The following is a 144,179-nucleotide window of genomic DNA, read 5'->3' as shown; positions in this document are numbered from 1 at the left end:
GATCAAAGCCACAACCTAGGTATGTGCCCTCATCGGGAATAGAACCCAAAATCCTCTGGTGCCTGGGTTGATGCTCCAACTGATCCACACAGGTCAGGGCATATTCAAACTATTTTTAAATCTTTTGTTTGTTTTATAGTTTGTTTATTTTGCTTATTGTGTTGGTTTCAGAATTTTAAAATTATTACACTCTTGAATGAAGGACATTAATACTGTAAAATTAACAAGTTATACATGTGCAGTGTTGATACTCATCTCCTTTGACAAAGTTAAGTTCACTAATCAGATTCACTTCTAAAGACTTTTGAAAATGTGTGTCGTGCTTATGGGTGGCCACATGCCAGAGAACGAATGTGTACTGTGAAGAAAAAAAAAAGAGGCTCAGCTCTGGGAGGAAACCCTTAGTAAGCAAGAGAGCTGAGCATGTGCAAGGCTCTGTATTCAATGAAGGAGGGCAAAGAAGTACAATTTTGGAGATGTTGAGGGGAATGAAGAGAAAGGGAGAAATTAAAGGAGAGAGGGAAGTCTTAGCACATTCAGGAGCTTACCCAGAATACACAAATGGGAAGGGTCTACTCAAGGAATGATATCTTTTATTTATTTATTTTTATTTTTTCTATTACCATTTATCCCCTCTATGCCCTCTTGCATTCCCACCCTCCAGTCACCCCCGCAATCACCACACTTTTGTCCATGTTCATGAGTTCTCTCTTTTTTTTTCTTTTTGCTCAATCTCTCCACACACCCCACCAGAGCTGTCTGCCTGCTCTCTATCTACCATTCTGTCTCTATTTTGTTTGGTAGTTCAGTTTCTTCATTAAATTCCAAATATGAGTAAAATCATATGGTACTTGTCTTTCTCTCAACTGGCTTATTTCACTTAGCATAATGTTCTCCAGGTCCATCCAGGCTGTCTTAAAGGGTATAATTTTTTTTCCTTTTTACAGCAGAGTAGTACTCCATTGTGCAAATGTACTGTAGTTATTTTATCCACTCATCTACTTGGGCTGCTTCCAAATCTTGGTTCTTGTAAATAACACTATAATGAACATAAGGGTACTAGTACATATAGTCTTAAGAATTAGTGTTCTGGGTTTCTTCAGATATATACCCAGAAGTGGAATCACTGGATCATAAGGCAGTTTCATTTTTAATTGTTTTTTAAATCCTCACCCGACAATATTTCAATATTTTTCCATTGATTGTTTGTTTGTTTGTTTGTTTGTTTGTTTTTAGAGAGAGTAAAAGAGAGGGGAGAGAGAGAGAGAGAGAGAGAGAGAGAGAGAGAGAGAGAGAGAGATGTGAGAGAGAAACATCACTCAATTGATTGCCACACACACCCTGACTGGGTACCAAACCAGAAACCTGGGCATGTGTCCTGACTGGGAATTAAACCTGAGACCTTTTCATGCAAAGGATGATGTTCAACCAACTGAGCCGCACCAGCCATTGCCAAGTTTTTGTTTTTTGAGGAAACTCCATACTGCTCTCACAGTGCTTGCATCAATCTACATTCCCACCAATAGTATACAAGGGTTCCCTTTTCTCCACATCCTCACCAACACTTGTTGTTTGTTGATTTATTAAATATAGCTGTTCTGACAGGTGTGAGGAGATATCTCATTGTGGTTTTAATTTGCATTTCTCTGATTATTAGTGACATTGAGCATTTTTTCATATGTCTATTGGCCATCTGTATGTCCTCTTTGGATAATTTCTAATTCAGATCCTTTTCCCTTTTTTAAATTGTATTGTTTATTTTTTGGGTGTTGACTTTTATAAGTTCTTTATAAATTTTGGATATTAATTCCTTATCAGATGTATTATTGCTGAATATGTTTTCCCATTCAGTGGGTTGTCTCTTCATTTTGTTGATGGCTTTCATTTGCTATGCAAAAACTCTTTAGTTTGATGTAGTCCCCATTTGTTTATTTTTTCTTTTGTTTTCCTTGCTTGAGGAGATATATCAAAAAAATATTGCTATGAGAAATGTGTGAGATTTTACTGCCTAAGTTTTCTTCTAGGATTTTTACAGTTTTGAGTCTAACATTTTTAGAGTCTTTAATCCATTCTGCGTTTATTCTTGTGTGGTCTAGTTTCACTTTTTTGCACTTATCTGTCCAATTTTCCCAACACCATTTATTGAGTAGACTATCTTTAGTCCATTGTAGGTTTTTGCCTCCTTTGTAAAATATTAATTGACTATAACGGTGAGGATTTATTTCTGGGCTCTCTAATTTATTCCATTGATCTATATGTCTGTTTTTATGCCAGTACCATGTTGTTTTGATTACTATGACCTTGTAGTATACTTTGATATCAAGTAGCATGATTCCTCCAACTTTGTTCTCCTTTCTCAAGATTGCTGTGGCTATTTGGGGTCTTTTATGGTCCATATAAATTTTTGAAACATTTGTTCTAGTTCTGTGAAATACACCATTGTTACTTTGATAGAAATTGTGTTGAATATGTAGGTTGCTCCGGGTAGTATGGACATTTTAATGATGTTAATTCTAAGGAAGGATATCTTTTAATCAGAGCGCATTCCAGGGTCCTACTGGCATCTCTTTACCAGGCCCCACCCTTTCAGGATGCTCCAACCTAGATATCACTCCTCACACTCAGTGACTCCTGAGATTTCAGCACCTTACCTGACATATGTTCTGGCACCTGCATCAGAATTATAGGTTTGGATTTTTGAGAGCTAGTGTGGTATGGTGGGGGTCCAATGGGCTTGGAAGAATTCTGGCTCTGCTTCTTAGAAGCTGGCAAATTATTCCTTCTCTTGTAGCCTCAGTTTTCTTATCTATAACTTGGGGATGATAATGATAATACCTAATGCAAGTATTATTGTGGACAACAAGTATTGTAGGTATCACAGCATTGTTGTGGGGATTACATATTAGTAGATACTCAATAAATAATAGCTATGAAAAGCAGTGTAGCATGGTGGTTAAAAGCATGGGCTGTGAATGTAAACCATTTGGGTTTGAATCTTTGTTTCATTATCTACTCTCTGTATGACTTATTTTCTCTATTCCTCACTTTCCTAATCTATCTCAAAAAGTTTATGAAAGGATACGAGGGTTATAAATGTAGTGTCTATGACATAAAAAGCATTCAGTAGATGGAAATAGTGCTAGTATTAGTGGTAGTTGTTGTTGTTATAAAAGAGGCTGTGATGGGCCAGTTAAGACTGCATACTCTAGTGCTGAACTACCTCGGTTCAGATCCTGGTTCTACTCTTTACCAGCTGTATGATCCCTGTGTCTTCATCCTCTCATCTGTAAAGTGGGTATAGTAATATTATCTACTTCATAAAATTAAATAAATTTATATGTGTAAAGTATCTAGATAATGTTGGTGCATAGTAAACAATAAACGCTAACCATCCTATATAATATAATAAAAGTCTAATATGCAAATTGTCCCCTCGGGCAGTCATTCGGCCGGAAACTGGGAGTTCGACTGGTCGCTATGACGTGTGCTGACCACCAGGGGGGTGGGGTGGAACATGGTGGGTGTCAGCGATGCAGGGCTGGCAGCAGGCAGCAGTGGAGGCACTACCGGTCCCAATAGGCCCCGACGAGAGGGGGACCACAGCAGGATGATGGAGCAGGTGAGTGGGTGGCACCAGGCCAAGGTGAGTGTGAGCAGGGGTCCAGGTGTTGCCCAGGGCCCAGAGGTCATCTGGGACCTGCCCTTCCACACCAGACGTTTGTGCTTCGATCGCTGGCCAGGCCTAGGGACCGCACCTGTGCACAAATTCCATGCGCCGGGCCTCCAGTTATTATGATAAATTCCAATCAGTCATAGTTCCTATTTTTATGTAATTCTGTGGGTAATTTTAAAGCTTGTATTTTGTACAATTAAATAAACTTATGTATTCTGTGTATTATATATTCTGTGGTGATTAACCTTGACTACCAGTTCCCTTGGAAAGAAGCCAGGCTTTTCGATTGTAAAAGGTTTTCAACTGGGTCTCAGCTGACCATCTCTTCAGTGTCTATGTGCACAGCAGATGGTGAGCTGCATTTTTTAAACATTCTCTCCAAAGAGAAGACTGTAAAATTCTCAAAAAAATTAAATGAAAAAAGAAAAGAAAAGAAAAATTAAATGCCCTCATTACAAAAGTGTGCCACTGTCTGGGCTCTCTCAGCCCACACCTTAATAACTGGCACTGTGGAGTCTCTCAGGAAAGGAGGCAGCCTCATCGTCAGGCAGGTTGGAGAGTCTCTCTGTGTGCTGCAGACTGTGGTTTTCAATGACACACCAAAAGCCAGTCACTTCCACTCACATTTTTCCTTTGCTCTCCAGCTGTACTGCAGTAACAGTACAAGTTGTTCATTCAAATACCGGAAAGGCTGACAGTTCAGGAAACCTTTTTTTTTTTTTTTTTTTACATTTCTTTAGCCAATAATCTTGCAGCACAGTGATGTCACCTAACAGTTATGCAGTATGACTTAACTGTTGGATAGGTGACAGGAATTCCACTGACACCAAGATCACAATGAAACTGCTTAGCTGCTAAATTAGTCATATTGTACATTACCAATAAGTCCTTTTTAAAATATGATTAACTGCCAGTTCAAACAGCATTGCTGTATAATTAGGGAAGTCCGGCCCCATCACTCAGAGTTGACAGAATCACATCAAGTTATTCCAGTGTCTGGATAATGTAAATGATGTGGTTATTGAACATCATAGGCCACTTGAAAAGGGACACAGTGTGAAAAGGAAACACTTGTTATCCTCTATTTTCAGGGGAAATTTTGTACAATATTTCCTAGACTGTATCCGAAAATGTGCTATTTATATCTCTTGATGCTTTTCTCAATCCAAAGAGAATGATAATAGGATTCTATTCCTCAGTGAAACAGGAATTATTTAGTGTTGTTTTCTTTTTCTTACACAAGCTGGTCTCTGTCCTACAATTCAACTGAACTGCACTGTGAATGAGACTTTTTACTGACCACAAACCACGAGGTAGATATCACTTATTCCACATTATCAGTTGTTAAAATAATGCTTGAATTTTCCCATTTAAAAAGTATATGCGTGTTAAAGCCCTGGCCAGTTGCTCAATGGTTAGAGCATCAGCCAATGCACCGAAACGTTGCCAGTTCAATTCCTAGTCAAGGACACGTACCTGGATTCTATCCTGGGCCAGTCAGGTTACATGTGGGAGGCAACCAATCGATGTGTCTCTCTCACATCGATTTCTCTCTTTCTCTATCTCCGCCCCCCTTAAAGCCCTTCTGGAAAAAAAAAAAAAAAGCAATGGGAAAAATATCTTCCAGTAAGGATTAACAAATAAAATAAAATAAAAAGTAGATGTGTGTTAGAAACAATTTGGGAAACGCTAAAAATAAAAAATGAGGAAAACCCCCACAATCTCACCCTCCCAAGACAGCCCTAACTAAAACTTTGTAAATTTCTTCTAGTCTCATTAAACAATGAATACAATAAACTCCTTGGCTGGCAGTGTGGTGGCTGCTGAGCATAGAAAGATAAATACTAGTCAGTTTCTATCCTTCTCCCTTAAGAAGCACACAGCTTAATGTAATGGAGCATCTGAATACAAAAGAGATATGTAGTGTAGGGTGGAGAGAGCAGAATGTGGAGTGCAGGAGATGGAAGAGATTATCAGGGCAGATGAGAGAGATCCTAGAGCAGGGCTACTCAAAGTGTGGTTCATAAGGTGACACCAGATCTTACTAGTTACCTACAGAATCTGAGAGAAAGCATTTAAAACTTTTGGAGCAATTTGACAGAGTGATTATATGTCTTTTGAATCTCATAATAAATTTTTAAATTGGACCAGCATTTTTCATGTTTTTTATTTCATTTTTGTTGCATTGTTTATTACATTTTAAAAAATCAGTCCACAGTAGATTACAAATGAAAAACTACACTATAAATAGTTAGAAAACCACTGCCCTTAGGGACACAATAGCCCAGCTAAGGGTAGGATAACCAACCTTCCTGGTTTGTGATAAGCATGGCAAAGTCCCAGACAAACTGGGATGAGTTGGCCACCTTACAATGTTTAATTCCAAGAAAAATCTAGCTGCATAAGAGAATAGATCAGGTGAAGGGGAAGCAAATTATCAAAGAAATACAAAAAGGAAAGTTTCTCTGAGCCAAAGAGAGGTTTTAGCCTTTAGGTTAGGAGGGTTCATCACTGGGCAGGTAAAAGTATTGAAAAGAGAGCCACAGCTAGCTACATCCTGATGTATTTTCTACATTCCAAGTATCAAGATAAAATCCTGAGATTATACACAGAGCAAGTTGAAATGAACAAAATAAATTAGTAAAGTGTTAAAATACAATATTAATAATATTACATTCTCGCCGAAACCGGTTTGGCTCAGTGGATAGAGCGTCGGCCTACGGACTGAAAGGTCCCAGGTTCGATTCCGGTCAAGGGCATGTACCTGGGTTGCGGGCACATCCCCAGTAGGAGATGTGCAGGAGGCAGCTGATCGATGTTTCTCTTTCATCGATCTTTCTAACTCTCTATCTCTCTCCCTTTCTCTCTGTAAAAAATCAATAAAATATATTTTAAAAAAATAATATTACATTCTTTTAACAAAAAGATATTTGTTTTAGCTTTCTAAGAAAAAAAAAGAAATAAGGAGTAATTGTCCTTCATATACAAATATAACAATGAGGATAATAAATGAAAATAGAAAACAATACCACAAAGGAGGAAAATGCAAACATGTTAACATTATTAACATAATTTTTTTGATTTGGCATAAAATTTGACTTGATGTTTCCTAGTTGGTGATGGTGACGTTAGGAATCACAGTCATTCAAATTGCTGTCATTATGATGAAGGAAGAAGTATATAAGTTTCTCAACAAGATATTTTTTTCTGGCACTTAAATCTAAAATTCTCCCAAAGAGTGTAATATTGGAAATATCAGTGGTGTGATAGACATTGTCCTCAGTACGTTTCTATAGCAAATGTAGGAGTGAATTTTACATTCATGTTTCCTTTGGGTTCCCTCATTAAAGTCAGTGACTTCAAGACATATGAACAGATGTCAGCCAAAAGGCCTTATTTGATTCAAGGGTAGGACCTAGAGTACCCTAGAAGAGAAGGTGAATAGTATGTCATATTAGTTTTCCTGAATATTATTTTTCTCAGCCAGACTAATGTAATAACATAATGTAACAACATAACTGCAAGGAGTTACTCTTGTGGTCTTTGTGCTGACTGGAGGTATGTAAAAATTCCAGTTTCAAAGAAAATACATTTATATTTTGTGTACCCAGCCCTTTCAGCACTGATTATGAATACTGGACAACAAATCTGTGTGAAATTAACCCTGGCTGGTGTGGCTCAGTTGATGGGGTGTCATCCCATGCACCTGAGGATTCCCAGTCAGGGCACATGCCAGGGTTGTGGACTCGACCCCTGATGGCATGCAGGAGGCAGCCAATCAACATTGCACTCTCTCATATCAATGTTTCTCTCTTCTCCCTTCCTCTCTCTCTCAAAAAAAATCAATAAACTGTTAAAAAATAAAATTATCTTTTATTTTTTAAAAATTGTGTGAGATTAGGCTGGTATGCTTCACATAATAAATATTATTTTAGAAGATACAGTGTTAGCACTTATTAATTTTATTTCTCCTCTGGTATGCTCAATAAATGTAATAAATATTATAACACTTTTGTTAATGCAACTGAAATTGCTTATCAAAATATTGTTACAATACCCAGTCCTAATAATTTTAAGATAGAGAAACTTCTTTCACATGCCATCGGTATAAGTGAACAAAAATCAGTTTGCAAATCAAATATGTAGGTATATTTATAAACACATTTTGTAAAATACATATTTGTATAAACCTAATATTTATAAATGCATAAGCATAGAAATATCTATTAAAGAGATATAATAGAAATGTTAATCCTGTTTATCTCGCAGTAGCAGGATTTGGGTAATTTTTATTTCCTTTTTTTTATTTGTCCATAGGTTTGAATAACTTGTATCATCTTTTCAAAGAGAAAGACCATATTATTATTGTTTTAGTTAAAGGCATGTGGGGTGGGAACAAGTGATGTCTGTATATCATCCCTAAAGCACATCGCCAGGTGATCTTCCTGCACCACCAACTTCCTCTTGCATCATAGTTGTCCTTTAATGATTTACATGATGATAGTAAAGTTTATATGATAGCTAGTTTAAGAAAGAGTGCAATGTGGGTTGGAGACAATCCCCAACTTTGCCTTGTTAGCAGCTGTGATTTTGGACCAATTTTTACACTTTTAATTTTCTGGATCCTATTCTTCAAAATGGAGACTAGATTGTTGTGAGCATAAAATGAAATTGCTGACACATAGAAAACTGCCTGGAATAAAACCGGTGCTTGATAAATATTTCTTAAATTGCTCACCCCATTCCTAAATGAATTTGTCCTGGTTCCAAAGACACCAGTTCTCTTCCCTGCATAAGCCTGGTTTCAGTCCAATAAAAGTAATGGGAGAATAAGGAAGCCCACGGTCTCTCTCCCACGTTGCCTAGTTAGGAGTAGAGAATGAGAGAAAAAGGAAGGCTTATGGAGGGTACACTGAGTGTGTTATGTGGGTTCCTTTGGTTAAGGAAGGCTCCGGATTTTCCCAAACACTTTAACATCTGTGAAGTCTCAAGTTTCTACCTTTATATTAATGCATTTGTCTCTTGAGAACTATCTTACATTATGTCATCATTCACCCTAAAACAACTTCTTTATTCCTATTTTATCTTCACAGACTCCTACTTTGACATAAAAGTTTGGTTGGTTAGGTGATTACCATGGGCCACATGTTACTTCATTTCATAGCATTTGGGGCCCTAAAAATGTAAATTATATTTTTTCCATCACTTTATCTACATGTCAAAATATCTCCAATCTTTATTTTTTATATTAATTGGTTTATAGTCAGTCTCTCTGATAGATGCTAAGCATGCCTAGTTAAATGAGCCTTTATCAATGTGGAGAAAATTAAACTGACAGATAAGGAAATGGAGGTCTCTAATTACCAAGCCCCAGTTTTGAAAATTTGACTAGGTTTACCCTTCTAGAAAGAATATAATTGCATTAAATTTATAATGCAGAACAGCATTCCAGTACAAGAATGTTTCTGGATCTATGACATGTTCCCTTGATAACTTTGCCTCAATAGTTCAGTCAGAGATAGTTAAGCAATTACACAGACTTGAGAGTGGGGCCTCTCTTCCAATGATCTATTGTCATTGGATTGCACAACAAAGGGTTCTGTTTTCCTACTTTTTTCTTTATCATGTGCCAATTAAACCTTTTTTTCCCTCACTCCTTTAAAACCTCACCTTTTCTCTTTTAAGCTTTTGTTTCCATGACATGAAAACTCAAAGAAGGCAAATTGTTCATTGTAACCCTCAAAACCTCAAATAAATATGATATAATAAACATGACCTGCATCTTCTCTGCTGAAAGCTTTCCCAGTAATTTCTCTACTAAAACTTGGGTTTTCTACAAACACACTTCCAAGGAAATGTCCCCAGATGGCATGTGATCTTTCCATTTTAGACAGGCTGCCTTGATCAGGTGTCACCCTACTGACCTGCTTTTCTCCACTTTTATTCTCAGCACAATGTTGTCTCAACAGATTCTCCACTAAGTCCTGGTTTTTCTTCATTGAATTCCCATTCTCAACCCTATCCCTATGCCACACCTGCTACATGCACTGGTTGCTAACATACCTTTTGTTATTCCCTCATAATTCTCACATGGCCTCTGAACAACCTTGAAAGTTCATAATCATCTCCCCAGTATTCTCCTCCCAATACTTTGGCTGTGTGGAACTTGGCTTCAGTCTTGTCATCACCTCAATTCCCTTTTCAGTTTTCAGTTGGCTGGGAGCCAGCCTTGTGCCCTCTACCCCATTCACCTTGCCAGCTACCTACCTATCTCGGTCATCTTTATTCATATTCCTTTCACTATTCAAAGGAGTAAATCAAACCCACAGCAGTAAAGATAAATAAAAGGGGAAGAAGTCAATGGGGTTCCAGGATGCTCTCAGATCAGAGGGCAGAGAGCAAAAGGGTTCTTCGATGCCATCTAGCCGGATTCTGCCATTTCACAAATGACAGAGCTGGGACCATAGAATCTAGAGTTACAGATTATTCAAATGAATTAGTACTGGAGCTGCCAGGAAAAGCATCTCCAGGAAAAGTGGTTAAAATCATTGACTTTGGAATCATATAGACCAGGGTTCAAATCCCAAGCTGTGTGGCCTTGTACAATTAATTTAAATCCTCTAGTCCACAATATATTTACTATTAAAACAGGGATGATAACACCTATCATACTGGATTATTGAGCTGGATATATGGTCATTATTAATTATTACCTAAAATCAAGCTCTTTTAACCTATAGTCTAATGCTCTTTACAAGATAATACTGTTATTATGATTCTAGTGCCAATCTTCCAAGATTCCACTTTTAATCTTTACTAATGATGGTGTTTCTTTGAATTTATAAAACTGTGCTTCAGTTGATTAATCCATAATATGAAGTTAATAATAGTTAGCATACAGTAGTTATAAGGATTAAATAGATAATCTTTGCAAATATAGCATTTCATACAGTGTATAGCATGTAGGTAACAACAAAACATTGAATAGTTCTGTATAGTCATAAATGCCCAAAACAGATGCATGAATGATCAGGATAATCTTCTGTCACATACCCTCAGAAACAGATCCAGAGTTACCCACAGTGCCCATATTCATTCGTTTAGCTGCACCTTAAACAACAGGTGGCATTGGAGCATGTGGTGATAGAAGAAAAGATGTTTCCACCAAAGCAACAACTATGAGCAAAGGAAAGAAAGAGCAAAGTGAATGATGGGCCTCGAAAAGACCAATTCTGCTTTGTGTCAAAGGCTTCAAATTAGCCTTCCCACCTGTAGTCTCATCTTCTCCTATCCATCTTCATTTCTGCTCCCAGAAATAAAATACTATATTGAAAAATACAATCCTTCCAATTTTAGTGCTCCCCATCAAAGTCAGAATAAAGTCCCAACTCCTTAGCACAACCTTCCAGTCTTGTCACTATTTCTTCCTGTTGGCTTTACCAGCATCAGTTCTCCTACTCTGCAAACTGGCCTTCCTGGACAACTCACACTTTTCTGAATCACCTCACTCAACTTCAGCCCTTTGTGCGGGCTATTTCTTTAACCAAAAATATTATACTTGGCCTTTAAAACTCAGTTCAGAGTTTGCCTGTACAAAGCCTTCTATGACACTTGCTCCCCCTACCACTTCTGCCCAAGAGCAGAGTTCCCCCTTGGAGGTCCCATGGCAGCCAATATTTTCCTCAAGGACAGCAGGTAATACATGGAATTCCATGTTTGTATGTCTCCCCCTTTAGAATGCACATTCCCTGACCACAGCGGCTGGACCCTTTCCAGAGTCTACTGTGCATCATGCACAGTTGCAGGAAATCCTCTGCTATAATAAAAGGCTAATATGCAGCTGAAACCGGTTTGGCTCAGTGGATAGAGCGTCGGCCTGCGGACTGAAAGGTCCCAGGTTCGATTCCGGTCAAGGGCATGTACCTGGGTTGCGGGCATATCCCCAGTAGGAGATGTGCAGGAGGCAGCTGATCGATGTTTCTCTCTCATCGATGTTTCTAACTCTCTATCTCTCTCCCTTCCTCTCTGTAAAAAATCAATAAAATATATTTTTTAAAAAAAAAGGCTAATATGCAAATTGTCCCCTCGACCAGAAGTTCGACCTGGAGTTCAACCAGGGGGCAGGGCCAGCCGGCCAACCTCCCGTGTCCCCACACCCCAACTGCCTGGCCAGAATGGCCCCAATCAGAGCGGGCCAGCCAGACCCCCCCACACCTGTGCATGAATTCGTGCACTGGGCCTCTACTGGAATATAAAGAACAAGAGAGACAAAGTCCCTGATGTCTCGAAGCTTCAGATCCAGTGGGGGGGAAAAGTCAGGCAATTAACAAATAGATAAATGTATAGATAAATATTTTCAGATAGTGGCAAGCGCTCTGAAGATAATAAAATAGCACATGCCCTGACTGGTTTGGCTCAGTGGATAGAGCGTCGGCCTGCAGACCAAAGGGTCCCGGGTTCGATTCTGGTCAAGGGCATGTACCTTGGTTGCGGGCACATCCCCAGTAGGGGGTGTGCAGGAGGCAGCTGATCGATGTTTCTCTCTCATTGATGTTTCTCTCTATCCCTCTCCCTTCCTCTCTCTAAAAAATCAATAAAACATATTTTTAAAAAAAATAAAATGGCACAATATGCTAAAGAGTAATAAGGGAGGGGAAGAGCAACATAAAAGTAGTCTAATCATGGCACTTAAGCAAAAATCTGATGAGGAGCCAGTCATGCCCAGGAATATCAAAGGCAAGACTGTTGCAGGCTAAGGGAAGAGTAAGAGCTCATAAGTGTTTGTTGAAGGGAGGAAGGGATTAGTTAGGATCTGGTTCAGGGATGAAAAGGGGACTCAAACTCCACCCACAGAGAAACCAGGATTACATTGACTTTTCAATCCAGAACTATACTACTAAGACAGAGAAAAGCACCACAAGTATCAGGTGCATTTTGGAGTTGGGACCTTTAGAGAGTTGAGGGGGCTGGTCAGGGGCTAGGCAGAATTGATGACCTTAGGGTGAAGCAAGTTTCTATAAGCCAACATTTCTTAAAGGATGTTCCAGAAATGTTGTACTAGACCGTGGAATCGCCCTAAAGTCTCAATTTTGGAAACACTACTTCTCTTATGCTGTCCTTCCCCACACCCTACCCCACCACCACCTGGGCACTCACAATGCATAATAGCATAGTATAACTGAGCATTTTTAAAACCTGGTTAACTTTTATTTTCCAACTTAATTTGGCCACTGTATGAGATTTGTTCTGTTTTATTTGAACACAACACTGCTTAAATTCTGTGAACCAGTACTTTGTGAAACACACTTTGGGAAGCTCTGGTCTAAATCATTCTTCACAACCCACAGGCCTTGCTGTGGTAATATCTAGCTTCCAGTTCCATTTTGTTCAGTGGCAGCATTAAATAAATAGAGGGATATGATTTTTAAAAACATACAGTTTGTATACATGAAAGTAAAGAGTGCAAGAGTCTCAATAAATCTAATTCATCACATTTACTCAACTTAAAATTATCTCAACAGAACTAAAAGTGGTTGATACATGTAAGGATAAATATGTGTAAATATATACTAATTTAAGTTCTATTAAAAATAAGAAATCTAATTACTAAAGGTTAAAGTCCAATCTGAATGCATTTTATGCACCAAAGATTAATTAGGTTTTTTAAATTAAAATTAATAATTTCTGCTCAACAAAATACAAAAAATATTAAGCTTATTCACTCATCATAAACTCATCTTGCTTATTTTGATTACAACCAGTTTAAACAGGAGAACTATTAAGCACTTTAAGATTAATTTTTAAAAATATAATACATTAGATTTCATAATAATATAGATCCTTAATAGAGGGGGGAAATCCATGCCAGAGGTTAACTAATGCTACTGACACTCTCCCAGTAGCTAAACATAAGAAGTCCACTTGGGAAATTAACTATATGTTTCCTGACTAAGTTCATTCTAATAAATCTAACCACGCAAAATGGTTGTTCTAACCATATAATATTTTTAAATTTCACCTGGCTAGTATTGTTCAGTGGTTGAGCATCAACCCAAGAACCAAGAGGTCGCTGGTTCGATTCCCAGTCAGGGCACATGCAGGCTCGATCCCCAGTGGGGGCCATGCAAGAGGCAGCCAATTAATGACTTCCTCTCTCATTGATGTTTCTATCTCTCTATCCCTCTCCCTTCCTCTCTCTAAAAGTCAATAAAAGTATATATATTTTTAAAATGTTAAATTTCAATCATAAAATTCTCACATATATCATCAGAATAAACAGAACTCACTTCCTAGCTAAGTTTTTTTTATTATTGTTGTTTAAGGTGTTACAAAGGAGTACATATGTCTCCTTTTTCTCCCATTGACCTCCCCCCGCCCTCCCCAACCCCCAGCACATGCCCTCACCCTCCCGCCCCCAAGTGTCTGTGTCCATTGGTTATGCATGCAAACAAGTCCTTTGGTTGATCTCTTACCCCGCCCCTCAACCCACCCCTGCCTTCCCACTGTAGTTTGATAGTCTGTTCCATGCTTCTTTGTCTCTGTATCTATTTTTGTTCATCAGTTTATGATGTTCTTTATATTCCACAAATGAGTGAAATCATATGATATCTATCTTTCTCTGACTGGCTTATTTTGCTTAGCATAATGCTCCCCAGGTCCATCCATGCTGTTGCAAATGGTAAGAGTTCCTTCTTTTTTATAGCAGCATAGTATTCCATTGTGTAATTGTACCATAGTTTTCTAATCCACTCATCTGCTGATGGGCATTTAGGCTGTTTCCAAATCCTAGCTATTGTAATTATGCTGCTATGAAAATAGGGATTCAAATATCCTTTCTGATTGGTATTTCTGTTTTCTTGGTATATATTCCTAGAACTGGTATTACTGGGTCAAATGGCAGTTCCATTCTTAATTTCTTGAGGAAATGCCATACTGTTTTCCACAATGGCTGCACCAGTCTGCATTCCCACCAGCAGTGCAGGAGGGTTCCTTTATCTCCGCATCCTCTCCAGCACTTGTCATTTGTTGATTTGTTGATGATAGCCATTCTGACAAGTGTGAGATAGTACCTCATTGTTGCTTTGATTTGCATCCCTTGATGATTAGTGACTTTGAGCATGTTTTCATATGTCCCTTGGCCTTCTGTATGTCCTCTTTCAAAAAGTGTCTATTTGGGTCTTTTGCCCATTTTTTGATTGGATTGTTTATCTTACTCTTGTTGAGTTGTATGTGCTCCCTGTAAATTTTGGAGACTAAACCCTTACCAGAGATAACATTGGCAAATATGTTCTCCCATGCAGTGAGCTTTCTTGTTGTTTTGTTGATGGTTTCTTTTGATATGCATAAGCTTTTTATTTTGATGTAGTCCCATTTGTTTATTTTCTTCTTAGTTTCCATTGCCTTAGGAGCTATATCGGTAAAGCTAAGTTTTGATTTTAACCATCTTTGTCAAATAACTCTTCATAAGTTTCTATTTTTCTAATACCTTTAAAATTATCAGTTATCTAGCCCTGGCAAATGGTTAGAGTGCAGGCCCATGCACCAAAGGCTTGTGGGTTCAATTCCAAGTCAAGGACATGTACCTGCATTGCAGGTTCTATACTGGCTCCCATCAGGTGCATGCAGGAGACAACCAATCAATGTGTCTCTCTCACATCAATGTTTCTCTCTTTCCCTTCCACTTTCTCTTAAAGTCAATGTGGAAAAAAATATCCTCAGGTGAGGATTAAGAAAAAACAAATAACTAAAATAAAATTATGTTATCTCAATAAAGTGACCTCAAAACAAGTCACTGAGAAAATAAATGCTAGTAATGTAATAACAATAAATTCATTCTCAAACCAAATTGACTTTGGTACATATCAAATCATTTGTTACACCCGCCAAATTGGCCTTCAAATTTTTAAAAAGTAACTTAATTATTCAGCTGATTAATGTGCATCTAATAAAATAAGAACAGCATCACTGTTAACTAGAATTAACCCAAGCCCCCAAAAGTACTGATGAATACAAGTCTCCAGTCAAAATTCACTTTTTAAAGTCTACATTTTATTTTACCTTGTAGCAGTCAATTCATAGTTATAACTAAGAATTTTTATCATATTTTAACAAATGATTGGCTGTTTCTAGAACAGCCATGGGCAAACTACGGCTCACGGGCCGGATCCGGCCAGTTCGGCTGTTCTATCCGGCCCGCGGAGCCTAAAGAGTGGAGGGTTCTCTTGCTCTCCCCTCCGCTCCTTCACCAGCAGCAGTGTTAACATGGCAACGTCAGGAAACACGGCCGCAGCTCCTTCTTCTGAGTCCAGTTTAAGAACCCATTGTGGCCCTCGAGTCAAAAAGTTTGCCCACCCCTGTTCTAGAATCTCAATATTTATTCTTTTTTATTTTAATGCTTTATTGTTTAAAGTATTACATATGTCTTCTTTTTCCCCAATTGACCTCTCCCCGGCCATTTTAATATTTATTCTTTATAGAATAAAGTATGTTATCACTCATTCCAGTAATTTTGTTTTGGAAGTCAATCAGGAAGAATATACAAAATTCTCAATTAAAATGCTTTCTCAATTGATTAAATGGCACATCTATATGATGACATACTTATAAAACTTCATGTTGTGTGAGGAGAGAATGGTCTTGTTGATAAATGATATGGTGTTAATTAAGTACATATATGAAAAAATCAGGCTGTAACATAAAAATCAACCTTATATATCTTATCTAATAAAGAGGAATATACAAATTGACCATCACTCCATCACAAAGATGGTGGCGCCCACAGCAGAGGCAGGGTTTCCATAACACAAGATGGCTACACACACACCAGAGGCTGAGTTCCCATAATGAGCCTTAACAAGCAATCAGCAGGGACCTGAGGCTGCATGGCACTAGACTGGGGCAGAGGACTTCAGGCCATGCCCCCCAGCCTGGCGGGGCTCAATGGGGGACCTCAGGCCACACCCCCTACTGGGCAGGGCTTGATGGGGGACCTCAAGGTTCACGCCCCCCCCCAGGCCAGGGGACCTCAGGCCATGCCCCCAACCCCGGTGCAAGGGGACCTGAGGCTGTGCCCTCAACCAGGCAGGGCTTGACAGGGGCCCTGAGGTTGTGCCCCCCATCCAGCAGGACTTGATGGGGGATCTCAGACCATACCCCCCACCTAGTGGGGCTTGACGGGGGACCTCAAGGTATGCCCACCACCCCAGCCTGGGCTGGGGAACCACAGGCCACGACCCCCATCCCGACACCAGGGCAGAGGACCTCAGGCCGCATCCCCCGCCCAGTGAGGTTTCACGGGGGACCTCATCCATGCCCCATGCCCTGTAGAGCTTGATGGGGGACCTCAAGGTGCCCCTCACCCCAGTGCCCGGCCAAGGGACCTCAGGCTGTGCCACCCGTGCTGGCACCAGGCTGAGGCACTAGGCCAGGGGACCTGAGGGTGCACTGGGGGACCTAAGGCTGCACCTCCCCCAACCCAGTGGGGCTTGACAAGGGTGGGGCCGGCCAGGTCTGGATCTCACCCAATGGGGGTGGGGCTGGCTGGGTCTGGGTCTCATGTGATTTTGAGGTGCTGCGGGTGGGTGGGGACTTGACTCTGGGTCCTGCAGCATGCCCCAGACTCTGACAGGAGGAAGATTTTCAAATATATTTTATTAATTTTCTTTCATCTCTGACACTTCTATTATAGAGAAAGAGCAAATAGCAATATTAAAATATTTCCTCTAATTAATCCCCTTTTAATGTGCACAAATTTTGTGCACCGGGCCACTACTATATTATAAATCTAAATGTGGGAGATAAAATATATGACTTTTAGAAGAAAACATAAGAGAATATCTTCACGACCTTAAAATAAGCCAAAATTTTTCAACCAGGACACAGAAAGCACTAACCATAAAAGAAAATATGGATAAATTGGGTTACATCAAAACTAAACTTCTATTCCATGAAAAGTTAGCATTAATAGTGAAGGGCAAGCCATGGAGTAGAAGCATATATTTATACTAAATATCTGACACAGGACTCATCCAAAGATACAAAGAACTCCTACAAGTCAATATAAAATAAGAAAAATAGTCAAATGACTTGAACAATCACTTGACAAAACAGGATATTCAAATGGCCAATAAACATAGGAAATGAAAATTGAAACCACAATATACCACTACCCCCCAACCAAATGACCAAAATTTTCTTGGATTTATTTTTGTGAACATATCACCATGGTAATAAAAAAAAAGTATCTGTATGCTCCTGTAGAATTTATACAAAAAGAATAGATATATGGAGAGCCAGGAGAGGGGGAAATGGTGGCCAAATAGGCAACAAGAAAATCCCAGAGTAAGTAGAATGAAGGAAGTAATAAAGATTAGAAGGGAAATAAATGACCTCCAGACTAAAAAAAAAAAAAAAATTATCAACAAAACCAAGGGCTGATTCTTTGAAAAGATAAACAAAATTGATGAACCTTTAACCAGACTTATCAAGAAACAAAGAGAAAGGATCCAAATAAACCTCCTTCCAGGGCCAGACTGGAAATACAACTAAAGTGGAGATCATTCATCTGGAATTACCAACTGAGGTCCAGCTGAGGAGGAGACTTACATCAAGGAAGGACAGAAAACACCTAGAAGCCAGTAGGAAGGGTGAGGTCATGAGAGGGGCTGACCCAGCTCCAGGGGATGACAGGCCAGCGGGCCAAGAGGGAAGAAGGAGTGCTGGACTACAAGAGGGGCTGTTCCCTCGGAAGATAGAAACCCGGAACCCAGGCTGGGCTTCAGAGCCTGGAGCACCAGAGCCGCAGCCCACATAACATCCAGCTGTCAAAGGCGGCAGGGCTACTGGCTACAGCGGAGTCTGGAGCCAGTTGGAGAGAAAGCCACAGGTTCGGTTTTTGGGTGTTGTTTTTTTCTGTAAACCCAGAGCACGGGAGTTTTCATTTGCAGCTACTCACCTAAGACTTTGGTGAAGGGAGGCCGGTGCAGACTGGAGGTGCCTAAAGAGAGGCCAGGGTGGGAAGCAGTGCAGGGAGATGTGGAAAAGCAGTATCCAGGAATACTGCATTTGGTCCTTGGTATGCATGCAAACAGAAACAGCCATTTTTCCTGAAAGGAGCTAGTCACTCCCAGCACCCACAGGACAGGTAAAGAAAAAAAAATCCCATTAGGTTGTCAGCAAACTTCACAATAGAAACACTTTAGGCCAGAAGGGAGTGGCATGAAGTACACAAAGTAATAAAAACCAATGGACTGAACCCAGGACTACTCTATTCAGCAAGGCTATCATTCAAAATCCAAGGCAAAGTAAAGAGTTTCACAGAAGAAAAGAAAAGGGGGGGGGGAGGCTAAAAGAATTTATTACCACCAAACAAGCACTACAAGAAATGCTAAAGGAACTGATGTAAAGAAATAGAGAAAAGAGAAGAACATTGGTATAAAGAGTAAGAATGGCAATAAATAAGTACCTTTCAATAACCTTAAATATAAATGGCTTAAATGCTCCAATAAAAATACATAGGGTAGCTGAACAGATAAGAAAACATGAACCATATATATGCTATCTACAAGAGACCCACCTCAGAACAAAAGACTCATACAGGATGAAAGTGAAGGGATGGGAAAAAATTTTCCAGGAAAAGGGAAATGAAAAAAGAAACCTAGGGTAGCAATACTCATATCTGACAAAATTGACTTTAAAGAGAAGGCTATAACAAGAGACAAGGCCACTTCATAATACTAAAGGGATTGATACAACAAGAGAATATAACTCTGGTAAACATATATGCATGTGATACAAAAGCATCCAAAAATATAAAACAACTTCTGGAGGATTTAAAGGAGAGATGGACAGCAATACAATCATAGTAGGGGACTTAACACCCCACTGTTATCACTGGATAAATCTTCTAGGTAAAAAACACCCAACAAGGAAACAGTGATCCTAAACAATACACTAGATCAGATGGAATTGACATTTACAGAACATTTCACCCTCAAGTACACATGGGACATTTTCAAACATAGACCACATGTTAGGACACAAACTAAGTCTCTACAAGTTCAAGAAGATTTAAATCATATTAAGCATCTTCTCAGATCAGAATGGCATGAAGCTAGAAATCAACTACAATAAATACACTCAGAAACATTCAAACACATGGAGGCTAAATAGCATGTTATTATACAATGAATGGGTTACCAAAGAGATCAAAGAAGAAATAAGAAACATCTGGGAAACAAATGAAAATGAACACACAACAATCCAAAACCAATGAAACACAGTGAAAGCAGTCCTGAGAGGGAAGTTCATAGTGCTACAGACCTACCTCAAAAAACAAGAAAAACTTATAATAAAACTATCTAAACCTAAAACCTAAAGAATTAGAAAGAGAGCAACAAGAAAATCCCAGAATAAGTAGAATGAAGGAAGTAATAAAGATTAGAGGGGAAATAAATGACCTCCAGACTAAAAAAAAAAAAAAAAAAAAAAAAAAAAAAAAAAAAAAAAAAACCATCAACAAAACCAAGGGCTGGTTCTTTGAAAAGATAAACAAAATTGATGAACCTTTAACCAGACTTATCAAGAAACAAAGAGAGAGGATCCAAATAAACAAAATCAGAAACAAAAGAGGCAAAGTAACAACTGACCCCACAGAAATACAAAGAATCATTAAAAAAAAAAATACTATGAACAACTATATTCCAAGCTGGACAACCTGGATGAAATGAATATATTCCTAGAAAAATACAATCTTCCAAAATTCAATCAGGAAAAATCAGAAAATTTGAATAGGCCATAAATAACCAGTGATGAAATTGAAGCAGTAATTAAAAAAAAAAAAACTTCCCAGCAAATGAAACCCTGGTCTGGATGACTTCACAGGGGAGTTTTGCCAAACCTTCAAAGAAGAACTAATGCCTATCCTCCTCAAACTATTCCAAAAAGACCAAGGGGAAGGAACACTTCCAGCCTCCTTTTACAAGGCTAGCATTTCCCTAATTCCAAAATGAAATAAAGACACTATAAAGAAAGAGGATCACAGGCCACTATCCCTGATGAACATAGATGCTAAAATCCTCAACAAAATATTAGCAAATCACATCCAGCAATACATTTCAAAAGATCATACATTGTGAGCAAGTGGGATTTATTCCATGGATACAAGGCTGGTACAATAATCACAAAACAATGAATGTGATACATCACATAAACAAATTAGAAGACAAAAATCACATAATCATATCAATTTACCCAGAAAAAGCATTTGACAAAATCCAACACCTTTTTTGATAAAAACTCTCAGCAAAGTGGGAATAGGGGGATCATACTGCAACATAATAAAGGCCATATATGACAAACTTACAGACAACATCATACTCATTGGGCAAAAACTAAAACCATTTCCCCTATGAAAAGAAGACAAGGATGTCCACTTTCACCACTATTATTCAACACTAGAGGCCCAGTGCACGAAATTAGTGCACGAGGGTGGGGGGGAGGTCCCTCAGCCCAACTTGCACCCTCACAATCTGGGACTGCTGGCTCGTTACCACTCATCTGCCTGCCTGCCTGATGGCCTCTAACCACTCTGCATGCCTGCCTTATCACCCCTGCCTGCCTGATAGTCCCTAACCACTTGCCTGCCTGCCTGATCACTCCTAACTGCCTCTGCCTGCATACTTGATGGCCCCAACCCCTCTGCCTGCCTGCCTGATCGCCCCTAACATCTCCATCTGCCTATCTGATCGTCCCTAACCCCTCTGCCTGACTGCCTGATTGCCCCTAACCCAGCCGTGGGCAAACTACGGCCCGCGGGCCGGATCCAGCCCGTTTGAAATGAATAAAACTAAAAAAAAAAAAAAAAAAAAAAAAAAAAAAAAGACCGTACCCTTTTATGTAATGATGTTTACTTTGAATTTATATTAGTTCACACAAACACTCCATCCATGCTTTTGTTCCGGCCCTCCGGTCCAGTTTAAGAACCCATTGTGGCCCTCGAGTCAAAAAGTTTGCCCTCCCCTGCCTCTGCCTGCCTGCCTAATCACCCCTAACTGCCTCTGCCTCGGCCCCCGCCACAGTGGCTTCATCTGGAATGACGTCTGGTAGTTGTTTGGCTATCTGGTCTAATTAGCATATTATACTTTTATTATTATACGTAGATAGTACTGGAAGTACTAGCCTCAGTGATCAGACAAGAAGAATAATAAAAGGCATCCAAACTGGAAAGGAAAAAGTAAAACTATCATTATTTACAAATGATGTGATATTGTACAGTAGATCCTCAGGTTATGTCGGAGATCCATTCCTATGGCACGACATAACGAGATTTTCACCGTAAGTCAGAACCCACCTACATAAGCACCTACATCACTCACACAGAGCACATAACAGCAGTAATGAAGTGAAAGAGTGAAAAAAAATTTAAAAGAAAGATAACAATTCCTGACCTTTATTTGTGGTAAATAAATAATAAAAAACATAAAGCACATATGTACATATGTTGAAATGATGGAACTTTTTTTATAAATACTGTAAATGGGAGATAGTGACATAACCACGAAATGACATATGTCAAGTCCAACATAACCCGAGGACTGCCTATACATAGAAAACCTTAAAGAATCCACCAAAAAACTACTAGATTTAATAAATGAATTCAGCAACATAGAGGGATACAAAATTAACATCCAGAAATCCATGGCATTTTTATATACCAATAATTCTGAATTCTCAGAAAGAGAAACTAAAAAAACAATCCCATCTACCACTACAACAACAACAAAAAATTAAGATACTTAGAAATAAACTTATCCAAGGAGATAAAAGACCTGTACTTGGAAAATGGCAGGATGTTGAAAAAAAAAAGAGATAGAGTAAGATATAAACAAGTGGAAGAAAATACTGTGTTCATGGCTTGGTAGAATTAACATGATTAAAATGTCCATACTACTCAAAGCAATCTATAGATTCAGTGCAATTCTTATTAAATTACCAATGGCATATTTCACAGAGCTAGAATAAACACTCCAAAAATTTATATGGAACCAAAAAGACCCCAAATATGCACAGAAATCTTCAGAAGAATAAAGTTGGAGGAATCACAATACTATATACCAAGTTAAATTACAAAGCCACTGTAATCAAAACAGCCTGGTACTGGCACAAGAAAAGGCATGTAGATCAATAGAACAGACCAGAGATCCCAGCAATCAACCCAAGTCATTATGCTCAATTAATATTTGAGAAAGGAAGCAAGAGCATACAATGGAGTCAAGACAGTCTCTTCAATAAATGGTGTTTGGAAAACTGGACAGGTACATGCAAAAAAAAAAATGAAACTAGACCACCAACTTATACCATACACAAGAATAAACTCAAATGGATAAAAGACCTAAATGTAAATTATGAAACCATAAAAATCTTAGAAGAAATCATAGGCAGCAAAATCTCAGACACCTCTCATAATAATATGTTTATCAATACATCTCCCATGGCAAAGGAAACTCAGGAGAAAATAAACAAATGAGATTACATCAAAATAAAAAGGTTTTGTACAGCAAAAGAAACCACCAACAAAGTGAAAAGAGAGCCCATTGTGTGGGAGAACATATTTGCCAATGATACATCCAATAAGGGATTACTTTCCAAAATATATAAGGAACTTATACAACTTAACAAAAGAAAGACAAAAAATTCAATTAAAAAATGGGCAAAGGACCTAAGTAGACATTTCTCCAAAGTGGACATACAGAGGGCCAAGAGACATAAAAAATGTTCAAAATCACTAATCATTCGAGACATGCAAATTAAAATGACAATGAGATATCACCTCACACATGTCAGAATGGCTATCATCAACAGATCAATAAACAACAATACTGGTGAGGATGTGGAGAAAAGGGGACCCTAGTACACTGCTGGTGGGAATGCAGACTGGTGCAGCCACTATGGAAAACAGTATGGAATTTCCTAAAAAAAATAAAAATGGAACTTCCATTTGTCCCAGTGATCCCATTTCTAGGAATATATCCTAAGAAACCCGAAATACCAGTCAGAAAGAATATATGTACCCCTATATTCATAGCAGCACAATTTGCAATAGTTAAGATGTGGAAATAGCCCTAGTGCTCAACATTAGATGAGTGGATAAAAAAAAAAACTACTACATTTACACAATGGAATACTATGCAGCAGTAAAAAGAAAGATCTCTTACCATTTGAGACAGTATAAAGGGACCTGGAGAGTATTATGCTAAGCAAAATAAGCCAGTCAGAGAAAGACAAGTATCACATGATCTCACTCATATGTGGAATCTAAAGAACAAAATAAACAAAATAGATCCAGAGACAGAGAACCATGAACAGACTGATGAATTTCAGAGGGAAAGTTGGCATGGAGGGTGTGGGTGCAAAGAGATTAGCCAGTGAAGTTATCCTATATTATAAAGAGGTAATAAGCAAATTGACTGTCATGCCCTCGCATAAGATGGCCGCCCCCATGTGGATACAAAATGGCTGCCCCCATGTGGTCACAAGATGGCCACCACAAGATGGTCAGCAGGAAAGGGAAGTTGTGGGCAACCAGGCCTGCAGGGAAGGGCAGTTGGGGGCAATCAGGCAGGCAGGCAGGTGAGCGGTTGGAGCCAGCAGTCCTGGATTGTGAGAGGAATGTCCGATCCACAGGGATCGGGCCTAAATGAGCAGTCAGACATCCCCCGAGGGGTCCCAGATTGGAGAGGGTGCAGGCTGGGCTGAGGGATACCCCCCTGCCCAGTGCACAAATTTCATGCACCGGGCCTCTAGTATGTATATATGCATAGACAATGGACACAGACAATAATGTGGCAAAGGCTTGGGAAGTGCAGTTGAGGGGATGAGGGAGTTACTGGTGAGTGGGGGAGAAAGCAACAACAACAAAAACAAAGCGACATCTGTAACTTTCAACAATCAAGATAAATTTTTTAAAAAGTAAACACACACACACAAAGAATAAATATATGGGCCTTATTTGTGCAGGTAAAGAAGAGTTAAAAGCAGCTACCTTCAATGGCCTGCCTTTTTTAATTGAAAGTACCAAGTGTTGGAAAGAATGTGGAACAGTTGCCTTCTTATACATTTCTGGTGAAATTGGTAAGCCACACCCTAACTGGTTTGGCTCAGTGGCTAGAGCGTCGGCCTATAGACTGAAAGATCCCAGGTTCGATTCCGGTCAAGGGCGTGTACCTTGGTTGCAGGCACATCCCCAGTAGGAGGTGTGCAGGAGGCAGCTGATCAATGTTTCTCTCTCATCGATGTTTCTAACTCTCTATCCCTCTCCCTTCCTCTCTGTAAAGAATCAATAAAATATATTTTAAAAAAATAAATAGAAATAATATTATGGACATTTTTTCAAAAAATAAAAATAAAAAAAAGAAATTAGTGAGCCGCTTAGGACAACTGCGTGGCATTATCTAGTAAAGCTAAATCCATGCCTACAATATAACACAACAGTCCATTTTCTATGAGAGAAAGAAGTGCATATGACTCAGCCGTGGGCAAACTACGGCCTGCGGGCCGGATCCAGCCCATTTGAAATGAATAAAACTAAAAAAATAAAAGACCGTACCCTTTTATGTAATGATGTTTACTTTGAATTTATATTAGTTCACACAAACACTCCATCCATGCTTTTGTTCTGGCCCTCCGGTCCAGTTTAAGAACCCATTGTGGCCCTCAAGTCAAAAAGTTTGCCCACCCCTGGCATATGTCCTCCAGCAGTTATGTTCAATGATGTTTATAGCAGAACTATTCGTCATAGCTCAGGACGGGCAAACAACACAAATGATGTTCATCAGAAATAGAATGGTTAAAGTAAATCAGGGTGTATGCATGATGAGAGAAACTAGAAAAAAAAAACACAGAACACCAGCTTACAACTATAGGTTTTATAAATATTTTGTAATATATCATTTGTTTTATAAATATACCTTTAATAGAAAGTTCAAAACAGGTGGAATCCATGCTTTAAAAGTCAGGATCTATTGAACATAGTACAGTGGGGCCTTGACTTACGAGTTTAATTCGTTCCGTGACGGAGTTCATAACTCAAATTACTCGTATGTCAAATCAATTTTCACCATTACAATGAATTGAAATGCCATTAATCCATTCCGGACACCCAAAAAACACTGCAATTGTCTTGTTAAATGTTTTTAAATAAGAAAACTGTATTTAAAAATAACGAATATTGTATAAAAACACAATACTGAACAATAGGATGTAGTGCAATAAACTTGTTTTATTAAGTTTAATGTACAGCATTTACCTTGGAGATCAAACGACTTAAAGATACTGATGGAGTTGGAGGAGAAAGGCTGAACTGAACAACTGAATAACTGAATCTTATTTGCTGATTTTTGCCCTTTTCGCCACGCTTTCATCACTTTCATCTACAGGAGTTTTCGATAAAAACCTGTCCAATGAGATCCGTTTCATCCTCCCTTTCAGAATATTTCTGAAATGAGTTAGGCAAGTGTCATTAAATAGCTCCATCGCATGCCCAGTTGCAATTTTTTCTGTGTGTTTCTTTTGAATAAAGTCTGAAAGTTTCTCCCACATTCCCAACATTTCCTTTATCTCACTTATAGAGATAACCTCCTCCTCCGTGTCATCTATTTCTTGCAAAACCTCCGTGTGCTGCTGCGTCTGTAGCTCCTTTAGCTCCTGCGTTGTCAGTTCCTCGGAGTGCTCCTCGATGAGCTCGTTGATGTCACCTTCCTTTATATCCGCGCTCGATGCCTTACCATGTCTGACAACGGAGTGAATGCCAGTCCTCTTTTTAAAATTTTCAAACCAGCCCCAACTGGCTTTAAACGGCTCGCCCGATTCCTCATCCATTGAAGTGCCTGGGGTCTGCTGCAGCAAATCAGCGTAAATAGCTCGTGTCTTCTAGCAGATTATAGCCTCCGTCACGGTATCTCCTGCGAGCTGCTTCTCCATTAACCACACCATTAGCAGCTTCTCCGTATTTTCATGGATAGATGTCCGCTGTTTAGAAATTATTTTAACGCCCTTGGCTGGAGTTGTAGCCTGTATCGACTCCTTCTGCTTCAGTGTGGTGCAGACCGTAGAAGTGCTACGCTCGTACCGCTTCGCCAAGTCGATCACACGCACACTGTGGTCATGTTTTTCAATAATTTCTTTCTTTAATTCAATGCACATCATCCGCTTCTTCTTCTCAGCACTGTCCTTCGCACTTACTTTCTTCAGATCCATGGTTGAAAAAATGAAGTTTTGCAAAATAACTGCAAGCACAAATGCGAGCACAACACTGATGCTTCAACTAAGAGCTAACAGCTTAAAGTGAACGAGTGAGACATGTGATGCTGGACTGATGTTGTGGCGTTCACTGTGACGTTCGCTGCGCCAACTAGTGGTGGGGTACCTGAAGCTGGCTCGTAACCCAAATTTTAGCTCGCAACTCAAAGCAAAAAATTGGCCAAGAGACGGCTCGTATCTCGAAAAACTCATTAGTCGGGACACTCGTAAGTCAAGGCCCCACTGTACCTGGAAGGGGGTGAGGGAGGCTTTAGGGTGCTGGCATATTCTGTTCTGGGGTATCTATTGTATTCCATTGGTTACATGGGTATGTTCAATGTGTGAAGAGTCATTAAGCTGCACATTTACAATTTGTACAATTTTCCATATGTTATACTGCAATCAAATTTATACTTTATTTTTTTTTAAATATATTTTATTGATTTTTTACAGAGAGGAAGGGAGAGAGATAGAGAGTCAGAAACATCGATGAGAGAGAAACATCGATCAGCTGCCTCCTGCACATCTCCCGCTGGGGATATGCCCGCAACCCAGGTACATGCCCTTGACCGGAATTGAACCTGGGACCCTTCAGTCCGCAGGCCGACACTCTATCCACTGAGCCAAACCGGCTTCGGCCAAATTTATACTTTAAAAATGTTGTATCCATAGGAACAAGTCTATGGTGTTAAATACAAGGAAGGGTGCAGAGTGGAACACCATGATTCCTATTGGAGAGAGAAAGGGAGAAATGGAAGTGTATATAGAAGGCTGTCTGGAATGGATACCTACCAAATATTAATAGCAGTTTTCTCTGAGGGTCAGCCCTTTTATTTTTATCTTTTGTACTTTTTCTGTGTTTCCTGGATTTCTGTAAGTGAATGTATCACCATTGCAATAAGAAAGATAAATGTCATCTATATGGCCCTGCCAGGATTTATGCAAAAAGAATAAATCAAATGTATCAATACATAGGCGTTGTCTGTATAGGCAAAAGAAAGAGCTTCAAGCAATTACCTTCAATGGCCTGGAAAATTGAGTCAAAACATCAACCTGGTGTGAAATACATATTACATGAAATATATTATTGAAGAGCTGTGAAGTAAACTTGGATAACTATGGTCAACAAATGACTATTTCTTCAGGTACTTCTTGCTTAGCACGTACCTGAAAAAATTGCCTCATTTAACCCATAAAATCCTAGCATATCAATAGCTTACCTATCATTTGGACATTTTAAATATCTCATCAGAAGTCTGTGAATGAATTTGAATGAAGTAAGGCACAGGATAATCCAGCATTCTTCTAACATGAGAAATAGATGAAAGAGTAAATGTTTTCCTCCTCCTTTCACTCTTTGCTTATCTCTTCTCTCACCTCTCTCCTTACCCCTCTTCCTAGGACTGCCTTGCACTACCGTGATGCCTCCTCTTTTTCCTTCCTTTCTTTATTTGGTCTCAGTCCTGGGGGTGCAGGTGGGGCTAGAAGGTCCTAAGCTTAGTTCTCCTACTGTCTTTGAAACACAAGTTGAAGTGGAGCCCTCACTTACAGAGGAGATTTGCCTCTAGTCACTCTAAAATTGGAAGTGCAGAGAAGAGAAAGTGAACAATACCTAGCAATCAGTTTCTTCTCTCCATCCCTGCTTGAGCACCTCCCGCTCAGGTCCCCAACCAAGGCCCAGCTATAGGCAGCTGCCAACACTGTGATGCTAGCTTGTTCACACTGACTAATGCTTTTCACATGGTAGGTTACTGAGCAGTAGGGCAAAGGGAAGTGCTGATGTAATATCTAATAGCCATGCTGGGGGACCAGAAAATTGTTAGGAAAAAAACAAGACACTGGAGGGGTAGAGAGGGTACCTTCTCACCTATAGTCATAGAATGTACAAAGCAGGTGCTGTGCATGTTACAGAGGAACAATAAATGATGATACAAATGAGCTTACATGTATGCAAGTTATTTGAAAACCCAGAAATTCTCCAAATATGAGGGATTAATTACAACTATGAAGATAAATGCTTTAGGGACTTTCGGGGCAACTCATATATTTAAAAAGATAAAAAAAACTCAGGAAAATTAGCAGGCATCCTAGACATTCCCCCAACAGAAACTCTGAAACCTGCATCTACCAGGGGTGGGCAAACTTTTTGACTCGAGGGCCACAATGGGTTCTTAAACTGGACCGGAGGGCCGGAACAAAAGCATGGATGGAGTGTTTGTGAACTAATATAAATTCAAAGTAAACATCATTACATAAAAGGGTACGGTCTTTTTTTTTTTTTTTTTTTTTTTTTTTTAGTTTTATTCATTTCAAACGGGAGGATCCGGCCCATGGGCCGTAGTTTGCCCACGGCTGATCTAGACTTTCCATTTCACAGAGACAAGGACACTGGGCCTAGCCGAGGGAGCAGAAAGGTCACCTCCCCAAACCTGCAAAAGTCTAAAATCCCCTCATGCAGGTGAGACTCCAGGCCAGAACCAAGAGCTCAAGAATCAGTGAAGGAAGTTGCTCTCTTGGCCCTGTTGACACACCAGCCCCACAACACAACACAGCAGAGGAGGACTGTGTCTGGCCTAGCCATCCTGCTAAACCAGGTTGGGGTAAGAAAACGGCCTCAGGGCACTGCAAGGTTTGAGTATTTGATGTCTGAGGGTGAAGCAGAGAACAAAATGATTTGATAGGAAAACTATGTAGGCAGATGAAGGAGACAAGATAGAAGAGGGGATACTAACTGTGAGAAAATGATGGTGAGTAGGTTGAGAGACAGATGACAGACATGGGAGGGGAAGTGGGTAAGGATAGAGGGAATGAGGAAAATAGCCCCAGAAGGAGCAGAATTCACTGCAGTACATAATTGAGGCCCACATCTGAAACTGTTCAGGCCCAAGAGCTGTGGTTTGGGATAGCCTTATATTGATCTGAGGGTTTTCTTTTTAAGTAAATTAGCCACAAATGATCCAAAAGATTAAAAAAAATAACTTTTTTATTATAGAAAATTGAACATACAAAAAAGCAAGCAGAACATAGTAATGACTTTCATGTACCCATTATACTGAATCAATAATTGTCAAATCCCAGTTAGTTATGCATCATCCAACCTCTATCCATTTCCCCCCTCTCATATGAGTGTCTTTAAATTATTGTGGTTAAATATAGTTTCATATTAGTTTAAACATATTCTATATACTGTTTCATTCCATTCATAAATATTATAGTATAAATTCTTTTAAAAATAAGAATTTCTTTCATCTTTTTAAATCATCATATCATTATTGTATTTAAAAGTTATTATATATTATTATATTCCTCAATATCAGGAGATATTTTGAAGAAATTTTCACATTAAAGCTTCTCCCATTGCTGTACCCAAAAGGGCTTGTGCTTTGAGAGAGAGTAGCTTAGAGGGTGAGAGAAAATGTTACTGCAAGCAGGGGCCAGGACAGGGACCTGTATCAGAAACTTGGGGAAGGGCAGAGGTCCAGCAAGGGAATCTATATTCTACAGCTTCTCATATAATACTGCTCCTTCTGAGTGAAGAACAAACATCTTATGGCTCCATACATAGAAGACTGCAGCTATCTGCCGGGGTCCAACCCCAGCAGGTCCAGGGGTCCCCAAAGGTGTGGACGGAGTCGGCGAAGAAGGAAGGACACGGAGACAACGTTCAGTTGATCAGTAGCCTAGCCAGGATCTCCAGCCAGGATCTCCAGCCAAGTTCTGGTCTGGATCTCCAGAGAGGTTCTGTGTCCATGTTCTCTTGCTAGGTTCTCCAGCCAGGTTCAGTCACCAGGTTCTAGTCAGGCTCTCTTGCCAGCCTCTGCAGTCAGGTTCAGTCCAGGATCCCTTGCCATGTTCTCTCCAGCGAAGCTCCTCCATCTCCAGGTTCCGCGTAGGTTCTGTCTTCTGAATTCTGTCTCTGAAGTTCTGTCTTGTTGATTCTGTTCTAAGTTCTGTGTCTTGCTGTCTTGTTACATCTGTATTTATACCAGTTGATTCAATCCTATCAATCTCTATTACAAAGGTTAGGGCGTTTCTTATCTCCATTCCAGGGAGTAAAGATTATGTAGCTTAAGCATGATTGTTTGTAGTGATTAACTACCCGCCTGCCACTTAGTTAAGGAGTTTCATCCCCTCCCTGACTTCAGGGAAAAATCCCTACCTGGGGATTCAACCTTTCTCGGAGAGGTGACCTTGGTTAAAACACAGTGCCAAGAAGGTGAGCAAACATATTAAGAATCGTATGCCATATATGCCAGGTCCCTTGAAACAGCAAGCATGGACCGGCTCCCGGCAGCTATCGGCACAAAAGCCAACATTTGAGCTGCCTTTGGTGACAGCAAGAATTGAGATCTAGGTGATGGGACAAGTATGTTCTATGTTCTGCCTATCTCAAAGGTTGTGAACATTTTAATGGTGTATCCTCATCTGAAAAAAAGTGGGTGCTATTATAATAATACTAGAGGCCCAGTACACAACATTCGTGCACTGTTGGAGTTGGGGAGTCCCCTCAGCCTGACCTGCACCATCTCGCAGTCCGAGACCCCTCCAGGATGCCAACTGTTAGGGAGCAAGCCTAAGCCAGCAGTCGGACATCCCCTTAGGGGTCCTTAGCTCTGTTGTGGAGGCAGGAGAAGCTCCTGCAACAGCCACTGCGCTCGCCAGCCATGAGCCCAGCTTCTGGCTGAGCAACGTTCCCCCTATGGGAGTGCACTGACGACCAGGGGGCAGGTCCTGAGTTGAGCATCTTCCCCCTGGTGGTCAGAGTGCATCATAGCAACCAGTTGTTCCACTGTTTGGTCAATTTGCATATTAGCCTTCTATTATATAGGACAGTATGTGCACCATAAAGTATTCTAAACAAAGATAGTGTTAGAGAATGAGAATAAAAAATAGAGACAGACATTCTCATACATTCCCCATACCTTAATAAAGCATCTTGAGTCCCTCCCTTTGAGACCACTACACTTGATTGCCACAGTGATCCTGAGCAGTCCTAAGTGGATGGTAGGGAAATCAAGCTCGGCATGTTAAAAATGACCCTGGGAATAACTGTACAAAGGACAATAGAGGTCAGTGGTCTCAACTCTGCTGCTCATTAGAGTCCGTCTGGGGAAGTTTTAAGAAATATGAACACCCAGTCCCCACCCCATACCATTCAAATCAGTCATTCTGGGGGTGGAGTCTGCATTGTTGTTGTTTTTAAAAGTACTCCACATGATTATAAAGCACAGGAGAGGTTGAAGAACCACTGGTATACGTATTTAAAAACACAATTGCTTAACGTGAGAATATTATTTGTGGCTTGAAAGCATTCCATTCGACTACTTTCCCATTTAAGATTGGGGAGGCCTAGCCAGTTTTGCTCAATGGATAGAGAGTTGGCCCATGGACTGAAGGGTTCCAGGTTCTATTCCAGTCAAGAGCATATACCTCAGTTGCAGGCTCAATTCCCCCGGCCCTAGTTGGGATTCGTGCAGGAGGCAATCGATGTGTCTCTTTCACATCAATGTTTCTGTCTCTTTCACATCAATGTTTCTGTCTCTCTCATATCAATGTTTCTGTCTCTCTCACATCAATGTTTCTGTCTCTCCCCTCTCTTCCACTTGCTCTAAAAAATCAATGGGAAAATATCCTTAGTTGAGGGTTAACAAAACAAAAACAAACAAAAAAACGACTGGGGAAAATGTTTCACTCTCCAATAAGGGATACTGGGAAGTAAGAAGAAAGAAATGCAAAGAAACTTTAAAGTAAAAACCATACCTAATAAAATAATAGTGAGGTTCAGAAAAAGGAAGGTTTTCATTTTATATTCCAGATTCCAATTTACTGTATCTTAAACTGTTCCAATTTTGACAGACCTTATTTTCATTTAACCAAAAACACAGATCCTATTATATTATTAAAACTATCTAATGACTATTTCATATTGCAAGTATGGTTATTTCTTCTGTCAAAATAATTAATTCCAGCTACTTAAATCTTTTCTGTTAATCAGTTTACCTCTCAATTGGAAAAAAAAAACTGACCTTAAAAAATAAAAGACATTTTTCATCTCTGAGGAACTGATTTCATCAAATTATCCTGGAGGGAAAAGCAAGTACAAAAATGTGAATTATAGGCAGCTGGAAAGCAAGATTCTGTACAGTGAATGACACACCAAATCCTGCAGGGAAATGTGCACTACAATAGGCTTCCGGCCTGAGGAACACTGAAGAACTATAAAAATTATTCCAGAAATTATTTCCTCAGCTGTGTCATTGATGGATTTAGCATAGGTATTTTGTTAAATCCCTATCAAATCTAAACATGTCTGTTTACAAATGTTTTCATATCTAATCATTGGTTCCTTAAAATGAAGGTTAAAAGAAACTCAAACTTGTTTCCATTTTATCACAAGCCTGGATGCTGAAAATGTTGTGTCAAAGCCTGTAAAATCACAGAATCTTTAGCCACACCTTTAAATTTCACCATTTTACCAATTCCACCAAAGATGTATTGACATTTTCTTTTGTGCTAATAGCAGTTAGTTGGCTTCTGCAGGACAGTTAAAGAACACCAAATGGTCAATATAAGTTTACTTCATGATGTTTAAAGATATTAAAATGAGCTTGCCCCACAAACAGCCTTCATAATCAATTCTGAGAAGTCATGAGGAGACTGATTGTAGCGTATACCTACGGTAGATGGCATAGTGCATTAGATTGGCCAAACAAAATATTTATTAAACTGAATATGGGTGCCACAACAGACTTCAGTTAGGACAGATAATAATGCCAATAATAAATATATTTTTTATGATTTTACATAGTACTTTACATTTTAAAATAATTTTAATTACTTATCATCCCCTCCTTGACATGCTTATTATCATACTTCAGGACCTTCCTATATCTCACTTGGGCTACTCCTAGCTACTCTCTCACCTCAATATATTTTGGAGCCTACCATTCCTGTTACTTATCTAAGGGACATTCTACCTCTTGTTTCTCACCTCTCACACCTTCCTTTATGTACTCTTTACCCTAGCACATGGGTTCTCATGCCATTGCCTCAACACACTGCTTGGTTCTAAACTTGATTTCTTACCTTATGCTGTTCCTTTGCTGTTATTCACAAAGGTTCTCAATGCCCTGTTTTGCAAGGCTTTTGAGACCAAGCCAAAACTTCACCTCATCTGTGGGAGCCTTTCTGGAAAGCCCTAGGGTTGGCCTTACTGTTTTTTGTGCAAGTTTAACATTTGTACCTACTTTTATTGTCATTTTTGTCATCATGGTCCATTTCCAAATCTAGGTTCCTCTCCCTTCACTATTATCCCTAAATATAAAATGAGTTCCTCCAAGCCAGTGACTACTCTGTCACAGTCATTTGGTATCCCCAGAGTCCATGAGGTGCTCGATTCAGGGAGCAGATGAATTCAACTGATAAAAAATTAGAATAATTTTTATCTTTATGAATTTATTTGAGCCAAACTGATGACACATGCTGGGGAGCAAGATCCCAAATGCTCCTGAGAACAACAGTTATGCAACTTCTTTTATGCATTTGGCATTAAAGAGGGAACATACATAAAGGCGGAGAAAGCAAAGCGGGGATTAGATTATAAAACAGTTAACACAATTATGTGCTTTCTTGAGGGTGGTTAACTATTTCAAAGGTGTGGACAGGACTTGCTTAAGTCAAAGATAAATCTTTTACTAAAAAGTTATATGTCTAAAGCATAACTACTCACCATAACCTGCCCAGTTAAGAATTTATGATAAAATCATCCTGTGAGGTTACTTTCCATAGAACCCCCTTTCTTGGTCCACAATTCCCCCTTTTGATCATAAGTCACTCTGAAAGATACATTGATGACCAACCTTTTAATCAGATGGTATGGTCTCGTGGCTAGGAAGACTCATTCCTCAGAAGTCTCAGTATTGACATCATCTTAATGACCATTGGGTTAGAGGCAATACCATATCCATAAGATCTGAGTTGATGCCAAATTTTTCCCAAAAATGGAAGAACAGGTAAATGGAAGGAAGCCATATCTTTTGGCCTTCATCAAGAAAAAACACTCTGGGCCCCAGCTGAGTAGCTCCATTGGTTAGAGCATCATCCCAATAAGCCAAGGCTGCAGGTTCAATCCCAAATCAGAGCACATACAAGAATCCACCAATGAATGCATAAATAGTGGAACAACAAATCAATATTTCTCTCCCTCCCTCTCTCTCCCTTTCTCTGTCTCTCTAAAATCAATGAGTAAAAATGTAAAAGGAAAAAACACACACACTCCAGGTCATTTCTATCCTTTGAACTATCATGATTCAAGTTTTACCATTCGTCTTTTTTTTCGTGTTTGGTGTGTTAGATAAAATTTACATAAGCAATGAAAAGGGTATTAAGAGTTATCTTATACATATTCAGTAACCATAAACACTTGGACTACATAGAAAAACTCAAAGAACAAGTATTATAATGATTAATATCATCAGCAGACAGGTAAAGACAATCAAACTAAGTAGATTCTGAATTAAATATCAATCCATAGGTATACAGGCTTGCCAATATCTTGAAAAAGCTGATTGAAAGGACTTTCATTTCTGTTTTAGATAAAGAAAAGGGAATAATACAAACTAGGAACTCAGCCCTGGCCATTGTGGCTCAGTGGATTAAGCATCCTCCTCTGCTCCGAAAAGTTGCTGATTCGATTTCTGGTCCAGGGCACATATCCAGGTTGCAGGTTTGATCCTCAGTCAAGTGTGTGTTGGAGGCAACTGATTGATGTTTCTTTTTCACATTGATGTTTCTCTCTCCCCCTCTCCCTTCCTCTCTCTCTAAAAAATCAATAAAAACTTTTTTTTAAGTAGAAACTCAATGCTCTTTCACATAGATCGAAAGTGGGAAATCTATTTTACTCTGAGCTTTTTCTGGAAAAATAAAAATGGTTACTGTCTGCCTTAATAAAAAAATATAAAATGAAGATATTTTTATTGAATGAAAAAAATCAATGTGAAAATAGGCACTGAACTATTTATATTTGAGCAGATTTGAGAGGCAGGAACATAGAGTTTTTTTTTTCTATCTTTCATCTGGAAATCCATTTTGGGCAGAATCACAAAACTTGAGTAAGTGGCAGGTTGTTCTTCATCAACCAGGATCTTTTATTCTTGGCATCTGCACTATGGAAGACCATGGTTCCTGTTCCCTAGAAAGACTTTTCTTCAAAGGCTCATCTCTCTTGCAAGGGGCCTCTTCAGCTTCTTTTCCTAAGTGGATTTTTCTTCACCCTCCCACCTCTCTGCCTTTGTGAGCCAGGCGCTAGAGTTAATACTTAGCAAGGCAAAAAGAAAGAAAGAAAGAAATTGCTCTTTAACAGCCTCACATAAATAATACCCTAAGGGAAATACCTGTATTTATAAATAGTTGTTTATAAACCATGATCCACAAGGTCTCAGGGGTTATATAGCAACTTGGGAGACTGGCTGGATAGAGCATGCTTTAACTATTTCATCACTTACATGCCTTGAGCATTTCTGAAGTCTTTAGGTTGTATCTACCAAACATCAAAATAGTTATTTAATTTGAACAAATCAATTTTTTTATCATTACCTGAGGATATTTTTTCCATTGACTTTTTTTTTAGAGAGGGTGTAAGGGAGGGCAGAGGGAGGAGGGGAGGGAGGGGAGGAGGGGGGAGGGAGGAAGGGAGGGAGAGAGAGAGAGAGAGAGAGAGAGAGAGAGAGAGAGAGAGAGAGAGAGAGATTGTGCCCTGACCAGGGTCCAGGACGGATCTTGCAACCAAGATACGTTCCTTTGACCAAGAATCGAACCAAAGACCCTTCGGTCTGCAGGCTACTGCTCTAACCACTGAGAAAAACAGGCCAGAGTGAGCAAATCAATTCTTTTTAAAGCATATTCATCTAGCATGGGAGAACTAGTTGTTTTGCATCATGTAAAAGGTAAAACAAGCATGTATTTAAACGTATATCTTAATGCTCTACCTGATTGTATTAGAGTTGAATAGACACCATCATAATAGGATTCAACTGATTACTGCTCTGAACCTGTGAGGGGAAGGAACTAATATTTTTTTGAGCTTCTGCCAAGTACTATATAAACATAATTTTATTTGCTCAGCACTGCTGTGAGGAGAGTATCACATAGCCCCATTTTACAGATAAGGGAATTATGGTTCAGAGCAGTTAGGTAACTTTTCTGAGGTCACACAAATAACATATGATTGAGCTGGAGTTTAACCTTAGGTCTGTGTGTCTACAAAGCCAGTGCTCTGTCCTTCACACCTCATCTCTGCCAGTGGCACACAGAGTTATACGGAACCCAGAAGAGGAGCCAGGGCAATGCACTCAGGCCTTACCCCACAACTGCATATGAAGCGTGCCAGCCTGTTAAGCACAGATCATTAGTCCACACATCTTCAGGAAAGAAAATGCCTCATCTATTCAGAAACACCTATAGAACAAACCTTACCACAACACAGCATGAGCCAAAATCCTGACTTCACAAATAACCAGCAGTTAGTTATCACCCTGAGAAAAGACAAATTTCCCCACATTTGGATGTTATTAGGTCATCTCTTAACTATATTTTTATGTAGTTATATAATTTGACTTCTTTTTCCCCCACTTATTTTAATCAAAGTAATATAGTACATGCACATCGTTTAAAAAATCCAATTTAGCCCTGACTGGTTTGGCTCAGTGGCTAGAGCATTGGCCTGCAGACTGAAGGGTCTCAGGTTCTATTCCATGCCTGAGTTGTGGGCTCGATCCCTATCAATATATATATATATATATATATATATATATATATATATATATATATATGGCATACAATGAACTTCTAGACTTTCAAACTTGCTTCCATCTCTTCTAATGGCCAATATTTCAAACCATTAAACAATGGGAAGGCTTGATACATATGACAATTGTTTCTTCATAAAGAAAAGACTACTTTGACAGCTGAGTTTCACGGTCTGAGTATTTTTGCAAGGGTGTTCAGTTTCTGGTTTTCAAAACAATCTCTTTCCTTATTTAAAAAATTGGGTTGCACATAATTCTTTTCCAAGACCTTAAGTATCCATTCTGTTACTATTTTAAACAGATATAATTAAAGAAGCAGCAAGATATGGTGAAAGAGCACTTGCCTTAAGAGTGAGAAGATTAATGCTACTAATGCTTGTCTGTGATCCAGTATTTGTTGGATTTACTAATAATCCAATACTTATTAACCCATCATATGTGTATTGAGAATCTATTGTGTTCCAGTTACTGTGCTAGGTAGGCACTGGGGCCTACAGACTAAAAAGGATAGACAAGAAAAAGTCCCAGACTTTGTTCAATAGGACAATTACTGATCAAGTAATAACAAGTTGATTATTATAATAACTTAACCTCTATGAGACTCAGTTTCCTCATGAGTAAAATAAAGAAAATAATATCACCTCATTGGTTCAAATGAGGTAATATAGTAGAAAAACTTTTTCCAGACAAACAACAAGCATCTTCTGCTAGCTTTGAGTTTCCCGGGGCAGAGACATATCGAGCTCATCTGTGTAACCTCAGCAAGTAAGTAGTGTTCGTTAAGTTAGCAAGAACTCAACACAGGTGTGCTGAGCAAATGCAACTCTAAAAGGTACATCCATATTTTCACACAATTAAAAGTCTTTTTGTTTTCTTACCAAGATTATCCTCCCATTTGTGAACTAATGAGCCTTATGCAGTAGAAAAGCATAAACTGATACTACAGTAAAACATTTCCATTTAGCATGTAATCATCACTAAACTATATGTTTCAATAACAAAAATATTATAACATTTAAATTTTCATTTATTCCCTTTCATATAGCAAGCAATTGTCCCTAAAATAATTTCCAAGGGCAGAGTATAATTTTTGGAGTGTTTGGCAAAATCATATGAGCTTAAAAAGCACCAATGTAAGATAATACAAATAAGTCAATTACTTGAAATTTCAAAATGAGATGTAAAAATATCTTTTTAAATTAACTTTCAGCAAAGTTTCAGCCTACAAACAATTATCTAACAATGCTAAAATACATTCATATGTGTATGGAAATATCAATGACCTGCTTCCTGGCAGGTCCGCAGGATTAATGGACTTTAAAGTTTTGGACACTAAAATTTGAATAGCAGACAGAGAGGTTTACCATGGAAGGTACATGTTTTGGTTTTATTCCCCGCAGTGGTCAGCAAACTGTGGCTCGTGAGCCACATGCGGCTCTTTGGCCCCTTGAGTGTGGCTCTTCCATAAAATACCACGCGCGGGCGCGCACGTACAGTGCGATTGAAATTTCATGGCCCATGCGCAGAAGTCGGTATTTTGTGGAAGAGCCACACTCAAGGGGTCAAAGAGCCACATGTGGCTCGCGAGCCGCAGTTTGCCGACCACTGCCCTAGAGTGTCTACGGCAGTGGTTCTCAACCTTCTTAATGCCACGACCCTTTAATACAGTTCCTCATGTTGTGATGACCCCCAATTTCATTTTCACAAATTGAACATAATTAAAGCATAGTGGTTAATCACAAAAACAATATTTAATTATATATGTGTTTTCCGATGGTCTTAGGCGACCCATGTGAAAGGGTCGTTCGACCCCCAAAGGGGTCGCGACCCACAGGTTGAGAACCGTTGGTCTAAGGGGTAAGCTGTGATTACTGTTCTCTGGGAATCACAAAACAGAAGGCCTGGAAGGGGGTCTAGGAATTGGTAAGATGATTTGCCAGTTGCAGAACTGGGCCTAGAACCAAAGATTCCTCTTCTCTGGGACAAGAAGCAGCAGCAGCCTGCTGAAAACATTGCCTGGTATCCTGGGAATTTGCTTGTCTGCTGTGTAGAGATAGTTTGACCCTGGAGTGTCTAATTCCAAGACAAGTACACATACATTCCAGCTAAAGATGCATTTTTATTTTACTTGAAAGAGAATGGCAGACCAATACCTCCAATTGTTCTGTGGCTTTTTTAGAACTAGAAAAATAAAGTTATCTCATATTAAGTTCTACTCCTTAATATAAGTGCACAGACAGTCTTCCAGAGAGTCTCATCCAACCACAGAAACAGTTCCAACTACCAGCCTAATTACTTGGTGCATCCCAAAGACTGCACTGGTTCATTCCTGCTTTCACATGGCAAGCAACTATCTCCTGCCCACTTCCTTCCCCACTCAAGAACCTACTTCAGCAGCCCATCTCTTTGAATTCATCTATAAGAGTTTCAATCCCTTTCTTTTGGTCTCTTCTTCCAGAACCATAAGATTTCAAGACAAAACAAAAACGCGCAAAGTAGTTCCTATTCACAAGTTTTGGAACATCTAATCTGGTGGTTCATAAATTATAAAATGGAGTAAATGGGGGAACATAGACCTGGGGAGCATTCAAGACCAGTTCAAATATGGCTCTGATCCAAACTCTTGAGGAAGTACTCAACATCTTTGAGGTTCAATTTCTTTATCTCCAAACTAGAGATGATAATACTTACCCCAGAGAGTTATTGTAGAGATTAAATGAATACAATTTAAATGTCTTCCACACTGAATGGCACATACTAAACACTCATTCTTTTCCATCTCTCCCTGCTGCTCACCGTTTTCTCCATTTTCTATGAACCCAGCTGAATATGTAAGTATTGTCACTATTATACAATTCTTTCTATTTCTATATATAGTATAGAAATTTCTATTATAAAAAAATTCTTAATAGCCGAAACCGGTTTGGCTCAGTGGATAGAGCGTTGGCCTGCTGACTGAAAGGTCCCGGGTTCGATTCTGGTCAAGGGCATGTACCTGGGTTGCAGGCACATCCCCAGTGGGAGATGTGCAGGAGGCGGCTGATCGATGTTTCTCTCCCATCAATGTTTCTAACTCTCTATCTCTCTCTCCCTTCCCCTCTGTAAAAAATCAATAAAATATATTTTTTAAAAATATTTTAATAAAATAATTTAAAATGATCATTTCTGATGTTAGCAATATTTAGTAAGTACAAATAATCTAACAATCACGTGGATTTGGGTAACAATATATTTTTTAAAAAACAATAATTTTCCCTGGCTCATGTGGTTCAATTGGTTGGGCATCATTCCGTGCACTGAAAGGTTACCAGTTCAATTCCGGTCAGGGCACATGCCTGGGTTGTGGGCTCAATCCCCGGTAGGGATCATGCAGGAAGCAGCTTTCTCTCTCACATCAGAGACTCCAGAAATCAATCCAAGCCATTATGCTCAATTAATATTTGAGAAAGTGTTGGAAAAGCCTCATAGAATAAATATGTTGTTTCCTTTATTCACAGAACTGTGTGTTAGATCTGTGGGAAGGAATTACAAGACAGCTCCAAAAATTTATATGGAACCAAAAAAGACCCCAAGTATCTGCAGCAATCTTAAGAAAACAAAGCTGGAGGAATCACAAGACCAGATATCAAGTTATATTACAAAGCCACTGTAATCAAAAGAGCCTGGTACTGGCACAAGAACAGGCATATAGAACAATGGAACAGAACAGAGATGGTGGCACTCATAGCCACGAGATGGCTTTGCCCAGTCCCCTCAGCCCCGCCAGAGTCCCCCAGTCCTTTCTTCCCCGCCAGGGGGGTGGCAAGTGCCTTCAGTTGGGTCTGGCCGCTCCTTGCACTTGCCACCGGAGTCCCACAGTCCTTTCAGCCCAGCCAGGGGGGCAGTAGGTGCACAGTGTGGCCAGACCCGCCCTCAGCCCCTCAGCAGCCCAGGGCCAGCCGAGGCTTGCACTGCTGGCAGTGGCAGCAGCAGAGGTGTGATGGGAGCATTGCCTTCCCCTGATTACCAGATAGCTCCCACCCCTGATGGTTCCTGGACTGTGAGAGGGGCAGGCCGAGCTGAGGGACCCCCCTTCAGTGCATGAATTTTCATGCACCGGGCCTCTAGTTAAGTATAAACATTTTAATCCATGGTTCTATGTGTTTCTTGGGATCAATATGGTTAAATACTTAAAGTCAACTCACATAGGCTCTCTAATTTTATTTCCCAAGTTAGAGGAATAATAATATCTTAACATTTATAATAATACATTTGTTTTAAAGAGTTCATAATGCATTGGACTACTCTGTTATTAATTCTGAAGCATTTCTGTAGACCTTGTAGAGGACATCTATTAAATGCAGCTTACTAAATGGAAGCCATGCCCATGGGCTGAGCGACTTGCCCAAGGTCACACAGATATAGAGTTATAAGGATCAAATTATATGAAGTATGACAACCATAAAGTGTTTCAGAAATGCAAGATATGATCAGAGATATAAACATGTCTATAGTGAGCTCTTATAATTATTGACTGCTATTCATAATAGTTGTTCCCCCGGACTTTCTGGCCAGAACTAAAATAATACTTGCCACCACAAAAAAATCTCATGGAACATAATGAGAAAGAAGAATTTGAGATATATACAGAACTCTTTGGAAATATGGTGCCATGTTATTTTTTATGGATATTAATAGTGACCCTGCTACTGAAATAACCTCCACAACTTATTTATTTATTTATTTATTTATTTATTTATTTATTTATTTATTTATTTAAGAATAAGACAATTAATTTTGGAATCCTAGCCAAACTCTAATTTGGTGATTGACTTTCAGTATTTCTGAATCTCCTGCTCCTACTCAATTTCCTACTTGGCTGGAGAATTCTTGAAAAATCCTGTAGTGCTTTTTAAGTACTTACTACATGATGCTCTCTACACAGCTATAGAATACCAGCAAGACTTGTGTATTATTCTCCTTTATTCTCAGAACTTTTCAGAGTATAATTATCTTCTTCAAAGGTGTTTAGGACATGCCATGGTTGCTATGAAAATTATCAACCAACTAGAAACATTAGCTATTTTATGCCAAAAAAAAAAAAAAACAACCCAGTGTTTTAACAATGATTCACTTTTGGTCATCAGCTGTTTATTCGGAGTTCTCATTCTCTTGAAACTATATTGGCCACAAGAAAAAAAATATTTTCATATTTGGCTTCTTTTATGTGATAGTTTCATCTCTCATGTACCAACCATAAATTCTTTGCCTTTGGGACTTCAAATGCTTCAGGATGTAATGGAAAATTAGTATCACATGGTAAGATATTTGTTCCCATTGCAGAGTGGGCCAGCTCTGAAATTCAAACCCTAATGAGAACAAGTATGTAAATGAGAGCAGCCAAACCAAACAGATGAAAATCAAAGCCAAAGGAGTTTATAAAAGACATTTTTTAAGTCAAGGTATTCATTAATCCACAGCATTTAGACTCCGAATTCAAAGTAGAGCCTTTTTTCCCAATAGTTTGTTACTATAGTGACATATCTATAGACTTACATTTTAAAAAACTAAATAAGAACTTTTTATCTAGAGTAGCTCTATTTATTAAATTTTATTGTAAAAATGTTATTTAAACTAGACTAGTATACCAAATAAAAATATTTTAATCACCATGAATTACATATGAATAAAAATGGCTTGAGTCAAAGGAATGTGTATCTTGATCAAAATTTCAATCTTATGCTTCTACAGAATACCGAAGTGCTATATTCTCAGAATACTAAAGATACTTTCTACAAAAACTTTTGCATATGACCTAATATACAGCTTTCATATTATCTGAAATGTCTGCAAAGAATAAAATTGCTTCAATAAATTTTTAAATCTTCATCTAACAATTAAAATTATTTTTTCCTCTTTTCCTGGACTGTACCAAATGTTACATGATTTTGGGAATGTTTACTGCTTTGTTTTCATAATATTGAATGAAAATGTAGGATGTTGTAAAAATAGAAAAATTTATTTATACAATATTTATTGATAATCTAATATATGCCACATCTATTATAGGCATTGGGAATATAAAAATGAACAAAACAGATGAAAGCCTTTGCCCTCCTTGGAGTAAATAATCTATTTTAGTGTGGGAAGATAGACAACAAACAAAATAAGTAAATAACAATATATTGGAAGGTAGTAAGTGCTATAGGAAAAAAATGTATCAGGAAAAAGGAATGGGAATGAGAATCATGTAGTTTTGTTTGGTTTATTTTTTGTTAATCCTTACCTGAGGATATTTTTTCCATTGAGTTTCAGAGAGCATGGAAGGGAGGAAGGAAGAAAGGGAGGGACAGAGGAGAGCGAGGTAGAAACATTGATGTGAAATAAGCACATTAATTGGTTCCCTCCCCAACCAGGGCAGGGATCAAACCTGCAACCCAGGTACGTGACCTTGACTGGGAATTGAACCTGCAACCCCTCAGTACATGGCTGATGCTCTAACTACTGAGCAACACCAGCCAGGGCAAAGCGTGCAGTTTTAAATAGTGTAGTCAAGGTAGGTCTCAATGAAAAGGTGACATTTAAGCAAAGACTTTAAAGAGGTGAAGGAATTAGGCATAGAATATTTCAGGGAATAGGCAGTAAGTACAGTGAGTGCAAAGGTCCTGAGGCAGAAGAGTACTTTGGAGAATCAGTTATTAACTAGCAAATGTGGTGAGGGTTACCAAAGTTGAAGCAAAAAATGTTTGTATGCTGGCTGTTTCATGCAAAACTAAGACTCTAAATTTGTCCTTTGAGAGTCTAGATTCATAAAATTGTAGAACCAAAAATAGTCTTCTTAACCTCTTTATTTTACAGATAAAGATATGAGGCCCAGAAAGGTTATGACCTCTACAAAAACACATAGCTGGCTGGAATGTTGCAAAGCCTACAAACAGATCAAAGTTTCCTGATACCCCATTTTTTCAACTTTCCTTCTCATGTCTTAATTATTTTTCTGTCCTTTGTGTCCTATTAATTCCTTTTTATACTTGATCTTAGCCAAAAGGTCAAGAAGCAATTAATTCCTTTTTAATTTCATAAATTAAAGTGTCTTTGCATTAATTTAACTCAACTGAAAAAAGCATTAATTATTCCTAAATATTATCTTTTGATAGCATTTGAAAATATACTATTCCTGAGGAACAATTTATCTTTGGAAAGCAATTATGAAGTGACATCTATCACATAACTAAAATTGTAGTCTTCTCTATTTTTATAACTTTACTTTTGGTTTAGGTGATATATGTAAGTACATTTTTATATGCAAATCATATGTGATTATTGCAGAAAATGTGGAAAATATTTAAAAGTCAGGCAAAAAAAGTCTATAATTTCATCACCCAGAGATAGCCACTATTTAAATTATGATGTATTTTCCCCAAAATTCTTTTCTATGCATGCAACTTTTTTCAAAGATGAGGTATAATTTTAATATTTTTAAATTGGATATTCTACCATTTTTAAAATATCATCAAATAATAACAAACATTCGCCTTCAAAATAGTTTTGATTTTTGAAAATAGAAATCAGCTAGAAATAAAGTTTATTAATAAGGTGGGCTATATAAGCTCAGGTAATATTTTTCAACCCATAACAAGGTGCTATTGTAAAGTAATATATGATCAATGGTCATAAACATCATAATTTAATTGTAAGATAATTTAAAAGTTTTAGAATGATATTTAATAAAAATGCAACACTAGAACATGTGCATCCCTCTAAAAGAAAGGCAACCCACCAATAACAAAATGTTTGACCTTGCCTCCTACCTCTTCCATAAAGTTACCTCCTCTGTGGCTCTTTTATGATTTGCTGAATGCTTCAAAGCATCCCTAGATTTATCTATGTATATGTTTATCTATTGTAAAAATGAGGCTCAGCCTTGAGCCTCCCTAAAATTAGCTCTACTTGTTAGAAGTTATCCTTATCAGGCGGTCTAGCACACTTATCTACTAATTACATTTAAACAAAATTGTTCCCTTTTTACCTGTTGTTCAGAGTTGCTTGTTGTTTTTTAAGTGGTACATTTCAAGTTCTTCTTGAGTAATCAAAATCACTGCCTTAAGTTACTTAGGATTTCATTGGAAAAAAGATTTCTGTCTTACAGGTATTTAATTAGTTGTTTTGCTGCATAGTTATTAAATCTCTGTATAAGAAATGTCATATAAATTCTTAAATATTTCTACCATTTTGGTATGATACAATATTATAGCCCTATAAAGATAAACTTATCTTTGACAATGTAAGAGAAGTTTTTCTTAGACCTTTCTAAACATAATACTCAATAAATTCTAAACTATGAGAGGTAAAGAAAATAAAAAGTATATTTTTTCAATGTAAATTCTCTCTTGGCTTCTCATTACATCTAATCTAATAATAGACAAACATGGTAATTGACCGTACCTTCGCTATGCCTCCCATTGGCTAATCAGAGTGATATGCAAATTAACCATCAACAAAGATGGCGGTTAATTTGCATATGTAGGCTCCAAGCAGCGGAGCGAAGCCCGAAGGGCCGCGGGGCCAACGGAGCAAAGCCGGACTGCCCCAGGGCGGAGCAGCGAAGCCAGACGGCCCTGGGGCCAGAGCAGTGAAGCCGGACAGTTCAGGGGCCGGAGCAGTGATGCTGAAGGGTCCTGGGGCTGGAGCAGCAAAGCCAGACGGTCCCGGGGCCAGAGCGAAGGCCTGGGTCCCGGGTGCCAGAGGCAAACCAGTGTCAGCAGCCAAGGGAAGGGAAGGCCTATTGCATGAATCTCTTCATGCAACAGGCCTCTAGTTTAAAATAAAATGCAAGTTCCTTTATTTGGCCACAAGGTCCATATTGTCTGGCTCTTGATCCCTCCAGATACCCTCTTAAATGCCCTGCTTCCTCTCGGATGCCCGAGCTTCCTCCCACCGCACACTAGTTTCTACCACATGACCACTGTCCCCATCTCTCTCTTCCTTAAATACTGGCTATCAACGAACTTGCTCTTGGTTCAAAGAGCCTTTCCCCTCAGGTCCACTTGCCAGATGCCTAAGGTGCCCTTGCCCTCACTTTCCACTGTTATTTTGTTTCTTCTTAACACTTTTAAGTATTTGAAATTACCACATTTAGTTGTTTATTTCTTTGGTATCTGTTGCTCTATTAAAATATAAGACCTATTAAAACAAGGGCTTTCCTTTTCTCGTCTAGTTCATAACTATTTTCCCCAAGTCTAGCAAAGAGGCCTGCACATAGGAGTTTTCTAAATATATGCTGAATGAATGAACACACAGATAGTTGGAGCTGTTTGTTGACTGAAATTTTTTCTTATTTTTTCTTACACTAAAATAAAATATTTCAAATAAAACAGTAATAAGCAAAGTTATTTTAAACACAGTAGTTAAGCTTAAAGAAATTCAGTGGAGAGTACTTGACTAATATGAATCATCACTACATAATCTATCTTTCTTGAAAAGATGCATTCTTGTGGGATAGGTTGATTTTTTTTCTTAGAGAGAAGTATTGTATTAATGGCATACCTATAAAATAGGCAAGGATGTAAAATTTATAAACTAAAAATCTAGAATTAGATCAGTTTCTGAATAAATATACGCAATATGCAAAAAAAGAAAGATTAGTATAAAAATCCAGAAAAAATAGGGTGAAGATAGAAAAATATTCTAAATATTTGAAGATGAAAATATATTTTAATATAGTCAATTTGGTTCAAAAATAGATTAGTGTCACAATATGGATATCATAGTAATGCGGTTCTAATTATTCATTAGGGCTTTGATGGCCACAACTGGAATGACCCTATGGTTAATATTTTACCTGAAGTTTGCATTTTCTCCCTATTTATAACTAGCTTCTTCTCCAAAGATCGCATGTTACAGATGGGGAAGCAGAGTATTAATTTGCAGTGAAGCAGCTTATTATATAGCCATTTTAAGTAACACGCAAATCCTTGCGCAAACATAGATCTTGTATTGAGCCTTTAGTGAATATGAATGCTGTCAAAGTAGGATTTCAACTATTCTAAAGTTAAATGCTAAGTGTTTTACTTCCAGTGACAAAAGAACTAGTTATTTTGGAATTAAAACATAACTGGGAATACAAGTTAGTCAATATTCTATCTGTGCCTTTCAACCCTTAGTTCCTATGAATGACCTTCAGATAATCAATTGAGAAAAAAAGAGAAAGGACCAAAACAAATAAAATTAAAAATGGAAGAAGAGAGTAATAACTGACTCCACAGAAATACAAAGGACTGTAAGAAAATATTATGAACAACTATATGCCAATAAATTGGACAATCTGGACAAAATGGATATTCCTAGAAACATGCTATCTTCCAAAACTGTATCAGAAAGGATTATAAAATCTGAATAGGCAGATTACAACTTGTGAAATTGAAGCAGTACTCAAAAAACTCCCAACAAACAAAATTCATAGACAGGATGACTTACAGGTGAATTTTATCAAACATTCTAAAAACAACTAATCCTACTCAAACTATTCCAAATAATACAAGATGAGGGAAGACTCCAAAGGTTCATTTTACAAGGCCAGCATGATCCTAATTCCAAAATCAGACAAAGGCATTACAAAGAAAGAAAATTATAGGCCAATATCCCTGGTGAACATAGATGCTAACATCCCCAACAAAATGTTAGCAAACCGGACCTAGCAATACATGAAAAAGATTACACAACATGATCAGGTGGGGTTTATTCCAGGGATGCAAGGTTGGTACAATATCTATAAATCAATAAATGTTATATACCACATACAAAATGAAAGATAAAAATCACATGATCATATTAATATATACGGAAAAGCATTTGATAAAGTCTAGCACCCATTTATGATAAAAACTCTCAGCAACATTGGAATAGAGGGAATATACTTCAATGTAATAAAGGCCATATATGACAAACCCACAGCCAACATCATACTCAATGGGCAAAAACTAAAAGAGTTTCCCTTAAGATAGGAAATAAGACAGGGATATTGCTTTCACTCTTATTCAACATAGTACCAGAAGTTCTAGCCACAGCGAGAAAACAAAAAGAAGGAATAAAAGACATGCAAATTGGAAAGGAAGAAATAAAAGTATAATTACTTGCAGTTGACATGATACTGTATATAGAAAACCCTAAAGATTCCACCAAAAAACTACTAGAACTGATTAATGAATTCAGTAATGTTGCAGGATATAAAATAAATATCAAGAACCCGTTGCATTTTTATCCATCAATAATGAACTATCAGAAAGGGAAACTAAGAAAACAATTCCATTTTCAATTGCATTAAAAAAAAAAAAGAAAGAAAATACCTAGAATAAATTTAACCAAAGATGTAAAAGACCTGTCCTCAGAAAATGGTAAGAAATTGAAGAAGGTACAAATAAGTAAAAGCATATCATATTCATGGATAGGAAGAATTAACATTAAAATGTCCATGCTATCCAAAGCAATCTATATATTCAAGCAATTCCTATCAAGATAACAATGTTGTATTTCACAGACTAGAACAAATATTTTAACATATATATGCAACCACAAAAGACCCCAAATAGTCACAGCAATCTTGAGAAAGAAGAACAAAGTTGGAGGAATCATGCTACCTGATATCAAACTATACTACAAGGCCATACTAATCAAAAGAAAATTGTGCTGACATATATAAAAAGACATATAGATCAATGAAACCGAATAGAAAGCCCAGAAATAAACCCATGCCTTCATGGTCAAGTAATATTCAACAAAGGAGGCAAAACCATACAATAGGGTAACAATAATCTATTCAATAAATGGTATTGGGAAAATTGGAAAGATGCATGCAAAAAAAATGAAATTACACCAACTTCTTACACAATGCACAAGAATAAACTCGAAATGCATTAAAGACTTAAACGTTAGACTTGAAACCATAAAACATAAGCAGTAAAATCTCAGACATTTCTTATAGCAATATTTATATATATCACCTTCCTGCAAGGGAAACAAAAATAAAACTAGACAAATGGGCCTATATCAAACTAAAAGTTTTTTCACAACAAAGGAAACTATCAACAAAATGAAAAGACAAACCACTGAATGGGGAACCATATTTACCAATAATACACCTGATAAGGGGTTAATATCCAAAATTTATAAAGAACATATAAAACTCAACACACAAAAAAAACAATCCAATTAAAAAATGGGCAAAGGACAGCAAAAGAAACCATCAGCAAAACAACGAGAAAACCCACTGTGTGGGAAAACATATTTGCCAATGACATATCAGATAAGGGCCTAATCTCCAAAATTTATAGGGAACTCATACAACTTAACAAAAGAAAGATAAACAATCCAATAAAAAAAATGGGCAAAGGACCTAAATAGACACCTTTCAAAAGAGGACATCCAGAAAGCCAAGAGACATATGAAAACATGCTCAAAGTCACTAATCATCCGAGAGATGCAAATCAAAACAACAATGAGGTACCATCTCACACCTGTCAGAATGGCTATCATCAACAAATCAACAAACGACAAGTGCTGGAGAGGATGTGGAGAAAAAGGAACACTTGTGCACTGCTGGTGGGAATGCAGACTGGTGCAGCCACTATGGAAGACAGTATGGAGTTTCCTTAAAAAACTGAAAATGGAACTCCCATTTGACCCTGTGATCCCACTTCTAGGAATATATCCCAAGAAACCAGAAACACCAATCAGAAAGGATATATGCACCCCTATGTTCATAGCAGCACAATTCACCATAGCTAAGATCTGGAAACAGCCTAAGTGCCCATCAGTAGATGAATGGATTAGAAAACTGTGGTACATCTACAGGATGGAATACTATGCTGCTGTAAAAAGGAAGGAACTCTTACCATTTGCAACGTCATGGATGGAACTGGAGAGCATTATGCTAAGTGAAATAAGCCAGTCAATAAAGGAAAAATACCACATGATCTCACTCATTCATGGACAATAGAGACCATTATAAACTTTTGAACAATAATAGATACAGAGGCAGAGCTGCCTCAAACAGATTGTCAAACTGCAGCGGGAAGGCCGGGGAGGGTTGGGGGGCAGGAGGTAGGGGGGTAAGAGATCAACTAAAGGACTTGTATGCATGCATATAAGCATAACCAATGGACATAAGACACTGGGTGATAGGGGAGGCTAGGGGACTGTCTAGGGTGGGGGGATAAAATGGATACATATGTAATACCCTTTGTAATACTTTAAGCAATAAAAAAATAAATAAATAAAAAGAAAAAGAAAAAAATAAAAAATAAATAAAAAGAAAAATAAAAAATAGGCGATGGCAAGTTCACTGATAATAAGTGCACTGGTTACTTGGTCTTGGGGTCCATCTGATGAGAAACTTCACAAACTGTATATAAGGACTTTTCATCCATGGAGAAAGGGAGAAAATTTATACAGGGATGGGCAAGAGAAGATTTATACAGAGTGTCCCCCAAAAATGTGTACACCCTTTAATAGTCGATAGCTTAACTTTGAAAACGAAATGTATTTTACTAAACACTGCCCTTATAATTACTCATAGTGTGTACATACATTTGTTGGGACGACCTATAGTTGTGAGTGCATGAAACACAGAGTTCATTCTTGTATTATTTATTGATTGTTGTGTTATTTTCTATAGGAACAACTATAAACCTACTTTTGCCCTATCCTGTAAAAAAAAAAAAAAAAAAAAATGGGCAAAGGACCTAAATAGACTTCTCCAAGGAGGACGTACGAATGGCTAATAGACATATGAAAAGATGCTCAATGTCACTAACCATCAGAGAAATGCAAATTAAAGCCACAATTGAGATATCACCTGTCAAAATGGCTAGCTAGCATCACTAAATCAACAAACAATAAATGTTGACATGAATGTGGAGAAAGGGAACCCTCATGCACTATTGGTGGGAATACAGATTGGTGCAGTCACTGTGGAAAGCAGTATGTAGTTTCCTCAAAAAATTAAAAAAGGAACTGCCTTACAATCCAGAAATTCTAGTTCTGGGAATATATCAGAAGAAGCTCAAAACACTGATTTGAAAGAATATAATAGCCATTATTTGGAAGCAGCCAAAGTGCCCATCAGTAAATGAGTGTACATAAAAAGCTATGGTACATTTACACAATGAAATACTACTCTGCTGTAAAAAAGGAAATCTTACCTTTTGGGACAGCATAGATGGATCTGGAAATTATTATGTTAAGTGCTGGGAGCCGGTCCATGCTTGCTGTTTCAAGGGACCTGGCATATGTGGCATACTTTTCTTAATATGTTTGCTCGCCTTCTTGGCACTGTGTGTTTTAACCAAGGTCACCTCTGAGAAAGGTTGTTTCCCCAGGTAGGGATTTTCCCCTGAAGTTAGGGAGGGAATAAAACCCCTTAACTGAGTGCCAGGCGGGTAATTAATCACTTTAACTACGAACAATCATGCTTAAGCTACATAATCTTTACTCCCTGGAATGGAGATAAGAAACGCCCTAACCTTTGGAATAGAGATTGATGGGATTGAATCAACTGGTATAAATACAGATGTAACAAGACAGAACTCAGGAGACAGAACTAAGAAGAGAGAACCTACAGACAGAACCTACACAGAACCTACAGACAGAAGAACTTCACTGGAGAGAACATGGCAAAAGATCCTGGACTGAACCTGACTACAGAAATTGGCAAGAGAACCTGACTAGAACCTGGTGACCGAACATGGCTGGAGATCTCAGACAGAACCTGGCTGGAGAACCAGCAGAACCTCTCTGGAGATCGAGACCAGAACTTGGCTGGAGATCCTGGCTAGGCTGCTGATCAACTGAATGCTGTCTCCGTGTCATTCCTTCTTCGCCGACTCCGTCCACACCTTTGGGGACCCCTGGACCTGCTGTGGTTGGACCCCGGCAGTTAAGTGAAATAAGCTAGTCAGAGAAAGAAAAACACCATATGATTTCACTTTTATGTAGAATCTAATGAACAAAATAAATAAACAAAATAGAAACAGACTCATAAATACAAAAAACAGACAGAGGGGAGGGAGGTTGGGGGGCTGGTGAAAAAGGTGAAGGGATTAAGGAAAAAAAAACACCTCATAGACACAGATAACAGTGTGGTGATTACCAGAAGGAAAGGTGGGTGGAGGGATGGGAGAGGTAAAAGAAGGTACAAGGGGGATAAATGGTGATGGAAAGAAATTTGACTTGGGGTGGTGAACACACAGTACAATATATGGATGATGTATTATAGAATTGTACACATGAGACCTATATAGTTGTATTAACCAATGTTACCCTAATAAATTAAATAAGTTATATATATATATACTGAGTGGCCAGATTTTTATGATCACCTGACGTTTGTAGGCAAATTAGCTATATAATGTCACACTGAAGTTGCTAGAGGGCCAGACCATTATAAATAGGGAAGCAGGTTGTTTACCACGACAGTAGAAGTGATTTTTTTCTGAAGATATGGGTAAACAAAGCGATTTAACAGCCTTTGAACGTGGGATATATTTCAACGTGAGTGGCCAGATTGTTATGACCACCCCATCAGTACTTCGTTGGGCCACCTTTTGCATTCAATACTGCGGCGATTCTTCTTGGCATTGACTCCAGGAGATGTTAAAAGGTGATGCGAGGAATCTGACACCAGGCCTAATGAATAGCACTGACCAGTTCTGTGAGATTTGATGGTTGTGGAACCAGCTGCCTGATGGCTCTTTTAACTTCGTCCCACAAATGCTCAATTGGATTGAGATCTGGTGATTATGGGGGACACCTAAGCAAGGTTAAGTCTCCCTCATGTTCTTGAAACCACTCCTGCACAATATGAGCACCGTGGCATGGCGCATTGTCTTGTTGGAAGAAGCCATCTCCATTGGGATTTGCCATCAACATGATAGGATGAACTTGATCAGCAACGATACTTAGGTACGTTGTGCTATTCAGACGTTGTTCCACACGAATTAAAGGGCCCAAATCATGCCAGGAAAACATGCCCCAAACCATAACAATGCCCTCACCAGCTTGAAGGGTTGTACTCATGCATGTGGGGTGCATGCTTTCATGCTATTTCTGCCAAATTCTCACTCTGCCATCTGCATGATGCAACTAGAAACGTGATTCATTGGACCACATGACTTTTTTCCAATGCTCAACTGTCCAATCCTTGTGTTCCTGTGCGAATTGGAGACGTTTTATCTTGGTAACTGCAGACAGCAAAGGTGTTTGAACAGGCCTTTGGCTTCCATATCCCATACGATGCAGTGTATGGCTAATTTGCCTACAAACGTCAGGTGGTCCTAATAATCTGGCCACTCATGTTCAAATATATCCCACATTCAAAGGCTGTTAAATCGCATTGTTTACCCATATCTTCAGAAAACAATCACTTCTACTGTCGTGGTAAACAACCTGCTTCCCTATTTATAATGGTCTGGGCCTCTAGCAATTTCAGCGTGAAATTATAGCTAATTTGCCTACAAAGGTCAGATAGTCATAATAATCTGGCCATTCAATATATATATATATATATATATACAAAAAAGAACACTTAGACCATTATTCATATCTAAAATCAGTTTATACTAGTTTCTACACTAAAATACATTTTCCCTTTTTTAAATTTTGTTTTTCAATTACAGTTTGCATTAAACCTTTTTTGCGTTAGTTTCAGATGTACAGCACAGCGGGTACACATTCAAATTACAAAGTGTTCCCTCCATTAATTCAAGTGCCTAAGATAGTTATTACAGTACTAGAAGCCCGATGCACGAAATTTGTGCAATAATAGGCCTTCCTTTCCCCGGCTGCTGGCACTGGCTTCCCTCTGGCACTTGGGACCCAGGCTTCCCTTGTAGCCCTGGCTTTGTCTGGAAGGTCATCTGGAAGGACATCCAGTCTAATTAGCATATTACTCTTTTATTATTATAGATTGTTAACTCTATTCCCTATGTTTTACCTTACATTCCCCTATTTTTTAACTACCAATTAGTACTTCTTAATCCCTTCACCTTTTTTTTACCCCATCCCTCAATACCACTCCCCTCAGGCCTCCATCAGTATGTTCTTTGTATTTGTAAGTCTATTTCTATTGGATTGTTTATTTTGTTCTTTAGATCCCACATATAAGTGATATCATATAGTGTTTGTCTTTCTCTCTCTGGCTTATTTCACTTAGCATAATACCCTTTAGGTCACCAATTTTCAATCAGTTTGACACAAGAATTTTTAAAACATGCAACTCCTGACTATTTAGTCAGGGCACTGACCTCTTTCTTTTCCTTTAGATTGCCAAAAAAAATAAAAATAAATTAAAAAATGACAACAGTCAACACAACCATAGCCATCTGGTGTGAATGCCCTGTCTTGAACCATAAACATCTTATTGGTCATGTCACATAATAAGGTTGCATCTGATTGGTTAATTTTTGGTACCATAAATCCTTACATACAAGTATAGGCAACTGATTTTTTTGTTTGTTTGTTGTTGTTGTTTGTTAATCCTCACCCAAGGATTTTTTTTCCATTGATTTTTAGAGAGAGAAGGGAGGGGGAGACACAGAGAGAAACATCAATGTGAGAGAGACATCAATTGGTTGCCTCCTGCACGTGTCCCACCTGGGGCCAGGGATCCACCCTGCACTAAGTACATGCCCTTGACCGGAATCAAACCTGCGACCCTTCAGTCTGTAGGCTGACACTCTAACCACTGAGCCAACTGGCTAGGGCAGCGCCTGATTTTTTAAAAGTCACTTTGGAGGAAAAAGGGTAGGTAATTACTATTATTTATTTATTTTGGTAAAGCACTAAAATTATACCTATTTTTTGTCAGATTGGCAAAAAATATATTTTTTTGGTGTGCTACAGAATTTTAGTAATTAGTTTGCGTGTGTCACAAGATGAAAAAGGTTGAAAATCACTATTCTGTGTCCATCCATGCTATCACAAATTATCAAATTTCATTCCTTTTTGTGGCCAAGTAATATTCCATTGTATAACGTACCATAAAAACTTTTTAAAATATATTTTTATTGACTTCAGGGAGAGAGAAAGAGAGAGAGAGAAAAATCAATGATGAGAGAGAATCATTGATCGATTGCCCCCTGCATGCCCCACACTGGGGATCGAGTCCACAACCCAGGCATGTGTCCTGACTGGGAATCACACAACGACCCCTTGGTTCATACATAGGTTGATGCTCAACCACTGAGCTATACCAGCTAGGCCATAAAACCTTTTTAAGCTGATAATAGCAACATTCAGAAAGAACTATGACCCAGAAGTCTAGAAATTGGCAATTTCTTTCAATGTTCTTTTGTGTTAAAGTTACAACTTAAAATTACAAATATATTACCCACCATTTAAAGAGAAACAAAAATCATGCCTGCTAATACACCAAATTCATATACACAAGAAAGACAAAATAGATGGTGATGACTCACCTTACCAAAGACTATACTAATAAATATCTATAAATAACTTCTTCATCTATGATAGAATATGGCTTCTTCATAAAATCATGTACACCTAGCAACTGTTTCCTTTTTTACTAACAAATGACATTGAAAATATTATTACCAATAGTATCACATTGAGTTGTACTCTTTTCTCCCAAAGATGGCAAAACACTACCACATGTGTTATCTTTTTCCATGCACTCTTTCAATGGGATTGGTAGTTTAAGACCTTATTGGCACCATGTTGCTTCTTTTTAGTAATGGGAAACTAAATGATTAATAGACTTATGAGCAGTCACAAAACAAGTTTATAGCAAAACTGGAGTGGAGTCTTGATCTCAAGTTTTTTTCTAATTAGGCAAAGTAGATATCTTTAATTTTATCCCAAGTGGTTACATCTATAATAATAAAAGAGTAATTTGCTAATTAGACCTGACAGCTGAACGATCTTCCGGACGAAGCCGGGCTGTGAGGGCCGAGGCAAGCTGCTGCAGCTGTGAGGACCGAGCCCCTTGTATGAATTTCATGCATCGGGCCTCTAGTGTAATATAAAAAAGAAGAAATATAGTCATTAACATGACTGAAACCAAGATGGCAGCATAGGTTAACGCCGGAGATTGCTGCCTCGAACAACCACTTCAGAGATATAACTAAAGGACAGAATGGACATCATCCAGAATCCACAGGAAGGCTGGCTGAGTGGAAATTCTACAACTAGGAGGAAAGAGAATATCATACCCAGACTCAGAGGAGGTGCAGTGCTGAAGTGAAATACTCAGGTGCGGAGTGCGCGCCCGGAGCGGGCTGGCGGCAAGAGGGTGCGGTTGCTGTTTTCAATCGGGAGGGAGTTTCAGACTCTGAGCTCCAGATCCGGGCGAGTCTTTAGGGACCCAGACTCAAACGGGAGAAGCGGGACTGTCTGGCTTCGGTCGGAACTCTCCGAGGCAGCTTTCTCTCTGAGGTTTGCAGCGGTTGCTGGGACTCTGAGAGGCAGAGCCTCTGCGGACGGGACTGAGAGCAGCCATAACTGCTTGTTCTGCCTGCCTTGTAGATCCCCAGGGACCCGCCCCGCCCAAGCCCTTCGCAGAGCCATTTGCCAGATAGCCTCAGGCAAAGGCTAGATTAGCACCGCCCTAGAGATCCAGCACAGAAGCTCTCCCACTGCAGACACAGTTGACTCTCATAGCCAGTTAGCCTGGAGGTCAAATCACCCCTGGTATTGCCGACAATCAAGGCTTAACTACAACAAGACTGCCCACAAAGACCACTAGGGGGTGCACCAAGAAAAGATAAAAAAAATGCGGAGACAAAGAAACAGGACGCAAATGTCAGAAATGGAAGATATAGAGCTCAAAACCACACTTTGAAGGTCTCTCAAGAACTGTCTAGAAGCTGCCGATAAACTTAGTAAGGCCCTCGAAAAGACTGGTGAGACCGCCGATAAATGTAGTGAGATCCTCAAGAAATCTAATGAGACTCTCGATGTTGTGATAAAGAACCAACTAGAAATTAAGCATACACTGACTGAAATAAATAATATTATACAGACACCCAACAGCAGACCAGAGGAGCGCAAGAATCAAGTCAAAGATTTGAAACGTGAAGAAGCAAAAAACACCCAACTGGAAAAGCAAAATGAAAAAAGAATCCGAAAATACAAAGATAGTGTAAGGAGCCTCTGGGACAGCTTCAAGCGTACCAACATCAGAATTATAGGGGTGCCAGAAGATGAGAGAGAGCAAGATATTGAAAACCTATTTGAAGAAATAATGACAGAAAACTTCCCCTACCTGGTGAAAGAAATAGACTTACAGGTCCAGGAAGCGCAGAGAACCCCAAACAAAAGGAATCCAAAGAGGACCACACCAAAACACATCATAATTAAAATGCCAAGAGCAAAAGACAAAGAGAGAATCTTAAAAGCAGCAAGAGAAAGAAACCCAGTTACCTACAAGGGAATACCCATACGACTGTCAGCTGATTTCTCAACAGAAACTTTGCAGGCCAGGAGGGAATGGCAAGAAATATTCAAAGTGATGAATACCAAGAACCTACAACCAAGATTACTTTATCCAGCAAAGCTATCATTCAGAACGGAAGGTCAGATAAAGAGCTTCACAGATAAGGAAAATCTAAAGGAGTTCATCACCACCAAACCAGTATTATATGAAATGCTGAAAGGTATCCTTTAAGAAGAGGAAGAAGAAGAAAAAGGTAAAGATACATATTATGAACAATAAATATGCATCTATCAACAAGTGAATCTAAGAATCAAGTGAATAAATAATCTGGTGATCATAATAGAATCAGGGACATAGAAAGGGAATGGACTGACTATTCTTGGGGGGGAAAGGGGTGTGGGAGATGCAGGAAGAGACTGGACAAAAATCGTGCACCTATGGATGAGGACAATGGGTGGGGAGTGAGGGTGGAGGGTGGGGCGGGAACTGGGAGGAGGGGAGTTATGGGGGGAAAAAAGAGGAACAAATGTAATAATCTGAACAATAAAGATTTAATTAAAAAAAAAAAGAAATATAGTCATTAACAGATTTTTCTATTGAAGTTGCCATACAGCAACTAAACTAGATTTCAGAACCACAGAACTAATATTTTGGATCCAAAATTAAGTTCCATAATAAAAGAAAACAGGCTTTTATGGAACACTAGTGGCCCGGTGCACAAAATTTTTGCACATTAAAAGGGGATTAATTAGAGAAAATATTTTAATATTGCTATTTGCCCTTTCTCTATAATAGCAATGTCAGAGATGAAAGAAAATTAGTAAAATGTATATGAAAATCTTCCTCCTGTCAGAGTCTGGGGCACACCATAGGACCCAGAGTTAAGTCCCCGCCCACCCATGTGTGCCTCAAAATCATGCAAGACCCAGACCTGGCTGCCCTCCCCCGCCACATTGGGCTAGATCCAGACCCGGCTGGTCCCACCCTTGTCAAGCCCCACTGGGCGGGGGGCGCAGCCTCAGTTCCCTTGCCCGGTGCCAGGGTGGGGGGGGCGTGCCTTGAGGTCCCCCATCAAGCCCTGCCGGGTGGGAGATGCAGCCTGAGATCCCCTGTCAAGCCCCACTGGTTGGGGTGTGTGGCCTGAGGTCCCTCGTCAAGCCCTGCTGGGCAGGAGGCACACCTTGAGGTCCCCCGTCATGCCCCATGTGGTGGGGGTGCAGCCTCAGGTCCCCCAGCCCAGTGCTGGGAGGGGGACACATCCTCAGGTCCCCTGTTAAGCCCCACCAGGAGGGGGGGGGCGCAGCCTCAGGTCCCCCGTCAAGCCCCGCTGGGCAGGGAGCGTGACCTGAGGTCCCCTGTCAAGCCCTGCCAGGTAAGGGACATGGCCTGAGGTCCCCCAGCCTAGCGCCAGTGTGGGAGGCGCAGCCTGAGGTCCCCTGTCAAGCCCCACGGGGACGGGGGGGGGGGGGGGGCGTGCGCAGCCTCAGGTCCCTGCTGATTGCTTGTTAAGGCTTGTTATGGGAACTTGGCCTCCGCTGTGGGTGCAGACATCTTGTGTTACGGCAACCCCCCCTCCGCTGTGGGTGCCACCATCTTTGTGGCGGAGTGGCGGTCAATTTGCATATTACCTATTTATTATATTGGATTATATTTGTTACTAGAGGCCCAGTGCATGAAAATTCATGCACTGGAGGGGGTGTCCCTCGGCCCCGCCTGCCCACTCACAGTCCGGGAGCCCTCAGGGGCGGGAGGCGACCCAGCGATCAGGGGAAGGTGACACCTCATCACACCTCTGCTTCTGCCATTGCCGGCAGCACAAGCCTCAGCCAGCCCTGGTTACCTGAGCCTCTGGCGGCCCTGGGCAGCTGGGCAGCCACCATCCGAAGCTTGCCTGCGACTTGGCCGGCTCTGGGTGGCTGAGGGGACTGGGGGATTCTGGAGGCAGGCCCGCGGGTGGGCCTGGCCTTGCCATGCACCTGCAGCCCCAGCGGGCCTGAGGGGACTGGGCGCTGCCATCTTGTGGCTGTGGGCACTGCCATCTTTGAGGGTGGGGCAGTCAATTAGCATATTTCCTCCTTATTGGCTGTGGGTGCTGCCATCTTTGAGGGCGGGGCAGTCAATTAGCATATTCCCTCTTTATTAGATAGGATTAGTTCAAAATGCACTCCCCTCCCCCCCAAATTGCTATGATTTGCCTGACCTTCAAAGGACTTTGGGACTCAAGGACATCTTCACTATTTAAAGAGTACATCATTATTTCATAGTATAGCAAACTCTAGAAGAGTATCTTATAGAAATTACCTTAAATGTGAAATTTTTACACACTTTATTCTCAAGTAAAATTTGTGCATCTCAATCAGATTGTTTTCTTTTTTGAAGAACTGACTTTTTAAGTATTTTTAAATAAATTATATGTATATATATTTTATTGATTTTAGAGAGAGAGGAAAGGATAAGGATAGAAAGAGAAACATTGGGCTGTGTCCTGTACACCCCCACATGAGGATTGAGCCCATAACCAGGGCATGTACCCTGACCAGGAATAGAACCGGCAATCTCCTGGTTCATGAGTTGACACTCAACCATTGAACCACACCTGCCAAGCAGATTGTTTTCCTTTATAAAAGCATTCATGGAATTTCATTAGCCTTAGTCCTTCTTTCATTGCATTTCTTTCCCTTTTTGGATAATATTACACAATGGCCTCACTGCAAGGGGTTATTAATAAGATATTGTTCCAGAAATGGAACCCAGATCACAGTAATAAATCAAGTACTACTTGTTTAGACAACTCATATTTATTTCAAGTAAATGCTTTTTGGGACCTGAAAACTGTCTTTCATTTTTTATTTTTCTAACAATTTGGTGATAAAAACATAGAAAATAAATATAATCTATGTCTAAATCCCAGAAAAACTTGTTGGCTGGGATACAGGCTATCCAATTCCTAATGCACACAGGGAGTGCTCAATAAATGTCACTGCCTGACTGATAGTATTATTTCTTAAGGTTTTCTTCTCTTAACCCAAGCAGTTGCTTAATTTGTACCGAAAGTCTGATTTTCTTTTCTCTATCCCAGCATGTTTAGGTTAATATACCATTACTATTTTAAATTAATATACCATTACTACTTTAATGCATTTATTTTTAAAAACAGTTTTTCTTGAGTATCAGCAGATCACATTCCAGGATCTTGTGACTATGTAACAATTTACCATCTGGTACTAATATCCTATATAATAAAAGGGTAATATGCAAATTGACCCTAATGGTGGAACAACCAGAACGACCACTGGATCAGTCACTATGAGGTGCACTGACCACCTCCTGGTTCCTTTCCCCGGCTGACAGGCTCCCATCACCCGATGGCGAATGGGGAACTGGGGGTGGGTGGCGGGGTACGCCAGTGGTGCTAGGCCAAGGCCCCCACCCCATCAGTTGCCCCACACACAAAGGGCGACCCGCGGCGGGGGCAGGGCTGGCGAGTGGGCAGGAATGGCTGACCTCTCGGTTCTTCTCCCTGGCAGGCAGGCTCCGATTGCCCGATGGTGAACGGGGCAATAGGGGGCAGGGCAGGGCTGGCTGCAGGCAGCTGGGGAAGATGGCCCTAATCACAGGCCAGGCCTAGGGACCGTACCCGTGCACGAATTTTGTACGCCAGGCCTCTAGTGGTTAGATAACCTAGTAGAATTTGGGGGCATAGTACTCTCAACTGATGAAAAGATCTTGCTGCAATAGTTTTTTTTTTTTCCCATCGATGGAAAGTCCTTAGTTTCTAAGTCCTTCCCCCACCCCCATCTCCACCCATTTTATTCTTCCTAAATGTACTTACATTGCTTCAAATTAAGTCTTTGAGGGAAATGCCAGGTATAGGACAAATTGGGGACTCTAGAGCAGTAATCAAAGTTTTCACCTATGATTTCTGGGTGCAGGCATGGAGCTAGAATTGCATAAGACCCCTGGTTTTGAGGTTTGGGACTCCAGGGATCTCCCCATTTCCAGTGAGTTAGGCTACCATGATTATTTGCTATCAATTCTCCACACATAGAGCATACATACCTGCACATAAATCCTGCTTTCTATCATTTTAATTATTTATGTGAAGGCTTTTAATCCTTTTTGGGTCAAACAAGAATCACATAGCTTTTTGTAGTTTCATAGTTATACAATTTTTTGTCCTCTGTAAAATGATTTCAAACCTATTTACAACAACCAAAATTCTTACCATTCTTCATAGGAGTTTTATGCAATAAATACTCTAAATTTTTAAAGAGCAAATGTATAAAAGAAACTAGAACCTTTAAACCCCTTGTAAAACTTACCTTTAAGAGAACTATTTTATTAGTTTAAACATATAAATAAAACATTTAACTTTATAAATCTTATTTTTGCTAAGATGTCTTTTGACATTTCTAACCCCATCTTACCAGAAATATAGCTCACTAACTGATGATCTCTTCTAAATTATCTTTGTCATCACTTTAATTTCATAATAAATCCTTTACATGTTCATCAAGGAGAATGGTCTTTCATATTAAGATTTTTCCTTAAACTGTGATTTAGAAGTACCATAACAAGAAATCAAGAAGTTTATGTAATAAGAAGGTAATGGGACAAGCAGGCAAATGATACTTATTTTTCCAAAAGCTGAATGCATTTATCACTACTTTTAACAATCTGGTAAATCAATACAAAATTACATTAAGCATTTATAAATTCATATTTGATTTAACCAGATAATCTAACTTACTGATGAAAAGTGTCTCTAATAATTACTGAAATTACAGAATTAGAAATGAAACATTCCATTAGCTATCTGCCACAAAAGCAGCATAATGTTACACTTTGTTCCTTTTTTTCTCCCACCCTCTTAGGAAACAGGAATATTATGTGGTCTTATTTCACATCCTGACCTCAGGATGGGTTTGGAAGACATGGTTTCTACTAAGGTATAAGACATATTTCTGTATATTATTCACACTAAGGACCTAAAAAATTCTCTGTAAATTTTAATTATGAAAACATCCTTTGGGTTAAAAAGTACTTCTGTTCTTCAAAGATTAAAGAACTGAGTATAATGACTAACTGATTTATGTAAGTGATCATATGACTGTTAAACCTGTAATAGAAATGACATTTTGATTTCTAGCAAGACTTCTTAAACTTTACCTAAAAGATGCATTAGAATGTCAAAGTTCAAGAGCCTCCTTTCTCATTTTTAAAAAAACAATTTAAATGGCCTTACCATTTTCATTTGCCAGAAAGTAGCTAATAGATAATAAATTTGCCAGTACTTTCATAGTTGCTCCCTGTACTGGGATAGGAAAGGGTGCTTGCTGAATTGTCCTGGTTTTCATGACCCAATCCAAACCATATAATACTCTGGCTCCAACTAAGGATTTTAAAATCAACAAAAGAAAGAACTGTAACTATTTAACGCAGTAGGCTCTACATTTATGGAGCCTATAAGCTCATTTCCTGGGGAAAGTGAAAACAGTCTCAGGACTTTAAATGAACTCTTGGATGCTGGAATCACAGCAAATACAGGAAAATTAGGAATATGTTGGTAACCTCTAGTCTTTTTTTAAACTGACCTCATCCTGGGCAAGTAACCATCTCCTGATGCCATTGTTGGAGACAATTTCTGGCCGAAAGATCATTTTTCTGACTCAATCTGACTTGCTATTCTTGGTTAATCATCCCCATTTCTCTTATCATTTCACTCCGCAGACTATAACATTTCCTTTCAGGAAAGACTTTTTAAGTGATTTGGTGCTTCCAGATTTGGTCTCCCTCTTTATCCTAGCTAAATCCCCCCCAGGCCCCATTCCATCGCCCTCGTTTCACTAAGATTTTGCTAAACATTAGACACAGCACATGACCTCCATCCAGTCTTTCACTGTCTCGGAACAGACATAAAAACATTCGATTGGTGCGGTTGCAAGCTTCTCTATGCTAGGAATTTAAGAGTCATTGGCTCTTCTATTCTATTCTTAAAGACCTGCAAGGCAAAATTTAAATTTAAAAAAATTTAAATAAAAAAACCGCTCCCTTTTTTTAACCTTTAGCCACGCCCACTGCCTCCCTCCAGCCTCCACGCGAAACTGCAGGAAACCGGAGGGGGCGGGACGGTTACGTCATGACGCCTTTGCGTCAAGGAACGCCGGCGGCTGCGGCGCTGGCGGTGGCTGCGGCAGCGGCGGCATTTTAGTCGACAGCGGCGGCGGCAGCGGGGCTGCTGCTCCTCCCAGCATCCCTGGCGCGGCCATTTCAGCCCCATCTTGGCCGAGGGGTGGGAGCTGCAGCCGCCGCTTCAGCAGTTTGAATTTCAGTTTCTCCAGGCTCTTCGAACCGGGCGCACCGAGGAGCAGCCGAAGAAGCTACCGCCGCTACCTCACACAACCGGAGCGCCTCCGCTCATCGGCCAGCCGGCCGCCGCCCCTCACTCTGAAGAGCTGTGAGGGGAGGCCGGGACTGCCGCCGCCGCCGCCACCGCCGCCCGCGGGGGTGGCTCCCCTGTTAGGGGAGGACCGAGCCGGCGTTCCCCTCCCTCCCCTGGAGAGGGTTTCCGCCTGAGACGCTCGACATGTCCCTGGGGCTGAGCTCCGGCTAGTGCCGGGGAGGGAGGGCCGCCCGCCCGCGCCGAAGCTCTGCTGCCCGCCCGCCCGCGGACCTTCAGCCAGCCCCAGCCCGCGGCTCCTGGCTGAACCAGAAACCCCGGCTCCGGACCCGCCGCTCCTCGCCCGCTCTCAGCGCCCGAGTCCGGAGCGGACGCCGGCACCAGCCTGAGGAGCCCGAGCGGGGCAGCACCGCCCCTCACGCCGCCGCCTCCGCCGCCTCCTCCCCTTCGCCCTCCCACTCCCACCCCCAGCCAAGGCCTGCGGACCGCGCGGCGCTGGACTGACCACGGCGGCCCGGAGACGGGAGGAGGAAGCCGCCGGCCCGCCCCTGGGATCGCGCTCTCGCCACCACTGAGGGGATTGAATTGAGGCGCCTCGGCTGCGGGAGGCGAAAAAGGAGGAGGAGCAGCTGCCGCGCAAGTGAGACGGGGCAGAGCAGGAGACCGACACAGAGAAGGAAAGGGAGAGGAGGATGTCTCACAGAACGAGCGCCCGGATCAGCCCGTGACTCGGCGGCGGGCCTCAGACCCCAGCGCGGACTCGGACTTTGTCTTTGGGGGCCCGTGCTCTGCCCTTCCTGGTTTCCAGCAAGTTCGCAGAGGAGCCGCAGTGCCTCTGCCCCCCAGCCTTCCTCACCATGTCCAAGATGCCGGCCAAGAAGAAGAGCTGCTTCCAGATCACCAGTGTCACCACGGCCCAGGTGGCCACTAGCATCACCGAGGACACCGAGAGCCTGGACGACCCGGACGAGTCACGCACCGAGGACGTCTCCTCTGAGATATTTGACGTGTCTCGGGCCACGGATTATGGCCCTGAGGAGGTCTGCGAGCGTAGCTCCTCCGAAGAGACTCTCAACAATGTTGGGGATGCGGAGACTCCCGGGACGGTCTCCCCAAACCTCCTTCTGGACGGGCAGCTAGCGGCCGCGGCTACTGCTCCCGCCAACGGAGGAGGAGCCGTTTCGGCCCGGAGCGTGATTGGGGCGCTGGCCAATACTCTGGCGACAGCTGCCACCCCAGCCCCCTCCTCGGGGGCACCCGGCGCCCCCCCGGCCGCGGGCTCATCTGCGGGGCCAGCTCCATCGCAGCCCCCCACCACTTGTAGTTCCCGTTTTCGCGTGATCAAGCTGGACCACGGGAGCGGGGAGCCCTATAGACGCGGTCGATGGACGTGTATGGAATACTATGAGCGGGATTCGGACAGCAGCGTCCTGACCAGGTCCGGGGATTGCATTAGGCACAGCAATACTTTTGACCAGACTGCGGAACGAGACAGCGGCCTGGGCGCCACCGGAGGGTCGGTGGTGGTGGTGGTGGCCTCCATGCAGGGGGCACACGGGCCCGACTCGGGAACTGACAGCTCCCTGACTGCTGTGTCACAGCTACCCCCGTCGGAGAAAATGAGCCTGCCCGCTCCGGCCCCGCCACTGAGTTTTGGCGTTGGGCAGCTCCAGCCGCCGCCGCCGCCCGTAGGTGGGGCTGTGGCTCCAAGCTTGGCTCCGAGGCCGTCGTTCCCGGGAGCCGCAGCCGGGCCGCAGCAAGTGACGGCGGTTCCGCAGCCCATCCAGCCCCAGGGAACCGGGCCAGGCGTCGTCCCTCCGGGGCCCAATGGACAGGGTCTTCCGCTAACGAATGTAACCCTGGCACAGCCCGGCATGTCTCTGCCTCAGCAGCCTGGCCCGGCCGCCGGCGCTTCTGCGACGCAGCAGCCCCAGCAGTTCGCATATCCCCAGCCTCAGATTCCGCCGGGGCATTTGCTGCCCGTCCAGCCCTCCGGCCCGAGTGAGTATCTGCACCAGCACGTGGCCGGCCTGCAGCCGCCGTGCCCCGCGCAGCCCTCGGCCACCGGCGCAGCGGCCAGCCTTCCGGTGGGCACCGGCCAGAATGCCCCCTCGGGGACCGCGCAGATCATGGGCCCCTCTTCTCTGCCCAACGAAGCCGTGGCTCCGGGGCCGGGACCCGCGCCAGGCGGACAGGCCGCGCCTAGTCAGCCGGCTGGAGTTCCCCCAGCTCCTGTGGGAGGCACGGTGCAACCGGGCCTGGTTCCTACCGGGGCCGGGCAGCCCCAGTCCGCGCCTCCACCGCAGGTGGGAGGCAGCGGTGCGCCGTCAGCCGCGTCTGGTGGCCCTCACACCATGGTGCCCGGAGTTCCAAACGTGCCTGCCGCCGTGCCCGCTCCAAGCGTGTCCAGTGTGTCTACCACATCTGTTACTATGCCACATGTACCCACGGCCCTGGTCCAGTCGCAGCAGCTGAGCAGCCATGCGCCAGTCAGCAGGAGCGGTAGCATAATCCAGCAAGTCGGGCTGCCTTTAGCGCAAGGCACACCCAGTGCACCAACAAGTCTACCACAGTCTGACCTAAGCCAGTTTCAGACTCAGACCCAGCCTTCAGTCGGACAAGCTGACGATACTAGAAGAAAATCAGAACCCCTACCTCAACCACCACTTTCTCTCATTGCTGAAAATAAGCCTGTTGTGAAGCCTCCTGTTGCCGATGCCCTGGCAAACCCCCTTCAGTTAACACCTATGAACAGTCTGGCCACCTCTGTATTCAGCATAGCTATTCCTGTTGATGGTGATGAAGACAGGTATGAAAATCTTATATAAAATATTTTATAGGAATGTTTGGCCAAACGTAGTTTAGGGTGCAACTTTGGAAGAGTTCTTTTTCAATTTGAGGCTGTTAGCAGTTTTAAATATAACAATTAGTGTTTAGTAAAGTTGGTTTATCAATTCTTTAAAAAACCTTTAGTTTTAAAGATTGCTCATGTAAAGGTGGCTAATGAGAGAATTAGTCTTGTCGCAGTTGCTCAAACATACTAAAATGGATAGGAATGCAACATTGTTTATTCATAAGGGTGGATTTTATCTTAGTCCTCTCAATTTAGAGATGTAGCTAGTAGGATTGTCCCTTTTTTAGATGTCAATCACACTTGAACACTTATGGCAGACTTTTGTCAGTGTGAGTTTTGAGATTAAACAATTAGAAGTTTGCCATTCTGGAAAACCAGAAGGCCCCTTAGTACAGAAAGATCCATGTAAGATCTCTATCTCCTCCAGTGTATCTGGAAAGACTGGAGAGATAATCTTGAAATGTCAAATCCGGCTTTGAAGATCATATCTTCGTTCAGCCTTTTAATGAAAGAGAATAGAAAGTCAAGAGGCTTCCCAGTGACTTACTTCTTTAGATACTATTTTTTTTTTTAAAGTAAAAGTGTATCTGAAAATGCTTCCATCATCAGTCTTTGTACTATAGGAAAGGGTGATATGTATGAGCTGTAGTAAAAATCTGTAGTTCTTGAAATTAGAGTAATTTTATAGTAAAGGGGTAAATGTCAGCAATTGGCTCCCTCTATTTAAGGGAAGCGTCTTTAATTGTTTAAGTGTAAATTGGTGTATTTGCTATATCAATCCTACAACAGTTGATGTTTGGTTATTGTTTAATGGGGATTTTAAATGGTTTTGAGAAAATTCACATGAAAACTTGACATAATATACCTAACGCAAGTTTTAAAAACGGATTTGTCACAGCTTTAAAATTATATTTTAAAACTACAGAGAAAGTTTCAGGTACTTCACAAGTAGACCTTTATTTGCTGGAGGTTTTGTTTTCAGAAAGGTTAATTTTAGATGTGTTAAAAGATCAAAGCTGTTTTTATGGAATAATTGGTATGTAGAATACAATGAGATCTGTTAAAGCTTTTTCTTATGTTTCCCCTGGGTTCCTTCATATTCTTAACTTTTCATTTCTGTTTAGCCTTGTATTTTATATACTTCTGTTGGTTGGTGTGAAAAATGCTTACTGAAATTCATCTTCTCTGCTTTTTGTAATTCAAAGTTCATCTTTTTTTGTAGGTGACTTGCTTGTGGGGAGTCTTTCTTCCATTTGAGAACTCTTAGAGAATTCCACGTGTCCATAAGTGAGCTCAGCTAGCTAGTCATTGAGAAATTTTATGTGGATGGAACTACCAAGTTAAGAAACTGATTCCACAAGCCACTCAGAAAAATCCCTTTTTTGCTCCCATATTTTCACACATAGGAGCACACACCTAAAATGCAGATTGAGTTTTAATTATTCACCTTTGGTAATAGTCAACAGGTGACCTTCCCTTTTCTAGCTGCCAGAAACTATTTTTTTCTAGTGGGTTAGTAAATAAACATTTGCTTACCTCCCTGAACCTGTTTTACACTGCCCCCATATTCTTCAAGAAATAATGACTGGTTTTCTAACCCACTCCCAAAACACCTGCACACCTGTGAATGAAGAATGTATTTTCTATTCTCTTCACACCTCTTTCAGTTTACAGAATATGTAATTACATTCCTCATAACTTTAATATGATGATATGGCATGAAGCAGAGAGATCTGTTGACAAATGGAAACTCTGGGATGTATTTTTAGAGTATACCTCTAAGGTGCATTTATTTCTCCTCCCCTTATTAAAAGAGTTGATAATCTCATCTCATTTCTAAACATGTGAATGTTTGAACTACAGATACTACTCTATCAGTGTTATCAATTGCAACAGTTAATCCAGTGTAGGAATTTTGATGTGTGTGCAGTCCTATTTTAAATATGGCACTTCCCTCCCCAACCCAGTCTTTTAAAATCTGTTGCTTATCAAATGTTCATTTCTAATTTTTGTTATAGTCTTTCATTGGTTTTCAGTTTAACAAGCTAGTTTCCAAGATGTAATGTTACACATTTGACTATTTTGTCACTGCAACCAACATACCTGGTGAAGGAATAAATCCATTAACTAGAAATAGTTGTGTGTTTTTTAATGGGAAGCCTTTGGAAAAGAGGCATTTTAAAGTTCTGTGCTAGAAATTAAATAACACAGTTTTTCTAGAAGTATGTTTAAATTACTGAGTTGAGTACTTTTGAGGATAAAGTACCAGCACAATCATAATTTAATATGGTGATTTTGGGTTGCCTTACTAAATTAAAATCTGCATACAGTTTTTAAAAAGTTGTGTTGAATTTATTGGGGTGACTGGTTAATAAAACTGTATAGATTATATACAGTTTTATTTACAGTCATTCAAATGTAAAATAAAATGGAGTGAGAAGTCTTGAGTAATTATGACTTAAATTTTATGAATAGGTTGAAACAAATTTCAAATCATAAAGTATTTGTAAGGTGTTTGCTTTAAAAAAATGTTGAAGGAAAATGGAAGATTAACAAAAATGTTTGAGGTGATTTGGTTGATATATTGAAAACTATGTTGTCATTTTGGTTCCATTACTAATACAAGGCTCTCCATATTGGCTCATTTTGAGACTATTTATTTTAACGAATCAGAAAAGACCTCATATTATTACATCATAATATTATCATACCTTTAAAAGAGCTGATGTTTGTTTATGCAAAGTAAGAAAATACCTTAAAGTTCTTGGTTAACGTTGCCCATTGGCCATATATTACTTATTACCATAAAGTTAATCTATTATTTTAGCTTTTCTCATTAGGCATATGATCATTTGTTGAGATGCATCAAATTGATTTTGTATAAACTGGAGGATATAATGATGGTTGAAAATAATCATAGAAAAATGTGTAGCCATTTTTACAGTGAAAGTTATAAAATTTGTTTAAACTACCTGTACACTTAACAGGCTCCTTTTTGGTAAATGGGGGAGGTACAGAATATTACTGGCCTTTTTTGAAAACGAATACAGTACAGATAATTTTCCATAGATAGCTGACCAATGTGAACTCTGTAGGCCACATTCCAGGAACTCTTATGAATGGCTGCAATTGTGAACTGTCACCTGCAACCAAAACACTGTTGAAAACATGATTGTAAGTCTTCAATCAAGGAAGGGTCCAATTAGAAGGGTCAGGTTCAGACAAAGAACTGCAGAATATATAAACCAGAGACAAAGGGACACAAAACACATTTTTTTAGATTGGTTTTCCTATTAGAGAGAAAGAGAGAACAGGCTTTTCCCATTGGGGCCCCTCCCCAGGGGGTCCCCTTTGGGGGCACCCCTGCCCAGACGGAGTTTGTATATGCTTCCAATAAACTTCTACATATTTATTTAAAAAAAAAACAACAACAAAAACATGATTGTAAGGATCCCTTAGTGGCAAATATCTCTATATCTTGTTCATGGTTTTATTTGTGTAGTTAGTTATGTATTACTGGTAAGGTATTATAAATTGTAATTGGTTAGTGATGTGTCCTGGTATGTATTATAAATAGAAATTTTGTTTGTACAGTTTTAGACATATATATGTAAATGTATATTAGGAGGCAGAACTATAACTCTGTAGATACTTAGAGCTTATTTTTCTTTATATTAAATTGTGGAGGTAATTTTGACCTTCCAGCTTTTCGGTTGATATTTAAATCACATAGTAGATGCCATCTACACTTATCTAAGTATCGAAGTACTCTTACCAAGGATTTTGTAATCCAAGTGTAAAATCATGTGATGAGTGACATATTATTTACTAAGAGCTGATGATGGATTCATCAGAGTGCCGTGTTGATGACTAAAATTAAGGAAGTTATCATTGATTTCCAGAAAGGCTGATGATCACAAAACCAAGAGTTGTATGAGAAGGTATATGGCCTTTTTAATTCACAGTGATACATACATTGTTTAAAAGTTTGTGTGTACTAAATCATATAGGCTGAACATTGATTAACTCTTGAGAAAACATGGGCTTGTATGTGTGAGGATAAGACATACTCGAAGTAACAATTTTAGTTACCCCTGTTTCTTCCTTGCAGGGGAAGGAGTGTATCTTGAACTTAATTGCTTTTATGAGAAGTCATTTTTTATAGTACTGGAAGTGGGGTATATATGTTCTCTTATTCTTGAAAATAAATTTACTACCAATCTTTTGATAGCACTAATTTGGAAATAGTAAAACATGGTACTGGATTTATGGATATGGTACTTGCTAATTTGGAGTGGCGTTTAGTCTTTCTCCTTACCAAAGGAGATTGAAAGCAGTCCTGCTCTCTGGTGCCCTCCAGTAGCAAAGAGCAGCCCCACCTATGGTAAAGAAACCAAAATGAATCTCTTTCTTGAGGAATGGTTGCTAGGGAAGTATAAAAGGATCTTGACTTTTCTTTCCTAAAATGGGAAAATTGGGGGAAAGGGTGGCAGTGGGGAGGAGGGTGGGGATGTGAGGGCAGAGAGTGACTGCAGATAACCAAGACAAAAAATATAGTGAAATGACATGAAATGTGATCTCAGAAGGAATAGGAACACTTGTTTCTACTGAGGAACCATGATCTAATTCCTTCTAATAATTGTTTAACCAGTATGTATTTCCTTTTCTGAACAGAAACTGTTTATTTCTTAATTTCATTACTCTTGAGTATGAGGAAGAGAGGCTTAAACAGGTCTGGTTAAATGTAGCCTGAATGAATATGTACCCTAAGTAATTGACGGACAGGAGTATATGTAACACAGTTCTTGAATTGGAATGAATCATTCAAGTTTGTTTTAAATACTAAACCGGTGGACTTGTGATTAGATGGTATAATATGAATTACTACATCCACAAAGAATATGCATACCTGAATTGTTATAATTTAGGTCTTTCCACAGCAATTCTTGAACATACCAAATTACTCAATATTTATTATATTCTTTCCCCCCCTATTGACCCCCTCCAGTACCTCCTCCCTTCCCCCACCCCCCCAAGGCCTTCAGCACCCTATTGTCTGTGTCCATGGGTTATGCATATATTCATACAAGGTCTTTGGTTAATTACCTCCCACCCACCCACCCCCACCTTTCTGCTGAGATTCTGTACTCTGTTCCATGCTTCCATGTTTCTGGATCCACTCCTATTTGTTATATTCTTAATCTTAATTCTTAAGACAAAAATTGGGACTCTTTCATAAAGATTTAGGAATAGTAACCAACTTGTATCATTACCTGACTTTCATTATATATGGTAATGTATACACTTCAGATTTGACTGATAATATTAAAGGTATATTGATTATCTGCTTTATTTGTAAAAGGTATGTGTATAATTTCTACTTCTAAGTCAGGTGAATTAAATTTCACCTATGCCACTTGGATTGCTTACCTTTCAAATTTAATGCCCAGAATCAGATACAAGTTTTTAGTTTTCTTTGTACTCAAGCTAACATCTGTTTTTAAAAAAATGAACTCTCATCCATTAATTTGTACATTTACATATGATGGTTATGTGAAAATTCTGCAGGTCATTGAGTTAATTTTAATAAATCACCTAGTACACAGATTATTAGTAAATGCCTTGCTAATATATATTAATCAGAGTAGGCAAGACACATAAGTGAAGTTTGAATGTTAAGTTGCGTAAAGCCTCCTTTCCCATCTTTCACTAAAATTTGACTGTTTATTGATAGATAAAAGAGAAATTGATTAATATGTCGATTATTATAAATGCTGTTGGTGGATTTTAAATGTTATTTTTAATATTTTAGGCTATCCCTCTTCATTATCACACACGTAGATTATTTAATTTGTGAATGAGGGATACCCAAAGCAAAGTTTAAAGCTAACTAGAAAGTAGAATTTGAATTGAGTTTTACTTAATGGTTTTGTAAGGTGTAAACCAGAACAAATCCTTACTTGGTGTATGGTCTACCTAGACTTTGAAAACAAAACCAAAAAGGAGAGGGAAGCTGTTGTTCAAAGAAAATCAATGGTGTGTTTAATTATAGCATTAGCATATTATATGACTGACCATTACAGAAAATGGAGTCAGATATGCCTGGGACAAAATCCAACTTCCTTCATACTTGAGGCATCTGTCCTTGAGCTATTTATTTAGCCCTCTAAGCTTCTTGTTTCCCCCTTTGAAAGTTTGGGAGAATTAAATAAGTTATGCAATTTGTGAACAATCTGTTCATAACATTAAGTCGGTATGCATGGCAAGCATACATTATAGAAATGTCAATATTTCAGTGTCCTAACTGCCCTCCCAGATCACCTCTGACATCTACAAATCATACCAAGAGTCTTCTGTTTTAATCTGAAAGTGTAATTGCATGGTATGGATGTAATCAGAAGAGGAGATAATGTTTTAGGCCAGAAGTATGGCTAATTATGTTGTAATCTTGGCTTTTCTACCACTTAGCTGGTTTCTTTGGTCAGGTCATTTAATGTCTCTCAGTTTTCCTCATTGGTAAAATTAGAATTTGAGACTTGGTCAGGTTTTTTTAAGTTCCTTCCCCTTGTCAAACCCTTTCCCTACTACCAGATTATTGTACGACCAAAAAATGACGTTTACAGCCCTGGTGTTGTGGCTCAGTTGGTTGGAGTGTCGTCCTGTATAAGGAAGGGTCTCGGGTTCGATTCCCAGGCAGGGCATTGACCCCTGGTGAGGGTGTGTACCAGAGGCACACGATAGATGTTTCTTACATCAATGTTTCTCTCCCTTCCTCTCTCTAAAAATCAATCAAGACATATCCTTGGGTGAGAATTAAAAAGAGAATTTTTTTTAAAATGAAATTTACAAATAGTAAGTAGGTTGAATACCCAAGAAGACATTTAAAGCAATGATAGATATATCAGTCATTCAACTATCTTTGTGCTCTCTGAGTCTGAGTACTGGGATACAGAAATAGGACTATTCTGTCCTTAAAGATCTCAGGCTGTCTGAAAATAGTAAATATAAGATGCTAATAGAAACAATTTAGGATATTCATATGTCAATTTGGTGTGGGGAGGAAGTAATTAGACTGATTTACAGTTTAATTTACTCTCTGTATAGGTAATAAATATATTTATACAGTTTAAAAGTCAAAATGTACAAGAGTATAAATTGAAAGCGTCTCTGACATCTCTCTCCTCTAGCTACCCAGTTTCTGCCCTCAGAAGCAACCTATTATTATTACCTGTGCATTCTTCTGAAGCTAACTCTTGAACTAAATCTTAAAAGGGTCATTTATATTAGGCCACTGATAAAAGAAGGGGATGATTTTCCAAGTAGAGGGAAAAAGCAGTTTGTATAATAGTGTGGACGAGTGAGACTATGTCAGATTTGGGAAATGATGTGATTAATTTGACAGAAACCAGAGTGATGGGCTAAAATGTCATGGTAAGAAATTGAGATTTTTATCATAAGTGTATGGTTGCTGTTGAAGATGTTTCTTAAAGCTTTTATTATTAAAGTAGTATGTATCTTGAACCCATTGCAGTACACTTTTCAGTGAGTATTCTATTTTTAATTAAAATCTTGTAATAAAATTGTATATAAGGAAATCCTAGGGGAGCTCTGAGTCCCAGAAGTCAAGATTCTCATTCATTAGAAAATACTAAATAGCTTGGTATACCTAGCTCTAGCTTAAGTATTCTGTTTACCTTAAGTAGTTTGTTTACCTCAGTATTACCTTAATGATGACATATTTTGGTATATGTTAAGATAGTCTACCAAAAAAGTATTTTCATTACAGCATGCCTTGGAAACTAACTCTATATTTAAACACAAACCAAGCTTGTTTTAGGCCCTATGTGATTTGATCTGTTAAGCAACTCTAAGGAAGTGTTTCTACCCCTTTTTTTATGAATTAAAAAAACTGAGGCTCTGAGGATTTGAGTCTCATAGATATTAAGTGACAAAGCATAGATTCAGACTCGGGCCTCTGACTCCAAAGCCAGTGCTCTTGGATATTCCCAGAGTTAGTTTATTATTATTATTGTTGTTGTTGTTGTTGTTGTTGTTGTTGTTGTTGCTTTGCTGACTGTAAGGAGGAAGGAAAAACCTACTGTAGCCACTGATCTGTTGTATTGTAACCCTTCACCTGAAGGATGTATTTAATCATTTAAAATCCCTAGATGATAATGTTGGAGGTGGTCCTCTGCTTATTTTATTTCCCTGGTTTCTATTTAGAGATCTCTAAAGTTGAGTTTTGACATAAGAGAAGAAGAAATTTGCTGAGTTCTGGGCTCATGTATGTACTTCATCCTTTAAACTTCTACAATTTTTGTAGCTTAGTTTTGAGGTATAGTATATATGTATCTTTTTTTCTCTGTGTTATAATTAATTACCCTACAAAGGTAGTACCTTAGTAAAGCAAGTAGACAAATGTCACATTTGAGTCAGCTTTCTGATGTATTACTTTTTGTTTACTTGGAAATTAACATGACAGACTATTTAGTATATAAAGTAAGAGAGAAAAGAATATACTTTGTTCGTTGGTTTTGAAAAATGATCAGGCCTGTCTGTATTTACAAATGGCTCTTTTGAAATTCTTGATCAACTAAGGTTTCACAGACTTGACTCCTTCAATCTGTGCCTGTTAATCAATGTTTTGAGACTAATTCTTGTTAAATTTGCTAAAAATCCCTCAGATAATGGGTAATACTCCAGCTAAAATATTCCACAAACCCAAAATTTCATGTTATACTACTGTCTTTATCCTTGGAATATACTAAGTTTTTCTGTAGTACATAGATTGTATGACTTCATATAGTTTTTTCATTTTGAATATATGTAGAAGGTGATTGTTAACTGCACACTTTAGCAACCTCACTGTATTCGTTCTGACATTTAGGTTCATTTATAGTAGGGGTGGGTAACTTTTTTTTTTTTTGCCAATGGCCATTTGGATATTTATAACATTATTCACAGGCCATACAAAAATTATCACCTTAAAAATTAGCTTGCTAGTGGACTGGGGGGGGGGGGGTAATGGGGGGGAAGGGGGTCAGATGTAATACTTTCAACAATAAAGAATTATTTTTTAAAAAATTAGCCTGCTATATTTGGCCAAACATTTAATTAATTCACCCCTAATGCCTTGGCAGGGCCAGACCAAGTAATTTCTCGGGCCTTATACAGCCCGCAATCCAGACATTCCCCACCCCTGATTTATAGTATTTTATTTCACAGGTTCTTTTCTCACCACAAGACTAATGACAGATAAGATCTTTTTTCACTTCTACATTTGACTTATGAGAACATTTCATTATTAGTTTATGTTGTAAAAATACTGGAATTTCATAACTTAAATCATATGACTATTTAAAACCAATTTGTTTGGCATGTGAATTTTATTCAAATTAAATACATATATGTTTTTCCAGTCAGTATCTGAATTTCTTTTAAAGAATGCTATCCTTATAAATATATTGTAAATACTCTTTAATGAATTTTAAATTTCAGATTTGCAGAATAAACTTCCAAGTTTACTCTTTGTTATTCTCTTGTATTTACTACTTTCCTTTTTTAAGTCAATCTGTTTATTTTAAACACAAGGTCTCCCAAACAAACCTGTATGAATAGCATACTTGCTCCCATGTGGTCCTGGGTAAGCCTTGTAAAAAAGCCAAATTGAGTTTTCAATTGGTTCAGTTGGCTTTCATTTAATTTGGCAGACCAATTCTAAGTACAGTGGAAAAAAGAGGCCTGGCAAATATATCTTGAGAGTATACAAGCTATTAAATAAACAGTAGTTAGCAGCCTCTTAATCCTTTCTTGATATCTAATCAGTGCCTTTGATTGCCTTAGACCTAGTCAAGAGAAAAATAAAAGGTTAAAAGGATAGAAAGGAGTTGAAGTAGGACAAGCAAAAAGAAGTGCACATACTGAAGACTCCTAATTAATCAAATAGTTGCTTTGGTGACACTCTGGCAACTGGTGTGTGTCTACCTTTCCTAGTTTTAGATCATCTTAAGAGGTACCTTACCGTTTAAATTTTTTTAAATGCCTTTTAAAAATGGTGGTGCGGTGTGTTTTTTTAATTCAGTAGATAACACAATGGGTCTTAATCTGATTTTTTGAAGTCATGGAATTCTATTATTTTGTTTGATGATCATTGATATTTGATTGCTATTCTAGTAGAACTTGGAAATAGTTTTCTTATTGTACTACTACTGCAGAGACTCTCTTAAGGTAATTGTTAGGGTCTCAGAAATGTCATATTGTATCTGACCCTCATTTTTATGACAAAATAAAGCTGTCATTTATTAAGCATTGACTGTCTACCAGGAGCTTTCTATATAGTCTTTACATATGAATCACTGCATTATTTAACTGATAAAGCGACAGACCTAGAGAGGTTAAAATTTAACTCTGCTATATATTTAGCATAGTGATTTAAGAGTATGAACTCTGGAACCAGATTGCCACCTAACTAACTCTGTGACATAAGACAAGTTACTTCTATCTGACCCAGTTTTCTTATCTGTGAGATGGGAATAGTAATAGCACCTACTCTTAGGGCTGTTGTAGAATTGAGTTAATAAATGTAGAACAGTTAGTGTCAAGTATATAATCACTCATATTCTTAGCATGCTACTGTTATTCCGCTACAGCATGGATCAAGAATTTTAGAAGTGATGTCTCAAGTTTTTGTTAGTTCCCTAAAGTACAGGTTGGGGATGGGAGAGACTTTAGAAATATGCTGAGCTGGGGGGGAACTGTAAGAGCAGATTTGTCAAAAGTTTAGTCTCCTGCCAGGCCACGGTGGCTCAGTGGTTGAGTACCTACCTATGAACCAGGAGGTCACGGTTTGATTCCTGGTCAGTGCACATGCCCAGGTTGTGGGCTTGATCCCCAGTGTGGGGCATGCAGGAGGCAGCTGATCAATGATTCTCCTCATTGATATTTCGATATCTTTCTCTCCCTCTCCCTTCTTCTCTGAAATCAATAAAAATTAAAGTTTAGTCTCTGGAAAAGCCGTTCCTGAGATGTGAGGTGGATCATGCTTGCTGGGAGCTTGCCCAGATGAGCCTATCAGTTAAGACTCTGTAGTTAATAGCCCTAGCCGTGGTCGGCAAACTGCGGCTTGAGAGCCACATGCGGCTCTTTGGCCCCTTGAGTGTGGCTCTTCCTAAGCCTTAGGAGTACCCTAATTAAGTTAATAACAATGTACCTACCTATATAGTTCAAGTTTAAAAAATGTGGCTCTCAAAAGAAATTTCAATTGTTGTACTGTTGATATTTGGCTCTGTTGACTAATGAGTTTGCCGACCACTGCTAGGGAAAGTGTCCCTAGGGAATAGTAAAGATGGAAGGTAATTAAGATGCACAAACTATTACCCCTTAAATGCTAGAAGTTAGAAAGCTATCTTACAATTCAGCACCATTTTTTGCCCTACCTGAGAGAAACCACACATAAATAAATAGACTCTGAAGGTGAAAATTTTGTTAAGTCCAACCTAGAAAAGGACTCATTCATCATCAAACCCTATCAAATAGATCCTATGAAGAATTTTGTATTATGAAGGTACAACTTATTTTACATGTACGTCACAACAGCTTTATTAAACTGCTAAACATATAGAGATTTATGAAGGTATCTGATAAAGGGTCGTGTTGATTAGGCAATGAACTGGTTATATATATATCCACAAACATAATTGAACACTAGCTAATATTTGATTTGACTTTTTATTACCCTTTTCTTTTAGAACTGTGATCCTGAATTGTCTGGGTCTGCCGGATTTTTGTGCAGTTTTAATTTCTTTCAGAATGTTTTTTTTAAAAAAATTTTATTGATTTGAGAGGAAGGGAGAGAGAGAGACATCAATGATGAGAGAGAATCATTGATCAGCTGCCTCCTGCACCCCCCTACTGGGTATCGATCCTGCAACCCGGGATGTGACCTTGACTGGAATCGAACACAGGACCCTTCAGTCCACAGGCTGAACCAGCTAGGGCTCAGAATGCTTTTAAGCGACCTTATTGTGGCTCTCATTCTCCCTCCCTTTCTCTCTTGAAGCTGTTACACTGTATTAAAAATCTAAAATCTTCCATCTTTTTTTTAAAAGTAGTGAATTTACTATATTTTCTCAACCTCATCTCCAATTCTTGGATCTCACAGGAATCCTTCAACTGCTTTCTACCAAGCGTTCCATTTGAACACGTTTCAGGAATCAAAGAACCTCTGGGATAGGTATGAATACTCACATATGGAATGTGTACATGCAAAGGTGTATGCATGAATTGCTTTGCACTGAACTGGTTTCTCATCACTAAAACTGATCTTTGTTATTTTAGAGGGCGACTCATGTAATTAGCATGGGACAAAGCAGCAAAATAAACCAAAAGGACAGTCTATATTTTATATAGGATATAAACATTTCTTCTTACTGAACTTTTAATTATATTTATTTTTGGAAGGATTTACATTTTCTATTGAATTTTATTATATGAAATATTTACTTACCCTTGTGTATTTTAATGTTAAAATATATTCTATAAAATAAAGTGCCTACAGTTATTTTAATTTTGTGCTACTTTTATTTCTCTGTAAAAGCCTTAGTGACTCAAAGCAAAATGTTATCTTATATTAAGAAATTGGAGGAGGGACAAAACCAAGGAATCAAAATAGTAGTCATTGTTTAACTCTTGGCTAGAAACTTTACCATCAAGCTTGTTGGCTAGAATTCATTAGATCTGCATTACTGTTTTGTAAATCCCTAAAATGGTTTTTCTCACAGAAATGTGTACATTTTACTTTTAATTTTTAAAAATATTGAATGAAGTCAAGTTCATTTATGGTAAAAGTTACTTTGGTTTATCTTTCTGCGTAATACACATTTTAAGTAGTATATGCTCTGTTGAGTTATTTTGCTAAATGTTTATTAGCACTCCATCATTTTGTGTCTAATTAAAAGAAGTTGAGCGCAAATGTTTTTAAAATTCTCACAAAGCTTTGTAAAGTTCTTTCAATTCTGCCTGGCAACGCATTTGTGTCCTCTGGCATAGTTTGGATAACACTCATGGACTTAACTCCATCTCTTTCATTTGAAAAGAGTATTGCTAAGTGCATGTCATGCTTAACAAGTCATGTTAAGACATGGTCTACATTGCCTAGAAATGGTAACAGTCTTCTAATTATTTGGCTTGATTTGCTTTGTGTGTCACTTGAAAGAAATTTTCTAACAAACTGTCTTTTTTGTGATGTGTTCCTTACTTTACTAAAAATGTTTTTAAAATAGTTACTTGTAGAACAAGACATTTTAAAATTTATAGTACCATGTTTATAAATTTCATTTTTAAATTGTTCAGCTAAAATAAATAAGTAAAATTGTTCCACTCTAGCAATAAGTTAAGGCATAAATGTAAATTGTGGCATGAAACAGCATGAAGGTTTAATCATTCGAATGGCTTGCCAGATGTAGCCAGCCAGGGTGAGTACTTTGGTGTATATTTTATACTTTTCTCTTAGAAAAAGGAAGAATAGCACTCTATATAGAAATGTAAGAATGGTTTTCACATGTATGATAATTTATTTCAAATAACTGACTTTTGTGAGCTGCCATGACATCAATATGAAAGATATCTATTTTCATCAAATCAATGTAGAAAGGTTTGAGCTTTTTTTAAATATAATTTGTATGTAATACTAAAAGATTTCTTTTGTTTCATTATAAAACAACCATAGAAATTGCCTGCTTTTCATTTGTTTTTAGGGCTAAATGCTCCTTATCTAGTTTTGATTTTAGATACCAGAAACATTTAAGGTATCGGAAATGAGGCAAGTTACTATATCTGTAGTTTCTCATGGGTTAAAATATATTCTCTTCTCCTTGGAGCCTGTTGTCCAGAGCCAACAAAGTTAACGGATACTTGTCTGTAGTATGTTAAAACCAAAATATAATCAGAATTCATATTCTAGATCAGCTATATTCAATGTAAATTGGCCTGTTGGTACTGAGGCTACAAGCCCGACCTGGTAGAAACTGACCAGTGGTTTCCTTTTAACTTTTTATCCAGCTTATTAAATTTTCAATTGAGAAGAATAGTAGCACCTAGCTTTATTAGTTCCAAAACATCTACCACTTCACTTGGCAGATATCTAGACTTTTGAATTAGCTAAAAAAGTGTTGTGGGACTATTTATTTTTTTTCATTGCAGACAGGGGTTGAAGATTTGTATGTGTTAAGCTTTAAAAAATTATTATATATAACTTTTCCTAACCTTGTTTGTATTAGATCTCACCAAAGTGTCTTGTTCATTTTTTACTATTATAAATTTTGAATTTTAAAAAATTTTACAACTAATTTGGCAAGTAAGTACTTAATAGAATCATTCAGTATTTATCTTCTACTTGCTTTGAGGTATAAACTTGCCTATGTAAGTCTCCTATTTATAAAGTATTGGAAATCATTTTCGGTAGGGGAAGCTTTTAAGTCCTGTGCCAGTTTTCATTAAGCCTGCCCTAGAAATCTGAAGAACCCTAATTTTGCCTACTTGAAAGACTGGAATCTTTTTCTAGGATTCTTTTCATAGAGTATCTTTTAATCAAAATATAAGTAACTAATATACCTTTCTCACTTGACTTAGAGTACTCTCATAGCCCCTCTGTTTTCTTCTCTATTTTAATTAGAATTAGCAAGTTGAGAAGCTTTTCACCAATCAGTCTGCTTCTGTCTGTATTTAGCTATTCTCTTTCCTTTCCCTTTTACTGTAGGTGCCATCATTGTTTTCTGGCTCCCCATTTGTCATTTGCAGAGTCCTCAGATAATCATTCAGCTGAAACCATCACTAAATGTGTATAAGGACAGTAGATACTGATATGTCAAAAATAATACAGGCCTTTCTTAGGAAGCCCAAATGTTTGTGTGGACTGTTTATTAAAATGAATAATGTAGCTTCCATAGTTAGCTTTATGGGGATTATTTTACCATGAAGAAGTTTCATTTTTAGTGATAGCATAGCCTATTAGCATTTCATTATAGTAGCTTTAAATTTTGACTTTCTATTTTCCTGCTTTAAAGAACTGCTTTCCAAATTTAAACATTGGCATTGCTTTGTTAAATCAATAGAATTGTTTTTGAAACTTGATCACTAGGGAGCAGGCGCTAATTGTGAGTCTTTTGAATGCAAAGGCTCAGAGTAAGAATTTACAGTAAACAATTTTATTCTCTTGTAAATATCAGGTCAGTAAGGTAGAGAGTACTAGAAGGAAGAAACTTTAGCTCAGGTAGATTAAACAGGAAATCAAGTAACTTGTAAGGATTTAACCTAATTGATAAACAACTTGCAATATTTCTGCCTTAGTGAAGAAAAGGCATAAATGTGGTTAACAGATGAGAGTTACAGTTGTTAGTTGCACCGTCCCCTTGAATCAGCTTGTCCTTCTTTATGATAGCACCAATATTTTAAGAGAAATAAAGAGAGTAGTACACATGGGTTATTAACTTAAAGTTAATGTCTGGTATGTCTTTTACTAGATACTTGATGATTTTGCTTAAATTTTATACAGTAATTATTTTTAGCTAGTTTTTTAAAATTATTAGATTAGGAAAAACTTAAAGTATTTTATGGTAGAAAAGGCTTCCAGTATTTCCTATCACTTTTCTGTATGAGATTTTATTTTTGAAATTAGGGGTAAATCAAAACTAAGTTGCTTGTATGAGACTATTTGTGTTGTTTTACGCATCCTCCATGAAGCTTTGATTCATTATTAAAACCCACCAGTACTTGTTCACCCAAATGGTAAAACTCAGGTTTCAGAACTTGGCTAATCTAATCTATATTTTGAATGCTCAGTGATATGTCTTTGTAAAAATCATTTTATGGAAATATAATTTGTATCAGAAAAGTACACCATTCATAAATGTACAGTTCAAACTGAACACACCTGTGCAACCAGCACCCAGCTCAAGATACAAAATAGTATAAGCTTCTTAATGACCCCTTCCTATCACTTCCCACTTCAAACTAATTTCTAATAAATGGAATAATTCACTATATATTTTGTTTGTGCCCTTTGAATCCAGTATTATGTTTCATCCATATGATTCAGCATAATTGTAGGTCTGAGCTACATACTTTTAAAGAATAACCAATAGTGGATCACTTGTTTGAGATTGTTAATGGTTTAATGTCCTCTCCTAGTGGGTATATTAGTTCTCGTGTAGCACCTCTGTTTTCTTCTCTATTTAAATTAGAATTACCAAGTTGAGAAGCTTTTCACAAATCTGCTTCAGCTGTATTTAGAGATTCTCTTTCCTTTCCCTTGAGTAAATGAATCTGAGCTGTTTTATAACCACCCCCAATATATTCCCTAATAATTTGTATCTAGTACTTAAATAATTTCTTATCTGATTACATTTTTACCTATTCCAGTTAAGGCTATCTAATAGAGGATAATCAAAGACACTAAAAATTAGAGGACAAAATTTAAATAACCTGTCACCTTTTAGTACTGGATCTCAGATTTCGATGAAAACCTAAGGACATGTTTATAAAATGTCCAGATGACATTAAAGCAGGAAGTCATAGCTATTACTGGATGATAGCATTTATAAATTTAATAATCTGAAGCATGAGAAATTGAAAGGACTTGTATGTAAATTTGGGAAGGTTGAATATGTAGAGTGTATTAGTTGATGGCATTTATAGTTTTAGTTAGCAAGTGACAGGCCTGCCACAAAAGCTAATGAAATTTTAGCTAGTGTTTTTGTAACTAGAATAAACAGGAAAAGATGGTGACAGACCTATTAAGCTTTAATGCAAAGCTAACTAGACAGTCTAGTTAGCATACTCTATCTGGACAACCAAGTGGGTGTTTCAGCAGGCAGGCTGGAGCTAACTTTCTGAAAGTGGATGGGCCCCCTGGAAAATAGTTTTGCCATCACTAGAAATAATAAAGCTGTCTTACTGGCTGTTAATTAGGAATGTTAACTTTGAGCAAGATTTAGCACCAATTACTTTTTAAATCCCTACTCTGTGGAGTTTTATTTCCCTTAGTGCTAAATGGAAAAGAGGCAAGAAAAGCATTAGAATTGAGTTTCTTTACTTCTTTTTTGTCATTATTGGCCATGGTTGTCAGAAAACCTCAGAAAGTTACATGTTTGCTTAGGAATGGAAGGCTAGCAAACTATTTTCTGTTCGGAAAGAATCCCATATGATAGACAATTAAGTGGTGGTCCCAAATAGGGAAACCAATGAGCTATGTCTTAAGATGGAAAAAAATAGGTAAAAACATCATCATATGATTGAAAGTGATAGCTATCATCTAGAATTCAAGCATTTTATACCTCAGTATAGCTGGAGGGATTGGTCAAGGCTTGTTCATTAGGAGGTGGGTTTTTGAGTTGAAACCTGAAAGATGAGTAGAATTTTGTCAGAAAGAGTTAAAGAACTGAGGGAAAGAGGGAGCATTCATTCCAGTTAGAGAAAATACTGTGAACCACTGTGGAAGTACAGGGCTAATGTGATAAGGATGGTTAAATTTGATTGGTGCATAAAATAATTGAAGACAACGGAGAAGAGATCTTGGATTGGATAGATACTAGAAAGCTAATGAAGGTGTTAATTAGGCAATGAAGATAAGGAGAGTGGTTATCAGAAGTTAGGAATTACACAATTTTGCAACAGATTGGATATGATATGATAGGGGAAGCAGTCAAATTTGTCTGCTTAATGTCAAACCTAATTGAATGCGAGAATGATGGCACTAGTGAAAGAATTGGTTTGGAAAGAAGAAAACAGTGATGAGATTCTGTTTTTAGCTACTTTTGGATGATTTGAAGGGCTGATGGAAAGTCAAGGTGGAAATACTTGGAATATAGCCGGAGATGCAGATCTGCAGCTTGGTAGAGAAATTAAGACTAGAAAAGATTGAAGATTGATTGACATATTTATATATAGCATTTCTTCTCTCTGAGCTTTGTTATGGCTAGCTGAAATGGGACACCTGACATGCTGACTTTATTTTCAGCACATGACAGAACTTCAGAATTGATGATGAGACATTATTAATTGCTCATCCATTATTATATGCTTTTGCACATATGTTTACCACTTTCCTCTTTACTTAGTAATTTTCTTAACGTAAGTCACCACAGCCTACTCTTGACAGGTCATGGTAATTATTTTCAGAATGAAATCTGAGAAACAATTGAAAAAGGTGGAAATAGTTGGTAAGGTGTTGTTTATTTTGTTTTTATTTTTCACCAAATGGGTTTTAAGTAAACCAAGGCTTTGAAAAGAACAGAAACTTGTGCGCTTTTTATTAAAATTTGAGTTGATAGCAGTTAGATGAGAGAAATGGCTGATACTGTATTCTAGCTGACATTTGTGTGTATGTGCATGCACACATTAATATTCTAAATCACTTAAGTCAGGAAATATATTAATTAGATCTTGTGATTGATTAGAGCATGTAAATGTGTTAGCTTGCCAAAAATTACCTTTGTGTTTAGGTATCAGTTGACTACTTCTAAAATATTTTTCATATTTGACAAATTCATTTAAATGTGATAATTTAAATGTGTATTCATTGATTAACATCCTTAAGAGCCAGCATTTCTATACCATTTTGTTTCCTGATTGTTTCTAATATTGAATTTCATTATAAATATTTAACAATTCAGAAGGTGCTCATTGTAATCTTTGTTTTAAGTTTTCAGTTGTGATAATTGGCCCAGAAATAGTAATGTATGTATAACCTGTGTCCTGGAATCCAAAAATATATCTTTCTACATACAGGCAGTCCTCAGGTTACGTCTGACTAGACATACGTCGTTTCGTGGTTACGTCGCCATTTCCCATTTACAGTATTTATTTAAAAAAAAAAAGTCCCGTCATTTCAACGTATGTACATATGTGCTTTATGTTTTTTATTATTTATTTACCACTAGTAAAGGTCAGGAATTCTTATCTTTCTTTTAATTTTTTTTCACTGTTTCACTTCATTACTGCTGTGTATGTGCTCCATGTGAGTGATGTAGGTGCTTATGTAGGTGGGTTCCGACTTACGGTGAAAGTCGCATTATGTCGCGCCGTAGGAATGGATTTCCGATGTAACCCAATGACCTACTGTATTTAATTGGTAATCTATATATATAAAAGCCTAAGCGACCTTTACGACCAGTTGACTGGCCGCTATGACACACACTGACCACCAGGGGGCAGACGCTCAATGCAGGAGCTGCCCCCTGGTGGTCAGTGCGCTCCCACAGCCAACTTCCCATGATTGGCCAACCTCCCGTGGTCCCTCCCCCTGGCCAGCCCCTATCGCTGGCCAGGCTGAGGGACCCCACCAGTGCACGAATTCGTGCACTGGGCCTCCAGTCTAAAATAATAAAAGCATAATATGTTAATTAGACTGGACAGCCAAATGACCTTCCAGACGTCCTTCCGGACAAAGCTGGGGCTGCAAGGGCTGAGGCAAGCCACCACAGCTGTGAGGTCCTAGCCCTTTGCACGAATTTCGTGCAAAGGGTCTCTAGTATCAAGATAAATAAGGTAGTCTCTCCCAAAATCCACACACTATTAGAAGGGGAACAAGGAAGGAAAAGAGTTGATCTGACTAATCACACTCCTTCTATTCACATGACTATTAACCATTGAGCTTCAGAAAATTCTGTTTATTTGGAGCCGCTGCTTCTGTTTTATTTTTATTATTTTATTTTTTTATTGTTTAAAGTATTACATGTCTCCCCTTTTTCCCCCATTGACCTCTACCTGGCCACTCCCACTCACCAGGACAAGCCCCAGTGTGCATGTCCATTGGTTATGCTATAAATGAATGCATACAAGTCCTCTGGTTGAGTTCTTACCCCCCTTCCTTCACCCTCCCCTGCCTTCCCTCTGAGGTTTGACAGTCTGTTCAGTGTTTCTTTGTCTCTGGATCTATTTTTGTTCATCAGTTTATGTTGTTCATTATATTCCACAACTAAGTGAGATCATGTGGTATTTATCTTTCTCCAACTGGCTTATTTTGCTTAGCATAATGCTCTCCAGGTCCATCCATGCTGTTGCAAATGGTAAAAGTTCCTTCTTTTCTACAGCAGTGTAGTATTCCATTGTGTAGATGTACCACAGTTTTTTAATCTACTCAACTCCTGATGGGCACTTAGGCTGTTTCCAAATCTTAGCTATTGTAAATTGTGCTGCTATGAACATAGGGGTGCATGTATCCTTTCTGCTTGGTGTTTCTGCTTTCTTGGAGTATATTCCTAGAGGTGGGATTACTGGGTCAAATAAGAGCTGTTTCTATTTTAGATATTACTTAGTTTTTCGGGGGAAAAAAAGTTGTATGTCTGGGATAATCCTAAACATACTTTGTTTTAAGAAATGAGATATCAGTTCTTAAAAACATAATATGTGGTGATACCTTAAATTTTAAGAACAGTTATATTTCCTTTATGCTAGCTGTTACTAATAAAAGCTCAGAGTCAAGGGTTCAGCTTTCTGTTAGCAAAGCCTGCAGGTCCTTATTGCATATATTGAGTAATATATAACTGGCTTCCACTTACTTTTCCATTTTTATCTTCTTTTCCCACCCCCATTTTCTTTCTTTTTTTGTATCTCTATAAACTTTTTACTTTTGAAAGAATGAGTAGTAGAAGTCATTTGCAAATAAACATGGTCTATTAAAAATATTGATAACTTATATTATTAGAGCTTTTCAAAACTGTATTAATGAAATTTTTTAAGCCGTATGTTGTATATCTTCCACCAATAGATGCATTTGATATAATGCATAACTTGCTAAACAACTACTTTTTATATTTAGTATCTTAGCTCAACCACAGATACATGAGGTTTCCTGTAATTGTGTATGTCTTTTTATATGTGAATTTCTTAGAACACAGTCTTTCTAGTGTTTTCATTCTTTTTTTTTTTTAATTGAATCTTTATTGTTCAGATTATTACATTTGTTCCTCTTATTTTTCCCCCCCCATCCTCCCAGCTCCCACCCCACCCTCCGCCCTCACTCCCCACCCACTGTCCTCATCCATAGGTGCACGATTATTGTCCAGTCTCTTTTCACATCTCCCACACCCCTTTCCCCCCCCCAAGAATAGTCAGTCCATTCCCTTTCTATGTCCATGATTCTATTATGATCACCAGATTATTTATTCACTTGATTCTTAGATTCACTTGTTGATAGATGCATATTTGTTGTTCATAATTTGTATCTTTACCTTTTTCTTCTTCCTCTTCTTAAAGGATACCTTTCAGCATTTCATATAATGCTGGTTTGGTGGTGATGAACTCCTTTAGCTTTTCCTTATCTGTGAAGCTCTTTATCTGACCTTCAATTCTGAATGATAGCTTTGCTGGATAAAGTAATCTTGGTTGTAGGTTCTTGGTATTCATCACTTTGAATATTTCTTGCCATTCCCTCCTGGCCTGCAAAGTTTCTGTTGAGAAATCAGCTGACAGTCGTATGGGTATTCCCTTGTAGGTAACTGGGTTTCTTTCTCTTGCTGCTTTTAAGATTCTCTCTTTGTCTTTTGCTCTTGGCATTTTAATTATGATGTGTTTTGGTGTGGTCCTCTTTGGATTCCTTTTGTTTGGGGTTCTCTGCGCTTCCTGGACCTGTAGGTCTATTTCTTTCACCAGGTGGGGGAAGTTTTCTGTCATTATTTCTTCAAATAGGTTTTCAATATCTTGCTCTCTCTCATCTTCTGGCACTCCTATAATTCTGATGTTGGTGCGCTTGAAGCTGTCCCAGAGGCTCCTTACACTATCTTTGTATTTTCGGATTCTTTTTTCATTTTGCTTTTCCGGTTGGGTGATTTTTGCTCCTTCGCATTTCGAATCTTTGACTTGATTCTTGCGCTCCTCTGGTCTGCTGTTGGGTGTCTGTATAATATTCTTTATTTCAGTCAGTGTATGCTTAATTTCTAGTTGGTTCTTTATCACAACATCGAGGGTCTCATTAGATTTCTTGAGGATCTCACTATATTTATCGGCGGCTTCTAGACAGTTCTTGAGAGACCTTAAAAGTGTGGTTCTGAACTCAATATCCTCCATTGACAGTTTTGTCCTGTTTCTTTGTCTCCGCATTTTTTATGCTTTCTTGGTACACCCCCAAGTGGTCTTTGTGCACAGTCTTGTTGCCTTTAAGCCTTGATTGATGTCGGCAATACCGGGGGTGATTTGACCTCCGGGCTAACTGGCTATGAGAGTCAGCTGTGTCTGCAGTGGGAGAGCTTCTGTGCTGGATCTCTAGGGCGGTGCTAATCTAGCCTTTGCCTGAGGCTATCTGGCAAATGGCTCTGCGAAGGGCTTGGGCGGGGCGGGTCCCTGGGGATCTACAAGGCAGGCAGAACAAGCAGTTATGGCTGCTCTCAGTCCCGTCCGCAGAGGCTCTGCCTCTCAGAGTCCCAGCAACCGCTGCAAACCTCAGAGAGAAAGCTGCCTCGGAGAGTTCCGACCGAAGCCAGACAGTCCCGCTTCTCCCGTTTGAGTCTTGGTCCCCAGAGACTCGCCCAGATCTGGAGCTCAGAGTCTGAAACTCCCTCCCGATTGAAAACAACAACCGCGCCCTCCGCCGCCAGCCCGCTCTGCGCACTCCGCACCTCAATATTTCACTTCAGCACTGCGCCTCCTCTGAGTCTGGGTATGATATTCTCTTTCCTCCTAGTTGTAGAATTTCCACTCAGCCAGCCTTCCTGTGGATTCTGGATGCTGTCTGTTCTGTCCTTTAGTTATATCTCTGAAGTGGTTGTTCGAGGGCAGCAATCTCCGGCGTTAACCTATGCCGCCATCTTGGTTTCTCTCTAGTGTTTTCATTCTAATAGGTACCTTTGGACTGATTTTTTTCCCCCATAAGTTTATCTTTGATATTTCTAGCATTATTTCCCTAACATATAATGTATGGAAAGACTGTATGTAATTTATTGGAGGCATACATGGTTGCTCCATTTTCCCATTTCTCCATTCAAAAATAAGCATTTCTGACCTTTAGAGCAAGCATTGACTTATGTCCAGGATTCCTTAAAACGGTGTGTAGTGAACTTTTCAAAGAATGTGGTTTATACTGAAAATGAAATTTTGTATCAAACGAAGCTAAGCATATTTATTCAAATAATAAGTTCCTTTCGGAACACTTTTAAGTTTGTTTGATTTCACTTAACAGTTTTGACATAATGACTTGAAAATTAAATCATCTACCTTTTTGCCGCTGTGCTCTTTTGTTCTATTAATATCAATTTGCCATAAAACTATCTAAATAATGGTGAACGTAAACCTGGTTCTTGCTGGACTGTAGTATCAGAACTTTTAATAAAGGAGAATGATAACTATCAAAATGATCAGGATTTGTTTTTTGTCACAATCTTGAGACAGATTCAAGATTATTATTGATATATTAGAATAGATTTCTAAGTAAATACTCATTTTTAGGAGATTTCAATTTCAAATTAATTTTTAGATGATCACTAGTTAATCTTAATTCATCCACAAGCCCTTCAGTTACCTAAGTTTATTTTAGATTTTAATAAGGATTTTTTACATGTTGGAATTTAGTGATCAGAACTCGAAGTGCTACTGTTCTTAGTAGCAACTAATTGTGAAGATGCATGCTCAGGAAAATTTTGATACAGAAGTTTTATCTTTTTTAAATGTATGTAGCTCTTAAAGTCAAATTTTACCATGTATTTGTATAATGCACACACACTTTAAAAAACTTTTCTGTAAGCTGCATAGTGAAATAGCTAAATTTGCTTTTTATGGATGGTTTCTATTCTGGTTTCCAAGGCTTTCCAGGCATTTATCATAACAATGCTTGTTGTTGGTAGGCCTTTTAACCAAGTGTCAGGTAGTTTGCCCTTTAAATGACCAGCTCATCAAAGCTTTACAGACAAGCAAATTACTAGCATACATATATTTCAGGAAAAATTTACTTTGCTTAATATGGCTAGGTTTTGTATCTTCTCATGAGACTTGTTTCACAAAAGCGTAAATTATCAAAATAACACTTTTTAAAATGTAGTGCTTTAAATGGTAATATTTTGGTTGATAGGAGACAAGAGTTGCATTAAACTTTCAAAAACCATTTCGGTAATATGATGATGAAATGACCACAACTTTAAATTATTATTTATCTTCATAAACATGGATTTTTGCCTTCACCAGGTGATTACATTATAAGGCTGTGCTTTGACAAATGACAGTAAAGTTGTATGATTTTATTGAAGTCAAATGTGTTGTGAGATTACATTTGGAAAGATATTCATAAATTGGAAAAATCCTAATAGTTCCTCATATTATGTTGGAGTCTTAAATGACACTGTGTAATATAAAAATACCATTAAAAGTTTAAAACTTATAATAACCTAACTCCAACCCCTACATTTGGGTCAAATATCTCTGGAGATGGCTGCAGAGTTTTCTTTACAATGCTGTCTTTGAGTCTTCTATAACTTTGCACGTATTGATCTTCCTTAACAATGGCCTCCCTCCACCCCTCAACCCCATGATGTCATTAGGCAGTTAATTTAGGCAAAAATATGCCCATAAATATGTGGTTTGCCTTTTCTGTGGATTACTGGCAACTGAAAATATAAATTAGCATTCTTATCAGGAAGATAATTTTATTAATATTATCCTTCAGTGATTAAAATAGATGCCCAGTTTATCTTTCTTGTAAAAAGTTAATAAGATTATATTCTTAATGAAGTAATTGATGCCATTATTAACTCTCCCTACTCCCAATTTTCTTAATGTGCTATACACAGATGAACAGTAGGACCACTTCTGAATAGGACACATTGTTATAGCTGTTATATGAAACATATAACGTTTTATTCTTTCCATCATGTCTGATTTTAAATTGGGGGTGGTAGAGACAGACTAGGATTTAAGTATAAAAATTGCTGTCTTGAGCATTTAAATGATCAATATAAATCATAACTAATCCAGTCACCTGTTCTATAAGTCTAGAGCAGCTGTGGGCAAACTACGGCCCGTTTGAAATGAATAAAACTAAAAAAAAAAAAAAAAAAAGACCGTACCCTTTTATGTAATGATGTTTACTTTGAATTTATATTAGTTCACACAAACACTCCATCCATGCTTTTGTTCTGGCGCTCCGGTCCAGTTTAAGAACCCATTGTGGCCCTCGAGTCAAAAAGTTTGCCCACCCCTGGTCTAGAGACTCATAGATGGATGTGGGCCAAACAATAGGATTCCAGTGCCATTCTACAGGACTACAAAGCTGTCTATAGGAAGTTATGGTGTTAAATCATAATTTCTGGGTCATGATCTTAAACCTATAATTGATTCCATTTCTATTGACTCTTTACTAACAAGTATTCCTGATAGCCTCAAAGTCCATGCTGAAATTTAAAGTTTGAAGTATCCAGATTAAATATGAACTTATTTTACATTAAAAAAAATACTTAAGTGCAAAATATCAGTTGTGTAATCATGGTAAAACATAAAAAACTTTGCTATAAAAGATTTTTAAAGGCTATTTGATTAAAACATTTATTTACTTAAACTCTTTGCTAGAATTTTTTTTAGAATTCAGCATCGGAGGAGGAATGTGACATAATAATGATGAAAGCCGAAAGTTTAAAAGTTGTGATGCCCTCACATGGTTGGAGGGTAATTCTAGCTTCTAAGGACTGAATGTTGTCCACAAGAGTGTCTCATCAGGTCATAAATTGGTAAGACATATGGATTAGATTTTATGTGTTATACCTGATGTTATTGTATTGAGATGACTATTTATGAACAAAATGAGCACATTGTATAACTAAGAATATAGTATTAACTATAAGTTAAAACTTAGAATTTTAAATACTTGATGTAATCCTTTCAAAGTCTCATGAAGCTAAAGGCCATATGTTTGCAGTGGTGTTTAATAAATAATCAGGTTTTAAAATAAAATGGCATCCTGTATTATAGTATGATTATGTAAATATTGCTTTTGCATCTGCTATGGATGCTTACTATATAGGTAAGAGCCCCGAATACTTTCTAGTTATCGCAGGAGATATTTGAGAAATAATATATTGATTTTTTTAAAACTTACATTTATTTTCTTCATAAACCAATTTAAATTAGTTTATTGCTTTGGGGATTTTATTTTTCTTAATAAAAGCCGTCTTTCTTCTTGATGTCTCTAAAAATAAAGCCAAGAAAATTTTCTCATTTCTTGCATTGAGAACACCTAAGATGCTATTATCAACTGAAAATATGTTAGAAGTCAATATACATTTTTGTATGCCCTGAAAATTAAACCATTTCCTTTCAGAATTATATTCAGCTTAGAAAACAAATTTTTAAACTGTTTTGTGTGCCTACTAATTTTGCTTTGTTTTTTACACAGCTATATTTTACAGGGGGTTTCTTGAAATAATACAGTTTAGATTAGGAAATCTTAATCTGCAATCTGAAGATAATCGTATTTTGCAGATGAAGTGAAAATTTGGGTTAAGTTATGTGTCACGGTTATATTGTTGAAGAATTAATATTTTCATTACAGTGCGGTGCACAGATCCTGCAAGTCTCTTAAAGATTATTTGACATTATCATATAAACACAGCCTTCTGTATCTATTTCTGACTTTATTCTTAACCAGAGATAGGTTATTCTCTCCCTTACACACACCCACACACACTCGCTCGCTCACTCTCTCAATCACTCACTCACACCCATCCTTATTTTTAAATAATGTTCTACATGATTTCTGATATGGTATTCCATGACTTTATATGGATCATATTCTATAAACTTAGATTTCTTAAACCAGCCATTGAAGTCAATGGTTGTCTAGAGGAAATACAATAAAGTAACAACAGTTGTCCCTTATTTTATATACTTTTTTTTTAACTTTCTACCATAAATTGCATAACTTTGGTAATTAAGAAAATAATGTCTGACTTTTAGTGTAGCATGTCCATATTTAGTACTCAGTGAGTGAGCTTCAAGGGATCACGACCCCTATGGAATTTTGGATTGAATGTTATGTATGTTCAGTTTTTAGTAAAAGGTTCTGAGTATTTGTCAGATTTTCAAAAACAGTTGAGTAACATTGCTGTTGAATGTTTGTGTCTAACGGCCAAAGCCTTGTTAGACACCTCAATGTGTAACTTAAGAAAGATATTTTTAATGAATACACCGATTGTAACTGTTACTGGTATTTATCCAAGACTGGTTTATTATAAATGACCATTAGACTGATGGAACAAATAGATCCTACCAGCATTTAGTGTACTGTCAATCTCTGTGCCCAAGTGTGGGATTGGATTTCTCCGCAGAGTAGTTGTTTTTGGTACTGAGTGGTTACTACAGTCAGACATAGCTGAGTGTTTTTGGCATGTTATTTAATTTTCACAACAGCCATGTTATATAGATACTATCAATATCCTCAATTTACAGAGAAGGAAATTGAAAGTTTTAGAGAAATTAAGTAACTTGCTCAGGTCACATAGCTGTTAGCTATGATACAAATCTAGCTTTCTAACTGGATCTTGGGCTCTCAGTTGGTATGGCAGTATGCAGAGTAACCCTGGAAAATTTGAAGGATAATCTAAGAGAGAATTTTAGTGTATGTTGATGTAAATACATGAATTTGATTTCCTTTGAACTTAAGTAGTGATTGCTCAGTCTCTATTATAAAACCATCTTTTAAAGCACTTGCCAAAAATTAAGTTTGGTAAGTTGCTTACTATCTAAAATTAAGTATTTATTGCATTAGAAAATAACCTATTTAGTGCTTACAATTTTAAGCACATTTATTATGTATTATTATAAAAGTTTTAGAATTGACTAGAATGCTTTTGTAGTACTAACCACTAAGGAACTCACCCTTTAATATTTAAGGTTTATTAATAGCAAACACTGGGGAGGGGTTTAAAAACCTACTTTAGGCTACAAATATTTCTTGGTAGATGAATAAATCCCAGGTATTAAGTGTTTTTAATAAAATTCCTTTGTCTAAATATGGCTTAAAGTTAAGTACACAATAATAGTACTGCTTTAAAAAAAAGTGAAACCATAAGAATTTGTTTATTTTTCAGTTAAATTGAAACAGTCTGCAGATCAAGTATAAGCTTAATTTCTTCAGGTCCATGGTTCAAAATATACAGACAACTTGATATGTCATCAGAAAATGAGAATTCTATCTTAAAAGTCTTTTAGATATTTGTGCATCAGCTCTTTAGTAGCAATATAGTTGCCTTTTCAGAATTGAAATTATGGAAGGTTTGAGAAATAAAATCAAACCTAATTCTTTCTCTGACTGACTTATTTCGCTTAGCATGTAATACCTTAATCAATAAAGAAAATTTTTTAAAAAATCAAACCTAATCCAAGTTTTCAACACTATTATTGTTATAATGTTCACATATTCCTTTCCTGACCTTGAGTATATTTGCATGGACACTAATAGTTGCAGTCATGGTTAAGTAGCTCTTAAGTAGTTTTTAGTGTTCCAACTATTTGTCTATTTGTACACAGGTAATAGTGGTATGTCATGGGTTTTGAATTTTGGACTGATATTTTGATATCTTTGAAATCCCTTCCAGTTTTGTGTGTTTTTTTCCTACCTCTGGTTATTTCTCCTCAGTACTCTTAGCAGACTTTTCCTTTCTATTTGTCCTTTTCAGTATTTTTGGTGTCCTCAGGATGCTGTCTAGACCTTCTTTTCACATTCTTCCTAGGCATCTCTCCTTACATTCAAACTTCCCTGATTTCTCATAGCCAGTTAATCAAGTAGTACTGCCATGCTTGTCTCCTGAGTATTTCTTTAGCCTTTTCACTTTTCTCATTCCAGTTCAGGGCACAGCCCTTTCTTATGAGGAAATTCAAAAGCCTTCTAACTGGTCTTCATTATTTGAATTTTCTAACATGGTCAGCTGTACCTGCTGCTTTTACTTGGGATATTTTTGTGTGTACTCTTTTCATCTCTGCCCAACTGTGGCACTTCCTCTACTAAACATTCCTTCCTGACCCTAAATCTTGATATGTGCCCCAAAATACCCTGTAAATCTTTTTCTGTCTTAGCATTTCTCACATCTCTATCTTGTCTATCTCCTGCACTAGACTGTAAAGTCGAACTCTGGGATATTGTTTATTTGATATTGTAACCTGTAATCAGCATTTAAGTACATTACAATCCTTTGCAATGTGGTATCTGGAAAGAATGTTAGAAATTATTACATACAGTTAAAGCAGTGAGCCAGATCACCTGACTCCTAAGTCAATATTCTTTGTGTATTTCATTATATTTAGAGTTTTACCATGAGCTTTACTAATACAAATTATATACTTAACATATTGATTGCTTGCCATGTTCCAAACACTAAACTAATGCATTATTTCACTGAATCCCTGTATCTGGCCCTATTATTATCCTTTGGAGAAGCTAAGTAACTTGGTGAAGTCATATTGTAAAAGTGATAAAGTTCGGCCATAACCGGTTTGGCTCACTGGATAGAGCGTCGGCCTGCGGACTGAAGGGTCCCAGGTTTGATTCCGGTCAGTTCGATTCTGGTCAAAGGCATGTACCTTGGTTGCGGGAACATCCCCAGTAGGGGGTGTGCAGGAGGCAGCTGATCGATGTTTCTCTCTCATCGATGTTTCTCTCTATCCCTCTCCTTTCCTCTCTGTAAAAAATCAATAAAATATATTTTATAAAAAAGTGATAAAGTCCGGACCATCTCTAAGTTTATCTTCTGGGTCTAGATTATAAATCTGACTTGGGAGGGAATTTAGTAGCATTTATTGCAGCCACTTTTCTTATACTTGAACCATGTCTACAATACATCTTCAAAGTTGTCTTTTGAACACGTCAAGTGATGTTTATCTTGGCATACTGGTCTTCTTTCTTTTCCCATTTTATGTTCAAACCTTTTGTAAACCCTTCCTCTACAACAGGGAATCTAAAATGTAAAGCAGAAAAACCAGATGATTGCCATTACTAAAAGCATTTAGGAAAGGGATTAGGTTTGTGTGAAAATATAAGCTGCACTACAAATTCTGTGGAAACGCTGAGCTGAGAACATTCTCTAATTAGTTCTTTGGTTTCATAGCTGCCATATTTAAGAAAATGGGTCCCTGTTCATGGCCATAAGTTATTGGTATTTATACAAAGGTAGCTCTAAAGGTGTTTTGTTTTGTTGGTTTTTTTCAAAATGGATAAGGAGACATTGTTTAACATATTAGAGATCACAAGGATGTTTTCCCACTGCGTAATTATTGGTTATGCTGATGATGCAAGGATTTCATGGGACTCCTTTAGATGTGCTTTGATCCACTCGTGTAAAAAGAGTAAGGTGCATCTGAATTTCTTCAGAGTCCGGGATCTAGAACTTCTGTTTTTTCATGAGGCATGTTTAAAGACATGGCAGTTTGAATTGTCTTCTGTATCTGACCTGATCAAACCAGCAATCTTTTGGCCTCCTTTTTCCACCTTCATGGATAGCTGATAGTTTCTTCTATTTCTCCCCTTTAGATTCAGTTCTAATTGTCTATAGAATATGATATTAGGCAATTGAGAGAACCCACAGATGGATATTTGTGAGGTATGATTATACATTTAAGCCTTTCACTAAGTTTACAATATGATTTCTCACTGAATTCATGATTCTAATGTAAAAAAATCTTTTTCAAGGTTTTTATTTAAAAGATCATTAAGAGGTTTGAAAGACCACTTTATTTTCCACAAAGCCTTCCATGACTTTGTCATCACTGCTATAAGTATGTAAGACTGCTAAATTTCACTGGCATAATTTTGTCGAAAGTAACCTGAAAATCCATAGAGCTTTAGCTTTTCTATTCCTCAAACCTAAACAGTTTTTCTCCTTACTACAATTACCTGTAATATATTGAAATTGCTACACTGCCTTTCTCCTCAGTAACAGTCAGATGCAGGGAATGTCACAAAAAGGTTTATTTAAGCTATCTTTGTCAGGAACAAAAAAAAACTCAGGAGATCTACCTGTTTTTTTACTGTATTCCAGTGATACCCTCTAATTAGTTTCTAATAGTTGAAAGAGCTGGTTATTGAGCTGGTTATTTCTTTTTCTTTTTTTTTTCTTTTTTTGCCTTTTTTTTTCTTTATTGATTAAGGTATTGCATATGTGTCCTATTTCTTAGTTCTTTTTACTAGCATAATAAGCTTAACATAAGTTCATACTGAACTTACAAATATAATTAGCTAATATATTAAGTACTATATGTTTTATTCCATCGTTGTCTTCAATTAAATGTTTAATATGTTATATACAGAGTGTTGTAATTAATAGACCCTTGAGATAGACAAAGTCCTACCTTTAAGGTTTAATTCAAGGAGAAGAATATTCAATAAAGACACCAAAAACAAAATTATCTGTGGAAGAATCCAAGAGGTGGAGCCTGCATATTATAGAATTACCAGTATTCCTTAGAATTCAAGGATATGGGTCTATATTGAAATGAGAAAAAGTTGTTAGCTGTTAAAAACTTTTTTGTCACTGAAGGTGTACCTATTTGAGTATAGTTCTGCTTGAGTGAAAAACCTTAAAACCCTTTAGATTGTAATAGTAATGCTATTTTCTACTTTTCTTTATTGTCCTGTACCAGAATCCCTTTTTGAATTCGGTAATTTCAAAGCAGTGATCCTCAACTAGAAGCAAAGCAACATGTTATCCCACTGTTTTGATTCATGTTTAGTAATATTCGTTGTTGAAATTTCATATAACACTAAAAGAAGGCAGAGGATATTTTTAGTTAAACACTTTTGGAATTTTTTTTATTCATAATTAAATTAATTGTTATACCTCAGTGGCCTTTGAAGAATTTCCCACAGGAAGTTAAGATTATTTTTATCGTATACAATGAAACATTGAGATCTTAGAGAGAATCAATAAGAACTTTATTAAAGTGTAGTCCACAGGAATTCTGTGCTAATCAGTAATACTGCTAGTTTAACTCTCAAGTCAAATAATTTTTATTAGAGTATATTTTGTGACTGCATTAAATCTTTAACATGTGACTAAGTACAAAGAAATCAAATAAACTTAAGGCATAACTAGATTTATTTCATTTTTGGCATGAGACATACATACAAAGGCTGTGGGGTTTTTTTAATCCTCACCCGAGGATATTTTTCCATTGATTTTAAGAGAGAGGGAAAATCAGAGAGAAATATCAGTGTGAGAGAAACACATTGATTGGTTGCCTCCTGTACCACCCCAACCAGGGCCTAGGCCGGGGAGGAGCCTGCAACCCAGGTACATGTCCTTGATCAGAATCGAACCCAGGTTCCTCCAGTCCTCAGGCCGATGCTATATCCACTGAGCAAAACTGGCTAGAGCAGCCGTGGGCAAACTACGGCCCGCGGGCCGGATCCGGCCCGTTTGAAATGAATAAAACTAAAAAAAAAAAAAAAGACTGTACCCTTTTATGTAATGATGTTTACTTTGAATTTATATTAGTTCACACAAACACTTCATCCATGCTTTTGTTCCGGCCCTCCGGTCCAGTTTAAGAACCCATTGTGGCCCTCGAGTCAAAAAGTTTGCCCACCCCTGGGCTAGAGCCAAAGGCTGTTTTTTAATACTAATTATACTTGATTTGTATTTGTACCTCACTGCTTCATTTGTAACAAGATATACTGGGATAGTAGACCTTATATAGTGTAGAAGTCTAATTGATCCAAACAGTAGAAGAAACTAATTTTTTAAGTGTTTACTATTGTAAAAAGTCTCACATCAGTCCCTTAAGGTAGGTATAACTATGACCCCATTTTACAGTTGAGGACACTGGCATCAGTATATTAACTTGGTAGGATCACCCCACTAGTAAATATAATGCTAAAGCCTGTCTTCTTAAGCCGCTTATTATTCCTTGATAATCCAGCCTTTTGCTTAGACAGATTCTAAAGAGGTAAGCTCTCCTACCCCCAAAATGAAGTAAAGTGCAAAAGAGAGTTAAGCCAGTGGTAGTAAATTGATAAACTAGAAAACTAATTCTTTGGGGCATATATTCCCAGCATTGTCTTTATGTTTATTGAAGATAAGCAGTGTATTTTTTTTTTTGCTCAAACCCAAGCCAATCTAAATCTTTAAACATCCCAAATGCAAAACATTCATTGATTGATTAAAAGTAAAGTAGAACAGCCCTAACCGGTTTGGCTCAGTGGATAGAGCATCGGCCTGCGGATTGAAAGGTCCCAGGTTCGATTCCGGTCAAGGACATGTACCTTGGTTGCGGGCACATCCCCAGTAGGAGGTGTGCAGGAGGCAGCTGATCGATGTTTCTCTCTCATCGATGTTTCTAACTCTCTATCCCTCTCCCTCTCTGTAAAAAAATCAATTATATATGTAAATTTTCTTCTTTTTATTAAGGGGTGATGACCATGCTTGGTGCTGTCCCTTTGGTCTAAATCTGAATGAAACAACTAACTCTTTAAAAACCTCATGGTACTCTTATTCTTCTGTGTTGATCTGTTTTGAAACAGTTCCTCAATAACCTCTATTTTTATTCATTACTATCCCTGGACTTTGGGGACAAATTAGGAAGGAAATGTAAGGAAGCAAAGAAAGATTAGTTAACAACTTAGGAACAAAAGCTGGGTTTGGATTAGATAATCCTAATGGCTAGCCTAATATAATTTTACTTTGTCAAATATATTGCCCGTAGAATTATGCTTTTTCTATAACACTATTTTAAATAACACCTTTGCACCTTCAAAAAAAATGGGCATAAATGAAAAAAGATTAGTTATGATGTGAGCAAAATTAGCTATGTGCTCCTCCCTGATATTTGGCATTTGGTATTACAGGGGATGGTCTTATTTCCACACATTTGGTTAAGCCTCATTGTGGAAATGGGATTGAAAGGATTTGTTCAAGAATAGCTGTTTGATTGAAAAAAGTAGTAGAATGCTTGAGAAAAAAGAGGGAAATATGAAGCCAGTCAGTGAAATAAAAAAAGAGGTTTCCCAAGAAGGTTAGTTTCCGTAACTCTTCCATAACTATTTATATGTTAGTGTTTTGAACCCATTTGACTTCTCACTGTTTAAAGCAAGCTCACCTCTCGCAGTTTGAGCTACCCACCACATTTGGACAACTCTCAACTCTAGACTTCTAGGTCATAAATTACTCCTGAATTCTAGATACCTATTTCCAGCAACCTTCTTTTTATATTTCTAGGATCTATAATTCAGAAGTCTCAAAATTCAATCCCAAGTGAAACTTATATTTCTCATTTTCTCATCTTTATTCCCAAGTTCCTCTGCTACTCACTCTTTACGCCCAACAAAATCTAGCTTTCTTCCTGTGACACATTAGCCATCTCCCCAACTCCTAGTGGCTCTAAGCTAAACACTCCAGTCATCCTTGGCTTTTGTTTTTGTTATTTTTTTTTTCATTATCATCCCTCTGATCTCTCACAGATTCTCAGTGCTTAATTGTAAAAACTGTATCATTTTACCTTGCTTAATTCCCATGACCAAGCATTTTGCAGTCATACCTCTTTCCCCTTACTTAGGTAACTTCTTTTCAATATCTATCTTGAATGTACTATCTTTCACTCTCCCCGCTCCCAAGACAAAAAGAGATCACATTTGAGTGGTTAGTTACACTAAATTCTATAAAAAGCTTTGAAACTAATGTTGAAGGAAAAAAGCCCAATGAGAGTAACCTGAATTCCACATCCGGTGATCTTCCCACTGGTGGACACTGTCCAACTTCATATTATTCTAACCAATATTCAACAAGTGTTGGGCATTGTGCAGAGGAGGCAGACTGTGATTTATCATTTTTCACAGAAGTGTCATCTAGAAAAAAAGTGTTACTGACACTTGGCTCTATAGGAAATAGGAGGCAAAGTTAGTTCAGTTCAGCATTTATGACCCATTGCCTCCAAAGGAATTTAGATTACCTAGATATATGAATTACATATTAGGCAGCAAAAATAAGTGCCAAGTTTCATTTCAGACTGAAAATGAGGAATGAGATTAAATACTTTTTCGTTAATTATTTGTTTTTAGTTAAAATGATAGCATTACCACCCTAGCCAGTTTGGCTCAGTGGATAGAGCATCGGCCTGCGGACTTAAGGGTCCCAGGTTCAATTCCGGCCAAGGGAACATGCCCGGGTTGCAGGCTTCATCCCCTATAGGTGCATGCAGGAGGCAATCAGTCAGTAATTCCCTTTCATCATTGATGTTTCTATCTCTCTCTCCCTCTCCCTTCTTCTCTTAAATCAAGGAAAATACATTAAAAAAAAAAAAAAAAGATAGCATTACTCATATCCAAGAACTCCTTGGAAAAAATAATTTTGCTGTTAAGTGTAGGAAATAGCTTTGGGGGTAATCCAATACAGCTATCTCTAATCCTATATAATAAAAGGGTAATATGCAAATTGACCCTAATAGCAGAACGACTGAGAATGACTGTTCACTATGAAACACATTGACCACCAGTGGGCAGACGCTCAATGCAGGAGCTGCCCCCTGGTGGTCAGTGCGCTCCCACAGGGGGACCTCTGCTCAGCCACAAGCCAGGCTGACCGCTGCCAGCACAGCGGTGGTGGCGGGAGCCTCTCCCACCTCCTCAGCAGCGCTAAGAATGTCTGACTGCAGCTTAGGCCTGCTCCCCACTGGCAAGTGGACATCACCCGAGGGCTCCCAGGCTGCCAGAGGGATGTCTGACTGCCATCTTAGGCCCAATCCCCCTAGGAAGCAGGCCTAAGCCAGCAGGTGGACATCCCCCAAGGGGTCCCAGACTGCAAGAGGGCACAGGCCGGGCTGAGGGACCCCCACGAGTGCACAAATTTTTGTGCACCAGGCCTCTAGTTGTAATATATTTAGGATTCAAATTCTAGGTATACGATTTGCGAGTCCAGGCTTCTATAGCATATCAATCCTGCCGGGGTCCAGCCCCAGCGGGTCCAGGGGTCCCCAAAGGCGTGGACGGAGTCGGCGAAGAAGGAATGACACGGAGACAGCGTTCAGTTGATCAGCAGCCTAGCCAGGATCTCCAGCCAAGTTCTGGTCTCGATCTCCAGAGAGGTTCAGCTTAGGATCTCCAGCGAGGTTCTGTAGCCATGTTCCCTCGCTAGGTTCTCCAGCCAGGTTCTGTCCAGGCTCTCCAGTCAGGTTCAGTGTCCAGGTTCCAGTCAGATTCTCCTGCCAATCTCTGTAGTCAGGTTCAGTCCAGGATCCCTTGCCATGTTCTCCCGCTAGGCTCTGTCTCTAGGCTCCGAGGCCAGTCCCGGTCCAAGATCCTCTGGCATGCTCTCGCCAGCGAAGTTCTTCTGTCTCTAGGCTCCGTGTAGGTTCTGTCTTCTGAATTCTGTCTCCTGAGTTCTGAGTCTTTCTGTCTTGTTACAACTGTATTTATACCAGTTGATTCAATCCTATCAATCTCTATTACAAAGGTTAGGGCGTTTCTTATCTCCATTCCAGGGAGAAAAGATTATGTAGTTTAAGCATGATTGTTCGTAGTTAAAGGGATTAATTACCCGCCTGGCACTTAGTTGAGGGGTTTTATTCCCTCCCTAACTTCAGGGGAAAATCCCTACCTGGGGATTCAACCTTTCTCGGAGAGGTGACTTTGGTTAAAACACAGCACCAAGAAGGTGAGCAAACATATTAAGAAAAGTATGCCATATATGCCAGGTCCCTTGAAACAGCAAGGATGGACCGGCTCCCGGCAAATTCCCCCTTTTTTATTTTTTAAAAGCAAGCATTAAAAAGAAAAACCTCAAATGCTCTCTTATATCCATTTTAAGAGTAGGATTGGCGCTTTCCCCTATTACCTGAGTCCTGATCTATCACCCCAGGGAGAGCTTGCCAATCCTGCACTTTCCCGGGGTGGAAAGGCTGCAGTGGGGTTAAGGATAAGGCTCCTTGGGCCTACCTTCTCCCATGCCTCTACATTTACCTTTCCGGCACCTTTCCTTCCTCAGAAAAGCATGGACGTATTTCTTGTATAAAATGTTCTGTCTGACTGGGAGTAACCTTAATTCCTCTGCTAACAAGCATATATGTTAAAAGATCAATACGGAGTCTTTTTTCTTTAGACTCAGTATGGCACATCTTCTTAATCTAAAGATCAATACAGAGTCTTCTTTCTTTGGACTCAGTATGGCACATCTTCTCAATCTAAGAATCAATACAGAGTCTTCTTTCTTTGGACTCAGTATGGCACATCTTCTCAATCTAAGTTCTGTACTATCCACCTTCTTACCCTACTTATCCTCTATAGGGGGGTCTGTAGCACCCTGGTGGAGTCCTATCCGTCCCGAGTGTGGGGTTCTCAATGGGGGGGGCTTACCTAAGGGAATCCTGTTCCAGGGGTTCCCAAAGGTGTGGACGGATTCGGCGAAGACTATCCACCCTCTTCCTACGGTGGAGTCTGATCCGTCCCGAGTGTGGGGGTTCTCAATGGGGGAGGGGGGCTTACCTAGGGGAATCCTGTTCCAGGGGTTCCCAAAGGTGTGGACGGAGTCGGCGAAGACTATCCACCTTCTTCCTACGGTGGAGTCCGATCCGTCCCGAGTGCGGGGCGCTTACCTAGGGGTCCCTGTTCGGGCGCCATATGCCGGGGTCCAGCCCCAGCGGGTCCAGGGGTCCCCAAAGGCGTGGACGGAGTCGGCGAAGAAGGAATGACACGGAGACAGCGTTCAGTTGATCAGCAGCCTAGCCAGGATCTCCAGCCAAGTTCTGGTCTCGATCTCCAGAGAGGTTCAGCTTAGGATCTCCAGCGAGGTTCTGTAGCCATGTTCCCTCGCTAGGTTCTCCAGCCAGGTTCTGTCCAGGCTCTCCAGTCAGGTTCAGTGTCCAGGTTCCAGTCAGGTTCTCCTGCCAATCTCTGTAGTCAGGTTCAGTCCAGGATCCCTTGCCATGTTCTCCCGCTAGGCTCTGTCTCTAGGCTCCGAGGCCAGTCCCGGTCCAAGATCCTCTGGCATGCTCTCGCCAGCGAAGTTCTTCTGTCTCTAGGCTCCGTGTAGGTTCTGTCTTCTGAATTCTGTCTCCTGAGTTCTGAGTCTTTCTGTCTTGTTACAACTGTATTTATACCAGTTGATTCAATCCTATCAATCTCTATTACAAAGGTTAGGGCGTTTCTTATCTCCATTCCAGGGAGAAAAGATTATGTAGTTTAAGCATGATTGTTCGTAGTTAAAGGGATTAATTACCCGCCTGGCACTTAGTTGAGGGGTTTTATTCCCTCCCTAACTTCAGGGGAAAATCCCTACCTGGGGATTCAACCTTTCTCGGAGAGGTGACTTTGGTTAAAACACAGCACCAAGAAGGTGAGCAAACATATTAAGAAAAGTATGCCATATATGCCAGGTCCCTTGAAACAGCAAGGATGGACCGGCTCCCGGCACAATCCTTTAGTAGATGACTGCCAGCCTTATAGTAAACTAGAGGCTGGTGCATGAAATTTGTGCACTCAGGGGGGTCCCTCAGCCTGGCCTGCACGCTCGCGCAGTCCAGGAGCCCTCAGGGGATGTCTGACTGATGGCTTAGGCGGGGAGCGGGCCTAAGCCATCAGTCGGACATCCTTAGTGCTGCTGCAGAGGAAGGAGAGGCTCCCACCACCGCCGCTGCGCTTACTACCAGGGGGCAGCTCCTGCGTTGAGTGTCTGCCTGCTGGTGGTCAGTGTGTGTCATAGTGACTGGTCGTTCCACTGGTCAGTCAATTTGTATATTTGACTTTTATTATATACTAGAGGCCCGGTGCACAAAAATTTGTGCACTCAGGGGGGAGGGGCATCCCTCAGCCCGGCCTGTGCCCTCTTGCAGTTTGGGACCCCTCGGGAGATAACGACCTGCTGGCTTAGGCCTGCTCCCGGGTGGCAGAGGGCAGGCCCAATCCCTAGGTACAGCCCCTGGGCGGGCTCAGAGCAGGGCCGATTGGCGAGTTGGGGTGCCACCCCCTGTCATGCACAGAGCAGGGCGGATCGGGAGGTTGCGATGCCACCCTCAGTCACACTCAGGGTAGGGTCGATTGGGGGTTGGGGCACTGCCCCCTGTCACACTCAAGGCAGGGTCGATGGGGAGGTTGCGGCGCCACCCCCTGTCACGCACAGAGCAGGGTCGATCAGGGGGTTGGGGAGCTCCCCCCGTCACGCACAGAGCAGGGTCGATCAGGGGGTTGGGGAGCTCCCCCTTGTCACACACAGCAGGGCGGATCAAGGGGTTGGGGCGCCGCACCCTGTCACACTCAGGGCAGGGCCGATGGGGAGGTTAATGCTCTACCACGTCACACACAGAGCAGGGCCCGTGGTGAGGCGTTGGGGTGCTGCACTCTGTCACACAGAGCAGGGCTGATCAGGGGGTTGGAGAGCTCCCCCCTATCAGGCACAGAGCAGGGCTGACCAGGGGGTTGGGGTGCCTTCCCCTGTCATGAACAGAGCAGGGCGGATAGGGAGGTTGTGGCCCCGCCCCCTGTCACACACAGAGCCGCAGGGCGATCAGGGGGTTTGGGCGCTGCCCCCTGTCACGCTGATCCCGGTGCCAGGAGGCCTCACGGCTCCACTGATCCCGGTGCTGAGAGGCATATTACCCTTTTACTATATAGGATAGAGGCCTGGTGCACGGATGGGGGCTGGCTGGTTTGCCCTGAAAGGTGTCCTGGATCAGGGTGGGGGTCCCCACTGGGGTGCCTGGCTAGCCTGGGTGAGGGGATGATGGCTGTTTGCAGCTGGTCACACACCCTTCAGGGTGGGGGTCCCCACTGGGGTGCCTGGCCAGTCTGGGTGAGGGGCTGAGGGCTGTTTTCAGGCTGGCGGGTGACTGAAGCTCCCAACCGCTCCTTTTTTTCTTTTTTTTTTTCTTTTTTATTCTGGGCCAGCTTTAGCTCTGAGGCTTGGCTCCAGCTCTTAGGCCTCCGCTGCTGAAAGCAGGTATCTGGTTTGTTTGGGTTCTATAATCGAAACACTGTTTCAACTCCAGCTCTGAGATCCCGGCTCACTTGAAAGCAGGTTTCTGGGGTTTTGTTTAGCTTCTATATTTGTAACAATGTTTCAAACTGCAAGCTCAGAGGCCGGCAGCGGCAGGCGGGGAACGTTGGAGTCCTCCATCACTGAAGCAAGCAAGCCTCATGTTCGCTTCAAGCTGCCTGGCTGCCGGCCACCATCTTGGCTGGCAGTTAATTTGCATATTGCCCTGATTAGCCAATGGGAAGGGTAGCGGAGGTACGGCTAATTACCATGTTTCTCTTTTATTAGATAGGAGGATTTTGTATGGCACATAGGCCTTTGTCTAGTAAGAGATAGAAGCAACTATTAAAACACTGCCTTGCCATAGCTGGTTTAGCTCAGTGGATAGAGCATCAGCCTGTGGACTGCAGGATCCCAGGTTCAATTCCGGTCAAGGGCACATGCCCAGGTTGCGGGCTCGATACCCAGTAAGGGGGTGTGCAGGAGGCGGCCAATCCGTGATTCTCTCTCATCATTGATGTTTCTGTCTCTCCCTCTCCCTTCCTCTCTGAAATCAATAAAATATATATATATATATATATATATATACATATATATATATATGATAAATAAATAAAAAAATAAAACACAGCCTTATATGGTTAGACGTAGTATGGGACATGACTCACTATACTACTTCTGAAGGAGTTAGAAAAGCTTTTACAGAAAATATTTTAGCTAAAGCTATAAAAGAATGATAGAATATCCACTGAAGTATTCAGGTAGTAAGAAAGAGTATGAGCAAAGAGAGTGCAAGTAAACCATGGAGGGTCTCAATGAGTTTAGGATATCCAATTTAACACATTGTTTGCGGGTAGTTTTTATCGCGCACTAACAGGTGGCGCGGGCCATTTTTGCTAATTTTTTGCGCAAATGGCAACGTTCAGTAAAATTATGATAACTTTAGTTTACGTATTTATACGTTACCCGCATTCTACCGCTAGTCTATAAAAAACGTATTATTACGTGTCCCGCGCTCTACTACCAGTCAACGTAAAACGTATAAATACGTTTCCTGCATACAATGTATTAAAAGTTGAGCTGGCATTTGGAATGGGGGAAAGACATCAATTAATAAAATAGTTTCTGATTCCCTACCCACTTTGGCCCATTATTATGTCATTGCTGAAGAATTCTGAATTACTTTTAGAAATGATAGATGGATTTAAGCTTCCATTAAAAAGTTTTTATACCTATTGCTGGGTGAAAATTTATTAGTATTTATTGGTCTCTGAAATGAGTCAAATCTTAGAAGTTTTATTTTTATTTCCCTTGATATTCTTTTCTATCATGTCCTTTCTCTAGTTTTGTTCATTTCTCTATACTTACACTACTTTAGTAGTGAAAGTGCTGTTTATTTGCTTGTAGTCAGACAGAGGGAATGCTATTATCAACCTTTTGAAGGAGAATTAATCTTTATGATAAAACTGGAGGCCCGTTGCATGAAAATTCGTGCAAGAGTAGGCCTTCCTTCCCCAGGCTGCCAGCACCGGCTTCCCTCCGGCACCCAGGACCAGGGCTTTCCTCTCTCTGGCCAGGCACAGGCACTGGGACCCTGGGCGGCTTCCCCTAGGCTGGGCCCCGGCTTTGTCAGGAACGATGTCCAGAATGATGTCAGGAAGACATCAGGTCTATCTGGTCTAATAAGCATTTTACCCTTTTATTAGTGTGTATATGTATATATATCTCCTGTCTAATAAAGTGGGAATATGCTATTTGACCCTCACTCACACTGTCACAAAGATGGCTGCACCCACAGCCAATAAGGAGGAAATATGCTAATTGACTGCCCCACCCTCAAAGATGGCGGCACCCAGTCCCCTTAGCCCCGCCGGGGTAGCAGGCGGGTCTGGCTGCTCTGTGTGCCTGCCTCCAGAGTTCCCCAGTCCCCTCAGCCCCCCAGCCACCCAGGGCCGCCCGAGGCTCAGGTGACCAGGGCCAGCCGAGGCTTGTGCTGCCGGCAGTGGCAGCAGCAGAGGTGTGATGGGGGCGTCGCCTTCCCCTGATTGCCGGGTCACCTCCCACCCCTGAGGGCTCCTGGACTGTGAGAGGGGGCAGACTTGGCTGAGGGACACCCCCTCCAGTGCATGAATTTTCATGCACCGGGCGTGTGTGTGTGTGTGTGTGTGTGTGTGTGTGTGTGTGTGTGTATTTCAGAGAGGCGGGGAGAGAGAAACATCAACAATAGAGAATTATGAATTGGCTACCTCCTGCACTCCCCCTACTGGGGATCGAGCCTGCAACCTGTGCATGTGCCCTTGACCAGAATGAATTGAACTCGTGAGCCAAAGCATTGCTCTCTAGAGCAACAATCTATGCTTTTCAATTCAGTTTTAAAAGTGGAAGTTGTTTAAAATACCTGCACAAACATCCCTATTGGTAAGTTCTTGCTGCTCAGGATCAGCTGTGACACAGCTTGCAGGGGCTAAGTCTGCCCCAAACCAGCCTCACCCCCCTGCTGCCTGGTCCTGTCTGGTTCTGGGGAGGGCCCTGGGGAGGGCGCTGGCGGCACCAGCCAACCCTCTGCAGGTCTGACCCTAGGCTGCGTTGGACTTTGGGAGATGAGGGAGGAAGAGCAAGGTTCAGGAGCAGCTTTGGGGCCGTGCCTGTCACGGTGACTGTGCTGTTCCCCGAAGGCCGAGGTGAGCGGTGTGCAGGAGCCGCCTTCTCTGAATGAAGCCGTGGGAGCCAGGGAGCTCCTGGGTGCCCATCTGCAAGCTCCACTGCGCCCACCGTCCTGGCTTCTACGCCGCCTCAGAAGGCAAAGGTCTGATCAGCAAAAATGAAAACTTTAAAGAAATGATGTGGGCTCACCTCGGAGTGGCTCAGACATGGTTCACGGTCCCACATGGAACTGCAGACACCAGTGGGTGTGAGCAGCGGCCAGGCAGGCCAGGCATGGCCCTCTGGCAGGGCCCGAGTGCAGGGAGGAGCCGGAGCTTTGTTGGGAGAGAAAGTCCACAGGGCTGAAGGTTCCCTCTTCAAACACTGATCGCTGGTCACGGTCTAGTCCCCAACTCCCCATCCACAGGGCCCTCCTCAGGGAGTAAAGGGCACCAGGCGAGACCGTCCCCACGGACCCGTTGGCTCTCCTGAGTCTGTGGGGGCAGATTGTGGGGCTCTCCGCTGGGCAGCCCAGTCACAGCTGCAGCCCTGAGGCTAGGCTCTGGGCTCGGAGCTGGGGTCCCCAGTGCCACAGCCCCCTGGTCCACAGTCCCCCTGGTGCGTAACCCCCCTGATCTGCAGCCCACCTGATCTGCAGCTCCCCCCAAGCTGCAGCCCCCCTGATCTGCAGCTCCCTGATCCACAGTCCCCTGTGCAGTGACTCTGGGCTCGTTGTGAATGCATCATTATTCCAGGCCCAAGGGTGTGCTGGCTGCTCGAGGGCTGGCAGTGCTGGGAGCCTGCGGCTGCTCAGGTCCCTGCTGTTCGGTAGTGATGCATTACTGGGTCTGGGCTAATTTGCATAATGTGTGTGTGTGTGTGTGTGTGTGTGTGTATAAAAAATAGTCCTTTCTCTGGATGGTCTTTTCTAAATCTTTATTCTTTCCCTAACACAGCTGAAGTAATTTGAATTCTTATTTAGGTTTTTAATGTCTTAATTTATATTGAGAATTTTTATTGAATTTTTTGCTACATAAATTTTGTATTTTCTAAGAAAGATGGTTCCTAATATCAGTATTGAAAAATGTAGATCTTGCCCTGTTATGTGTGGCTCAGTTGGTTGGGTGTCATCCCAAAAGGTTGCTGGTTAGATTCCTGATGAGGGCACATACCCAGGTTGTGGGCTCAATCCCCAGTAGGGAGTGTGCAGGAGGCAGCAGTTGATAGACTGATTGATGTGTTGCTCTCACATCGATGTTTCTCTCTTAAAAAATAAAAGTGTCTTTAAAAGGAAAACATAGATCTTTTACTATATTAAGCTATACTTTAATTGCTAAATTCTGATGTTTATAGGAGTTGGGTGCCATCAACTTCTATCCCAAAAGACTAAAGGAATATTTTTTAAATATCTAGAATGAATATATGGAACTATATCCACTTCATTCCTTTTCAGTATAACTAGGTTATTCAGATTTTAGTTCAATATTCTGAGCTAGACATCAACTGGCAAAATTGGAAATCCTTTCTAATCCTTCTCCCCTTTTTTTACTCATAGGTACCAGTATACATCTCAGTCTAGATAATTATCAGTCATATACTATTTTCCCAGTCTCCAGGAAATAATTTAAAGTAGCCAGAACTATAGTGTCAAATTTTTAATTTGAACTTAAGCCTCTTAGCGTGTATCCTTCATTCCCTAGTAATGAATTGTGCTATCATCAAATTATCTGTTGCTGCGGTTATGTAAACAGTACAATGAAATCTCTGTCGAGAGAGCCTGATCTAAATGTAAGCATTCCAACATTGAGGAAATGCCACCCTCCTCCCACCCCTTTCTCACACCCTTTCTTATTTCATTCTGACTCAGAGGAAGGAAATAAATTTTTCATCCAGTCAAACCTTGCTTAATGTTAGTCTAATAAGAAATAACTAGCTAGTGTATATGTTCATTAATCTTAAGTAGATATGATTTTATGTTCTTATACCATTTAAGTATTTAACTTGAAATAATATATTAGTTAAACTTTATTAATTAATTTGGAATATTTGAGTTGTAATGCTAAAATTGCTATGTGTATTTCACTTTTGTGTCAGTTTCTAGTTTTTCCAGACTAAATTTTTATATCTCTCATCTTGAATGTTTTAATAGAATTTTAGTTCAGTTTGTTTTTAATTTTTTACTTAGAGTGGCTCTACAAGAAAAAGCTATAATTATATCAGAATTTTACTAGCAAATATTAAAATAATTTCCCCCAAAGATCATAACTTAGAAATCTAAAGAGATTTTGAAAAAGAAGGTAAAGTTATGCCCTAGCCGGTTTGGCTCAGTGAATAGAGTGTTGGCCCACCGACTAAATAGTTCTGGGTTTGATTCTGGTCGAAGCCACATGCCTCAGTTGCAAGCTCCTCAATCCCCAGCCTTGGTCAGGCTAAGAGCAGGAGGCAACCAATCGATGTGTCTCTCACATCTATGTTTCTCTGTCTGTGTCTCTCCCCCTCCCTTCCACTCTCTCTAAAAGTCAATAGAAAAATATCCTTGGATGAGGATTAACAACAAAACACACACACACACACACACAGAAGGTAAAGTTAATATTAATCTTATCTACACCTTCTTTGAAATGCATTTTTAATGTAACATTTTTATTATGTAAGTTTTATGTAGCCTGTTGTATTATAGTTATTTATTATAAAGTTTTACTGTTTACTTACCAGAATCACTATAAACAGAAATAACTATACTGGGAATTATGAACATTATTTACAACATCTTTTAAAAAATATATTTTATTGATTTTTTTTTTTTTACAGAGAGGAAGGGAGAGAGATAGAGAGTTAGAAACATCGATGAGAGAGAAACAACGATCAGCTGGCTCCTACACACTCCCTACTGGGGATGTGCCCGCAACCAAGGTATATGCCCTTGACCGGAATTGAACCTGGGACCCTTGAGTCCGCAGGCTGACGCTCTTTCCACTGAGCCAAACCGTTAGGGCTACCCCATATTTTTAAGTGACTATAATTCACCCTAAGCCAAGAAAATAAATTTTACAAATCACAAATATAATTTAACATTTATTATTGTTTCTTATGTTGACCATAGTACTTTATCTTCTAGAATGAAACATTTCCTAAAGAAAGTGGAGTTGTTGGCTCCTCTTCCCTCCTTTCCCCTTTTCCTGTTTGCCATTTGTTCATGTCTTGAGTTCACACTGTACAGGATAATAACTCCATGAGTCATTTTCATTTTGGAATATTTTTCATTATTCTCCAAAATTCAATGAAAATAGTCTTACTTCTGTCCTTGTCCCCTATCTGCCTGCCTTCCCAAATATATAACCACTTTCATAAAGTGTATGTGTGTATCCTTGCCATTTCTTTATGCATATACAACAAATACAATATACAATATTATCTCCCCCTTTGACATATGCTAATATACACACATCTATATCTTTACTTTTAAAGATCTCCAAGGCACACTGTTTCCATTTCAGTACACAGAAAAGCATTTTTGTGGGTGTTTGTTTTTTTATAAATGGGGTAGTATTCAGTTGAATGGATGTTCTACCATGGTTTCTTTAACCAGTTCCCTATTAATAGAGCATTGCTGTTATAAACAGTGATGTAATAAGTAGCCTTTTAAATACATTATCTCCTGTGTATGTATAAATATCTATAGGATAAACCCAGATGTAGGATTGCTGGCTCAAAAAAGTAAATAAAAGTGTGTGTGTGTGTGTGTGTGTAAAATTAAATAAAGCCAAATTGCTCTCTATACAGGTTATAACACTTACAACAGTGCTGCATGAGAAGGCCCATTTTCCTATTGCCTCACTAACAATGTATTAAATTTTAATATATTTGCCAATCTGGGTAGGCAAATGGTATTACATTATAGTTTTACTCTGTATTTTTATTATGAATGGAATGTTGAGTATTATTTCTTGTGAACTGTACATGTGAATTCTACCCATTTTTCTCATAGATTTATAGAAGTATTGTATATTTTAGGGAAATTATTGAAGTTTTTTATTTTGAGACATAATGAGAAAGATCTCTCCTACTCCAAAGTATTAAAGACTTTTTCCTACATGGTTTTTTTCTTTTTCTTTTAATATATATGTATTGACTTCAGAGAGAAAGATGGTAGAGGGAGAGAGATAGAAACATCAATGATGAGAGAGAATCATTGGTCAATTGCCTCCTGGGCACCCCCTACTGGAGATTGAGACCGCAACCCAGGCATGTGCCCTTAACTGGAATTGAACCCTTCAGTCCACAGGCCAAGGCTCTATCCACTGACCCAAACCAGCCAGGGCATTAATGGGCTTTTTTCTTGTTCTTGTTGTTAATCCTCACCTGAGGATATTTTTCCATTGATTTTTAGGGAGAGTTGGGAAAGAGAGGGAAAGACAGAGAAACATCGATGTGAGAGAAACACATCCATTGGTTGCCTCCTGCATGAACCAGGGCCCAGGGCCCTTGACCGGAATCTAACCTGGGACCCTTTGGTCCACAGGCCGATGCTCAATCCATTGAGCCAACCGGCTAGGGCCATAAATGGGCTTTTTAAAAGGTCGTTAATATAGAGAATACAAAGGGACCCTGAGGTAGGAGAAGGACTTTATTGGTTGTATACCCTTCTTGTGTATACTCTTTGAATTATTTTTTACCATGTGCATGTATCTTTTTTTAACTCTTATTTTGAAATAATTATAAATTATAATTATAGAGTCATAAGAAGTTGCAAAATAAAAGTACAGGGAGGTCTCATATATCCCTTCACCGAGTCCCCCCAATGATGTCTCACATGACCAAAATATAACATCCAAAGCCAAAAAATTGATGTGGATCCCTTTTTCCTCTCTAAGCATTCTTTTCTGGCAGGATTTTGACCTAAAATTAATTAGATGAATATAAAAATATGTTGAGGTATTGGTGAACAAGGTTTTTGTATAACTGTCCAAAATAAAAGTAAGTATCAATCTTTATATAAATATTTACCTGGGTTTTTAATAGTTCTTTGGTAAGAGCTTTTTTCACACCATTGTAAGACTGGTTACTGGAGAAAATAATAGTCTTTAGTTTTGTGAGTATCCATTTTACCTGCTATGTTTAGCCTTCATCATTCACAAAAATCACTCAATTTATGTTACCAATCATAAAAATCTCCCTGGGGCATTTTTGTGAGTGTTTAAAATCATGAAATGTAACAGTAGGTGATTCCTGAGCCTGGCCTCCAAGAATGATTGTAGCTTCTACTTGAAAATTTATAATGAATCATTTTTACCTGGTTTTGGATGAAGCTTGACCATAAGTATATCAGATTTGCCAGCTCAGTGTAAGAAGTTCTTAATACAAAAGATTTGATTTTATAATTTGGGAAATTCCTATAGTGGATTTTGTGATTGTGGAAGTCAGAAGCGTCTTTGGGTAAAGCAAGGTAATTTTTTCTGCAATATTCTGCATATAGACATATATTTTGAAGATATCTTCAGCTTTCTAACAAACCAAAAGAACATTAGTTCTTAGCGACTAGGTAAACTATACTGGCTGTCGAAAGATCACTGAGCAAGTGCCTTTTCCAAGAAGTTACCTCCCTTGTTCTCAGAGCAGAACCTCTTCTAGGAATGTGCTAGATAAGATAAATGGCAGTTATGAACAGTTTTAGTCTATGGATCCATGCTATGGTTTCACAACTAGCATGTGGTGCTTAGTCAAAGCACTGTTCATACACAATTCTTTATTTCAGGTCATTGTAGATACTTGCTTTCTTTCGCAGTCTTACTGTTATGGTAGAAAAAGCCTGTGTTTTGACATTAGTTAGGTCTAGGTTTGAATCCTACCCCTAGCATTGCGTCTTTGAGTAAACTACTTGACCTCCGTTTTCTCAACTATAAAATGAGAATGTTGCTCATGTTTGTAAGAAGGACTCACTAAAGTGATGTGTGCCTGCTATAAAGTAGGCAGTCATTTAAGTGTTCTTTTTCTCTACCTTATTGCTTTGTTAATTAGCTTCTGTGTTCAGGGAAGAATAGAAGAAAGACAAAGTAGTCAAAATGTAAAAGAAGAAATTTGCAGTATTTTTAAACAAGTAGCCATGATGTCTTTGTTCACATTAATAAAGAAAAAAAGTGGGTTCCTCATAGTTGTTTTGTTTTGAATTTTTCTGTGTGGTTTTTTTAATTTTTTTTTTTTATGTGAGATCAAATTAACATGACTCTCTGGTTTTACTTTTTAGAAAGGAAAGAATGGAGATGGTTTGTACAAAGTTGTTGAGCTGACAGTATGAATGAAGCAGTTGGTCCTATTAAGAAGGATGGCCCTACCCAGTTTGCTTAGTGGATAGAGCCTCAGCATGCACCCTGAAGGGTCCCGGTTTTTCCGGTCAAGGGCATGTATCTAGGTTGCAGGCGCCCGGCCCTGGTCGGGGGCATGCGGAAGGCAACCAATCAGTGTGTTTTTGTCTCTCCCTCCCCCTTCCACTCTTTCTAAAAAGCAATGGATTAAAAAAAAAAAAGAAAATATGGGGAACTTGTGAAGCTGGAGGTTTATATCTGGCCTCCTCTTCTCAGTGAAGTTGTAAGTGATCTGTTGTGGTAAAAGTAAGGCAGCTTGGGAAGACAAGCTGTGGTCAGGAGCCAGTTGGGATGAATTAAAACATGAACAGAAGTATGGAAAGCCAAGCTATCTTGCAGTAGCATTGATTCTTTTGAGTTTTACTTCTCCTTTGAATGTGGTTGTAATTAACTTTTTTAAAACACTTAATTCAAGCTCATTTGATTCTTTGGGGGCTGCATTTCCAGTAAATAAAAATCCATTATACAAAAAATAGCATTCTTATTCCCCCCCACACACACAATGCTATATTTCTGTCCACTTTTCTCCATAGCCACTATTTTTTTATATGTTTTTTATTGATTTCAGTGTGAGAGAGGAAGGGAGAAGGATATCCTATCTAATAAAGATGGAATATGCTAATTGACCCTCACACCATCACAGAGATGACAGTGCCCATGGCCAATTAGGAGGGAATATGCTAATTGACTGGCCCACCCTCAAAGATGGCAGCACCCACAGCCACAAGATGGTGGCGCCCAGTCCCTTCAGCCCCACTGGGGCAGCAGGCACGCAGCAAGGCCGGGCACCTGCCTCTGGAGTCCCTCAGTCCCCTCAGCCCCCAGCTGCCCAGGGCCCACCTAAGGCGCAGGCAAGCCTTGAATGGCGGCTGCCCAGCTACCCAGTGCCGCCCGAGGCTCAGATAACCAGGGCCAGCTGAGGCTTGTGCTGCCGGCCATGGCAGCAGCAGAGGTGTGATGGGGACATCACCTTCCCCTGATCGCCGGGTCACCTCCCGCCTCTGAGGGCTCCCAGACTGTGAGAGGGGGCAAGCCGAGCTGAGAGACTCCCCCCCTCCAGTGCATGAATTTTCATGTGCCGGGCCTCTAGTAGAGATAGAAATATGGATGAGAAACATCTATTGGCTGCCTCCTGCACGCCCCCTAGCGGAGATTGAGCCAGCAACCAGGCATGTGCCCCCACCAGCATTCAATTAAGGGACCTCTTGGTTCATGGGTCAACGCTCAACCACCGAACCACACTGACCAGGTCCCATACCCAGTTTTTAATTCACCTAGTAAATGCTAATCAAGGTATGATTTTATTCTAAAAGAGTGACCCATAGTAAACAGGAAGCTTCTTTAAAAAAAAAATTATCCCTTGCCTTTATATAGCACTTAAAGTTTACAAGAATAGTTATAAAGTCTTAGGAAGCCTTCCCTTAAGGAGTTTAAGTTCAGAAACTAGTTAACCATCAAGTTATAGTGTAGTGAGTGCAACAAGAAAAAATAAGTATAATATTTAGTGTTAGGTCAAAGAAGTAAATGAAGGAAGATTACTCATCTTAGAATACCTCTTATCTGCTTATTTAAGACTACCTATCATAATAGTATCTTTATTATAAATCAGGCTATTTAAAGCAGTGGTTCTCAAACTTTAGTTTTTATCAGAATCACCTGGAGGAATGATTAGACTTCCTGGGTCCTACCTCAGGAGTATCTAATTCAGTTGGTCTGGGATAGACCCAAATATTTACATTTCCAAGGTCCAGGTAATACTGATGCTGCTGGTCCAGGGACCGTACTTTGAGAATACTGATTTAGTCAAACTCAAAAAATTTTAATGGCTCTCTAGTATGAGTCAGTAATTGTTTCAAGTCAAATTACTATCATATTGACTCTTTCAGCATGCATTTAAGCTTCTATGTGCCGAGCACTGTGCTCACTCTTCCCACAGGTGAAGAAGATAAGCAACATCCCTCCACGAGCACAGTTAACTGTGGTAGTATTGTTTAAGCCCACTTCATTGTCACAGGAATTTATGAATTAGGGCATGTAATCCCTTATTTTAGATGGGGAAAAAAAATGGTCTAGAAAGGTTTAATAATTTCCCAGAATTCACAGAGTGAGTAAAGACTTGTGGACCACAGGAGGGATGGAGTAATGAGTTCTACCTTAGGAAATCAAAAGGCAGCCCAGAAAAGATGGCACTGGAGCATCTAAAGCAGGGGTGGGGAACGTATAAGGCCTGAGAAATCATTTGGACTGGCCCTGTCAAGGCATTAGGGGTGAGGTAATTAAATGTTTGACTAAATATAGCAGGCTAACTTTGAAGTTGATAATTTTGTGTATGGCCCTTGAATGATGTTATGAATATCGAAATGGCCCTTGTCAGGAAAAAGGTTCCCCACCCCTGAAAGGAACAAGTGAAAGCGAACCAGGTGAATTAGAACTGTCAGCATTTCCAGTTGAGGGAGCAGTTTCTGCAAAGGCATGGAAACCTGAGAGAATATGTGTTCCACAGACCAAAAATAGTTATGTAAGACTATAACACAATAGGCCAGATGGAGTATGAGAGGAAAGGAGACTATAGAAGGCAGGGTTCAGGGTCATGAAGAGTTTTGTTTACCGGGCTAAGAAGTTTTTAAAATAGAATTAGGTTTTATTATTATTATTCTTATCACTTTCATCTTGGTAAGCCAGTGGTTCTCAAAGTGCATGTGATATGGTCTGTCCAGCAGCAGGGGCATCATCTGGACACTTGTTAGAAATGAAAATCCTGGGCCCCATCCAAATCTGTATCAGAAACTAAGGTGGAGCTTAGCAATCTGGATTTTAACAAGACCACCAGATGATTCTGCTGCTAAAGTTTGAAAACCACTGCAGTAGGTTCTAGAATTCACAAATAACAGGCGTCAAAATAGCTAAAGGTCACTACAGTGATAGTAGTTGTATCTGTGACTGATTTAATTCTTGTTAAAGTACAATGCTTAACAAAATTGAAATATTAATAACTTTTAAGGGACACACATTTTCAGCATGATTTATTTATGTTTAAAAACCTGTTCCTCTGTATCTGTTAAAAGAGGGCTGAGCCAGGCCTAGAGTTTACTAAATCAGCAAAGAATAGCATGCTAATTATTGTTCCTTAACTAAAGGAATGGTTTGGAAACTTGATTTTAATTTAAGAAAGAGAAGCAATGAACCCTTCTTTTGAGGGTTTGAGCTTTTTTGTTTTGGTTTTGTTAATATATAAAATTGAAGTTAAAATTAGCATTTAAGGTGTATTAATTAAGACATGTGTTGAAAGAATTGAATGTATTTAAGTCATGAAATGACTAAAACTAATTCAGTTTTCCCTTGACATAGAAATAAAAAATATAGAAAGTATAATCTAAGATTCTCAGGCAAAGTTTAAATGTCTCTCACTATCTTTTTTACCAAGTTGTGGCCAATATAAATATTTATTAATTATATATCTATAGATAGATAAATACCACTTTAGGTATACAGAAGCCTTTTTTCATCTTAGAAAAAAATAGCAGCAAAAGGTGAAGTAGTATGCTGCAATTAATGTGGTTAATGCTCAGATAAAAAAGCTTAGTGTTTTCCATGTTTTAATTCAGAGTTTTGAGGATTTAGAAGTGGCAAGGCCTTGCCACTTCTATATCCTCACCAGGCTAAGAAGTTTTTAAAATAGAATTAGGTTTTATTATTCCTAGTGAGGAATTGACACCAATCCCTTCATTTTACAGATGAGGAAACTGAGGTGTAGGGAAGTTAAATATTGATTTGGTGGTGGTCATTTGGGTAGTAAGTAGCAGAACCAGGATTATGACCAGACCTACTTGGATTATAATGTAAAAGGCACTACTACATCAGACATATTTCTGAGCCCCAGTTTGTTATAACATTGAGGGTCCTTATCATCTAAAGCAGTGGTTCTCAACCTTCCTAATGCCACGACCCTTTAATACAGTTCCTCATGTTGTGGTGACCCCCAATTTCATTGTTACAAATTGAACATAATTAAAACATAGTGATTAATCATAAAAACAATATGTAATTGTATACGTGTTTTCCGATGGTCTTAGGCGACCCCTGTGAAAGGGTCGTTCACCCCCAAAGGGGTCGCGACCCACGGGTTGAGAACCGCTGATCTAAAGTATAGTAGTCTTAAGATATGTTACCATTTAGATTTTCTTGGGTGGGGTATACTTTATAAAGAATACTTAGTGAGGTTTTATATAAAGTTGTTTAAAGGTCTTTTTTTGTATTGCTACAGTGGGCTAAAATATCATGTTTGTCTTTATAAGAAAACCTAATCACTGTTCTTCAAAATTTACAAAAACACCAAAGAAAGGATATATAGATCCTCACTACTGCCAAAGATGACAGTTATTCAGCCTTCTTTGTCACTGTCATACATGCCGATATTTGAACTTGAGATGTACTTACCTGCTAGACTATTTCCAATTATTTCCAGAAAAAACTAGTCCAAACCACATACCTTAGTAGGTGATTTTGCCAGCTAGTAACCTGCAATCAAAGCTTGTAGACCTGCCAGAATGTTGAGTTCCTTGTTAATCAACACTGCAAGTACTGTTTGCCCTAAAGCCCTTTGAATCATTTCTATAAGTCAGTTTAAAAAATTTTTAAACCAGACGTTAAAATATCAAATATATAGAAGAAAAGTCATCATCTGATGTTTAATGCAATAAGCAATTACTGACCTGAAAGGCAATTTAAGATATATACTTGGTAAATGAAGTTTAAGAGGTGTGGAGAGGGTACAATTCATTCAAAATTTATCTTTTTAAATTCACTGAATTGAGAACTGAATAAAATTGGGAGTTACTTTTAAAGTAGCATATATTGTCATAGGCAAATTAGGAAAGTTGGAACTACAGAGGATTTTTAGAAGTCATCTATTTACTGAGATCCTCATTTTCAAAATGAGAGCTCTGAGTACTGAAATTTTAGAATAGACTTAAATTACTATTTTTTATTTTAAGTAAAACATAGATAGATGTTTTTAAGAGGTGGAAGGGAAATTGCATTTTTTAGAATAATTTAATGAAATATTGTAATTTTTTCCAGTGCATCTGGGGCAGGTGGTGTAGCCATTGACAACAAAATAGAACAAGCAATGGTAAGTAGAAGTTTATAATCCTCTCATTTTATAGATTGTTGGTTCTATTGAAGCACTTGGTTATCAATTCTAAAAAACAAACACCTAATTTATTTAAACCAAGATGACCAAAGTATATTTTTTTTATAATGAGATTTAGTTGAAGTTGTTAGAATATTGAAAATTTTTAGCCTAAAAATACCAATGAAGTAAATATTTTCCCCATTTCAACATCTCACATTTCATGCATTACCATTGATAAAAGACCATCTTGGGGAGGTATACATAATCAAAATGCATCATGTTCCCCCAAAATATTTCAGCATCAAAAATAGTTTAGAGACAAAAGAGCATTAAAATGAAAACTTCAGCTGGAAAGTTTTGTCATCCTTTGGTCATTTACAGGCATTGTTTGTACTCTTAATACAGCAGTTCTCAACCTGTGGGTCGCGACCCCTTTGGGGGTCGAACGACCCTTTCACAGGGGTCGCCTAAGACAATTGGAAAACACATATATAATTACATATTGTTTTTGTAATTAATCACTATGCTTTAAATATGTTCAATTTGTAAATGAAATTGGGGATCACCACAACATGAGGAACTGTATTAAAGGGTCGTGGCATTAGGAAGGTTGAGAACCACTGTCTTAATAAATAGACTTGTTTCTATTGATTCTGGTTCTGATTTCTATTACTATTAAAATTTTTTGTTTCCTTAAAGATAGTCTGTTTATATTATGTAAAATATTCTTACATATTTTATATAAAGCTAAAATAAGGACCATTAGTCTCAAACTTTTTTAAAAAACGGGGTTTTAAAGTTGGAAATTGCAAACCACTATATCTGTTAAAGTAGTACTGTATACCAGTTTAATAACAGACAGTTTAATATCTTTTGTTCTCTTAGCCCAGTGGTCGGCAAACTCATTAGTCAACAGAGCCAAATATCAATAGTACAACAAATTTCTTTTGAGAGCCAAATTTTTTAAACTTAAACTATATAGGTAGGTACATTGTTATTAACTTAATTAGGGTACTCCTAAGGCTTAGGAAGAGCCACACTCAAGGGGCCAAAGAGCCACATGTGGCTCGCAAGTGCTGACCACTGTTAGCCCAACATCTAAGCATGTGGTTTTCAAACTTTTTTGTTGTTTTGTTAATTCTAAGCTTATAATTGACAATTTAAGGAGCTAGTATCTTTGGAAATCTCTCCAAACTTTGGGGAAAAAATCCTGGGCTTGCTGTCCTACTTGGAAACTGGGTTTTTTCTACCCCATCATCTTCCCAGTCATGATATAGTAGAAACATTAAAAACAAGAGCAGGAAAACTAATATAAAAACAACTTACATTTATAAGGCACCAGGTAGGCTAGAACCAAATAGCAACACCTTTTCCTTTCTCTCTTTTTGACATTCCTAATTTTGTTTTTCACAGGATCTGGTGAAAAGCCATTTGATGTATGCAGTAAGAGAAGAAGTGGAAGTTCTAAAGGAACAAATAAAAGAATTAGTTGAAAGAAACTCTTTACTTGAACGAGAAAATGCACTGTTAAAGTCTCTTTCAAACAATGATCAATTATCCCAACTCCCAGCCCAACAGGCCAATCCTGGTAGCACTTCTCAACAGCAAGCAGTGATAGCACAGCCTCCGCAGCCAACGCAACCTCCACAGCAGCCGAATGTCTCCTCAGCATAAAGCTTTCTTGCCTCATTAAGAAAAAAAACTGAAAGCAATCTATCCTGTGTGCCACTGGTGTTCTTTCTACTTTATATGAAAGCAAGTAGCCATGCTTCGGTTATGTGTTTGGCCTTTTCAGTATTAGACAATCATTCTACAAGAGCTTTTCCTCTCTTTGAGATGTCATGCAGTGCTGTTGATGTCCAGTTTTATGTCATCAATACACAAGGAGAATAATAGATGGGGTTTATTAAAGCAAGCAAAGTCTGCATTTTACCTGGTGCGTATGAGGTCCTTTAAGAGCTTTAGTGGCTCTTCCATGTGTCTGTCATCCATGGATTTACCCTGAGCCTTCCTATCATATTATAAATAACAGTTCATCTAAAGAGCCACTTTTCTTTCAGTATCAGTAACATTTGCCTACATAAGTTTTCATTTATTTGTGTTTTATTTATTACAGGGCTGCTATTTTCATAATGTACATGAACAATGTCACAGAACTTTTTTAATTTTTGAATAATTATAAGTATCAGTAAAGGAATTGAAAGACAGGATTGCATTTAACAGATTAAACGTTTAGGCAATAATTGAACAAAAGAATCCTGGCATATTTCTAACACTAATGGCAATTTACCTTCGGTATTTATTTTTAGTAGTAAAGACCCAGCTTGAATGTAAATTTTGTATAGTGTAAGTATGAAGAACATAGTGCAACTGTACAGGTAGTAACCAATTATTGTGATATAATAAATAATTGGGCTATTTTGATGAAGAAAACTTTGTTCATTTGTTTCTACTTTCTAATAGAGAAATTGCCACGATTCCTCTGCTTTTCAACATTTCGTATGACTTTTTTGGGGGCGGGGGGGGTGGGAGAAAAAAGCTGTGAAATTGTTCAACCTACTTTGTAACCAAAGAAGCAAAGCTGTGTAATGGAGTTTGGGGGGGGGGGGGTTGTTTTTGTTTTTTTTTTTATAATGCACATTCTTTATGTATTTTTATTTAGTGTTTTCTTGGTCACAATTTTCTTTGCTGTCTAGCATGATCTGCATGACCTATACTCTTTGAACCACTTTCGTACCTCATGTTTTTATTCAGCACTCTTATTGTAATATGTACTAGTCTGTGAACAATGTCAAATAAAAAAGAAAGAACAGGTAGTATGGTGGAGCTGAGCTAGTGTATTATACACTAGTTGTAAAGTACAAAATAAAATGAAGTGAGCCATCTTTTGTTCATTTAAAATGGTGTTTTGAATTTCGTATGCAGAAGACGTTTTGTTACATTGCAGATTTTAATGTATTTAATAAATGCAACATGCAGATAAAGTGCAGTGTATACTGAGTATTTAAATTAAAATGTACATTTCATAAATACAGTTTCAAGAGAAAACATCATTTTGTGTATACTAACACATTAAGTGTATGTCAGAAATTGATGTATAAATATATATTTTAACACATTTTCTGAAATTAAACTGCAGTTTTGTTGAAATATTTGGCTCTATATGTGTTCAAAATTTAATTTGATTCAATTTGTATTTTCACAGTTCAAAATATTCCTTAAATGAAAATCTATGTTATTAATGACTTCATGATAGTTAAGTTTTCAAAGTAAAATAGTTTAAAGAATGCAAGAATGTGGAGCAATATTTGTACTTAATATTCATATTATGTCAATGACTTTAAATAGGAAATCCTTGTCTACCAAAACTTTTACTTGAATTCAGAAAGGTGCCTATAAAAATTAACATGCTCTGTATCTATAGCCAGCTAGCTAATCAGGAGTTAATGTTCTTTATTCAGAATAAAAACTTAATCAGATTAGCCACAAACTAAATGCATAAAATTGGGTATACATTGGGTTACCAAATATTTTATATTCTAGTTGTGTTGCGGGATATATTCAGTATAAACAAATTTTAAAGTTAATGGATAACATTAAAAGTAACTAAAGGAACTAAGTACACAGGCTTGAAAAAGCAGCCTTGAAGATGTGAGTGGAATACGGTGAGATAGAAAGTGGAACTTCCATGTTGGAATGTTAACCAAAAGGCTCACTAGTTGTGCCCCTCGAGTGCAAACAGTGTGATATTTAATACAGGTGGAGGAAAACTAGTATTAGAAAGGTAGGAATTTGTGAAAATACAGCTTTTGATTCAGGGGATAGAAAAACACTTTATAAACATAAAAGTAATAGTCACGAAATGATTAACGTTAGTTTAAAATGGTAATTAGAAGCAATTATTACCACTTTTACATTTTAAAAAATAACAATAGAAAAGAAACAAACATGGATAGTTCGCAGAAGAAATGGCAGTTTCTAATAACCTAAGACATGCAAATTAATATTTAGCAAATTGTTAGATAGCAGGACCCATTGTAGAAAGACATATTTTTCTGTGTACTTGTAGAAAGTAATTTGGCAACATGTATCAAGAGTCTTAAATATTAATACACTTTTCAGTTTAATGACATGAGAAGTTTCTCAACTCATGGTTCATTGTTCAAAAATTGCAAAACTATGATAGTCCTCTACTCTCATCCCTCCCTTCCCTTTGAATCCAACCTTCTCCCACATGCACCACCGAAAGTAACTGAAAGGAAGCCTTTACATCCAAACCTAGTCATAAGGCACGTCCCCACTCCAAAGTCAGAGCCAAACTTAAGGATGGGAAAACGATTGTACTTTTCAGCATCAGATATAGTGTATTTGGAAATACCAGGCATTCTCCCAATTGATTAGTTTGTTTAGGATCTGAAGTAAATTTTAGTTTTACTTGAGAGGTTTAGGGTCTTCTGCTCCATATAGCTAGAATATTAATTTATTGAGATGCCAGTTTGGGGGGCATATTCTTATAGGCATGCCATCTATTAAATAATTCTTTGTGTAGGGTGCATAGGCCAGGGTGCCATATATTTCTATTACTTTAGCCAACCAGAAAATCATAGGTAGAAAATTTTGTTTCTGATATGGCAGTGTGTCTGTAATACAAACCTAACTTTCCCCAAAGAAAATTCGTTTTAGCTAGTTACAATGATATTACAGCTTGCCACACCCCTTCCCCCCTTTAGGTATTAAGTATGCAGTTGTTTTAACTCATATCTCCCAAATAGCTGGATATTTTCCAAAGTTCTAAGCTAAGTAGAAGTATTAAGACAAGAATGCTTTATCATCTAGCCCCAGTGATGGATAATCACAGATGTCATCATTTAAGAATTGTCACAGGTCAGAGATTGTGGTATTTCTCCAACCTCCAAATTCTAGTCACTCCTGGACCTTTAAGCTGGGGGAGGGGCGTGGGGGTGTTGGGGGGCGGGAGATGCCTTAAGATTAGAATAATCAAAATACCTGTTCTTCATGGAAATATATCTGTGGACCCAGAAATAGCTAATTTTCTGGAAACAAATTATCGAGATCTGAAGTCATGTTTTTGTGGATTTTTTTTAATGGCAGCTTTGTAGTTGAATGGCAGGTACTTTGATGACTCCATTTTCTTAAATAATCCTGCTAAAAGGACAAAACCTGGCCCTCAAGATTCACAGTTTAATCGGGAATATAGGCAAATCATCAGATACAATGCAATAATAATAAAGACATACACAGTCAAAGATGACTGTCAGGAAAGGTTTCCTCAAGAGGTGACACCTGATTGACACTTGAAGATCACAAGAGTAAGAAAACTGCTCAAAGTTTTACTGGAGAACATAGAGCTCCCTGGTTGGCCACAGATTTGTTTCACTGGAGGCAGGCTGACAATGACTGCCTCCCCCACCTCAGTAGTTTGGCTTCTAGTCATTCAGAAAGTAAGAATGATTTTAAGAAGTGGGATTGTGATCAGGTTTGCATTTTAGAAAAATTAATCACTCCAGTGACAAATGGAAGGTAGATTGAAGGCTGAAACTGGAAGCTGAGAACTAATTGAGGAGGGACAATGATCCAAAAATGATATGAGTTAAGTGAAATTACATAGGCAATCTCATGATGCTCATGAAGGAAGTCTGTCTTGGGTCTTTCAGTACCAATTTTTCCTCCACAGTGAACATTCCATTCCCAGCATCAGGTTCCTGTTCTTTATTGCTCCAAGGAAAAATCAGAGAGCTGTAAGTCTTAGAAAGTCTGAATCAGATTTTTCCTTCCAACAGTCATATATCTCTAGGAAATGAAAATCTTTGTTTCCTATTAAATAAATTTCCAGAATTTAGCAAAAGGGGAGTGGGAGTGAGGACTAGATGAGTCTTGGCTGTCACTTTATGCCTCTGCATAAATTCAGCCATAAAGGTAAACCAAATGTAGTACTTTTATGGTGACTGGCGTTAGAGTGGCCCAGAAGCATTAGTCCAAAGCTTGTCCCTCAGAGCTATCCCTTCCTCCCCAGAAAGGATAATATGGGCTCTGGCCCCATTGCAGGTATTGGCAGCCAAGTCAGAATCGGTTTTGCTAGGCTCCAACCTCTCCTCCTTTGCCATAGTTTGATTCAGAAAGCTGCTTTCTTTCCTTCAATTCCCTCACCTATGTGAGACTGGACCTTTTTTCCCACCTCCTCCTACCTCAAGCCTAATAATCCGTGTTTCTATTTTCTAGCAATACTAATAGTTTATTATTTAGCCACGTATATTTGAATCTTATTTTCTCCTTTTCAACATTCCAGAATACACCTGTTTCATATATTTCTATACCAGGTCACAGAATTTCTACAGCAAGATCTGCTCTCTGAGTGTGTGTGTGTGTGTGTGTGTGTGTGTGTGTGTGTGTGTGTGTATTTCCTTTGTAAGTGGAGAAAGTGCTATTTTATAATTTTCTTAGTGGGCTATAGTTGGTATGACATGCTGTGTCACATATGAAAAAGGCTAAGTGAGGCTATACACAGCAAGCTAAAGGTCACAGACATTTTTTTTTTTCTTAACAGAATCATCATAAAGTAAAGACAGCCTTTCAAAACTGACAATGGTAAAGTAAGAAGCTGGTATTCTGCACTGGCATAGTCTATTTGGTTATAGCATTTGTTCAACATGCTTAGATGGTAAATTAGCTTTATTTTTCCTTCTCCTCACTGAGGAAACTGATAGGTAAGGCAGTTTGAGGAATTTTCCCATAGTCTGATGTCATAAAACACAGCAACTAAGTTTATGGACTAAGACCACAGAAGCCAAAGGTATCCCTTTGCAAAAGGGAAGGAAAAAGTGTGCCAAGTGAATCCATAAAAATAACTGAGGTAAATGCCACACTTCTTTCCCATAAAAAAAAGCTCAGTTTCCCTATTCATTTCATTCTTTTGCATGCCTGAGATATTCCTATATAACATATGTAAAGCATTCTTGCCCCCTGAAATCTAAAATGTTTTCCAGATCAGTTGTTCCTGTCATTTCACAAGCATGTGACACATCTATCGATAAATTGTACCTGAGAAGTTCACGGACAGCAAAGGGACATTTCCCCACATTTGGCCATGAAATATCAGGTCAGTGTATAATTCTAGTGTTCCTACTAAAAAAAAAAAATGCAGGGTTTGTTTTTTAGAAATTTGGGGTTTATATTTTACTTTGTAGAAACACTGTTGAAATGCAATGGAATCCTATTTCTGTTCATATTTGGGGACAGAAAGATGAATGGGACATGATTTGTCACTTCAGGAGCTTGCAGTCCAATATGAAAGTAAAAGTTAAAGTGCCATATTGTTTATTCAAAGTCTAAGTCATAGTTCATGAACTTCATATCATTCATTGAATGGAAGGTTCAACATGCCACGAGAAACTCTGACATTGTGAGGAAGTAACTTTAACTCACCAAAAAGCTTTAATATCAAAAGATGCTTTTGCCCTAACCGGTTTGGCTCAGTGGGTAGAGCATCGGCCTGCGGACTCAAGGGTCCCAGGTTCGATTCCGGTCAAGGGCATGTACCATGGTTGCGGGCACATCCCCAGTGGGGAGTGTGCAGGAGGCAGCTGATCGATGTTTCTCTCTCATCGATGTTTCTAACTCTCTATCCCTCTCCCTTCCTCTCTGTAAAAAATCAATAAAATATATATATTTTTTAAAAGATGCTTTTAAAAGAGGGGACCTGGTGAAAAGCCTCCCCCATCTCTGCTTTGAGCCTATGAGTGTCCTCTAAAAAAAAAAAAAGGAACCAATCAGAGAGAAGTTTATACATTTTTTTAATACTCCAAGTTTGTAGAGAATGGAACTGATTTAAATCAAACTTAACTAGAATAGAATTTGTGTCATGAATTATATCATCTATTGTCTCATAAGCAACACATTTTCTTGGCTGACAAAATCAGTTACCATTCAATGAACCAAGTTAAGAAAAACTCGGGTGCCTGATGCCAAAAATAAATCTAATAGAGCTAGAAATCTGGAAATAATAACAAATATACATTGAATAAATGATAAAAGTGACATGTCAAAGCAATGGCAGAAGAATAATATATTTGACAAATAGTATTGAAACAACCACTTGGGAGGAAAATGAATTTAGTTCTCTAACTCATAAAAATTAATTCCAGCTAGATTAGCAGTGTGTCTTATGCTTTTCAGTCACATATCCCTTTTAGAAATCTCCCTGTGAAATGCACATAAAAAGTTTGTGGGGCTTTTTTAAGAAGCTCATTCATTTTTCTTTTCTTTCAATTAATTTCAGAGAGGAAGAGAGAAGGAGAGAGAGATAGAAACATCAATGATGAGAGAGAGTCATTGATTGGCTACCTCCATGCCCCCCACTGGGAATCGAGCCTGAAACCTAGGCAAGTACCCTGACCGGAATCGAACCGTGACCTCCCAGTTCAAGGTCACTCAATCACTGAGCCATGCCCGTCGGGCAAAAATGTTTTACAAAGAAGTTATGAAGAGATGTCCAATCTCAGCAAAATAAAGGAAGTGCACATTAAAACGCAATAAAAAAAAAAAACTATCTCAAACCCCAATTAGAAAATATTTCAAATATGTATAAATCAAGAGCTGGTCAGGTTGTGGAAACATAGGGTCTGACATTGCTGGTGAGTGTATAAATTGGCACAACCACTTTTAAATGCAATTAAGTGGTATCCATTAAAATATTAAATTCACATGCCCTTTGACTCAACAATTCCAATTTTTAATGAAACATACTTTACTCACTTGTGTTCACAAGGTAGCTTGTACAATGATGTCAATTACATCTTTGTAATAGTATAAAATTGGAAAAACCAAAATACCCATCAAGAAGAGGGAGCATGGTATACATTATAAAATACTAGGCATCAATAAAAAAGAATGAGATCCTACTTGTACTAACATGGAAAGATTTCTAAGATACAATGTTAATTTTTTTTTAAGTTTGGGGGGAAAATTGAAGGGCAATACATGTACTATTTATCACACCGTTGATGTTAAAACACATACTGCACATATTCACACACACAGATACTGTAGAGTGTACTTCTTCAGTACCTACTTGTGTATTATCAAAATGTATAGAGAAGGTCTGAAAGGATAAACCCAAACAGCTAACAGTAGTTTGATGGAGTGCATTAGCTTTAACTGTAACATTGATGTGTTTGAATATGCATTCATGTATTGTTTCATGTGTAATGACAAAATTAATAAATTAGAAATAAAATAAAATAGAAGATGTTTTCTTCTTATATGCGCTGATGTTTCCCCTGGTGCTCTCGGCCTCGTCATCTTCAGCCCTCTCCACTCCCCAAGATATTTTCCCCTTTCTCCTGTTTCTTCTACTTTGCCACCTCCTTTGGCTTCACCACATTGGCATTTATACAGCCTCAATAAGTACATAAAGACAAATAAATAACCCTCCTCTCCTAACTGGGAATGTGCTCCCTCTGCTTGCTTTTTCTGTTACTGTTTCTTCCCTTCCACTTCTGCTTCCACTCTGCTTGTCACGCACATTCTGGTTGGGCTCCCATTATGCCACCAAACTTTGTGCTAATTTCATCTGATATGTTTCCATTCTTATCGTATTTACTGTTTTACCTAATTTCTATTTATCATTTGTTTAGTCTAATAGATCATTTTTTTATCTCATATTCCTCCTTTTCATTTTTTAGTGTTTTCTTTTGTAAAAAAAATAAATATATATAGCTGAAATTTTCAACCCAAACTGTCTTTTAATAGATTAATCTGTTCCCATTTATTAACATTACTGGCACATTTGGATGTATTTTTGCCATTTTATTTTGTGTTTTCTCCTCAAAATGCTGTGATATTTTTTCCCTTTTTCTGGCTTTTATTCAATTTGTTTCCTTATTCACTTTTTTACCCCTCCAATGGTTGGGGAATTATACATTCCATGTCCATTCTCCCAGTGGTTTAATCTTACGATGTATCATTTTGTGGAAATTTTCAATCATATACAAAAGTAAATCCTATATAATAAAAGGCTAATATGCAAATAGACCAAACGGCAGGACAACCGAACAACTGAACAACCAGTCACTATGATGTGCACTGACCACCAGGGGGCATGCACAAAACATGGCAGGCGTTGGCCAGGGCAGGATGGTGGAGCAGGTGAGCAGAAGTGCCAGATCAAGGCAGGGCACCAGTCGCTGTCATCAGGGCGAGCCTCTGGTGGTTACTGAAAATTCTTTGTTCCCGTGTGCTGCAGTCCCACCCGGTGCTTGCACCTGCTGCCAGCGCTGTCAGTGAGTGCTAGCCGTGGCTGCTGGCCCCAATCACCCCTCAGGGTTTCTCCACCTCCCCATGCTCCTGAGGGGTGATTGGTGCTGGCAACTGCCTCTTATAGCAGCTGCTGGCCCCGATCGCCCCTGAGGGCTTCTCCACCTCTCCCTGCTCCTGAGGGGCGATCAGGGCAGCAGCTGCCACTCGCATCCACTGACAGCACTGGCCCCAATCACAATGTGTCTTCAGTGGGTACGAGTGGGCCAGCACCATCAGCGTGTGGGAGCAGCAGCGGCAGGAGCAGTACTGCCAGCAGACAGAGGATGGGAGGGGCCAGGAGGGGGCATTGAGGATGGGCTGAAACCCGCCCCTGTGCCCACTGCAGCCTCAGGGCCCACAGTTCCTTTCAAGGTCCACGAATTCATGCACTGGGCCCCTAATAGTATAATAAACTCCTATGTACCTATAAACCAGCTTGACTGATTACCTAGCCCAGCCAGTGTAGCTCAGCAGTTGAGTGTTGATCAATGAACTAGGAGGTCACAGATCTGTTCCTAGTCAGGGCACATGCCCAGGTTTCAGGTTCAGTCTCCAGTAGAGGGCATGCAGGAAGCAGCCAATGGTTGATTCTCTCTCATCATTGATGTTTCTATTTCTTCCTTTCCCTTCCTCTCTGAAATCAATATAGATATCCTATATAATAAAAGGGTATTATGCAAATTGACCCTAACAACAGAACAACTGGGAATAACTGGTCACTATGACACACACTGACCACCAGGAGGCAGGCACTCGATACAGGAGCTGCCCCCTGGTGGTCAGTGCACTCCCACAGGGGGAGCTCTGCTCAGCCACAAGCCAGGCTGCCAGCTGCCAGCACAGTGGTGGTGGCGGGAGCCTCTCCCACCTCCTCAGCAGTCCAACTGCAGCTTAGGCCTGCTCCCTTCTGGCAAGTGGACATCCCCCAAGGGCTCCTGGGCTGCCAGATGGATGTCTGACTGCCAGCTTAGGCCTGATCCCACAGGGAGCAGGCCTAAGCCAGCAGGTGGACATCCCCCGAGGGGTCCCAGACTGTGAGAGGGCACAGACCGGGCTGAGGGACTCCCCCAAGTGCACAAATTTTTGTTCACTGGGCCTCTAGTGTATGTATGTATGTATGTGTGTGTGTATATGTGTATGTATGTATATATATTGATTTTTTATAAATACATATCCTAATAATAGACAAACATGGTAATTAACCATACCTCCGCTACACTTCCCATTGGCTAATCAGGGCGATATGCAAATTAACTGCCAACAAAGATGGTGGCCGGCAGCCAGGCAGCTGAAGCGAACAGGAGGCTAGCTTGCTCCAGTGATGGAGGAAGCCAAGGTTCCCCACCTGCTGCAGCCGGGCTCTGAGCTCCAGTCTAAGCAACAATGTTGCAATTATAGAAGCTAAACAGACCCCAGATACCTGCTTTCAGCCAGCCGGCCTCAGAGCTGGAGCTGCAACAAAGTTGCAATTACAGAAGGTAAATAAATCCTAGCATTAAAAAAAAAAGAAAAAGAAAAAAAGGAGAGACTGGGAGCTTCAGTTGCAGGCTTGGCCCGCCTGAAAACAGCCCTCAGCCCCTCATCCAGGCTGGCCAGGCACCCCAATGGGGACCCACACCCTGAAGGGGGTGCGAGCAGCCTGAAAACAGCCATCAGCCCCTCACCCAGGCTGGCCAGGCACCCAAGTGGGAACACCCACCCTAAAGGGGGTGCGGGCAGCCTGAAAACAGCCATCAACCCCTCATCCAGGCTGGCCAGGCACCCAAGTGGGAACACCCACCCTAAAGGGGGTGCGGGCAGCCTGAAAACAGCCATCAGCCCCTCACCCAGGCTGGCCAGGCACCCAAGTGGGGATACCCACCCTAAAGGGGGTATGAGCAGCCTGAAAACAGCCATCAGCCCCTCACCCAGGCTGGCCAGGCACCCAAGTGGGACTCCCACCCTGATCCGGGACACCATTCAGGGCAAACCAGCCAGCCCCCACCCGTGCACCAGGCCTCTATCCTATATAGTAAAAGGGTAATATGCAAACTGACCCTAACAGCAGAAAGACTGGGAATGACTGGTCACTATGACACACACTGACCACCAGAGGGCAGATGCTCAATGCAGGAGCTGCCCTCTGGTGGTCAATGTGCTCCCACATGGGGGAGCTCTGCTCAGCCACAAGCAAGGCTGATGGCTGCCAGTACAGCGGTGGTGGTGGGAGCCTCTCCTGCCTCCTCAGCAGTGCTAAGGATGTTCGACTGCAGTTAAGGTCTGCTCCCCGCTGGCAAGTGGACATCCCCCGAGGGCTGCCAGGCTGCCAGAGGGGTGTCTGATTGCCATCTTAGGCCCAATCCCCCGGGGAGCAGGCCTCAGCCAGCAGGTGGTCATCCCCCAAGGGGTCCCAGACTGAGAGAGGGCACAGGCCGGGCTGTGGGAGCCCCTCCCCCGAGTGCACAAATTTTTGTGCACCAGGCCTCTAGTATTTATATATTAAAAAAACAAACAAAAATGATTACCTAGTCATGGCCAGTCTTGTATTATTTACACTCATACCCATTTACCCCACTATCCTCTGGATTATTTCAAAAGTTATTCAAGATATCATAATATTCCATCCATATATATATACTGTATTATATTTCAGTATATACCTCTAAAAGATATTCTTTTATTTTTTTAAAGCCTCTTTATTTTTATTTTTTAAAGAGTGATCATCATCTTTACTTTTTTAATACATTTTTATTGATTTTTTTTCTTTTTTAGAGAGAGAGAGAGAGGAAGAGAGAGGGATAGAGAGGCAGAACCATCAACGATGAGAGAGAATCATTGATAGGCTGCCTCCTGGGGATCGAGCCTGAAACCTGGTCATGTGCCCTGACCGGGAATCGAACCCTGACCTCCTGGTTGATAGATAAATGTTTAACCACTGAGCAACACCAGCTGGGCTGTATTTTCTGTAAATTACTTAGCTCTAGAAGCTTAATCAGATTTGGGTTTATATTTTGTCAATATTAATTCATAAGTAATGGTGTATGCTTCCATCACATAATGTCCAATTACCTCAATTTTGTGATTTTGGCAGCATTCATAATCATTGCCTAGACACATTAGCCTATTAATTCTATCATTCCTTCTTAGTCACTAGTGAAATATTTCTCTAAAAAGAAACTTGCCTTTATCAACTGCTCAGTTACCTTGAGCTACAGTTCCTATAAGGAAGGCAAGTCTTAATCCTTTCCTTTTATTTTTAATTTATTTCTGAGTTAAGTAGCTAAAATGGAATAAAAATAAATAAGGAGCAATTGAAGAAAACTTTAATATTTTATTCTGAGAATGAGAAAGAGAATAAAGCAAGTTGATTTAGGATGCTATATTTCAGATGTTATTGGAAAGATGCCAGGAAATTATAACTCCTAAAAAGTTGATGACAGGAGATGGCATCATGAAGACTTGTGTTTAGTGCTGAGTCTGGGAGTAACTTCTGAGTCAAGAGTACCTTGAGGGTAGGAAATCCACATCTGGGCAAAGTGGAGGCTAGTTCAGAAGCAGCCCCCAAAAAGCAGGCCAGGATGCCCTGAGTATCCAGGTAGTGAAGAGTTATACAAATGAGCATCCTTTTTGTGTGCTTAATTTCTGTCAAATGGAGACGAGATATTCTCCTTACAAGCTGACAAGCCAGAAAGTTTTCTAAGAAGCCAGCAGGGTATGGGTAACAATTTAGCTTATGCAGCTTTACTTCTAAGCAAGGTCATAAAGACCAGCAGCACAGTTAGCATGTGTACTACTACTGCCTTTGTTAGCCAGGCCTTGACTCTGAGGATGGGTTTCTTCCTATGGTCTTGCCCTGGACACAAGAAGAGGTTTCAGTACTGGGACATCGCTTTAAACCCAGATGTCTTGCACAAGAACCTCGGTCTCTGTGGACCCTACAGTAGCCACCTCTCAAACCCACCTTTCTCCAGCCCACATTCTCTCCCTTCCTTCTCCCCAGCCCATCCTGCCCCAGTTGACTGTCCTTGTTAAACACCCATTGAGAGAGATTAAAAAGGAGCCCTCCCTTCCCAGGAACATCACCCTCTTTTTAAAATGGGATTCTTAAAAGCTACACTATCCTCTCTCCAGAAAGAAAGAACAAGCAAAGACTTGGCGTGGCTGCAGAGACAAGGCCAGTGGCTGCAAGCCGAGTTCCAAACCTGTGAGACTTTGCTTTTTCACTGACGTCAGCTTCCCGAACTCGCCCAGTTCAGTATTAGGTAATGGCTGTGATGACAGCTGACTCACACAGAAATGCAGCTTTCCTGGAAGTTTCCTTTGCTCAGATAACCACCCTGTGAGGAAAAACTGGTTAATACAGTCTTTTACTCCTGAATATTCACGTGTGTTGACACAGAGTGGTGAGTCTCAGGGGAGGAGGAGAAAGGGCATCAGAGTTCTGGGAGCTACACGAGGGACTTAAAGTGAACAGTGTAGGAAGTGTGGGGTGGGAGGGTGCCAGTGCTAAAGCCAGAAGCTGAGTGGCGTAAAACTGAATGAGATTCCCCTTTACCCTTTGATAGCTGGGAAACCTCAAACCAGGTTGCTTTGAAAGTAAGATCTGTGAGAGCAGGAACATCTACTTTTTTATTCACTGTTGCATTCCTGATACCTAGTACTATTATTAAGTGGATGGATGGATGGATGGATGGATGGATGGATGGATGGATGGATGAGGGTTCACATTTATGCCACACAGGAACTGTTGAAAACCACTGCTCTAGGGAAAGACTGGGTGATTTTTAGGCCCTGGGAATGGCACCTATGATAATTCAGGTGACCTAAATAAGTTAAATCACCTTCTTCAAAATCTTTTTCCCCTCTTTATCTCATTAGATCCTCACAACTGCCATAGTTAGTCTCAGGAAAGCAAGCATTTTACTCATTTGACAGACAGGTCCATGGAATCCAGAAGCATGTACTATAACCTGCCCGAGATCCAGACCTGGTTAGTGATAGAAATAGATTCCAGGCTGTTGAACACCACAGCCTATGTTTTTCTCCCTGTTATATTCAAATGGGTTAGAGGGCACAAGGAAAAATAACTCCATTTCTGGAACAAATTATAATGAAACTGTACATAAATTATTCCTAATCATTGATTCAGCTATTTGATTTCATTGAGGCAGCTCAATGATTCAAAAGGTAACTGGGATAGACAAAATAAGAACAATATATGAAAATATATCCTCTTTGGAATAAAGAAAGGTAAGTTTCCATCCACAGAATACCAAACAGATTGTAATCAGCTTACTGATAGCTCCAAGATCTGCCACCTCAGTGCAAGAGAGGAGTACTAACTGTTTATTTGTTAGAAGTGTGTATTTTCTTAATAACTAGCACATGCTTGCTGAAACATTCTAAGTTTTTTTAAAGGCAAAACATCTCCTTCCTACTCATCTTCAATCCCACTCTGCAATCAGAGTTTTCTCTGCATATAATTGAGATACACACACATATATGTGTGTGTTTTTTAACATGAATGGGATTATAGTAAATATATTTTTCTTCAATTTGCTTTCTACAAGTCAACAGTAATGGACATCCTTCCATAACAGCACAGAGATCATCTTTATTCTTTTAAATGTTTGCATAGTATTGCATAATAAGCCATATGATGGCATGCATGCCCCTACTTTTTTTGTTGTAATAGTTAATCCTCATCTGAGGATATTTTTCTTATTGACTTTTAGAGAGAGTGGAAAGGAGGGGGAGAGACAGAGAGAGAGGAACATTGATGTGACAGAAACACATCAATTGGTTACCTCCTGCACCCTACACATGCCCAACCAGGGCTGGGGATGGAGCCTGCAATCCAGGTATGTGCCCTTGACTGGAATCAAACCCAGGATCCTTCAGTTCATGGGCCAACGCTCTATCCACTGAGCCAAACTGGCTAGGGCCTGCATACCCCTACTAATGGACACTTAGATGGCACTCATTTTTCTATAACCAGAATTGTCTCCCTACATATCTTTGTCCAGTTGCATGAGAATTTTTTCACAATAATAATGGCATTAGCCAACATTTCTTGAATCCTTTGCCTTTATATCATGTCCATAAGACAAAAAGATGGCTGTAGATTACATCCCCATGACTTACTTTTTGTTATAGTGGAGGTTTATACCTCTTATTCCCCTTACTTTAATTTTATTAAAGTTAAATGAATAAAAAAAATGTTAAAAGACAAGAGGATGGCTGAGCCATGGGTATAAGATCATTTCACTGTAAAACAGTAAGGAACTAAGGCTCATAAAGGGTCAAGCCATAGTTTTTTGATAACTAATTAGAGCAGATAAGTAATCAGTTCCCTAGTTCCAAACTCAGTTTCCCTTTGTCCTCCAAATAAATTGATATTCTAATGATAACATGTCAAAAAGCATGTTACTTGAACCCCTTGTCCCCCTTCATCCCTCTTAGCTACACAAATGCTTGCATCCAAGAAAAAGCTGAGTGAATAAAAAAGCAAAAATGGTACTCCCAGAAGACTCATTGAAACACAATTTAAAATAGCCTCTTATTGTAATACTAGAGGCCCGGTGCATAAAAATCATGCACTCGGGTGGGTCCCTCAGCATGGCCTGCGTCCTGTTGTAGTCCAGGAGCCCTTGGGAGATGTCCGATTGACAGGGAGCAGGCCTAAGCCTTCAGTCAGACATCCTTAGTGCTGCCGTGGAGGCGGGAGAGGCTTCCGCCACCGTCACTGCGCTCGCCAGCCATGAGCCCAGTTTCTGGCTGAGCAGTGCTCCCCCTTTGGGAGCGCACTGACCACCAGGGGGTAGCTCCTGCATTGAGCATCTGCCCCCTGGTGGTCAGTGCGTGTCACAGAGACCAGTCGTTCCTCCATTTGGTTGATTTGCATATTAGCCTTTTTATTATATAAGACTAGTGGCTCGGTGCACGTATTCATGCACATTGAAAGGAAATTGATCAGAAAAAGGATTCATGTGGTAATTATGTTACTGCAAAAAATTACACGTCAAAATAGTATATATAACCCCTAGCCAGTTTGGCTCAGTTGATAGAGCATCAACCTGTGGACTGAAGGGTCATGGGTTTGATTCCGGTCAAGGGCACATGCCTGGGTTGCAGGCTCAATCCTCAGGAGGGGGCATGCAGGAGGCAGCCGATCAATGATTCTCTCTCATCATTGATGTTTCTATCTCTCTCTCCCTCTCCCTTTCTCTCTGAAATCAATAAAAATACATTTTTAAAAATAGTATATATAATATAGTATTATAAAACTAAAACACACATGCAATTGGCACCAGCAAGAGCTTTATATGTATCGTGCATGTGCAAGTCAATGTTTATTTTTAAATTGCCAGTGTGCATCATATGTACCGACCAGTCGGTCAGTCGGACGGTCAGATAGACGGACAGTCGGTAACTTAGCCTCTCTATATATAGATATTTTAGTGAATTTTATTGAGGTATAACCTATATATATAGAAGCCTAAGTGACTGAACGACCGAACAATCAAACACCCGGTCAACCAGTCGCTATGACGCAAACTGACCACCAGGGCACAGACTCTCAACGCAGGAGCTTCCCCCTGGTGGTCAGTGCACTCCCATAGTGGCAGCGCCGCTCAGCTGACTGACCTGTCCCAGTGGCCCACCAACCCAGTGGCAGCCACTCACTCCCTCAGTAGTCCTGCAGGTCCAATCTCTGGAGAACAGGCCAGGCACTGACGGACCAGTGCCACCGGTATGATCCTGACAGCGCCACCAGCCTCCTGGAAGTCGGCCTCGGGCACCACGGCCCCTTCCCCTCCCTAGACGCTGGACAAGGAAGAAATGATATAAAAGCGGCCACCAGGTGGCTCCCGACAACTGGTGTGAAACAGTGGGATGGATCCAGATCCCTGGCCAGAAAAGGTGTCCCACCGCCCACCCAGAGGGCTGATCGTGTCCCGGGACCCACCCACCTTCAGGAGAGGTGCCAGACACAGGGCTCATGGCTGGCAAATGATGCTGCAGTGGCATGAGCCCACAGCAGGCACAGCAGGGCCAGGATGAAGGGGAGCAGCAGGCAGGAGCAGTAGGCAGCGTTGAACTGCGTGTTTTGGCTTGATCTCCACAGGCCACCCCAAGGGACCCCACTCCTGCACAAATTCATGCACCAGGCCTCTAGTCTATAATAATAAAAGGGTAATATGCTAATTAGACCAGATGTCCTTCCAGATGTCATTCAGTACGTCCTTCTGTACAAAGCCAAGGCTGGAGCAAAGCCCAGGTCCTGGTTGCCTACCTGCGGCCGGAGGGAAGCATGGGTCCCGGGTGCCGGAGGGAAGCCGGTGCCAGCAGCAGGGGCAAAGACAGCCTACTCTTCCACAAATTTTCATAAGTTTCTTGGGTCTCTAGTCCCTCCCATTCCAGCCTTTGTCTGCTTTTTTGACACTTTAGATTTCTTGTTCCTTGAATTTCATATAAATGGAAACATGCAGAATTAATCCTTTGGATCTGGCTTCTTTTGTTCAGTGAAATGTTTTTGGAGATGCACACATGTTGCTCTATGACTAACTTCAATCAGTTCAGCTTTCCCAAACTCCAACCTCAGTCTTCTCAGTTCAGTGGCACTGCTGCTCCCTCTTTGAGTCTTCCTTCCCTATGAAGTGGTCGGAGATTACCTTAATGCAGAGAGCTAAGGCGATAGGGCTCATCTCATCTATGTTCCTTCTGTCAGTGACCACAGATCTGCATTGTTTTCTGTCCAGTTTTAGAAGACAGTTATTTCATCTATTCATCCAGTTTTCTACCTGTTTACAGTAGAAGGTTAAATCTGGTTTCAGTTACTCCATCATTGCCTAACATAGAAATCCTTTTTTTCTTTTTTTGAAAATTTACAAATTTATCCAAATTGAAACCTGTATAGGCCCATTACGTAAGTTTATCAATTATCATGGCAAATAAGTTCTGAGAATCTAATAGTTAATAATACAATATTGTATACTTAAAAGTTGCTGAGAGTAGATCTTAAGCATTCTTAGCCTCCCTCACACACTCACAGAGTTAACTATGTGAGATGAGAGATGAGTGAATTATCTTGATCTTGTTAATCATTCCACGATGTATATTTATATCAACTCTTTAAATAAATGTTCCACACTTTAAATACATACAATTATATTTGTCAAATAGTCCTTAATAAAGTTGGAAAAATTAATTAATTGAATTGATCAGTTATCAAGATTTTGCATTTCCTTTTGTAGTGGACTGAATGGTGACTCTCTGAAAGATATGTCCACCCCCTAATTCCTGGAACCTGTGATATATGACAAAACAGACTATTATCTTATATGGCAAAAGATGTGATTAAGTTAAAGAGATTGAGAGGAGGCACTTACTCTAAATTACCCAGACGGACTGTAAATGCAATCCTATGTATCCTTGTTAGAAAGAGGCAGAGAGTTTTGACACAGAAGAGGAAGAGGCAGTGTGACCACGGAGGCAGAGACTGGAGTGACACAGCCACAAGTCAAGGATGCCTCGAGTCCATGGAAGCTGGAAGGAGCAAGGAATGAATTCCCCCCTAGAGTCTTTGGAGGAAGTGTAGCTTTACCAACAGGTTGATTTTGGACTTTCGGCCTTCACAACTAAAAGAGAATACATTTTTGCTGTTTTAAGCCACCAAATTTGTTGTAATTTGTTTTGGCAGCCACAGGAAACTAATGCATATTCTTTTCACTTCTTTTTTCTTGCTGAAGTATTTTAAAGCAAATATCAGCTCAAATGTTATCATTTAACCTCTTGTTCCCTCCTCTCACCCCCACTTCCTGTAAATAGGCGTTACCTCTGGGGGCCTGTTTGGATTCCAGCTCCCCTTTGCTGGCGAGAAGCTCCTATGTGGTGCTCTGGGCCTCATGCTTCATTCACATTAGCAGCTCACAGGCTCTGATTGTTCCTAATGCATTTTTAATCAGGCCCAGCTTTCAAATAAATTATACAATTTCTGCTTAAAGACAATTCCCAAATTAATTTTAAACCCATATTTAAAATGTGTCTTCTAAAAAAAATAAAATAAAATAATGAAATGTGTCTTCTAGTCCAAGCATAAACAAACATAGTGTTTCAAATAATATTTGGTTTAGAAAACTATTCTCATTCACACTTACCAAAACTACCCCCAACCTTTCTTGCTTCTAACCTAGATTAAATGCCTCTAAGCATCTGTCTCCAGCTATCACTGAGTAACTACTCATGCTCCAAGGCCCCCAGAATAATCAAATAAAGTAGGAATAACATAGACAACTATCAAATAACTTCCATTTTCCAAGAGGCCTATGGTTTGCAACTTTCAAGTGTGGATTTTTTTTTTTTTTAAGTTTGGAGCTGCTCTTTAAATCTAATACTTTTTTTATTTTTTTTTTTTTATTGATTTCAGAGAGGGAGCGAGAGAAACATTAATGAAGAGAGAGAATCACTGATCAGCTGCCTACTGCATGCCCCACACTCAGGATCGAGCCCAAAACCAGGTTTGTGCCCTGACCAGGAATCAAACTGTGACCTCCTGGTTCATAGGTCAATAATCAACTACTGAGCACATCAGCCAGGCTCAAGTATGGATCTTCACATTTCCTCCTCAGTCACATTGTAATGATACAATAGAGATGGCCTGATCACCATCTCTCTCTTTGGCACTTTATTTCTGTTCCAAATCTCCATACCTGCCCCCTAGAATCTCAGAAATCCAACAGGTTCTTCTTTCTCTATTATTCACCTCAAAATACCTCACTGCTGACCATCCCCCAACAAGGCTGCTGGGCCCAGTTTGTTTTCTGGTCCAATACCTAAGGACCAGATGAGATTATTTCAAAATGAACGTTCTTCTGTATCATAAGAGAAGTGTACTACTGGACTAAGAGTCAAAGGGCCTAGGTTCGAGCCCTGGCTCGGCTCTTTGTGCCTTAAACCTTTTCTATGGGAAAGTTAATAGATGATATAGGGTAGAGTATCCCACCCTGTGAGATGACCTGTGTTGACATTCATCCAGCAAAAATAATATTGACTCATATAGAAAGTTATCCAAATTTCATTAATTCTCAATTTGTATGATTAGATCACCTCAATTTTATACTGTCGTACCTTTAGCATCTCTGTTAACATTGGCTATTCTCTTTTCTTTAATATATTTTATCGATTTTTTACAGAGAGGAAGGGAGAGGGATAGAGAGTTAGAAACATCGATGAGAGAGAAACATTGACCAGCTGCCTCCTGCACACCCCCTGCTGGGGATGTGCCCACAACCAAGGTACATGCCCTTGACAGGAATCGAACTCAGGACCCTTCAGTCCACAAGGCCGACACTATCCACTGAGCCAAACGGGTCAGGGCTCTTTTCTTTTTAATTGTGATAAAACACACATCATACATTTTACCATATTAATCATTAAGAGTACAGTCCAGAATATTCACATTGTTGTGCTACCATCACCACCAGCCATCCACAGAACTCTTTTCACCTTAACAAATAAAACTCCATCCCCATTAAACAATAACTCCACATTCTCCATCCTCCCCCCACCCACCCCCAGCCTCTTGCAACCTCCGTTCTTCTCTCTCTGTGTGTGAATTTAACTACTCTAAGTACCTCACCTAAGTGAAATCATACAGTATCTGTCTTTTGTGACTAGCCTATTTCACATAGTATGATGTCCTCAAGGTTCATTAATGTTGAAGGCATGTGTCAGAATTTCCTTCCTTTTTAAGTATGAATAACATTCCATTGTGTTTATCCATCTATCAAGAGGCATTCGGACCTTCTGTCCAATGTTGCTATGAACATAGTTGTAACATTGGCCATTCTTCCCTTTTAATGAAGAGATGGGGGTGTTCAGTAGACTCCTAACCATCTATCTTGAATTGAACATTAGAACATTGTCTTATTATTTTTTTCTTTATTGATTAAGGTATTACATGCGTCCTTATCCCCCCATTGCTACCCCACCCACCCACCCCCGCTCATGCCCTCACTCCCCTAGTGTCTGTGTCCATTGGTTATGCTTATATGTTGCATACAAGTCCTTTGGTTGATCTCTCCCCCTTACCCCCACCCTCCCCCACCTTCCCTCTGTGGTTTGACAGTCTGATCGATGCTTCTCTGTCTCTGGATCTGTTTTTATTCATCATTTTATGTTGTTCATTATAGTCCACAAATGAATGAGATCATGTGATATTTATCTTTCTCTGACTTATTTCACGTAGCATAATGCTCTCCAGGTCCATTCATGCTGTTGCAAATGGTAGGAGTTCCTTTCTTTTTATAGCAGCATAGTATTCCATTGTGTAGATGTACCACAGTTTTTTAACCCACTCATTTGCTGATGGGC

At 39.4% G+C, this 144,179-nt stretch overlaps 1 protein-coding gene and 1 non-coding gene across 10 annotated transcripts; both read left to right on the top strand.

Moving 5' to 3' along the window:
* Positions 1–41,176: 41,176 nt before the first annotated feature.
* On the top strand, positions 41,177–41,311 carry LOC132232201 (small nucleolar RNA SNORA18). The gene has a single exon (XR_009452339.1). It is a non-coding gene; the product is annotated as a small nucleolar RNA SNORA18 (small nucleolar RNA).
* Positions 41,312–64,376: 23,065 nt separating this feature from the next.
* On the top strand, positions 64,377–130,789 carry TSC22D2 (TSC22 domain family member 2). Of its 9 annotated transcripts, XR_009451880.1 has the most exons (5): positions 64,378–67,407; positions 79,613–79,684; positions 92,998–93,155; positions 121,457–121,508; positions 122,925–123,011. XR_009451880.1 is itself a non-coding variant. In XM_059688147.1 (4 exons), exons 1-4 carry the CDS (start codon positions 65,456–65,458, stop codon positions 123,183–123,185), a joined length of 2,337 nt encoding a protein of 778 aa, XP_059544130.1. In that variant the 5' UTR covers positions 64,380–65,455; the 3' UTR covers positions 123,186–124,661. The 9 variants fall into 9 exon arrangements, 6 of the variants coding, with proteins under 6 accessions (XP_059544132.1, XP_059544134.1, XP_059544135.1 ...); XR_009451882.1 differs by lacking the exon at positions 79,613–79,684 and having other exon boundaries at positions 93,010–93,155; XR_009451881.1 differs by lacking the exon at positions 79,613–79,684.
* Positions 130,790–144,179: the final 13,390 nt, after the last annotated feature.

This window comes from Myotis daubentonii, chromosome 3 (genome assembly GCF_963259705.1).
Source record: "Myotis daubentonii chromosome 3, mMyoDau2.1, whole genome shotgun sequence".
Classification (NCBI taxonomy): Eukaryota; Metazoa; Chordata; class Mammalia; order Chiroptera; family Vespertilionidae; genus Myotis; species Myotis daubentonii.
The sequence above is the reverse complement of the archived record's forward strand: the minus strand, read 5'-3'. Positions and strand labels throughout refer to the sequence as shown.

Bases quoted from the DNA above. Each gene is read 5' to 3' on its own strand.
- TSC22D2 (XM_059688147.1), top strand. From the start codon at position 65,456: ATGTCCAAGATGCCGGCCAAGAAGAAGAGCTGCTTCCAGATCACCAGT. The intron at 67,408-79,612 runs GTATGAAAATCT...TGGATCTCACAG, and splicing joins GTTGATGGTGATGAAGACAG to GAATCCTTCAACTGCTTTCT. The intron at 121,509-122,924 runs GTAAGTAGAAGT...TGTTTTTCACAG, and splicing joins ACAAAATAGAACAAGCAATG to GATCTGGTGAAAAGCCATTT.